Raw genomic sequence first — 121,896 nt, forward strand, 5'->3', positions numbered from 1 at the left:
CAGCCTGCTTTTACCTGAGGCTCACTGAATCTAATGATAGTGCTTCTTTCACATTAATAAGGATCCTTTTTAGTAGGATGATGGCTTATTGGATTTACCATTCATAATGGAGCCATGTGCTGCCTCTGTGGCTCACAAGCCAATCTGCCCTGAGGGCAACTGCAGCCACATTGTGATAATTACAGGCCTGTCGTTGATGAGTATCAAAATTAAACTCTGACATTTCCACTTCACAGTACGTACCAGCGTCAGTGCTGCTTGTGATATTTAGATAGGAGTGTTGAAGCCTTAAAAAAGTTTAACCCTTCAGGACAAAAGTGACATTTTGCTGGCAAACCTGTGAAGTCCTCTTGTTTACTTTGGACATGGTAGAATGCTTTTATCCCTGAATGTCTCATGTTGTTAATCTTTCCTTATGTTCCCTATGCACTGAATTCCAAAAATCCCAGGACTAACCACACATCTACTGTATATATGTATCTGTATTTGTAGTATGTAAGATTAGGGTGTGAGAGCATGCTAAAATTATATTGAAAAGGGACCTTTCAATCCAATATCATTAAAATGAATTTATGAATCACTTATTCCCCAATAACAGGGGAATTAAGAAGTGTTTTTCTGAGGACTACAATAGAAAAATCAAGCCTACATCCTGCTTTGGGAAGGAGTTTAAAGAAGGACAGGAACAATAACATCAGATTCTAAAGTACTGTAATTCCATACATTGGTGGGTCAAAGGATCAGAACCTTCTGAGAATTTAACAGCCACAACAAAATAACATCACCGATCTGGCACTTGCTTTGCAGAATTGACATACATGCCTATCGTCTTTGTGAAACGTCTCTGCCAATATATACTGTACTGTAATTCGCAAATATCTGTATTTAAATTAATGGCAGACACATCCATTGCATTTGATACAATGTGTGGGTTTGTCTGTAGTTACTAAAGCTCTTGCAAATTTCCCCAAAACATGAGGATTTATAAATGTATTACTACTGGAAATGGATCTGCTGGAGTTTTTTACTGCCATTATCCTAACATGTTAGGAAAAATGTGAAAAATGACAAACTTTTGCCTAATAGCATATAAAAACAATGTTTATGTGAGTGTGAGAACTGAAAGCCTACCTTTCATATATCTGTGTCAAACTACGTGTAAAATTATCTAAAAATGAAGCTTTCGAAATTGTTTATGGGTGACCATTAAAGTAAATTGCTTTTACTATGCAATATGTCGAACGAAAAAGCTCTTTGACTGAAACGCATAATCGATGCACGACAAGCGCGACACAATTCCAAAAGACGTTTTTATTTTTCGAATTGTGCAGCTCATCAATAGCCAGTGCAGCTGCTGCAGACAAATCCTCATATAAGTCGACCCTCCAGCTTTTCACAAGTGTCTCCGTTTCTCATAAAGCTGCACAGGCAAACTATTACAAATCTGTTGATGAAGAGGCGTCCTAATGAGCAGCGGAGGATGCTTGGACAGGTTCTGTCGGGAAGTGGCCCTGCCAGGTTCTGGCCATGTCAATACACCAATCTTGGAGCGTGCGATTTAATTTAAAAGCCAATGCAGGAATCATCTGTCAGTGTAGCGCTGGAGAGCGGGTGAAAAGGGCTGGCCACATAATTACGCTACAGTCAATAAGAAAAACAGTCACCACACGGACGTTGTATAGATCAGCAATCTGGGAGGAAATAGGATTTGAAAAATGTAATGTTGGATTCCAAGTCAACTTTCAGTGCTCTCCATGCAGCTCTTCTTCCAGAGCGCCTCAGAATCCCTGTTTTTTTTTATTTCTGTCTGTTTGACCAATTCAGGTGAAGGTCACTTCACGGATAGATTGCCCACGGGCACATTCTGTTTAACGTCATTTAATTTAGAAAGTCAAGCTTAATTAGGAGCCAAATGGTACAGTCTCTGTGACTTCCTAGACCAGAAGAGATCCAGCTGAGTAATGCTGTCTACAATACAGGTGCATTGGATTAGTCCCGAAGCCGGGAAATGCAGCAGACGCCTCAGAATTTGATGTTCCAACACGAGGCGCCATGCTTATTTGTGTCAAGGTACTGTATTATACAAAAATTTGTATCTATAAATCTGTGGCAAAAGTGTGTGATGTTTAGAGAATTACTGAAAAAACTGACAAGCTTTCTTAAGGTGTATTATTTGTTACCATCTAATTTTGCCAAGAATTTCAAAGGTGCTATTAATAATTGGTAGGTTGTTTCAATTTTCTGCAGGAATTGTGTTCTCTGCCATGAAATTAGTAGGGCTTCAGCTGGCACCCATTCAAGACCTGGACCAATACTGACATAAACATTGGTGTTGATGTACTTGCAACGTCTGCAGAAAGCATCCCATACTTGTACAAAAGCCTGCATCGCAAACTATGCCCAGAAAAAAGGGAAATACAGTTTAAGGCTGTAGTAGAAAAAAAAACAAATACAAAATACTTAATCTGTACTACAATTAGCCCCAAATGCAAACAGTACTCTTTGTTAAATTACTGCTCAGTCAAAGACCTCCCCAAATGAAAGAAAATGAAGAGAAGCTTTATCTCTCATCTGCACATGGGAGAACAAACAGATATTAACCTACAGATTGAAGTGCTAAGGGCAGATGCGCCCTTTTAACAGTAGATACTGCTGGAGAAATGCTAAGCTCCCTTTTTGCCAGGTCCTGGTGATGCATTCAGCTAATATTTAAACAGAATCTGTTCATTTTGCTGCATTTGTTCATTCTAAAAAAGGTTGCTCTGACATTTCCCCCTATACTGTTAGGCTGTAAACTGCTCTTTGCTGACTGCAGGTGCCTTACATTGTCTCTGAGCTGTTTCACAGTCACATAAATTAAACCAGCACATATGTTATGTAAATCCCCTTGGTTACATATTTTAGTACAAACATCTTTCGCTTTTTGTGCATGCTCCAGAACTGTTATTAGATATGAATATGCATCGCTCTGCTGAGCTATAATTCACTCTCACATTTTGCTCTTTGATCACCATTTGTAAAAGAGAAAACTAAGAATTCAAACCTCAAATATGTATAAATAAAATGATGGCACATAAAAATATTAAAGGACAAAACCATTTGCCTTAAGCATAACAAAAAACAAAGAAAATGCTTTGTGTGAGAGAACAGGTCAAAATAAGTTGATTGTACATCAGAGCATAAAAGGAATTATTTTAAGGATGTTTTACAGCACACTAACCTGTCTTCTAAAGCTTTGGTACACTCAACAAGGATCAGTATCACCTTCATTATCACATTAACATTTTTTTAGAAGAGTATTTTGTATAAACTAGTATGTTTAATCTTTTACTATGCTTACCTAACATTTTTAGTCATTTGATCGAGGTGTGGACTCCGTAATGCAAAGCACTGTAGTTTCCTGCCATTTCTTTTCACAGAGTACCATTCCTCACAAGATGTAATTATGGATACATGATTAACACATTTTATTTCTGTCCCAGGAGCCATGGTAACTAAATTGAGTTATCCTCCAGGAGAGCACCTAGAGCACAGCAGGGACATGATAACCTGTAGGTTTAAGGTCATTTTGCCAGTGCACAAAATGGAGGGGAGTTAAAAGCAGAAGGACTTTTTAAAACATGAGAATGTCCTGAAATGCATGTCCAAAATAAATGCAAACATCTTAAGTGAGAAGGCTTTTGGTTTTGAAACATGGAAAAGCTGTGGACAGTGAAAAAGACTTGTGAAAACAGCAGGTATTCTCCACAAGATAAGTGGGATACTATCATTAACAAGGCAGCAATATGGGACTAAGACTGACTTCCAGAGTGACAAATATAAACTCGATCGAGGTTTGCAACAAACTAATAAAATATCCCTAAATACAAAATTATCCATCAGAGCACAATTTTAAACCTGCAAACTGATTTCAGATGCTACCCTTTGCAGCAAAAGCATTTACCAAATGGCCTGAAAACTCAAACCTAAATCCCACTTTGAATTCAGAAGAGGTGCTGTCCTTAGGCTGAGGCCATGACTACTTGGGCACTTGTAAGAGTTGCGATTTTAACTTGTACAACACAGCCTTAAATCAGCTAGTGAAGAAGTTTCTCATTCCATCTACATTTAGTTGGTTCCCTCCTCCGTCTAAAGCACAGGATGGAATGCGGTATACAAAAGCAAGCAATTGCTACTGCTGTTGGTAGCAGAGCACCCAGGTTTCAGCTTTGTTCCTAAAGCCAAATTGTGAACTGAAAGAAGTACCGTACATAGATATATAGTGACCTCTTGTGGACATTAATTCTGTAGTCCCAAACTGAAAGTACAAGAGAATACTTCTCTTTATGCTGTGTGCACTATCATGGCTATAATCTATAGCACTGGCCTTATGCCTATGACGAACCAAACTGAAAAGCTCTCAATAATCCTCATAAAAAGAGCATTAAATCAAATACCATCATCAAGTAACAGAAACGCATGCCACATCCTTCTCATGCTGCTCACAGATGAGCAGCAATACTCCATACTGTTTTCCTAAAATTATGACTGGCAAAAACAGCTTGAGAAGCAAAAACTGTGGCAAGCCATAAGTACTGGGGCTGTTAGAAGTCAGTCCAATTCAGATATTGCCATTGGCCTCAGTTCTGGCTAAGAAATGAAAGAACAGAGACACTGTTGAGGATTTCCCCAGTTTTATTATTGCTCTACAATCTTACAAGAGGATCAAAGGTTGACCCAACTGGATGAATCATCCGTTGCAATACCATCAGCAGGGCTCTGGAAGACAGCAGGGTCTGGAAAAATAAAGATCCATGTAACCACATGCCTTTCATTATAAATGATTGTTCCTTTCCATGTTAAACAAAGCTAACTCAGGAAACTAAGATATCAAAATATACATACAAAGAACTGAAATAATGCTTCATGAAAAAGGAACCTGAAAAGTTACAGAAGGTTTTAATTTAAACAAAAATAATTGGGGAAAAAAAAAAGAAAAAAAAAAAGAGACAAGCCCTAGGATTCAATCAAGTGAAGAAATTAAGAAGCAACCCCTACCTGATGTGTGAAGAAGCCTGAAAAGTATTCAGTCTGAATGGCTTTGTACATTGGCCAAACCAGCATCTTGGGATATAGGGAACTTGACACCTCGGTCAGGGTTCTCTTCCCCACTTGGGTGAAACGTCCTGGCATTAACCCCCAAGTTAAAAATAGTGCCGAGGACACCTTTTTTGTCATCATCTGTGGTTCCATTGTCTTGTAAGGCATGTTCAGAAACAGTGGGATTCTCATCCTCCAAGAAAAGGGCCTCATCATCCTCCCTACCAGATCTGTAGCCACTGCTCTCTACAGCACTTTCCTTGTTCTTATTGACAGATATTTCTTTCAAGTCAGGATTAGGGTCAGTGGCCAACTTGAGGTCTTGATTCACATGGGAGATAGACTCTTCTTGTCCCCCATGTGTTTCTTCATTGCGCTGGAGCTGCATGGATTCATAATCCAATCTCTTATTGAGATGTTCATGCCCGGACGTAGTGGGCATGAAATGCTGGTCTGGGGTGCTGTTGGCCACAGTGCTACTGCCTTCAAGATCTGACTCTAGTAGTACTGGTTCTGGAATGATCAAAGACATCTGGTCTTCATCCCAACCAGATTCCTCACCAACAAGAGCACCCGTTGCGGAAACTGGACCTTCAAACTTCTCATGAGTCTTAAAGCGAAGGATGGGCTTCTTCTCATTTGTCCAAGTGGAAACATTTTCATTCATCTCAAATTTATGGGTATCAGCAGTGAAACCCATCCTTTCAGTTTCTTGACCATCAAAGGATGCTGACACGACAGTGGTAGCCTCATTGCCATTATAACCCTCTTCTTGAATAGAAGAGTTCTTGGAAGACTCCTCCTCCAGGTTTGAATTTGAGCCTCTAGGCTGAGGAGGAGGAGGATTTTCAGCAAACGCATCACTCATTATGTCTTTATCAAACTCCATACTGGTGTCACGAACATCACTGGGTCTTTCATTTCGTAAATCTTGGCGGTCTTTATTTATACCATGATCTTGAGAATACTGGTCTGGCACACTTGTCTCATGATCCAAAGATGCACCAGATCCTGAGTCTTCCTCACATTCATAATCATCTCCATCTGAAGTCCTCACAGAACTGTCCTCATTTTCTGTAGAGCTTAATCCTTCCTTATTGCCAATAGCTTCAGAGATTTTTAGATTCAATGTTTTGCTTTGACCCTCTGAATCAAAACCCCATTGGTTCAATCCATCATCTGCACTTGAACGGGAGTTAATTTCAGCATCTCCAACATTTTCCATTCCATCCGACGTGGAAAACTGAAAAGGAAATACATCAGAATCATTAGGGGTTTTATCCATTACATTGGTAAGACCAGTGGTCGAAGGGAAACTCCTGTGACCAATGTGGTCCTCGAGATTTGAATTCTGTGGCAAAGAGTCAAAGTAACCATCTTCAGAGTCATATTCCCGATCAGAGCTGGTGTACACATTGGTTCCTGGGTCATGCCCTTCAGCAGTTATATCACTGAACCTGGGTGAAGCCTTGTAGTCAACATTACTCCGTGCAGTTAAGCCTAGGTCTCCATAATCTTCAGGGACATTCATTCCTAATTCCACGGCAAGTATGCGACGAGGATCATTTAAGTCAACCTCAGTTGCAGTGTTTAATGCAGAACTTCCGTGTTTCAGTCCAAATTCCTGCATTACTTCCATTTCATTAAACACCGAATCCGATTCGCTCATGCTTGCATACTTCAAGTCATTCCAAGCTTGGCCTCGTGCATGGTCATTCCCCTCTTTAGTTCCAGGATCCTCAAAAAGCTGCTCGCCCATTGAAACAGGGTCTGAATTGGAATTATAAACATCAGCAAAACCTGCATCTTCTGAAGATTCTATTTTTATCCTCCTGCTTGGAGAGAGAGAATCTTGTCTTTTAAATTCTGGCATATTGAAATCTTCCGGATCTTCGTTTTGGCTTAACGTGCCAGTAGGTGAGAGATGGTCATGCTTTGAGATGTCATCACCTGGACTAGACTTTGTTTCAGGCTTAACTGTGTTCACAGTGGTGGTGGGTTTTGCGGTACTGCTTTGAGAGCCCTGGCCAGCAAGACTTGAAGAGGTCTTAAACAACCCTGGAGGCAGCTTTCTTATACCCAGCTCCAACTCCTTTTTGATCAAGTGATACTTGTTGAAGTCTGCATCTTGATCACATTTGGAATAAGGTATAACCACTTCAGCTCCACCCATGTCATATGGGCCAAACAGATAGATGTACTCTTCAGCAGAAAGTTCAAGAGGTTTTGTTTTGGAAGAAGCCATCATAGCAGCTGATTCTTTGGAGGTGGCTTCAGCAGAACTTTTGGAGCTCTTTTGCGTAGACCCAAAAGCAGTGTTCTCACCTCTGGGCTCCACAATCCTGGGAGCAGAAGTAGTGGTGAAGGTATACAGGTCATCATGGTCTCCAGAGAGCATGACATCAGGGGCGTTCTTGGTTTTCTCAGACGATCCCCTTGCACTAGAATCCCTGTTGGCTACAATAGAAGTAGTGTCCCAAAGACTAAAATCCATATTATGATCAACAAGTACAGGACTTGATGCAACATTGTCATCAGTATCAGAGAAACCCATGTTCTCTTCCTCCTTGTAACCCTCAGCTATGGTGGTTTGGTCAATCAAGTCCAAAGAGGATCTAGGAGGCCAGACATCTGAATAGAATTCATTGGGAATAAAGTAATTACTTCTCTCTTGTAAGCCCATAGATCTTGAATAGGCATTATACTTGTAATGTGCATCTGAACTATCAAATGCACTGAAATAACCATCTTCCTCTTTAGGACTGTCAATGTGGTCGCCAAAACCTCTCTGTTCAACAAGGTCTGTTGAAGTGTATTGCACGTCTGCAAATACTGGCATATCGTTAACAAACTGGGGATCCCGAGAATCCCAAGAAGCAGTCTCAACTCTTTGAGGAACAAGCACGTTAACGGACATCAGTCTAGCGTTTAAGTTATTTTGGCTATCCACCGATTCTTGAACTTCCAAGGGAGTGTTATCGGTTTGAGTCCGAAAGGGAAAGGCTTCCAATATGCCGAAGAAACACCATACCAGTAGGAACCGCGAGAGCATTTCTTGGGCTTGCAGCATTGTTTTGGTAACTGAGTAACAAAACACGCTGAGGATCCGAAATAAGAACACTATGCTGAAGACCTCTATAAATCGCTGAAGGAATGTGCATGTGAGATGGGGAAAAAAAAGTGAGTGCTGCTTAATTCTATACATTTTCACGAGGGCAGGAGAGTTCACGCAGCTGTGGAAACCTAATAATTCCGACGTGGCCTTCGTATAATAGGAGAGTAATTATCACTCCACTTCGGAAGCGGTTTTTCGTGTGTGTGACGTCTCAATCAGACTTAGACACCAGAAAATTATTATTCAATGTATAATAAAAATATCCCTATACTCAATTTATTTTTATTTAGAACAAATACGCGATATGTTTATATTTACAAAACTAATAAAACATGAAGATAAAACGAATGTTGGCAAGGATCTTGATCATATAATCATTAAAATAGATTTTTTTTACATAGTCATGCCCACGAGGTCGATATTCTCTGTACATCTCAATAGACGTTTTGAAATAAATTACAGATTGATGTTTTTTGTAAAAGTCTGCTTTATACAGTAGATGCACATAGTCCTGTGGCATCAAATTATTTTGGTGAGATATCTGTCATCGTGTTTGAAGATGGCACAGACTTTTCATAGACTGAGAGAACTTAGGAGTGAAACTGTTTCTTAACCGTGTTTGAAACCCGAACCGTATTTGCTCAGAAAACATTACGGAGCAAATATTAAATGTCTATTATGTGATTTTATTGGACCTGCCTTATTAAAAAGATAAAATTAATATATTATGTTCAGATAACAGATAACAATTAATGGACTGTATTTTTGTAAATGAAATAAAAGACCACCAGATGGCGCTTGAGACCATTTTGTGAACTGCTACGGTTATGAACTATTGTTATTACAAAACTACTCGATTTTAAGCATGGTCTTTGGGGGGTTGTAGGCTATTTGCTACGCAGTTCGTCCGATTTGAGCAAAACACAGTATACAATACATTAATACACTGATTAAACGCCACCGAAACAAAGTTTCCAAAGTGACAATAATTCCAAGGTTTGTGGTGTTCTCCTGTAAATCAAATGATTTTACGTTTAAAGTAACATTTACACTAAATATAATAGGAATGTAACGTAGTTAAATGATAAAAAATAACAGTGTTTTGGAATAACAGTTTTAATTATTTAAACCTTTTATGTTTTTTTTTTCTGTTGAGCGCTTTACCGTTTTTGAACAGTGCATTCCCAAGTAATATCCTAAAATCACACTATAGATATTTACCAATGGCAAAAGTGCTTCTGGTGTGAAATGGTTTATTATTAACGATTAGTTATTATACATTTAGACAAAATTGCATGTCTCCTTATATCTGACAAGCTTGTCAACTGGAAGGATTGGCGCATCGCTCAATTTCTTCACCTTGTGCCCGTTACACGAGGCCTTAATCATTGCAGGCCGTTTGCCATTCGGAGCACAAAGTGGCAAAAAAGGGAAATTTAATTTCCAAAAAGACATTAAAAGACGTTTTCATTTTAAGAAAAGAACTTGTTTGTTTATTTGAGTAAATAAAATAATACTATTGACTATAATTTCTAGTAAGTGAAAATGTGTTATTTGATTTAAAAAAAAACACATAAACGGATGGACATTTTATTTGGTTTCAACAGAAATCAGCAGCTGGTTTTGTAATGGTTTAAAGTTATCTAACGGTATGAACTGACGTAAACCGCTCACTTCTACTTACTGTAGATCACCAGTGAAAGTAATTACTAGCGTATCGTCACCAATAATTACCAAAGGCATGTAAACTGTAAGAACTGGTCTCAATTGGTTTTTGGAGACGCTCTGAACTTGGCGGTACTGGGTCATCGCTGCCAAACTACACTGCCATGTGGAAGTCAGTATTTTGACTCTGTTCACCAAAAAAGGAGGGAAAAGGGTGACATCCTTAGATTAATCAGCTACTAAATACCAGATGATCCAGGTGGGGTGAATGGCCTACTCTTTTTTTAACCTTTATTATATTCTTACCAGTAGATACCATTTGACTCATCCTCAACTGAATTCACTCTTGAGGATGTCTTTTTAACAAAGACGGATATCTGCCATTATTTGCCGTTATAATTTTAATGTTACACTCTAATAACTTCAAATGCCCGCGGTGGGGAGCGCTTTAACTCAGAACCAAGCAGGGGCAAAAAAAAAAAAAAGAGGGGCTTCAGAAACAAAATTATTTTTCTTTTTGGAAGAGGTAGCAAGAAACGACAGCATTTCCAGATAACCCGTGAAACGCTGGTATTCACAAAATAGGCAAGAACCGAATAACAGGTTCTAGCTTTTTATCGCTAGGTGTTATTACTTTACAGTGCGAATCAGTGCTGCTGCTCGCTTCGCATCCCCTGGCGATGCAATATCTACTCTTCGTTTTGGGAGTACGAGAGTAAAATGCTGACCGTCCCTGAGTGCTGTCTCGCTGCCCAGCGCTGTTCCCCTTGCGCCTGCTCTGTTAGCACTAGCATCTTGACAGCGGCTCTTAGCATGTCCGTGGGTGCCATTGATTGAGTGCGTCTGTGCTTGACTGGGGCAGCACATTGTCATCGTTACATTGTTTTCTGGGTGACAGCTCCTCTGGATCCATCTGTCTATGAGCGAGGAAAGAATGAGAAGAGGACGATCACTGACTGTCCGGGCAGCTCGAAACGGTCACCCTAACAAACGGTAATCTTGCTTTCCCATTTTTTAAAGCCGTGTTGTGCAGCTGTTAACGTTACCAGACTGGATGTCCTGTGAGCTGTGTAAATTGCTTACAGACTTGAGGTATCACAAAGGACGCGGTCTATTGCCAAATGCATGCAAGAGAGCTTCAGACGTTGAGCTGTTTTCTTCTGTAGGATCCACGCAATTCAATGTATCGTAACAAAGGTTCTGCTTTCGGGGATGCAGACACGTTTTTCTCATTTGAAACAAAAGCAAAAAAAAAAAAGAGTGTAAGACCACTGCAAATGAATCTGAGAATCTTACACACGCAGAGCACATAAAACGATGTTTGGTTTTGTTGCTTCCCCATCGTGCAAGTACTGTAGTTCCCCTAAATATCTGAAAATATGATAGGGGCTCAGAATGTGCTCATTGAGCCTCTTCATGAATTAATCCAAATCTAACTGAAGTTATTCAAAACCGTACAGTATTAGAAATTATTTTTACACTGTCAACTGTAAATCTACAAAATAACGACTTTATGTCTTGTAGTTGCAACTTATTATCACTGTAATACTACTTAGTAAGTAAGAAAAAACGTATAAAATCACAGTTTCAATAAATGCGATCTAATACATCCTGCTCTTAAAAGACTATCCGTTTATGTATCAGTGTGTTTCCGTATTGCTGTAATTTTAGGGAAAAAACATTTAGGCCTCACAGAAATGTGTAGCAATTTTAGTCATCTGTGGTCCTTGTAGTTTGTAATGCTATTACAAGACGGATTGTTGATAGTTTCTTTTCATTTTGGATGGTGTCTGGCACTTGTTTACAATAAATATAGTATTTTGTATCCTAAAATTTAATGTTGAAAGTAAGAGAAGTCATGAAATTATTGTAGAAAGGAATAACAACCACCGTGAAGATACATTGCAGGGTAAAACTGGAGTTTATCACTTTTACTTTTTTTCCAGGTTCGGTCGAGCTAAAATGCTTCACTTTAGTTATGCAGTACGGTATGCAATTTTAATCGGCTGTGATACCAAATTGCTTTTATTGTGAATGAGCACCACAGCCAGAGGTTTTGATGTGATATCTTAATCCCACAGTTGTTGTACACTGAATCCTCGCTAGAGCCGGTGATAAAAAACGTAGTCTGGTTGAATGGTTATGGTTACGGAGTTATATTGTATTAGTCATGTAACTAAATAGGTTTAGGGCGCAATCGGGCTGGAAGTGAACGAGAGTTGTGCTGCACTGCACTGGGGGAAATATTTGTTATTGATGTGATTTCATTATGCTGACTAAGCAGCCAGAATTCCATGCTGTTGACGGAGGCATAGGGAATTTAACACGTGTGTTAGGAGATTCTGCAGGTATCAACTCTGTAGTCTTTCTGTGAACAACGATATAAAAAAGAAATATAGTTCCTTATGTATATCGTGTATATATACAGCAGATTGTTTTTATTTTAATTTCCTTTGGTGGTTGGTAACAGGACTGATAGCCTTGCGTTATACCGTATTAATCTACAGTAAACACCACTGTGCTGGTGAGAACAGTTCAGTTGTCAACAGGCCTTTTAGTGAGTAGGAGGCCACTAGGAATTTCTGTGACTCACAAGATAACTGCCTGCATCAGTATAACTTTTCTTACTTCTTTGTTCAGAAACATACCATTTGCACTAACATTCTTTTTAAGTGAGCCCCAAAACAACAGATTAAACACAGAGGATGGAGACTTTATCATTAATAACGCACACATTTATAACCTTAGTCATCAGATTGGTTGTTACTGGGTTTGTACAGTAGATCCTTTTTATCCCTCTTTTTCGTAATCCACAATATTAATTACACTTTGGTAGACAATACATGTAAGTTTTCCCCCACTCGATTACTGAATATCCAGAGGTGTTATGCTAAGTAGTAACTTTTATTGGTCTGAAAAGTAGCCTGGGAAACAACTAATTCTGAAAACACTTTGTAAGACTGCACCCTGTGCTGGAGCATGTAATACATCATATTGAGTTTGTGTAGGCCTCTGTATGTAGCTGATGGTAGGCATGTGGTTTGACGTTTGAACAAATTTGAGAAGGCAGGAAATGAGATCATGATTTAGCTTTATTTCATTTGACTAGTTGAGTGTTTTTTTGCCATGGTGACAAGCCAAAGAAAAACCTCAGTTCACAAAACAAAGGGACAAGTAAGCTAGAACAGCTCAGTCAGATATCCTTTCGGCTTTACGTTTATTTTACTGTAATGGGTTCATTGAGTCCTCTGTTGAATTTCTTGTTAGGTTAAGAGCTAGTGAAAATGGCCAAAAGAAAATGTTTTTATTTTTTCTGTAAGAGTAGTAGGAGAACTCTGCTGCTGAGGTAGCTGTACAGATTTCTTGTTTGATACGTAAAGTATTGTTGTCGAACTGTTCCTTTGGTCCAGCTTCTGTTTATGTACCAATGCTATGTGGCTCTTCCACAAAACAGTTGTCCTCTTTTTTCAGTTTTGTTGGATTCCCATAAAGGACACTGGGGCATGTCTCTGTGATGATAAGACCCATCATAACTTAAGAAGTGTAGTGCACTGTTGGGAACACCAAAATCCTAAATCAGATGCTATTCTTGCCTTTGTGACAGATAGACACATCAGGAAAATTAGGGTGCCCTGCATATTGTGCATTAAAGCCTTTCCATATAGGTGTGCTTCACTATAAAATTTTTATTTCTGCATCTGAATTTATTAACAGAATGCACAATTATAACGAGAGGACAAGTTTGAGAAAAGTGATTGATCAGGCTGACTCGCCTTTCCTTTTCATTCAGGCATTGACTTGTTCAGTAAAGTAGGTATATTTACAGTAGGTCCACCTTGTAGCAGAACTGGTCTCGGAGATGCTGAAGGGAGGGAGAGGTCTGGTGTGCATTGAACAAAAACACAGGCCGCATCAGGACAGAAAGTCTCAGTGGTTTGACTGCTGGTTACTACTTCCTGTTGCATTTGACACTCAGACAACACACTGAAATTTCGGTTCGTCTCCAAAATTAATTTCGGCCTCAGACTTGTCATTTGCATTCTCACAAGCAGAAGGGAGAAGATGGGTAACAAGACCACCCTCTTGAACAGGGTACAAACTCCAGGGCCCCAGTACCCTTGAATGCCACCCCTTGATTCTAACATACTTCCCATATACTGGTCTATACAGTAGGTGACTATGTTTTGCCTCCTAACAACAAAGTCAAACTACATTTCACACACATTGCCTTGTGTGATTTCCACTTCTAACTAATCCAGTTGAAAACTTATGTCTTTATGGTTTCTACAAAGAGGGTAACATTTGTCTGAATTAATCAAACAGAAACAATTTGCAAAAAATCCTTACCACACATTTAAGAATTACCACTTACTCTTTATGGGTTTTGGTTTTTATGTGCCTACAATCTGTGAGGGATGAAACCTTCTGAAATCAAGCACATTTGCAAATTTGGAAAAAAAAGGCGGTGAACTGCAGTTCAGGTATCAGTGAGGATACAATAGATTAGAAAAAACAAATCGTTCTTCATGGTGCTGAAATGAACTTTCTTTGTAGAAATACTAGACCAAAGTAAGTCTAGACCCAAATAATCTTATTGCAGCATTACCATCAGAATGCAAAACATTGATCATTTAATGCTGTTGCTGGTTAATTATGCAAAGCATTCCATTTATAAATCTACAGTATGCTGTGTATTCCATTAAATCCTATTATCATGTAGATTATTACATTATATGTAATAATTGTAAGAGTGGTTTATCTATACAAACACAATTGAGTTTTATCCCCTTTATATAGACAACTGCTAAATTAACAAATGTTCAAGCATAATAATAATAATAATAATAATAATAATAATAATAATAATAATAATAATAATTCAGGTTCATTTTACAACTATTACTTGCCAGGGTAAGATTCATCTCCCTCAAACCCTAAATTGGATGAAACTGATGAAACTGATTGAAAATAGATGGATAGAAGTACAATCGTTATTTAGATGCCAATATTTGAATCACATAAGAATAATAATAAGAATTGACTCAGGAGTCTAATGACAGTAATGTTTAAGTAATCTCAGGTCTAAATTGGTGGTTTTCATTCGGGGTACAGCCGAGGATCGTTCAGAGTGGGAGTAATGGTGAAAATGGTGTCTGCATGATTATTACATGACCCCACTATCTCTTCATCTGTTACCTGGCTGCCCCTTCATTTTGACACGATATATTGTGAGTCTGAAACAAACACTGTCTCACCAGGAAGATACGGGACAGATGATCTGTACTGAAGGGCAGACATGTTGGGGGTACAACTAGGAATAAGAGTCTCGCCTAGACGTACTGTAAAAGTAATAGTATGCTGAGTTTGCCTAGCAAGCCCAGGTCCGACGTGTTGTTGCTGAAGTCCTTTTTCACAGAAGCAGCTGACCATTTCAGTGCAATAAATGCCACAGGCTTCTAGACCACATCCTGTATCTCTGAAGCTTAGCAAAAATTGACAAAGAAGTGGACTTTTTGAACCTCAAACGCTTTGTAATGGAGTTAAATGAACATTTCTTCCCACTTGTAATTTGTCAGCAAACTGCCTTGTCCTTTAAACCTCAGGTTTGAGAGGGCAATCTGATGCACCATTCAGAAATGCATTGTGTCAAGACTTAGACTGAAACACGAAGTTAGCCGCACAAAGGAAAGCCAGCAGTGACAGAGAAGTCTTTCCTCTTTATCAGAACAGATTCTACCTGTTTAAAAGAGAACTCCTACTGCATAGTCCCCTGTGGTAAGTTATTTATAGGGCTAGCATGATTAATAACAGCCAATGAGCTTGTGGGTTTTATTTTTAAAGGCTTGGTTTATATAATCGTCTTTCCTGGCGTGCTGTTGGCTGTTTTTTTTTGAAAACCCAACTCTGTCTTAGTTCAGATTATTCTCCTTGCTAATTCATCAATACCTCCACCTTGTGCCCCTCTAATATAATCCTTGAGGAATCTTTCACATAGGCATCCCTCTGTATTCAACAGAACAGTGTGAGCTGGGCTGGATCCCTTTAGTGAGACAAGGAGCAGTTTCATTTGCAGGGGAAAAAAAAAAGGAATTCACATTAGTTTTACTGTAGGTATTACCTCCCCTTTCTGCACCCCTCTGATACCAGGTTTGTTTAAACTGCGTTTAGATGCCCACCTCTGTGTGAGGAGTGTAAAGCAGTCATTTCGTTAACTAGTAAGAGCTTACAACAATGCCGATTCACTGATTCATCACCAGTTCAGAGGTCTGGAGTCTTTTAGTTCCCGAGAGTTTTTGCTCTCATGTTCTCACTGTTCATGTTCTTTAATCCCCACCCTGACATAACACAAATCCATTAATTTCTAAAGGAGGGGGCAGCCTTTATTTGATGTGGACTCTGGGTGTGATTTATGTTTTCTCTCTTTTCCCTCTATCATTACTATGCTTAAGTGGGTGATGTACTTAATTAAACTGATGAGGAGGAGGGGTGTCTGCTGAGGGGATAATAGTCAACAGTCGCAAATGGCAACCATGTTGCTGAGCCCGAACAGCAGTTTTTAATTTATCTGGTTCACGGCCACAGCCTATATACTGTACTAGCACGGGAGATTCAAACAATTGCATGCATGTGTCTTACCACATAGTGTAAATGAGCACTACCCGGCTCCTCTTTTGTACCTGCAATCCCGAAGAATCCCACAGCTCTAGCGGCAGATGAGATGGAGTATTGATGCAGCTCTCGCTGAGAAATGTTTTAGTTCACTGAAGCTGCGGTGATCACTGAAGGATGGCAGCTTCTGACCCAGTCAGCCCTGTAGTAGTGCAATAATGTACATATTATAGCAAATGGGCTGAAGCTGATTTCTTGTGTTGTCACTGTTCTCTTCCCATCTTCACAGTTCCTTTAGTCTTATCTGAAAAAATGCAGCAGATGCTTATCTGCTAGACTAGCTAAATATGAAAAAACTAAGAATTCTTAGAATTTGCCATAATGTTTTTGGAAAATGTGTTTTCACTCGGGGAACAGATGATTTGGTTATTAAGGACTATACTTCAATATTGTTTAGAAATGTTCATGAAATTGTTTTTCTTTTATGTCAACATATGTATTGTTCAATTTAGAAAAAAAATGGCATCTTTTTGGGGAAAATAAGTCATTGTGAATTAAACTCTTTAAATATGGCCATAAGAAGTACACTTTCGTTTCCAGAAAGGACTCTGCTTTTTACTTGTGCCTATGTTTAAAAGGTAAAAAAAAATAGTTTTCCTATTGCCACTGTAATCTATTATACACTTAGTGTCTGTATAATTAAAAGTAACTCGAATGTTGGTAACAGTTTTCGGTGAGGTGGTCTTAACTATAATTAAGCTACCATTGCCTCCTTCCTGTGCCTGCCTCTCTGTCTCTGTGCTCACTGTGCACACAGTGCAATCGTGCATCTCTTCAATGGCAAATCGGCCTCTGTCAAGGCAATTTGTATTACTCAAGGGTGAAGCTGATGGTTATTTGGGTCTATTTGCACATTTAACGGAGACCTGACTCTGGCACGGTTTCCCTTCGAATATTTCATGCATAGCTTTTGCATAGAGGATATAATTTTCCTTTTTCTTTCCACATTTCATGAGCACTTAGTCTGAGGCCCTCTCTTTCTCCTGAATGATCTTATCATGAAATGCTTATTCCAACAGTCAAATTCCAATTTCTGGTAGCTGAGCGTCCCATCATTATATTCTCAATAAAAAACCTCTGACAGTTTAGTCCATGAGTACTGTACTATGTCTCTTCATTCTGAGAAAAAGTCCACCCCCTTTAAATTTTTAAACTGCAAAAATGATTTATTGTGTTGCAGAGAAAACTCCAGGCTGGAATACTGAATGCCATAGTCATTGCAGAACAATTTGGATATGCAAGGAAAATAACTCTTTGTTATGTTCTAAGTTGTGTGAAGCTTGCAGTGTGGAACATGATTGTATTGTAGCTTTGGAGGTTTCATTGTCAAATAAGGTGCAGTCTTTTCACTTTTCACAAGAAAGTGAAAGTAAATTAATTCTTTTTGGTATAGCATGAATCCTCAGGTTTTTAAAACATTGTCTTGAAATACAGTACCTAGGGGCTGTGGGCTCATAACTGAGAAGAAGTGGGATTAAATTCTGGATTGGTTCACTGCTGTTGTACATTTCTGTAACTCAGATTGGTCCAGTAAAATACCCAGCTGCAGAAATGCATACAAAAAAGTCACTTTTGGGGGGGGGGAAATCAACCAAATAAATTAGACAATAATAATTAATAAAGGGCTAGTTATGCTCTCAGGTTTAGATGAGAAATTCTACTCTTTTGTTTCCTGGCTTGGTATTGTACAGAAGTATATATACCAAAGTAAATGAATAGCAAACAAGAACTCTCAGTTTTCTGAAGCCTTGTTCTTTGGCAATTGTGTTGAGGCTGGTACAAGGCAGTGATAGCACTCACAGATGTCCCTAGACTCTCTGCTCGTGTGATCAGTGGGCTGAGTGTTATGGTATTAAATTTCATCCCCTCCCCTCTGCCAGCACTTCAGGGCCATGTCTGGTAAAATCAGTAGGTGAAAGTGAAATTGCAGGAGGGTGGATTTCTCTGTCAAGTCAGGTAACAGCAGTTATATTTGATCAGGGAAACAATTTGCAATTTGAGAATCTTGTTAATCCACATTGCACAGATAATTCAAACAGTGTGGCCTGCATTCCACGAACTCTTGGCTTTGCTGTTGTGTTTACAAGATACACCTGATCTCAGACTGTTCTCTGTGTTTCCTGAGAGGTTTACTGGTGCACTATACTGGCACTATATTGTGATTAATGTATTTAAATCTGTTCACGGTCAACTAATTACATAAGAATTCATTAAAAACAGACTCTGGTTTATAGTACCCAGAGGTACTATAGTCATTTTTTCAAAGCATTATGTGAAATGAAGCAAAGAATGTTTTTCATGAAACACATATACATACATTTTAAGTTGTGTCTGCACCATGTTTGAGGTTAGAGAAGGTAATCTGGCAGCTTTTGATCATGAATGTAAGGCTTCAGACATTACTCACTTTGTAGTGTACAGTAAGTCTTTGACCACATCATCGGTGTCACTAATCCTCGAAATTGCCTTTACCCTCTTGTAGGCAAATCGTCTGCACGGCTTCTCTGTGACACGCTAGATCTACCGTAAATGGAACTTGGAGATAGCAAAGTGTTTTGCGTTTAAACATAAAACTATAACCTAGTGAAAATAATAAGTTTTTTTAACAATTCTATTTAGTTTTCTTTCATCTTTGTTGTTAAATGCAGTTACTCACCATAAATATTTTCCTGTACTTTCATTACTGTAACCTACCATAATGATACAGTTGTGTATAGAATGCTTTGTAATTTTAGTTTTTTACCTTTCCCTGTAAAAAATGATGAAAATGCACGCGGAGGTCATCAGTGTCCTCTGCAGAAAAATCAGTAGCACATTCAACAGAAGAGCTGAGATTAGTTTGAAAGACCAGCTTTCTATTGCAGGCTTTTTAGGCTCTGGAGTGGAAATTCAAGAACTGCCTTATAGCTTGCCATTTGCCAGTGTTTAGATTTTTTTAATTCTCATTGAGAGCTGTGTTTTGTTATAAGCCAAAGACGATCTATGATTGCAAATTGCTGCAGTTAGTAAGACCTAATTACACCTTGAAATATGGAAATGAAGGGGTCTGATTTGGGCTTGCTGTTGGGGAAATGAATAACCTGCAGTGCAGAGTCAAGTCATTGCTTACAGCAGTTTGAGAGACGTAAACAAGTAAAAAATAGCATAGGGTATGCACTGGCAAGGACTGTACGAAATGGAATAAACATAGAAAGGAGGAATTGTGTATGGAGAGGAAGAAGAATGAAAATGTCCCTTTGCTTGAGACAACTGATCATATGTTGCATCATTGATGCACCATAAACCATATTGTGGAGGCATATTAATAACACGTTTGATTATTAGAAAACAAAAACACAAGGTTTTTGATTATTGCATTTGAAGTGTCATTTACTCTACTGTAGTAGTGTAGAATGGATTTTGTTGTTTCTCTCGATCAGTAAGGATGATGTATAAGAACCAGAATACCTTGCTCTAATAGCAAATCAATATAAAATATAAATAAATATAAAGAATGCATTAATATATAATAGATATACAGATATGAAATGAATTGGAAGTGTTCATACCTTTTAATCGTATATGTGATAATGACAAATATACAATAGCAGTGTTTGACTTACTAAGAAAACCCTTTGTGATGTTCACTATGCTTTCTGCAAAAAGATGAAACTTCTAATGAGCTCGTCACCTCTACCTTGTTGAGATGACAAGGTTTTTTCCTTTAATTCTAATTACTAATCAGGATTACTTATTGTAGTTATAGATTGTTAGATCTGTATTGCCGGTGTGTTGTAGTCTATTTCGTTTTTAGAACAAGTTTTCCCGACTTGTTTGATGTGCAGTGCGGAGTCATTGTAACTTGGTAGCTCTAAACTGGTAGACTGAAATGTAACAAGAATCCTGATTGCAAATGTCCATATCTATCAGGCTTGAATTTAGTTTATTTTTTATTGATGTGCGTGATTAAAATGCTTTGTGACCGAGGCAACATATTACATGTTTTCAATGAAGCAATGATTTTACATATGAAGCATTTGAGCATAAGACCACATCTGGCTTGGCAGTGGCCATACTGTGAACATGCAGACGCAAACACAGAGTGTTGATGGTAAGAAGGATAATGGACAAGGCCAGGATCATTCTGCTGCAGTATTAGCTGTTAGTAAAACCTGAATTGAGTCACTTTGTACATACTTCCTTCTGAGCTTTGTTTTATTTTTATTTTTTTATTTTTTATACCGTTTGGTTCCTGAATGAGCTTGAGATTTGACATATTTCCTTTGGTACTGTGTCACATACAATAGTGAATAGATATTCAGGATTTATTTCATTTAATGTTGAGGAAATGTCATATCTACACTTTAAGTTCTTTTAGGGGAGTTCTGCAACAGATCAGATATACTTAGTACAGTACATGTTTGTTTGGAACAGGTTACCATAATTGACACATGGGGTCATTTCTCACAGTTGAGCAATTGATTTTTGAGTTTTTTATCTATAAAGACAGTACTCAAATATACACTTTCCAAGCTGTAAGAGAGCCCCACAGACACTTCAGGTGGCATCAGGTGGACACCCTTAGTGGCATGTTCAGGATTTTCGTAGGTATTGCATTCAAGTTGGTAAAACAAACAGCCTGGTTCTCTTGATTTATTTTTCCCCACTGCACCAAATCAGAAAATTCTCAATCCTGGTCATAATAGAGGCTCCCATGCATCTTTGATTTTCATTCTAGGTGAGCTAAAAATATTTAACTTAATACAAACAATTATTGAACAACTAGTAATTTATTAGTCATTTATGTTTAGGGGGTCAATTAAGTAAACATGAGCTCAGCTGAAATGAAAGCCAGGAAACTCAGTGGGTCTGTAAGATCAGTCTAGAGGAGGCTTGCTAGAATTTAGGCTCTTTGTGGGCCCTTACTGACTAAACTTAGGCCTGCTAGTTTGAGGTGAGGTGTTTTATTCTCTCTGTTGAAGATGTTTGATGAGAAAAAGTCATTATCTGAATGATTTAGCATTCATTTGTCTACAGTCTTTCTTGCAGGCACAATTGTACAAGGAACAGGAAACATTAGATGGACAGAAAAGTGTTATGTTCACAATTTGCTAAATTTCTCGCCACCAGTGTGTTATTTTTTCTATCTAGGCAGCCTCTCCTTGATCCATATTTCCCTGTTTAGTTAGTCATGATTTCATTTTGTTGCCTTTTAACTTAGGATTTTTTAGCTTCTAGTAAATTGCATGCTTGGGCATAAATGACTGAACTTGAAAATGGTATGAATTCAGTCTGGCGTCTGTGGTTTGCAAACTCCTTGACTGTATTTTTACTCTGGCGTTTTTTTTTTTTTAAGCTCTGCTTTGCTAAGACTACATGCATATAATTGAATTGAAAAGACAGGAGAAAAAATGCAGATACTGATGCCCATGTATTGACATAAAAAAGGTTGAGTAGCTGAATTGTGTATCTTGGAGGAGTGTAAAGCCATAAGCATTGGCACGATGAGGTGTCCTACTTGCAAAGCCCATAGGTGTCTTTCTGCAGTGCTGAAGCTTGCTTTCCAGCGTATGTTGTAGATTTTTGCCAGGATGATGTGTTATTCACCTACCATGTTTACCATGTACCATGTTTTGCCTGGGAAACATCCTCACGAGATCAACACTTGTTATCGTTTTGTTGGCAGGTAAAAAAAAAAATAGAAACACAGAAGGGAATATGTTTCCATCTGCTACAAAGAGATTCTTTTTTTAAGAAGGATGCCAATAGGCGAACAGTTGTGCCAGGGGAAAGGAGGTCCTTTAACACACCAGTAGATTCACATCTCTCTTTATAGCCCAGTAAAGATGTGGTCTTCTGTTTCCACCAAAATAGGTGCTGCTTCCTTGGGAAAAATGTAACCCACAAAGTGGTCTTTTTATTCCTGTATACTCCTGAGTACTTTCAGAGAATGGGGGGAGCTATTCTCAGGCTGAATATTGCCCTCAGGGCCAGGGATAAGAATTCTGTTTGTGCTGACGACGGTGACTGGAGCTCGTGGCGCAGCGTTGGGTATTTTGTGAGTGCTGGACTGGAGCAGGAACAAGAACTGAAGTGACAGTCCCTCGCTGCCCCGGGGTCGCAGGCTATTTCTGTCCTTCTGTGTTCCAGATTCCCAGCAGCGGATTTTTTTTTTTTTTTGGGTCTAAACATGAAAACCATCCTCGGAGTGGAAAACAAGAATGCCATTGTACGGAAGTCTCCAGCCCCCTTTGGGTTTTTAGCATCTGATGTGACGAGCACTTACTCTATGAATAGTAGAAGCAATAATAATAATTGCACATAGACAAAACACTGATACAGAAAGGCCTTTCATGTCAATGGCTAGTACTGTATTTGAGGTTTTCTGGAATATTTATGTATTTATTGTTGTTATTATTATGTATTTATGTATGCTCCTTTCTAGAGGCAATAATTACCTCCCTTTCATTGATCAGGAGGTCTGAAGAGAATCGGTATAAAAGTCCTGTAGACAGCAGACAGTCCTAAAGAAACTATAAATAGTGTTTATGTCTGCAAGATGTTGAACTACCTTTGCCTGGTCTGTCCACCACCTGTTATTCATTCCAAAAGTCTTTGAACCTCTGTATCTGCTTGTTGGTGGGTTAGCTTCTTCTTTCTGGGGTTTGGGGTATCTCTCATGCTCAGAAAACCTATTTATTATCATTAAAACTAATGTTGTTAGATTTATTGATGCATGGATTTCTGCACACAATATTGAATAATGTCACAACAAAAGTGCTATGTACAGTATACTGTAGCTTATTTTGAAAAGAAGATCAATGACCAATATTCACCATTAATATTTTATAATGTGCATTCCTGAAAGAGAGGCTTGTTTTATGACTCGAGTCTGACATCTAAATCCATATAGTTTTCATTGGTTATTGTTAATATTTTCTTATTCTTTAATGTGTACTCTGCTGTTTAAGTGACATTTTGATTATGTTTGTGTGTTAATCCATAAGGCACAGAAAAAGTATGAATAACTCTTGGATTCTTCTTGCTTCTTGAGAAACATTGGCCTGTCAGTTAGGGTCCTATTTTACTGATGCAGCTGAGGAAGAAGTTGGATTCTTTATGTTATTCCAGTGTCATAGGCCTTCACAGTGGCTCAGCAGGCAGAGTGACTGTGTGTTCATAGTTTTATAATTGTCTTGGACCAAACCTTAGAACCTGTTCTTAATTCTTAATCTAACTCCATCAGAATAGGAATTTAAAGCAGCACTCCCTTTCCTCACTGAGCCACAGTGTTTGCACACCACACAGAGATCTCCTGCACTTCACAACAAGCAACCAAACAGGCCTCATGAAAAAAGCCACATGTGACATACAGAAAAGTGATTGGACAAGGTCAGTGAGTGATAGCAGCATTATTAAAATTGCATGTGATTCAGCTTTTGGTTTATCTTTATGTGTGTTAAAAGGTTATGGGGTAACAACTAAAAACGTGTGAGTTTAACTATTGGGTCACCTGTTTTAAAATCAGTAACTTGTAGCCTAAGCAATCACAATTTTAATGTTCCTAAAAAGCTTTATTTTTTAAAAGATGCTTTCAAACTCAAATGTGAACTAAATGTGGGCTAAAGCGGATTCTGTACTACCTATTAATATATTGGTTTATTTGGCAAACGTTCCAGAATGAGGTGAAACTAGATTTTGGCAAGATCTGAATGGTCAGAATTTGCTTTATGTATTGGATGTCTGTTCATGTTTTCTGTTTCCTTTTTCTGGTTCCTGGGCATCTGTGACTTGATATTAATAATTATTTTTAAAGGGAGAGAAGAGAATTGCTCACACATTATTCTCAGTGTTATTGACATTCTCATGAAGTATTGACTTCATGTATTCAGTGACATATGTTTTTTATAACACTAAAACATAAAACATTCAGCTATACTGAACTGAAAAGTCTTTGGTAAAGAGAATGTTGATACTCTAGTAAATAGAATACTGCTGGAATATGCTCCAGAAAACTGGAAACAAAACACTATAAATTACGTTCTAAGTAAATCTGTTTTACAAAAGTAAAGAGCTAAAAGCATTGTTAGTTGAGAGGCTAGATATCTCTTGCCTGTTTCTTAATGTGAAAGGCGTTCCTGTAATACACAGAAAGACCCTGTAAGAGAAATCCCCAACTTATTTCAGCTATTATTAAAGGATTTTTTTTTTCTCTCACCACTGCCCATTCCAAAAGTTACCTTATCTCAAACAGTCAAATGCACACACTCCTCTCAATGTCCCCAGCTTCCTCCCACTCCCACTTAACAAGGCAGTTTTAAATAAGTCTCTAAAAAAGGACCTTTTTATCACCAGAAAGGCCAAATGAGTACTCTGCATTTGTAATTGAACCCGTGTGATTGGTAAAGTTCTGGTAGCAAATTATGCGGACAGGTTTTTAACGGGAACAAAATGTAGGTTCTTATGTTCTTCAGTAGATACATTGTTAGACTTATGGTCTATTTTTTTTACTAGAACAAACCTTTTTTGTAGCTAATACTGAACATAGAAGTCCTTATTCAGTGTAGAACATCATGTTATATAATGTATTATATCATGTTATAATAATGTATTAAGATGTAGTACATGAAAGTCTGCTTATTCTTGCATAACGTAATCACTAATTACAGAGTAATTAAAAATGTTATTACAATATTTGTGTGGAAATGTTTTGCAGTTTAATGACACACCATTAAATCATGTTTGATAAAACACTATCCTATACTGCTATCAGTCGTAAGACTATGTTTCATGTGGTATTAGGACTTGCAGATGAAGACAGCACAGAAATGTCATGGTTTTCTTTAACTAGCATCATGTGAGATTAGAAAAGCATACAAATTGGACTAATAGAGGTTGTGTTTTTTAATATTGCACTCTAATACTAAATTATATTTAGTCAAAAGTTGGGGAAATGAGTCACAGGTTATTATTTATGGTGTAATAGCCTGACATTTTGTTGACCTGCTACTCACTCCACGCTAATTATACATATTATGTCATTCTTAATTTTACTTTAATACAGACCTAATACAGAATTTATGTTTGGAGAATTCTTGTGAACCACATATCATAATCTATTTCTTCAAATTGTGAGATTGTTATGCCTTGAATACTGCATTAGTACAGAGCATCAGTCCGTAGCAAAACATTGGTTTTATTCAAAATGATGAATTTTTTGGGAAAAGTTAAGTTTTGCACATATCAAGATTGCCATTAAGACAGTGTGAAGAACAAGAACTAGTATGTGGTTTCCGGGTTTTTATTATTTTGTTATGGACATTTAGATGTAGAACTTTTAGCCAAACCAAACTCAAAATCAAACATGATATAAATATATACTAGACCCAGTAGTCTGACGGTTATAAATACAGAAATAAACCATTTAGACTGAACATATTGATGTGAAACATGGACCATGTAAATTTAGAGATGACTTGTATGTGCTTTGTGTCTGATTTCCAACGATAAACACTGCTGTACAAGTGGAGTATGCATGGTGTAGTCTTGGCATTTGAAGTACTTACAGCAGTAGCACCTGTAATAGTAATAATAACAGTAGCCAGAGTAGTTGTAGTAGTAATAGCTTTAGCAGCTACAGTAGCTGCAGCTGCTGTAGTAGTGGTGCTTGTAGCTGTTCTAGCAGTAGTAGGAATAGGAGAAGCAGTACATTGAGCGGATATACAGTATCTGTGCCAGTGTTATAGGAGGCCCGTTTTAGAGAAACTTGAGACCGTGTTGTGCTGTAACCAACTTTTCATCTTTCAACATCTGTTTTTGTTTTGCTGCTTTTGGATGGATTTACGGTGCTAGAGCTCGCTCATCCATAGCTTGAAGCACTGCGTCTTCTAACTGAGGGTGGTAAGGCATGCTTCAGTGCTTGGTTCCTGTTTGTAAAATGGTTTATATCTGCCACAGACGTCACCTGCTCTCAGAACTAACTGATCCAGAAAGCAGACATCTTGTAAGACATCTTACTTAGCAGATGAATATTAAATTTCCTCTCGATATTCCTATTATTTGCATGTAATTAATAATCTATAGTAGATAGTAGTACTAGTTGACACTGGAGCAGCCTCGTGGTTTTTAGCTTTATGGATTTTGTTTATAAAAATACATCCTATACCAAGGACAGTGAGTGAGTAAGTGAAAATCAAGTTGTGGGGCTGCTTACTGTGTATTGAGAACCTTCATCATTGTAATGAGAAGTGTCTGAGCTTCTCATTTGTTGTTGTGCTGTCTTGTTTTAATTTTGGAGAGCCTCTCCTTTTCCAAATCTCACAAACTACAGTATGTGTCTTTTTAGGATTTTGTTTTAAAAATGAAGGTGGTTCTGCTTTTTCATGTCATAAAATATTGCCCTTGTTTGTATTCCATGTGTTTTTCGTTGTGTGTTTATTTCATTAAGTGTTCGGTTTGTCCCTTTTGTGCACATTCCTCAATGCACTGGGATTTTTCCAAAAATCAAGATAAAAAAACAAGATTAATCTTAAAACATGGTACACAAGAATAGCAACGACACGGTTTTCTAGCACATTCAAATGCCATCATATAACAGAAATCATAGAGTGAAAACTTTTAACCTTCTGTTTATTTTTCCGTAGTGCAGAATTAAAAGTAAATATCTGCATCGGCAGTATTTTGAGATCTAATACAGTACACACACCAAGAAAAAGCCCACAAAATCTTTTTAGTTTACCCTTGCTGTATTTTCTGTTTCAGCAAATGATGCTGCCAGAGCTTTCTGTTTGAAACCAGATCGTTTCCATATGTAACCACAGGGCTTTGGATTGATCTTATGCAATCGAAGCAAAAAGAAATCATGAGAACGTTATTCTGGGTTGTGCAGCAACGTGTCACATTGCTGTTATTGGAGCTGTCATCTATAATCAATCAGTTGCCTTCATCCTGATAGTCATTACTGGCTGCTATTAATATGCTCAAGTGTATTTAAAGGATATTTTTTGAGGGGCATTAGACTGGTCTTGGAGATTGTGTTAATCTGCCTTTGAACATCTTAAACTGTAGGTTCAGTGGCATTAGTTTGCCAGATGATTTGTCTGTAGAGCCGGTGGTTGTAAAAGTCAATTAACCAATTTGCCTAGCACAAAGAAAGGCGACATCTGTTCACTGTGCTCTCTGTGCAGAAAGAAATGGTGTGCAAAGACTCTCAGCAGGGCTGCAGTGCTATTTATACCAACTCTTTAATGAAAAAGCTATAGTGGTGCACACAAAACAAAGGCTCGATGGATTTCATGAAACATTTGAAACCTAGATATTAAACTGTATCCCAGAAAATCTCTATCTTTAATAAGAAACATAACAAACTGTCAGATTGAAAACATCACAGTTACTTTTAAGAATGATCTCGCTGATCCTTGCTGAGTGGAGATGGACTGCTGGGGAATATACAGTACCTCCACCATTCATGTGTAAATGCTGCCAGTTGGCATAAATTGGCCATTTGTGGGGGATGACATTGGTAAACTGGTGCCATAGACTTTCTGTTGGATTCAGGAGAGAGTCAGGAGAGAAATCTTTGCATGGCAATATGTCCACAATGTTTCCTTGAAGTCAGACCATTGTAATCCTAGCACTCCTCAGTGCTCAGATAATCTTGCTTTTTGTGGGAAAATTGACTCTTCTGGATTGGTTTACAGGAATGAAGGACTGTTGACTCAAGAGATTTGTCAACTGTAACAATGAGCAGAAAGGTCACCCTTGATCTTGTGTTAATGCAGATGCTTCCTTGCACCCTCACACTTCCACTGCCCTGCACCTGGGCCTGAACAGTACGGTTCACTACACCTCCATTTCTAAAGACTTACAATTTTTCATATACTGTATTTAGAAGTAAATTCAGTAAATTCTTTACATAAGACTGGAAATAACAGCTCTTGCTCTGAACGTTTGTTGTATGCTCATACCTCATTCCAAAATTGCCTCATTTAATGAACTATTTTATTGATCAGACGTTCTATGCCTTTTTGAATTGATGATTTAAAGGTGACTGATATAATGGCTCTCCAGGATTAGACCTGCTACAGATATTTTGAACTATTCTACAAGACATCATTACACTTGTACAGTGTGTGGTAAGTAAAAATTACCATAGAAATCTCTTGATCCCATTGGTAACCATGAGACTGGTGTTTTATCACTGAGATTTGCATTACTGACTGCAGAGCTTACAAGATGTAACTCAAGATACCAGTAAACAAACGGCTTTTGAAAACACAGAACCAATCTCATGATAAATATAGACATTTACTATGAGAGTCTGTATTCTTTAAAGAGGACTACATATGCACAGTATACTCTTACAGGAATGTTTCCATTTCCTGCTTGAGTTTCAGGAGCGACCCCAGAGAAATGAATCTGCCCCAGGCTTCATTAAAGATGCACTAATCCATTAGGCAGTGCTCAGTGGTTCTGCAGCAGCTGACACCCCTAAGTAATTTAGGAAAGTGACTGTGGTGCTGATCTCCAAAAAGGTGCAATAAAGGCTGTTCAGCAGCTAGTGTGAGCAGAGGAAACCAGCAGGGCAGGGTTAACAGGCGGGTAGGGTTTGGCTTGTGGCTGAGGAGCACATTAATAGACAGTGAGACCTAATATTATCTGAGGTAACCGGGTCTTTCTTTCTACATCTGGTGTTGGAGTTTACAGTATATGTTCTGTTTTTTTCAGTTGAAATGTACAAAGAAAAACAATTTTATCATAAAAAATACTTTATTATAACAGGGTTTGATGTTTGGGTTTTGTAAATGACACATTCTGAAGTCTCTTCCTGTCATAAAAGAGATGTTCTGTGTGCAATCAGAACATCATGGGCTGTTCGTGTTTTCTGCAGCTAAGAAAATGAAAGAAAAAAAATGAAAGAAGCTAAGATAACAGAAGGAATTGCTTTGTAATTCATTTCAATGGCGCCTTTGACATTACAACCATGTCAAGACCCATGGTATGAACCTGGCTATTGCAAATACATCCATCACTGCGTTGCTGGTTGCATTTTCAATGATACTATTACTGTAAACCTTTTAAAAATGATCATGATCTACTGTCTGTTTGTTATGGACCCATTGAGTTTACAGGCTGCTTACATTTGTGGAAAAGTACACCCTTATTCTCTAGAGCTACTAACAAGAGATTGGAACCTAACCTTGCAGACTTAAAAAATGCTTTTGTAATCTCTGTATAATCGCGGTATGGCCCTTTGGGGTATGTATATTGCCCTGGGGTATTGCCATTCTATTGCCAGTGTTGAAGCCTCTTGGCTCTGGCTTGTGTCTCATTCTGCACCCCAAGTGGGGCAACAGCCAAGAGCAGCAAATGCAGCATTGCCACTCCACTTAAAGAGCAATCGGGGTGCTTTTACAACACAACTAAAAGAGCCATCACTGACTGGTGGAAGGCTGTGATGAGTGACACATATTTTCTTTTAATCTAATAATGGCCTTTTCGGTTTGACCTCTGTGAGGGGGTCAATCTGGTGTCACTCAGCTGGCATCCCCATAATTGTTTATTAGTATTCGGTCAAGGAAAATTATACAATTCAATCTACTGAATTACCGTTAAGAATAAACCCCACTAAGGCAGCAGAAGTATTGCCATGTGATCCACAAGATTTTTTCATGGAGATAAAGCCTTAGTAGTGTCAGGAGATGCTTTTTAAATTATTATTTCTAAGAATTTATGAAATTTCTAAAAGAGCGGTAAAACATACAGTATGGTTCATTTTTTTTATTTGAAGGTTCATTTGCATTTAATGATGACCTGTCTGAAATGGCGAAGTCTGCCTGCCGCTAGGTTTGTTATTTAAAGTTTCAGGCCGTGTATCAGCAGGCCTGGTAATTACAGACACAAACAGGAAGTGCAGTTATTAGCCCCGAGAGGAATGTGGAGCGCATGGAGGTTTAGTGGGGCTGACTCGGTCTCGAATAACACACATACACACAAAGGGCGAGGGCAGGATTAATGACCTGTTTCCTTTTTTCAGGCGAGTGGAAGGTGTTAAATAGTCTCGTCATAGTATACCAGACAGTGAATACCCTTCAGTTGATTTTAACTTGTTTTATATTGTGATCTCATTCTAATGAGTCAAAGTGCTCTCATTGAAATCCCACTTTGGATTGTCTGCTGGGAATAGTTTTGACTGCATCATTGTGGCAAAGACCTATTATAAAGAAAGGATGTCTGCATTTTCGACTCATAGAAGAAGGAGTTGTTGTGGTCTCTCAGTTTCTCCTCCCTGCTCAGAAAACAAGCAAACTTAAGAATGTTTCTTCTTTCCTGTTTTAATGTGTGGCCATGTGGAAATTTCCATACTTCAAGACTACTGCTTCTCATTTAGGGTTTTTGTAAGGTGTGTATGTTTTTGTCAGATTTGTTTATAAGTGATGTTAACATTCTGGAGAGTTACTGTGGCATTGTTATTGATTTTAAGATTATTTTTTTCATCATACACCTCGCTGTAATATAGAAACAAAATCTCATACACACACTTCCAAAGAAATCCAAAGAAATGTAGACATGGTACTTAAACATGAGTGAAAGCACTTGAAAGTAATCCTTTTAATAATCCCCCACTGTTGGTCTTCCGAATTTGTTCTAGAGTAGAAGAGTCTTAAATGAGTGACAAATGCGTAACATTCTTTTCAGGCGCGCTTGTTGCACCTTTTGTTTCACAAGTTTGGACAACCCCAGTGAAAATGAAACAAAACATGAAACTGGTTTTGATATTGGTTAAATGCACTTGGCTGAGGGCACGACAGCCTGGCTGTTGGAAGATGGCCATTGGAACCCCAAAAAGACCAAGTGGTACCCCAAAAAGCCAGTGTAAAATAATTGCTAAATTTTAGATGACTCTTTAAGTCCGATTAAAGTATGCTTTAATTTCTATATAGTAGGTTTTCATCCTGACAGCACTGAATGTGGACTGGCCCCCAAAAGAATGTACTTGAGAATTGAAGCTTGACCAGAGCAGAAATGAAGAAGTGAGAAAGCTTTAGGATGCCAAAGAGCAGGAAAACACGTTTCCTTAATAAGAGCTCAATAGTAGGGCAGCATCAGTAAAAATAATTGCAGATCTTCTGACAACTGGAAGCAAAAAGGGCTTGTGCATGCAAGAAGCCAATAAGAATGAGAAACTAACAATACCAAGTTGGAGGAAATACTAAGAATACAGGTTGCAGCTGAAATGTTCAGCAATGCAGCCAATTAGTGTTTACTGATTAATATATGCATTATGGGTGTACTTTCTCCTCTGAAATATCCCTGCTAGAAAGGAAAAACCAGAAAGATTTCCTCTTGACCCTGTTGAAATGGGCAGAATTGAGATTAGGAGCAACAGCTTAGTTTCAGAAACTGTTGAATGAAATAAACCGAACAAGACATGTAGAGGACTGTAAGGAAAGATGAAGAGCATTAAGGGGAAGTCAGCATATACAGTATATTGCTGAATATTTGGTACAATTGGGTCTAGTGACTGGTGTTGCTGGAGCCACTGATAAGATTTAATGTCAAGGAGCAAAGAGTGTGCTGCCTTTGATGTCAAGGGCCCAGGTGAACCTGGGACCCACAGGAAGGCAGAAGCGAGCAACAGAGAAGAAAAGGCCAGACGTGCAACAGGAATGGGGGTGTTGAGAGAGGCGAAGGCAGAAGAATGGCTGCGGCTGTATAATCTCTGCCGATCCAACAAGGGGGGAGCGGCACATGCTAGATGGTGCCAGGAAGGGAGGAAGCTGGAGGTCAGCCGATGTGGCTGCCAGGTCAGGGAGGGAGATGTGACCGAGGCAACGAGTGCCAGTCCTCTGGCTGAGGCTGACAGCAGAGCAGAAGCCAGAGAGGGGGGTCAGGTTCGCCGGACCATGTGGGAAGCCAGCAAAAAGCGAGAAAGGGGGTCAGGAATGGGCATCATCTGCTCCGGCCCTGGCGGTCACCCCCAGTGACAGGGTGGCGGGGTCTATAGAGTTTGGAGCAAATCTGTGGTGTGTATTTAAGACACTGGTCATCAAGCCTTGTCGGTGCTGCACAGTTAACTGATTAAGCAGGATTTTAACCCCTCAACACATGCAGGTTTGCCACTTGACAGTCTGTGACAGGTGTATCTGGACTTTCAGTCCAAAGGCGAGCAGCTGAAACAACTGGATACCACCACACGTAATGGACTTAACAGTATAAAACCTGGCAGTCACATGACACTCATACAAGTCGTTTATTTTAAGCAACGATCTTTTTGAACTAGGTTGGTTTATGGTTGGTTTTTTCTGTAGTACTTGGAAGTGTACCTCAAGAATGAGGGCAGAATCTTTTAAATAGCCATATATCATTTTTTGGCATGGGAAGAGAAATACAAGCTTATTTTGACTCTTATCAGGCAGAGATCACAAGCTTCTCTGTCAAAATTAGTGCATTTCTGCAGATGCGAAACAGATGTCTGCTGACCAGTGACAGCGAGGACACAGCTGAAGCTCAGCTTGGCGAGGGGGCCTGTTTCTCAGAGATGTCTATTAAAAGTAAGATAATGTTTCTGTTCACATGGGAGACACCTTCAATGCAAAACACATGGCACTGGCAGTCAGTGTGACCTCACAGGTGTTGGCGTTTTGAAATATTTGCTCAACAGAAAGTACATTTCCCCACTGGCACTTCAAATCAGCTTTTTATGGTACAACATTAAGTAAACCATGCCTTGTTTTAGCGCTGTTGAGGGGACATTACACAAAGCTGAGAAAGGGAATGAAAGCAGAAGCAGATGCCATTAAACTCTTTTGGTAAATTTTAAGAAAAAAGCTACAGAGTCAGATGTGGGCAATTAAACCACTGAAATGAAGAAATCGGAATTGAGGTGTTTCTTTTCCGCAGAAGTGCGTGGCACACTTTGATCTTTGATCTAGCAAGAATTTAGGCTGAGAGCCTTGTAGGAAAGAGAGTGAACCTGTGATGTCATGCCGATGGACCAAAGGAGTGGAACAGCCATACATGTCGGGGTGCACCTGCACGGCAGTCCTGCTCCACGGCTTCTTTTGTTTTGGTCTCGGAGAAGGTGCCGCTGTCGAAGTTTCTTTTTTTCCTCTCAGCATTGTGGTTCCATGAGCCCGGGTTGTGAAGTGAAGTGCAGCAGGGGTCTGAAAAACACAGCATTGCATAGCATCTCCACCAGCATCTCATAGTGCAACTGCCTACTCACGAGAATCTATTTTTTTACATTTTTCAAATCCTGACCCATCTTAAACTGTGAAGACGGAAGGGCCAGTGCTTTCAGTGTTGTATCCTCCTCAGTGCGGCTCGGGTGGGATCTTTTGGCTGCCGTCTTTCTCGTGTAGCTCCCAGCAGCTGGCAAACAGACAGCTGGGGGCACTTCAGTCGCACCGGGGGCTCGGGGAAGGCATGCCTCCAGCAGCTGCAAGAAGAGTCGTACGCTCTGCCACATGGGGCCGACAACATGAGAGTCAGAACACGGCACTTGGAACGAATTGACAAACGTGACCCGCATAAAGGAGTCAAAGTCCGACTCCTTGCTTTTTGAAGAATTGGTTAGCTGCCACGTTTTTAGGAGGCAACAGGCTTGCCTCCTGTTTTGAGTGTGTGCAGGCTTTTGTCCCTTTGGATATTAGTGCATCAGTGGACTCAGAGAGAAACTAAACCTTTGTGTTGAGTCTGGAAGGGCAATTTAATTTGTGCAGCTCGCTGCTCTGCACTAACACCCACAACCCACCAGCCCCTTGAGGTGAATTATCTCAGGCCAAGCCCTTGTCAGCTTCTGTTTGCTTCCTAATGCAATTTGACTACGTTCATGAACAGGTAACAACAGTCAAAGACAGTCAAACTAGATTTATGCTTAGAATAAAGAGGTAAGTATTTATCGCATGAAAAACAGAAATAACATGTAACCAACCCATTTACAAAACACAGATGATGATTAAACCATATCTGTTTCTTCAGCCAGTGGTCTTTTCAAATACAGCTCTCGCTAGCTACACAGATAAACTTAACCACCAAGCTTATAATAGCCTAATGCAGGTTACTGAAATGGAAAGATTAGAGCAAGTTTCCCCCGTTATAATGTTCATACAATATACATAAATGGTTTCACTTGGTAGTTCCATTTTGTTTTCTAATTTGAAGCCGTAGAAAAAAATATTCACACCATTCAAGCAGTCAAGCAGCTGAATATGCTAATATACTTTATTTGTTGATTTAATTATCATTTTCTATTGAACACATTGTTACTTTTAACAGAGAGCAAAACAGGGTTTTTGATCAAGAGCTGCATCAAAGGTTGACTGTTGTTTAAAATAAAACATGTCTGAAAAAAATACATGTTAAGATACAGTATGTAAGGAGGTGTGGACAGATACAAAATAAAAAAGCAATATCCTCTTACATTTCTGATTTAGATCTTAAAGGCTGCCAAGGTTTATCTCTGTCACTTTTAAACTGAGTTTTAGAGGGAGTCTGTTCCACTGCTTCATTGAAAGTCCGTTGAGGACTGCTGCAGAGCTGGCAGACTTGCAGCACCTCACAGCTTCACAGCAACACAGCAGTTCAGTCCCTTCTGCAAATCCACTTCCGCAGACCCTTATGAAGGACACCTGTGCACCATATCATGAATTTTTATATCACGTTAGGCATTAAACAGTAGCATCCCCATTGAGGTATGGATATCTCAGAGCTGTTGGTTTGCTTCATCATGTTTTGGTGCACAGATACTAATGATTCTGAGCTCTAAAATTGCCAAAAGCCACGCAGCTTGCATTTATGATGCTCTGCACATCGTTTTGTCTGTCAGCTTGTTGAAAACAAAAATCAGTGCTGTTATTCCAAGAAACTCTTAATTCACATCAAGTTTCAATGAATATAGCAAAGTGACATTTACCAACAAAAGTGTACAGTATGCTTATTAAAAGCTGTTTTGCACAAAGGATTGTTTTTCTATAAAAAACATATATCGTCTCTCCCCGTGTTCTGCATTTGGGGTTTTTGCTGTTAATTTCTGTCACTGACCGTAAATGACAGGAAATGGGGCTGGATTTCAAAACCTGAACTAAGTGCAAAGTTACTGCTTATTCTGAAACTAAAGCAAACCCACACTAGTGATGCTCAGTGGTAATTTCGTATAATAGTGAAAGTTGCATTACCTATTTCAATGTCCCCTTGAAATGCACCCTTTAAAATGTGTTTGCTTACTCTGAAGATCCCCAGTGCTTTTTGAATCGCAAATTGAACAAGGGGAACAAAAAAAAACGTAATCTGCAAATGAATTTCCAATGTTTCTGGGAGTCCTGCCCAAAAAAGGTACCAGGATAATGTGAGTTTTTACTTTCCTCTTTTGGTTTCGCATGTGTGGAGAACACTTCTTGTTTTCTGTGATTCTGAACTAGGTGCATCCACTTTGCACTCTCTCCACATTGAATTGACCGTTGCTGTGTTACTCACTTCCCTTGGGGCTACAGTCCAGTTCTGCAGCATGCAGCGAATCTCCAGGTCACTTTGCCCATTGCATCTTCACAGTCCAATTAGACTGATGGGGAATTTCCAAAGGGTGAAAACCTTTCTCTGTACAGTACCTCAGGTCTGTTCTGTTAATGAACAGCTATTCCAGTTGACTTCACAATGAATGGAATAAGGTGGAGCATTCAAATTGCAGAATGCAATGTTACTCAAAAATGTAAAAAGTAAGAAAAAGCTGGAGAGTTAGAGATGCTTCAAACAAACGTTGTAGTGTCTCTCATAGATTAAAGGCCATTACATGCCAAATACATTATACAGTTGTCAACATTATATTGTAATGTGTTTTTCAAAGAAAAGTGCATTATTTTATAGGCAGCATTAAGAAAAAAAAGATGGTTTAAATTGTCATGTATGTCTATAATGATTGAAATGTCATTCAATACATTAACCTATCCATTGCACTGCTGCTACTTTTATTATAACCTGTTATGGAACTGAGGGTTTTTTTAACTCATCAAATTTCTGTCTCATTTGTTTTGCAGATTTTGACATGAAGAAAGATATTGAGACATTAATAGCAGAGGAACGGGCTGAAATCATCTCAAAATATGACAAGGTACTGCTGATTAAATTAATTTACTTTTTTTTTTTTACTTTCAGCTGAGAAACATGTTAAGCTTTTTCTTCTCAATTGGTTTTGAAAATGGGATTCTGTTCCCCATCAGGGTTTTACTTGTCATGGTTGAAATAATTCAGCAGAAAGACACAGGAATATGATAGTTCTATGTATTTTCTTGAGTTAGATTACGTCTGTCATCAGTGGAGTGCAAGTAGTAATTTTAATGTCATTGCATTACAAAATGACTGGTAAAAACAAGAAGATATTGAGGTAACAAAACCCTTATATTAAAGGGAAAGTCAATATTGCTTCCATAACCTCATTAAACATTAAAGAGTGTTTTGCTTCCCCTAGATTTCACTGTTCACTGCTTGTGTTGCCATTGGACAGCACTTCGAAAAAAGGACACTGCACTTATGATTTTTTTAACTCTAACAGAATGTTGATTGTTTGATAGTTTTGTATTTTTATTAGTGTGCTTTAAATATATAAAATTATCTGTTTAATATTTTTAACTATGTACACCGCACGGTTTTTATGGTAGTTTGAACTTTGGTATGTGTGCACGGTGCTTTAAATATTCTGGCAAAACATTTAGTGATTAATTATGTAAAATGTACTACATTTAGAATGCTGAAGTGTTCTGTATTTTCACGTGTATGGTGTATGTTTCTGTTTTGTTTATACAGGAGGAGCAGGTCCATTTTTTATCCACTTTTAAAGCAGCATCAAGGCCTGCAGGAAGAATCTAATGTAAAATAAGATATGTTACATGGCATTTAGTGGGCATCATGCCAGTCAGCATCTAAGCATGACAATGGTGATGTGGGAAGTGTATCTGTCTAGTGCTTGACTGTTTAAAAACAGGTTTGCTATACATATGCAAGTACTAAATGGCATCTAACACTATGACATGAAACATAGAGGCAGGAAATAAATTTTTGTGAATGACTGTTCTTTGCACCTGATTTGAAAATCTTGGAAACTCTTCTTCACTCTGTTGCTCATCGTTTCTACTAGATCACTCCTTAGTGAGAGGCTGCAATGACCACCTGTAGACCTGGGCTCATTCAAAACTGTGGTCTAGGAAGCCCTTTTGTGTCGTCCTTGTTTTTAGACAGAATTGCGAAAGACATTTTGGGAGAAGAATTCCCATGCTTCCATTTAGCTGAATTTCCAGTTGTACCCCTATGCTTTCTTCAGTTATGTTTGAGAGGGTGAAAACAAGAAATTGTTAAATGTGAAGATTGAGAACTGTAATTGTATAATCACAAGGTTGAGAAATCAAACTCTCAGAAGGACGTTTTTCATTTAGTAAAAGTGTGGAATTATTCTTTTTAATGTGCAAAGAGTGATTTCTTAAAAAAGAAAAGGAAAAAAAATATTTTCCCCACTAAATACACTGTATTGTCTCTTTCATACTAGACATGCAAGAGTACTAAAACATCTCTGAAAGCTTTTTATTTCTTTAGAGTAATTTTTTTCCCTTAAAACTGAGTGAAAAGCACAAGGTATTTTGAGTCCATTGATTTGCTGATGTGGGGCTGTTGTTTTTGAGAACTGACTCCTCCTGCGTCATTCTTTTGAGACAGTACAGCCACATTAAGTGGAATTGGTCCCCACTTCTATTAACACTCCTAAAGGTTAGAAAAAAGTGTTTCACCACTATTTTCTGACCCATAGGAGAGCAAGAAGCTCTCTCACTGTTGTGATAAACCAGGAGCCTGTAAACCAGTGAGGGATCTCAACTCTGTAAATTCTACAGTACTCAATTGTGCATGTACTAATGGAAAACATTCTACATTTTCTTGTTTTTAAGAAAAATGCTTAAAAGCGCTATCTGTAAGTGTGTAGTATGATGACCCTTTAATGATGAGACTGCACACTCAAGACGCACCAAACCAGGCTGGTCTGAGCAAGTAACAATGTTCCATTCAATCTTAGTGGCTGCTTTATGAATAAAAGACTTTCAAGGTGTCAGAGACTTTTCAAGTTAATTTGAAAAACCAAATAGAAAATGGAACTCAAAGAAAATAATTGCCTTTGTACCTTAACCACGAATCCTTATTAGGATTAGGAATAGGAAAGCATCTTCTCTATACCCTACTCTAACAACATCACTTAACTCAGCATATTGCTCTTAACTCACAGCATGGGTTGAAAGCTGTTTTGCCAGTCACTGGTTATCGAGTTGTGATTCACTAATCACTTTATATCTCTTTCACTACACACACAATAAAAGGTGAGGAAGGGCCTGAAGAAACACCAGAAATGCATGGAGTCAAGAAATGACCTGGTGTTTTAGGTTTCTGGTATGGATACATTTAAGGGCTTTTTAACACCCAATGATATATAGTGTATCATTAACTTCTGCCTACAAAAATCCATTTAAAATCATGGCAGTTATACTAATTTCCACACAAAATATAAACAGCATATATGGTATACTAATCATTTTTAACATGATTCACAGTAAGACAGTTGAGAAGCTATGTATATTGGAGCAGGTTTGGAAATGATGCACACTGACATGTGACCTGACTATGAGAGGAGTCCATGTAGATTTGAGGGTAATCTGTAAAGATGCTCAGAGTCCACGCTTAGTGCTGAGATCCTGCTATGATCTCCTGTCATGCTCAAGTGCAGCACTGGCAGCATGCTACAGAGGCAGGACTAGGATGTGTCAGTGGCAGTAGAGCTTGGGCAGGTCAGAAGAGATGTCCAGCATCTTGTCCTCTCCTGAGCGGGTGCAGGAGTTGTCACAGAGAGTCAAGTGTTAAAAAGCAGTTGGCTATTTCGAACTGGGTCCCATCCTCAAGTACATGTTGTTTAATTTGGTCTTGTTTCTCACTGTTGAAGTTTACCTAGCAACTTCCCGGAACGTAGTACTTCTAGCTCCTTTTCCCCAGCTTAGCTAAAGGCTTTTCATCACAATCCAATGGCTTTTTAAAGCTTGAATTCATATCAGATACATTTAGTGGACATATTAAGTCACAACAGTAGATTTACAGCCTTATGACATTGCCTTTACTTTTTGCATGTAGCGTTTCTTATTTTTTAAATTGATCTTACAATAGGATCTGCTGCTCACTACTACTATTAATCCTCTCAGTCACTGACAAATGTACTGCATGAGCTGCATGATTTCTAAGAACATTTTCTCTGATTTAGTGACATTATGGCAGAATCTATTTAAATCAATTCAGTTTCAGTGTCTTTTGTGATCTGATCATTGTCTTTCATTTAGGTCCGCAGGGGAGATGTTTTAAGAAATAATGTTTCCTGATATGTTCAAGAACTTATTAGTTGCATATGCTTTTTTTCCTATTAGAAATTTTGTTTCCATATTATAGGTTTTAGTGTTTTTCTTTCTGTTAGTCTAATGCTTTCTGGGGTTCGTTAAATATTGATATCAAAGATACCTCAAATGTTATTGTCAACATGGACACTGAGGAGACAGATTAATGTCACAATGTTGCTGCCTGTCTGCCTGTTGACCAACCATTATGGTGCAACCAGCATGTCCTGTTTGTTCAGGAAAAGTTCTCTGCCATTTCCAGTAAAGAATGGTCAAGAAACAAAAAAAAACAGTAAAGAAACAAATAGAATCACACAGAATGCAATCCAATTTATGTAGTTCTTTCAAATAATTATAAATAAACGAATACAGAAAGCATTATTACATTTTTGAGCAATTCAATTATTTTAATATTATTAGGTCACAGGGTAACGAAGGGAGGAAAGTTTGGCCCATCTCACTCGTTTGGCTTGTCTGGGGGGGTTTAATCAGTTCTCTCGCCTCTTAGCGACGTCTCTGGCTTCCAATCAATGCTGAATCTTCAGTATGGGGCTGTGTCGCATACGACATGTTAAAAGATGGCTCAGAGTTAGACGGGTTGGAAGAGTCTGCCTATACGTTCTGTGTATTTTCCCCTGTGTGCGGATGTGGGGTTTTTACTGCGAGCTGAGACATGAGAAACTCAGTACGCAATTCCTTAGTGGGTGGGTGTTGCATAGTACACCTCCATCTTAACACAGAACTGATCAAATCTATTGGGAAGGCCTTTTGCAGTCGATGTTCTTCTTTGGTAAAATTGATTTTTCTTTTGACAAAACCTGGACACTTGAATACATACGTAAATTAAACTGGCTGAATCCAGAGCCCTTCTCCTTTACTAGGCAACACCCTGAATAATTATTCCAAGCAAATAAAACATAGTTGGCTCAACTACTGATTCACAGAGGCACATTTGCCTGAAGGTTCAGACGTTTCAGGGCCATTGGGTGAGACTCAATGTGATCAGAGCTGTCCGGGGTCATGTTTGTTGTTTTTCTCCTCTGGCTGTTATGTAAAAGGGGAGGAAAGGACAGCACACCGCTATGACTAAAGTTGATGGCTTCGTTTGCTTCAAATGGCCACAAAAATACAGCCAAAAATCAGGATAGTTCAAACAAATGGCTGAGGTTTTTCCAAACAATATTCTTTTAATATTTTTTTTCCCACATTCTTTAATGTTTTGAGGTAAAACAGGAGTTATCTGTGAGATAAAAGTCAGAGGTCAGTGACTGTGTTCTTTGGGAGTGCCGTGGGTGTTGCATTTCCAGTGTCTGCTGGCTGATGTGCCCTTTTTTTTTCCTTCACGTGTTTTACTCAATCCTGTTTCCCCAACCCTTTGTTGCTCTCTCTGATTGCAGGGCAGGCATGATGGTGTAGAGATTGACCCATGGGAGGATGCCGATTTCAACATCTACAAAGTCACCGATCGCTTCGGTTTCCTGCAGTGAGTAGCCATAAGTTATTAGGGCTCTTATTTAGCCTTGACCTTTTTCCATTTTACCTCAGCGTTGGCCATCATATTTTGGAGGTTGAGTAACACAGGGCTTCATTGGTGCTCTTTATGAATGATTATGATTCCATTATATTTTGCCTACCTGGCTAGGTGCTCCTGAGATCGATGCAGCAGACAGTGAACACATAACTCCTCACCTGGCCTCATCGCACTGTCCAGTCATCATGTTTCCATTCACATTCAAGACCCTATCCTACTGAGCCCACTACAACACCAGCCCTGATTACCTGTCTGGACTGTACACACCAATTATGCTTGTAAATGTAAACTCATTTCATTTCACTGTGGCCCGTCTGCTTCTCCTGCTTGGAATGGAGCTACACTGTGTGTTGCAGCTTGATCTGGAACTCACTGCCTAGTACTGTCAGAGAGATTCCTACCTTCACTCGATCCATGTATAAACTTAGGTCTTTTCTGTGGCAATTTTATACTATTTTAGATGGTGTTTGACAGAGAAAGCTACATATGAAAATGTGTCAAAAGTTCAAGCGTCTCTTCACTCAGTACAAAATATGTGTAATGGAAAGAGTGGTTAACAACACCCATAATCTGGCCCCCGCCAGCCCACCTGCAAAAGTCCTTGTCCACTTTTAGAAAAACATTGTTATCTTCTACATTTCCTGGATTTTCCAGGTTCTTCTGGGAGCACTGCCGCTCCTTTTTTTTTTCCTGACACAGAGCTAACAGTTTCCCTGTTTTATTTCTGTTAGTGAGGAGGAGCTTCCAACACCGAGTGCACTTGAGGAGAAGGTAATGGGATGCTTGGGGATTCTGGCCTTTGAGTATCACCCAGACAGCTGGAGCCAAACAGTTCATAGCACAGGGAAAACCATTACAGCTCAGGGGCATTGTCCAAAAAGGACAACATTAATCACTGACCACTTACCAGAAGTGCAGCAGGGTAGTTCTGCATATGGTTGTAATTTTCCCAAATTGTACACCTTCTGTGACAGCAACTTATGCTACATTAAACCACACATAATCAAGCTAATCTTGAAATACCGGAATATACTTAAGACTGTATGGCAGCCACAGTTATTCATAGAGCTGGCTTTGCTCTCATAGAAGGGCCGCCTGAGAAGGTTCCAGGCTTTCGCTCAGTGTTCTAGAGTTCAGCAGCTGAGCAACATATGCTAGTTAGGATCTGGTGTAAAAAATAAGACCGAGTCACCAAGGAAACATATGTACAGTAGAAACAACAAAGATCTTTGAATAATATATTGTATATTACAGCATAATGTTGTTCACAGACTCAGAATTCAGAGTGTGGACAAGCTGTTGTCTTGTCTTTGTTACACAGCTCCTCTCAAAAAGCCTTCAGAGCAATTTAGTAGCCTTAAGTAACTTAACTCTTCAAAAATACCTCTCTGTGATCTTCAGGTTAGATTTGTAACCAAAGAATCAAACTGCCTTCACAATCTGTAAACAGCTGTTTTACAGCTGAAGCTAAAAGTAAAACTTCAGCTGACACAGAGGATATTAAATCTCCATCTAAATGTCCCCTACAGTACCTTTATGCTATAACACTCTGTTTTTTTGTATAAAGAGTGTAAATCGAAGTATGGGACTATTAGTAACCTCCTTCTAATGTTTAATAACTCTATGAAAGATACAGTGAAATGTTAACAGAGAAATACATTTCTTTTTATTGTTACCATATTTAATATTTTCAAACTGCATTTGATGTGTACCACGTGCTGTAGCCTTTTATGTATATTTTTATCTTCTCGTTCCTTTTTTCTCTAATGTTAGCAAAAACAACAAGAGATTGAGAGAGTGGACAAATGGCTAAAAATGCTGAAGAAATGGGACAAGTACCGAAACAGCGAAAAGGTGAGAACAGTGAACAGCCACTGTGTGGCTTTCATTCCTTCCTGGTTATGCAAGTCGAGTTGTACCAGTGAAGTCCAGACCTCCAGCATTGAGATGTTTGCTTTTATTCCTCTCCTCATCCACAATCTTCTTTCTGCCTCCCAGATGTTGCGGAGAGTCTATAAAGGAATTCCTTTACACCTTCGGGGTCAGGTGTGGTCCGTCCTTTTGGAAGTTGAGAAGTTAAAGAATGAAAATGTTGGAAAGTATGAGGTAGGCACACCTGCTCAAAGCTTGGCAAGCTTGTTCCTTCACTTTAAGTGTGATAGCTGGTTTTTAGCAACCTTGAAGTTGATTCAGATGTTATTAACAAAAGTGCACTTTGTAGCGGAGATAGTTCATGTCTGTCGATGTTCAGTACTAACGAAGACACTCAGCTTGCAGATGGTGGCAGATCTGCAGTTGTACCAGGACAATATGCTGGACTGACGAGGAAAGGGATGTTGGTAATTTAACTGACTGGGGTTAGCATCTTTGCACAGATGATAGGATTACCTAGGATGGAATTAAGGATGAGATAGCTTATACACTGAGATAATTTGCCCTGCGTTAGGGAGCAGCACAGACTCTGGGCTCTGAAATGGAAAGCCAGTGGCAGAATAAACAGAACAGGGTTATGAACATGCTGTACCTGTCAGTTATGATCTAACTTAACCCTCTATAAACCAGCGAAATAGTCCTGTTCACAGTTGGTTTCTGTATAGGCCTTCAGATGGAGAGCACAGCTGCAACACTGTCTCAAGGTTTTGCTGCACTTTTCAGACTACTCCATTGTACTAGTACTACAGCACAAAAAAATCAGTCTCGGTCATATTATATTATTATTAATCAGCAAAACTGTTTTACTGGAAAGTGTATTATAAATAAGCACACTAACTCTGTGCATTGTGGTAAGATGGGGGTAATTTTGCAGCATATTGTAGTACTTTTGCCTGACATCTGTCTTACTTTCAGAGTAATTCAAAAAGTTGTATTACAGTATACTCTGCCTTATATTACCATGGATTTTTCTCTGGAGTTGCACTGTGCCCCACTAAAGGCTGTGATAGTATAGTCACTTTAGAAGTGTTAACATGTCATAGGTGTCACGTGAGCTATGAGCAATGAGATAGGAATTGACACTGAAGGTCTGAGCTCACAGTCTTTTTGGAACTTTTCTTCTGTTTTTGTATTACACTACCTTAAGTATACCTTAAGACTCATGGAGAGTCACAGTCCAGAAGGATTCATAGGCAGCATTTAAAACAGAAATTTTAAAGTTCTGGAATAGATTAACTTTGATCAGTGGTGTGCTCAATAAACTCATTTAAATTAAGTTTAGAACAATTTAACAAAATATCTTGCTCCTCAAGCATCAATGTTCTCACAATTGACACATTACTTGCATACTTAATAAATGGTTTAAATAAGTAATTCTGATTTTTTCATACAGTAGCAGGGATTTTGGGTGACCTATGAGAATAACTGCATTGGAGTTCTCTAAGACCAGGGTGTTAAAGAAAACAAAGAGGACACCATAAATCTGCCCATCTAGTCATGACACCAGGGAAGACAAAGTCAAAACCTTAGAGAGAGATGGATTTTACTTTTTAGAAGTCACACATAAGTTGCTAAGTATTTTTGGTAATTGTTATTAATATCTCTCGTTATTTTTGACTCCACAGAAAATGAAAGAACAGGCCAGGAGCTACTCCACAGAAATTAAGCAAATAGATCTTGATGTTAACAGGACCTTCCGGAATCACATAATGTTCAGGGATCGGTTTGGCGTGAAGTAAGTTAATACCAGTGCCAGTTATCTCAAAGAGTTCTGTTAAAGTTTGATTTGATTCACATATTATATCACATCTCTTATCGCTTTTTTCCCTTTGCATCCTTTCCTATTTGTCCAACTATTTATGTGTATTTTGTGTTGTTTCTCCTTATATAATTCTGTATGTTAACGGACTTCTCTTGTAAAATATTTAACCGTTTAATGTGCAAGGAAGTTCTTTAGGGAAGAAATGTTTCTAAGATTTAAAACAACAGATTAACTTCTAAAGCACAAAGTTAGAAAGTGTAAGAGGATGTTTTCTCTAATAAATGGTATATATGTACACACAATCTATACCAGTTTTTAAAAATTAATGAGTCAGTGACCTAGTATCATGAATTGAACTGCACACCTTCAGGGCCTGAGGTGAAAGCTGAGTGGGACACGATCAGACCTGAAGTGCAGACTGTTCAAGAAGCTGGTGGTGGTTCTGTATTCTCATGCTACAGCAGAACAGCCGTGTTGCCACCATCATGATTTTTTACCTCTTTGAACCCACAAAAGGCGGGCTGTGAGAAGAAAGATTCCCTAGCCACCACAAAGTCCAACAACCTGTGTTGGTATGATGGTATCGAGAAATGTCCGAGTCACATACCAGGGAATGATACTGTACTTGGCCGTTACTTATATTATTTATGAATTGACTACAGTTTTTTTGCTTCCTTTTTAAACTACCAGATGTATAAGGTTTCTATTTTAAGCACATCCTTATTGCATTTCTTTTTAAAAGCGGCATGTTTCCTGCCTTTTAATCACACAAAGACCGGTGCCAAGCAATTCAAGGCAAATGAACTCACTGCAACACTCTGGTACCATTCACCATTCTTCTGTGTAGCCTATAAACTACTTGGCTGTTTGTGTAGATCAGGAAATTCCGTCCATCTGCATAAATTCTTGATGCACACTGAGTGTGATAATCTGTGAAAACTGCCACCCATTACAGGTGTCAAAACTCCACAATAGCACTGATTCCTGTATTGTCACTATTGCACAGACTTGCCCAACGCAGGATACTTATCCATCCACATGAGTGATTTATTGACAGTGGTGCACAGCTCTAGTCCTGGGGGCCCACAATGTCTGTAGGATTTTGTTCCACTATTGCCTGCTGTTCTCCTGCTCTTAACCACCTAATTGAGCCAATGATAAGCTGAACTGGACCAAATTAACACATCAAAGGTCTTAAACTGTTAATGATTTAAAGAGACCTAGAAAACCGTCTGGATTCTAAGTTTTCAGAACTGAAAACAAGCTCTAATTAATTATATCAATGAAATAAACAAACAGAATTAAATAATAAGATAACGAAGCATTTTGAGATACTGCATCTGTTTGGTCTACAAATTCAGAATTTTCTTTTCATGTCACTCTTTCTGTGGGTGAATACTATCCTTCTGAACATTTCTGTGCAGTACTGAAGAGGTTAAACCTTTACACCTTAGTGTAACTGTGCTTGACTGTAACCTTGCAACTCGCAAGCCAAAACAAAGCCATTTCCTTTCTGTCAGCGTGTTTAATTAGCCTTCCTGTGACAGTGCAGCCTTACAGGAAACACCCATGTACCGGCCTTCAGTTCCCTTACCTCTCAGGGGTGAAGTACACAGATGTCGCTAAAATTAGCTTACCTGGCAATCTGTATTGGTTTTTAAGTTTTATTAATTTCTCGAAATCCACAATCCAGATTCTTGGTACAAATGTTCTTTGTAATAATGTTCTTGGGATCACACGTACCTTCAAGAGAAGTCTACAAGCCCAACTAGAAAATTACAAAACACTTGAATTAGCAGCTGGAAGCACATTTTAGGATTTCAGAGCTTGTGTGATACATAAGTAAATGCAAAACCCCCAGTTGGACCTTTGAAATTGCAATACCCCAGCCAAGTATCACAATGGCAAGCTCTTTTAAGCCTCTAAACTAAAATTTAATTGCTTAGTTGAGCTTTCTTTTTAAGATGGTTATTAGCACGAGCACAAAAGGAAATAACTGTCATTTACTCTTTTCCCCTCTAGTTTTTCTTTCTTCTTCAGTACAGTAATAGCAGTCCTTGAAAGCACTCCAACAGCTTTGTTAAGAGGCGCTTGTGTGGAATACAGGCCAGAAATGTTCGGTCGTCACTCACAAGCAAACACATTCCAGGCTGTGGAGGCTCAGTGGAAATATTTACAAAGCCACAATGGATCCTTAATATTTTAAAAGGCAAATGTTTTTGCAGACTATTTTTTAAATTCTGAAGTCTAATGTTTCTTAACAGTATTTGGGTGTGAATGTTAATAGGCAAAAATCCTATTGCAGACTTTGCACTATTGTTCTTCCTCCAGCACATGCTTTTGAGCCAGTATTTTAAAGAAACATAGAAAGCAGATATATTGGTGTCAGACTAACTACACAATCGCAATGTTGTTTCATTACTGTGAGAATAGATGGATATATTTATATGGTTATGGTTAAGAAAGCATATTTCATGGGTGAAATTGCTAAATGAGTCTAGCACACCATTTTTTTTTTAATTCCTACCATCGAGAATAATAAAGAAAAAAAACAAAATTAGGTTTCTGGGTAATATTTTAGATTAGGAGTTGAAAATGTTATTTCTAAGTGGAATATATATATATAAAGTATTCATTCACTAACAACAATATGATTAGAACCAACATTACATTAGTAACTAAGACAAATCTCAAATGATACCCCTATCCTAATCCTATAGTTATTTAAAGAAGGTCACTTGTTCCAGCTATAATACATTAGAAGAGTATTAACTACTGGCTTATGCATTTATAAACTGTTACTTTACAACCCCTTAACTAATGTCTGATTCTGAGGGATAAACCCTGGTTGTATTTCCCTGGGCCAAGATGAATCAGAAGCAGGGAATGTTCATTGGAGTGAGACAGAGATGTGCTGTATGTTCACGAAACCATTCTGTTCACAGGCAGCAGGCCCTGTTCCACGTGTTGGCAGCCTACTCCGTTTATAACACGGTGAGTTTAAAACACACCATCGCAGTTTTGTCATGGAATAACTTCAACTGTAAAAACAAGAGTCCCTCGGTTACCTCAGTGTGTTGTGTCGACTCAGGTCGTGAACACCCATTTCACATGCAGATCAAACGCTTTCTGCCAGGGACCTGGGGTGATGAGCACTCTGTGACATAAACAGGAGGAATTGACTGGGTTGGCTAAATTCACCACTGGCCCCCTGTTGAGCTGGTGGCGATAGAGGTCAAACCAGAGATTGTTTGCCCAGAGAAAAGCAGTGTGGAGAAAATGTATTAAAGGAGAAAAAAAACACTTTTGCTTCTGCGAATATAAGTGTCTGTTTCAAGTTCAAGTTTATTGTCATTATACTCATATACAGGTATATGGTATAAATAAAAGCTATTTAGCTAGCTCTCGGACATAAGTACTGTAGTACAAAGAAAAAAGAACAACAACAATACAATTGTATAACATATATTTGAGATGGTTCTCACTGAGACAATGAGACAGTGTACTTCTCTCTCTTGCACTTTGGGCAATGGTTTTATTTGGTTATTTAGTTTTAGCTTAGAATGTGGTGAAGAATGACAGCATTGCTTAATCAAAGAACTGTTTTTTTCTTTGTGAAAAAAAATAAGTACAATAATAAACTGTGGCACTTGACAATGTCTTGGTTATATTGAGATGAAACGAGGTTAGGTTTCATTTTTTTGTCTGATATATGTTTTTAATATAGTAGATTCTTTAAGCTGTTTTTATTCTTATAAATAATGCTGCTACCAACTGATAGCCCAGCAGTTGGAAAGCATGTTTTTGTTCAGGTGTAGTTCAGAGCACTGAGAGGCTCTCTGATGTGAGCTGTCTGTTTGCAGGAGGTGAGCTACTGTCAAGGCATGAGTCAGATAGCAGCCATCTTACTGATGTATATGAATGAGGAGGACGCCTTCTGGGCCCTGTCACAGCTGCTGACAAACCAGAAGCATGCAATGCATGGTAAGAGTTTGAAATGGTGAACTTCTCAAGTGTATGTATACTGTACTGTATGTCTTCATTCTTAAGTAACAAGGACACCAAGACTGTTTTGTTGCCCCTAATAAATATCTTAATATTGCTTTATATTATAGGGATTACAATTGAATTTGCATGTTCCTAAATCACGTTTTACTTTTAGAAGGATAATAGTTTTCTAAATCTTTTGTTTTTAATCCTCGTTACTTGGTTTTCTCTCTTCAAAGGGTTCTTTATCCCAGGATTTCCCAAACTTCAGAGGTTTCAGGTGCACCATGATCAGATATTATCTAAGCTGATTCCAAAGCTGAAGAAACACTTGGTGAGTTTATTTTTCTATTGTGCGACTGAACAGTGATTTTAGGTTTTATTTTAAATGGGAAAAAAATACCTCAGGTTTCAGGCCGATAACACTGAAGGAAAGAATGTCCCTGCTTAAAATGACTGATCGATTTACAGATAAGATTCTGACAGTGTGACAGAAGATCAAGTTTTTCAGTAGTTCTGAGACTGTTTGTAATTGTGCTACTTCTAGAATTTTTACAGTGCTGTTGGCGTCACATTTCACCACACCTCTATGTCTTAATTCAGGACAAGGAGCAGATGTCAACAGGGATTTACACAACCAAGTGGTTTCTTCAGTGCTTCATTGACAGGGTGAGATTCACATCTAATTTGATTACAGAGACCCAATCCATGCAATATGAGTTTGTATTATTACAGTTTTGTGTCTTAATAGTTTTGTTGCCTATGCTACCATGCATTTTACATATATAAGGATTAAATACAGTACAATAACATAAGCATGCATTTAAGCTGGTAAAATAATGGACTGTGGTATCTGTGTATGTATACCTGAAGAAGTAAAAGAGGGAAATGCTGGACAAGACAGAATTATTTTTTCATTAGCTAACTGCTAATTGGAATTACCCTGTGTAGGAAAATGAATCTGTGTTTTCTAAGAAAAGCCATGCGTCTTAAGCCTACAGTATGTGCTGCCAGAGGGGTCGGTGCTCTTTGCAGAAGCTCAGTACTGATAGGTGTGAAACTCTCAGCAAAACGTTGCTGGTCTTTCAATACAGACTTCACCTGAGATCAAACAAAATACCTGTCTCAAAAATGTAATCAACAGCAGTGCACAGGAAGCTCAAAACTGCCATCGGTGCCCTCCATGTGCTGTGAAGAGAATGCCAACGCGTCTCACCTAACCACAGCAGTCCCTGTGTAACAGATGAGAGGTGATGTTTGGTAGAGAAAGCTCATGTAGCGCTCACTCACACATGGCATACTAAAGCAGCAACATGTTCTCATGATGTCAGGGTGGGAACAGGGCTCTGGAGAGGCAGGAATTTCCCAGGAGCCCTAGTCTGTACAAAAACCACAATGGTGATATCGTACTTGGCAGCAACTAACAACAGAGGCTGTTAAAACATAATAAGCATTTTTTGTCTTTGAGATGCTGTCTTTACCTTCAACAGTGCTTTATTAGGAGATACATTTCTTTTAAGCAATAGATTCCTTTAATGTGACGCATACTTCTTTGGGGAATTCCTTAAGATTCTCTGAAGAATTTCCCAAGTTGCATCCTCACTGATGCCCTCAGGCTTTCTAGCCTCTTTGACAAACATATTAAAAACTCCAGAAACACCCCGAAGTGCAAAATAGGAGCTGTAATGAAGTTATTGTTGTAGGGATTATTTTTATTGATAAAGAATGTGAACAAAAACTCTTTAACTGAAACATTTTCTTTCCTCAGAAATCAAGAGCAGAAAATTCTGTGAATTTATATTGTTTGTTCTTGTCTTTGTTGGCTGATGTAGATGCTAAACCATTGCATCACGTGTTGACCACAGGCTAAAATAATTAATGTGTCAGATGTTTGTGGTGTTTTACACCAGTAAAAAAAATAGCAAAGTTAATTTAAAGAGAAATGCATACAATGATTATTTTGCCCATCCTGTGCTCTGACTTTAGAATTAGATACTTACAATACTGGCGTTACATAAAATGTGAGTGAACAGAATTCAGAACTGGTTCTTGTTCTTGTACTTCAGTATATAGTACAAGACTCAGGAGTGGAATGCATGTCATAGGATCTGTTGAACCGCAGAAATCTCAAGCCCTTGGCCTGAAGAACCACATTCCAAGAGATTTTGTAGTTCACCATTAAATCACCAATGTCTATATGGTGATTTAATGGTGAGATATGTATAATTCTATGATGGTAAGCTTAACAGATGTTTTATTAAATTAAGTAATTAAGAGAAAAATGTGGACTAAACTCTTTCTCTTCTGCCCTCAGTGACTAGAGTAGATTTCATTTGAACACATTACTTGTTTTATTTCATCGAAATCTTACAGGTGCTGCCCACCTTTAAAAACTGGTGTCTATAAGAGCACCTGGACTAGGGCTCTGCAGGACCAGGGTTGAACACCCCTGATGTACAGGATGCCCTGTTTAGGTCCCCATACTCAGGGGGACTGCAGTCTTCTGGTGTTTGAATGAACTGCTGGATGATTAGAGAGGTTACCATGGTTGCTCCCTGGTTTTCTAGCATAGTTACATTAAATCCAGTGGTTTTGGTGGTGGAGGCAAAGAAGAGCTGTTGTCAGCATCCAGAGACCTTTCCAGTTTTCTGGGCTTGAAGTGCAGAGGGCTTTGCGTGACCACATGGTGGCTCTGTCCAATATTAAGTAGAGGGGTATAGATAAGGCACAGGAGTCGAATCTTTATTCCTCTAAACAACCTTTTCTCTACAGGAAATTTTAAATGCCTAATAGAGTTTTAAGAGAATCAGTTGCACTACGATGAGTTTGGCAATACACAGAAAAAAATTAATTGACTTCAGTTACAAAGTTGCAATCTAGGGGTTACAGTTGGCAGTGGTACTGAAGCTTGAATAAAAAGTATCTTTATATGTATAACTGTGTTTGTGAGCATGTGGGATATCCAGCCACTGTGCTCAAGCATCAAGTGAATTGCAGTCAATATATTTGCCGACTGAAGTTCAAACAAATAGAAAGTTTGAGTTTACAGCACCACTTTGCCTAAGACACAGACCATGCTGTCATTTTGCAGAAAGACTGCTCATTGCATATTGTTAGTTTTCTTCTCAACGCATACCACATTTTCCATCTACTGGAAGCTTAATCCTTAACCAAGTATCATTTTTCTTTTACAACAGACACCATTCACCCTGACTCTGCGCTTATGGGATATCTATATCCTAGAAGGGGAGAGAATCCTGACTGCCATGGCCTACACCATTCTCAAACTGCACAAGAGTGAGTACCACACCAGCCCCTTGGCCTCACTTCAACAAGTTTAATCTCAATAATCTCAAAGTACCTTGACGCGAAACTCAATATCCGGGCCTTTAAAAAACTGCAGTTTTAAAAGTAGAGAACACTTTTGTAAATAAATGGGAAAAATACTTCAATTTGGTATATTTTTCTTTTGTTATTTTTCAGAACGTTTACTCAAAATGTCGCTAGAAGATCTTCGCGAGTTCCTACAGGAGAAGATCACAGGATCTTTCAGCTTAAATGACGACTCAGTCATTGAGCAGCTCCAAGCGTCCATGTTAGAACTACGCAAAATGAAGCTTGATCTTCCTCCTCCAGGTTCTGCCACAGTTATTGAGTTTAATTATTACTGTTTCTAAATAGATGTAAGACAGTAGCATTTTTAAGTTGGTTTGAATGTCTAATGGTGTCTACGTTCTAAGAAAGTTTGTAATAGGCTGTTCAGAGACAACTCACCCCTGTATATGCAGAAGCATTATCTCAGGGGGAGATTTGACATTAAATAATGGATTTAAAACATGAAAATGCAACAACTATAAGAATATAGCTGCAAAATTATTTTAGAAATGCGACCTGCAGTTACAATTAGAAAAAGGTTTGAGGTGCTCTGTATTTACCAATGTGTCTTTTGTTTCTAGCTAAACCTGAAGAGTTTCCAAAGAATCCCCTTGGCCAGGAACTGCCAGTTTTGCTTGTACCAGTAAAACCCTGCCAAGCTGCCAATGACAAAAGCAAAACTGTACCAGGGACAGTAGACCTTAGAACTGACAGAGAGCAGGAGACAGTTCTGCCAGATAAAAGCCCTTCTCCACTCCATGAACGGGACCCAAAAACACCTAATGGGGAAAATGTGACATTGCCCTCTCCCAGTCCTGTCATGGTGCACAGTCATGAAATAAAAACCCCAGTCAGGAGCTGGCCCCACACCCCAGAAGACAGAGGTCCTTCCGGAATCCAAATACCAGTCAACACCATACCTCAGACTGCGGATAGAATTCCAGGGGGAAAGGACACAAGTTCGGATAACAGAGCAGATCTCCCTGGCCCGCACGGAGGTGTTGTTTCCAGACGGCAGCTGGAGACGAAAGGAGCTCTCCCAGCGGCAGGCGCAGGTGGCTCGGTCGGAGACGAGAAGGAGGAGGACCAGGCAGCCGACGGTGAACCGCAAGGGGAGCCCAGTGAGTGGCCGCCGCCGTATGAACCCCCCGAAACGGCTGGAGACCCCGTCGCGTTGCCTGTGCAGCTCCTGGAAGAACATCTGCCGCTTCCTCCCCCTCCTCCTCCCCTGCCTCAGTTTTGCGCAGACCCCCCAGACGTGCAGCCTGGACGACGCTCTTGCGCGACCCCCTCCGTGGAGGCAGATGTACCTCAAGCTGAGATGCCTTGCCCAGGCGTCCCGCCGAAGCCTTCAGACCTCGCTCCCCTCCTGATATCTGAGGACCCCTCATGTGCCGACGTGGACGCCGCAGGATTCCCGGCCAGCCTCGGAGTGCCTGGTCACTCCGGGGACAGGAGGTCGTCGAACACGTCGCACTACGATAACATGGAAGAGGGAGCAGAGGAGCCGTATCCGCATGTGTTGCCGGAGTCGGCGGCTGCGCTGACACCGCCTGAGCCTCCAGAGGGGAGTTCAAGCCTTCCAATACCTCCCGAATCCAACGATCCCATGATGTTTCCTCCCCCACCCCCACCCGTGGCCTTCTTCCCTCCAAAGCAGGCTGCCCTGCCTCCTTCCGCCAACTCAGACTCTCCTTCCCTGCCGGTTCTCGGGCCGGATGATCCTCTGGATCTGCCTGCCCCGCCGTTCCGTGAGAGACTACGCCCATTTCAGCCGCCCCAGGGCACTCCCCCAGGATGGGGAGATCATGGCACGGGCCACAGTCTGGGGAAACAAATGGGAACCTCCAGGCCCATCCAGGATAACCGCCAGCTCCCCGAGAGCTGCATGGAGGCTGGAACCCTCTTTATTGTGGAAGAAGGAGAGGCAAAGGACTTCCAGTGCGCTTCTTCTAATGTGCTCCCGAGACCGACGCCTTCCGCAATAACAGCTCCAAAACGTTCTCCACACGCTCTGGCAAAGAGAGGACCTCCGGGCGTCCCTGTGACACATTCCGACTCTGATTTTTACCGGACACATGCTCCTGGTCACCAAGTTCCAAAATCAGTGACGTTTTAAATCTGTATTTCGGTTACTTTGGACTGGATGGGGATCCTTTTCTTATGTTTCAACAAGTATCTTAGCAATTTACAGCAAAGTTGCTGTCATGTAAATTCTTGGAGTTCATTGAGAGTGAAAAACAATTTCTTTTAATTTCACCATTTTCAAGCAAGAACCTTTCTTAATGCCTTTTCAGTTTTTTTAAAACATTGATTTTAATTTTTTATAGTGGTTAGTTTAAGCATCTTTCACAATTGAGAAATACAAAGACCATGCATTTTCAAAAAAGCATTAGTTTTGAAAAGGAATGAGTTCAGGACACTTGGATCTTAAAGCAATTTCTATTTGAAATATGGTTGAGTGCAGGGCAGATATTTAAAGTTAATTCCATTCTTATTTGAAGGATTATTATTATTATTATTATTATTATTATTATTATTATTATTATTATAACATCCAAAGTAGAATTTGGTATTTTATTTAGCCATCTATGTCTTAGATTCTAATTATTCTAAGCAGTACTATACAAAGAACAGAAAATTCCTTCTAGTTAGAAATATATTCTTAGTTTTAAATTACGGTACGAAAGAATGTCAGGAAAATTGGTGCTTTTTTGTAAGTATTTTTCTTTTTCAAACAATTTTAAATTCTTGAAAAAATCCAAGTTGGTCATTGAAATACACTGTTCCAGCTGTATCAGTTGGAGGTGAAGCAGTAATCCTAATACTACACGTAGTTTTTCAATTTTGTGATACGTGTTATTTCTATATTCAGTTTTTTCTGAGCACACCAAGCTGGCCTAAGCCTAACAGGCACAATTCTTCTGAGTAATAATGGTGAGCAGGCTCACAGTATTTCAAAGAGCAATATGAGTGACCAATATCCATTTTGCTGCATAACATTTTGGAACTACAAATGCTGATAGTTTAGAAAACTCCCACTGTGGTACTGTGCTTTGTATTGCTCCTGTAAATACTGTACGTATTAAAGCATTTACTATTCATGTTTTTAGGGGCCATGGCTTGAGAAATTTAAACAGGAAACCTATTACATGGAGAGTGTGCTTTGACTAAGACTCCATTAATTTAATGTATTGAGAAGCATTTTTTTTCCAGTTACATTGACAATTTTTAAGGTGAATTCTCTTTAAATATCGAAACACAAATAACTTTGCAGTATTAAATGCCAGTTAATTTCATATTTGTTATAGAAATGAAATGGATGTTTTGTAGGAATAATGTAGATATTTTCTATGTATAAAGTGAGAATATAATTTGTATAAAAGAATCCGCAACAATGATACAAAAAATACATATTTGATTAGCAAGACGTGAAATATTGTTAGGAACTTTAGATAAAAACCAGTGTTCATGTTCCACTAGGTGCTTTATAAGGACTTGCAAGCGTGTGGGATGAATTCCAAGCTCTTACATCAAGTTACAGAAATACCACCTCCTCCAGGCCAGCTCACTGGACAGCAATCTGTGATGGGCTGTGTGGGTCACAACAGGTCCCCTCTTTTAGCAGGACAGCGAAACACCCTTACTTCAGTGTTTATCACTGCAGTTACGATTAACATCTTCTACACGTGGACCTGGAAATGCACAAATACCATTGTTTAAATCCAGATGGTTTTTTTGTCCTTTTAACATTTTTGCAAATTGCCTTTTTGTGCTTGATAGAGTAAAGAAACTTTTTAAGAGACTTTATACACTTGGACACTTGGCCTCCGGTTGCAGATGAAAAAGGCTTTAAGAGTGTTTGCCTAAGTACTGTTAGGATGCAGAAGTTTCACAGTTTGCATTTGTAAAAAACAAATACAATATTCATGATCATTTATTAAAAGTGGTTCTGTACATAAGAGTAATGTAAAAAAAAAAGCTAATTGCTTTAGCCTTGCAAATAGAGCCCTGCATAGAAATTCTGTTGCCTTTTAATTCTACTATTTATAACTCAATATTACCACCTAGTGGAACAAAATTGTTTTGCACATAGGTTTGCTTTAAACGATGGTATTATTTTTTTAAACAATATAGTATGGGAGAAATGTTTTGTACAAATGGTCAACTCGGATGTGGCCTTTCACGAAATTATTGCCAGTGTGTTCTGTTTTCAGTTGAACGGTGTCTTATGTGAAAACTGCCTAGTATACGTCCTTCTGAAGCACACATCTCCCATCTCCCCCTTCTCACCCCAGAAGAAAAAATGCAGTTACACTGCACAGTAGCTCAGGAATAATAACAGCTTTTTAACGGTTATTTACCAAGTCTACAAAAGTGCTCTAGAGATTTTCAAGGAATCAGATCTGGGGGAGGGGTTACTTCCAGTCACGAAAGGACAGTAATGGCTTTCAGAAATTATTTTTCTTTCAAAAGTTTGCACTTTTGTTTGTATTATAAGCGAAAACAAAAACTGAAAAGAGCTTCCTTCATGTCCATTTTTATTAACGTTTTTTTAATAGTGTTTGTACATTCCTTTTTTAAGGAGTTGAAAGGGCTCCAACCAAAAGGTTTTGGTTTTATTGCATTCTGTAACATGTACATATTGTCAAGATGGTGTGGCTGTTAACGTTTGAGAACCAGAAAATATATTTAAAAAAATTTCTCATGTCTGGCTGGACTGTTTTTCTTGAGTGGGTAGAATTAACAGCGAGTCAATGAGTCTGACAATACTATACATGCACAGATGTCCAGACAAAAGTGGCACTAACATTAGGAAAAAGTCTTATCTAAAATCATTGATATTCCTAGCAAAGTGCGAATGGGCACAATGCTTTCTGGTGACATTCAAGACAGCAGCCCCCCCTACATAGTTCTGATCATGTCTATCTGCTGCAGGATTGCAGTCAATTCTTGAGACAGTCTGTTGTATGACAGGGCCTTGGCAAGAGGTATACTGAAACTGTCTACTGCACAGATTCACTGCTTGCATGTACATTTTACACCCCCTAAAAGTCAACTTCCCTCTGACATGTAGCTGGCCAATTGTCAGAGCTCATATCGAAGCCATTAAAATATTTGATGTGAAGATATACTCCATTTATATTAGTTTACAGCTGGTTTCCGATGCCCATGTATTGAAATTGTATTGTATTGGTATACTATGTCAAACATAAAGAGTGCTCATGACATACAGAGGTGCCTTTGTGAGAGAGCCACCTGCTAATGGAGAGCATCTGTGGACTGAGGCACACCTGGTGTGATCGAGCAATTAGCACTCAGAGGGAGTGTAATTCCACATGAGGGAAAGGAGCTGGTGTGAGGTGCCCTGTGTGGAATTAGTCATGTCTTTGGGCTAATTAAGTGGCTTCTAAGAATAGCTAGGAAGAAGTCGGAGTTTGTGTCTAAGATCCAGACTGTTAGAAGAGGGAGAATGAGACTTGTACTCCATTGTGGTCTTATTAGTAATGGCTGGAGCTGGATGGCAAACCCATGAGACTTGGGTGTGGATAGGTAGCTGAGGTTGCTGTGACAGAGGTCAAATTCAAATATACCCTGTATCTTTACATGTTGTCACATTAGTGCTTACTGTATGTTTTAAAATGGGTTTAGTCTGGATTACAAACATGTAAATGTGAAATATCAGTGCTCAATTCAAGCAAGCAGAGATTTCTGATATTCCCATTATTTTACACCCTGCTTACTTTCCTTCATCTGTAAGATCTACACATGGTCACAAACGTTTTCCAGCATATATTTTTAATAGCTGTGCAAAGGGTTATTGTAAAGAAACTGAAAAAACACAATAATGCACAGATAAAGGACAAAAACCAGTACTGTGTTACTTGTGTGGTTGAATTGATAGCAATCCATAAAGTTCTTCCTAAAAGAAATCTTAGTTCTGCCATGTATACAAAATCAAGTTTAAGACATGTCGCATGATGGTGTGTATTAAAAATTAAACATATTAGAGGTCATTTAGTCACAAAAAAATCATCATAATCAAAATAATCTGAAGAACAGGAATGTAGTCTACTGTCATAATGATATGAACCATGATGGTATATGGCACTAGTAAGTAAACATTGATGGAAACAATATTTTACCAATACAGTATTTGAAAAAGCTACACTTGACACTCAAAACTACTTTTAAACAGACTACAAAAACAACATGTGGAGAGCCCTGTATGCACAGGCATACTGAAATAGACAACAGTGCAGCTGGTAAAACTTCAATCTACAACAAAAATTTCTTCCATGTTCAATATCCTCTGTAAAATGTAACACATACTGTACAAAGATTATCCCAGCTTGTGATTCATGACATCTTGAGGCATCATGTCCCTATGATTTCAAGAGTTTTCAAGAATATCAACTGGATTTGGGGGGAATTTATTATTGCCATTATATACAAATCTGTTTATATACTTCTAATGTGTACTGGCATAAAATGTTTAGTGTACCTATATCTTAAAGTACAGGAGATAAATAACAAAATTGGTGTCAAAAAGAATCACTCTTTTTTTACAGTGACTGCTAATCTTTAGCCATAACAAATCATAACAAGCTATAACCCTAAGCAGACATTTTTCTGTTGGTTACACTGATCATCTTCTAAACAACACACTTGAGTACAGGTCATCAAAGAGGCCTATTTCTTTTCTGAGCTACTGATTAGTAAAGTATGGTTACCACATCCATTAGAAATTAAATTCTAAGAGACTTTTTCAGTACCACCAAAGTTCTTGTGTGTTGTAAACTAAAACATGCTGTTTTGGTTATTCTCTGTTACAATGGACACGCACAAGGCAAAGATTCAGATTAAAGTGCCAGAAGCTCAACACTGACATATCAGGTCGCGTCACCTTCAAGACAGGTGGTGTGGAAGCATGCAGTGCACCCTTGTCTTTATATCCGGAGCTGCTGAATGAAGTTCCTTAGCGATGTTGCGCTGTTCCTCAACTTCAAGTCCTCCTCCTGCCCCAGAGTCAGTTTTGAAATCCGTGCCACTCCCCCTGTGCCCAGCTCACAGGGCAGGCTGAGGAACACCTCTCCACAGACACCTCCCCATCCCTGCAACACAGTCCCAGCATGAGAGAGGACACTGGATTCTGCTCGAGTCAAGAGCACCCATTTCTTCACTGCCTAAGAGCGGTCATTTCCTAGAAGTCATCTGTAAAGGAAGCTTCTATCTTGTATTGGAGTGACTTGCATCTCTGTATCAATACCATGAGGACAGAGCTGAAGTGAACTAATTAGTCACAGCTGTACAGAACTCACATGTGCTCCTGTTCATCTGATTTCACAACAGGCTGAGTTCCCTGGACACTCAGTTAGAAGGACCCATGAGGAAGATCTGTTTCTACTCCTTTCAAACATTCGTTTCCTCAGCTGTTGCCTTTTTGAGGGGGTGATTTGCAATACATCTCTTGGCGTCCTGGCACCAGACTTGGATGACAAAATCCCAAACTAGCTTTTCAGCACCACCTTTTACAGATGGTCTGGGAGCTTATGTGCACCTTCCCTAAACTCACTGTATTAAATGTAGCTATTGTATCCTACAATGTCAGACTCACAGCCAAACACTTTCCAAATGGGTGCAGCCGTGTTTGTCTGTGGGGGTCCAGAACCAGAGTTCTGTCGGTCTCTTCCACATTCAGCTCACTCTCAGTGCTGGCTAAAACACTCTACATTGAACTTAGTGTCAAGTGTCAGATTTCCTAAAACTTGTTTCACAAAATCTCACAGGAACACGGGCCTGTGTTCTACGTGTGGGTGATGTATCATAGCTACAGTTATATAATCAATTTTTCTTACTTATGTACAAATCAAATTCATGTTCACCACCATAAACTGAAACCAATGCAGTGATAAACACTGATTACAATGATCCTGATAAAACTGATATTTTTCTAAGATATTATAACTGCAACTTTTAGTGTGTCTTAACTTTTTTCAATCTTTTTTACCTCAATTTTACAGCTGTCACCAGTGCTCCTCCCTGATACAGAAAGCATCTATACCATTCTTTTCTGCTCTTTCCAAATGTCAAAAATGACTTTTACCGAGATTTACCTGTGCCAGCGTAGAGACAGAGTGTGTCTTCCTCTGATCAGCCAGGATGCTGTGGACAATGTCAGCCACTGAGAGTCCAACGGACAATGACCGCTGACCCCTCCCCTTGAGAATCTCGAATGCTCTTAAAAACAAAAATCTGCATCTTAAGATCTGTCCCTTACATTCAGTCGCAGCATACTTTCACAAAGCAACTTATGTTTCTAAAAATACTTGTCATTGTAATAAAATCAGACTTGTCATCTTTTGTCCTTATTTACTGACTTAGATACTGTTGTAAATGTATTTTATTACTACAGTTTAAGCAGTCAACAAACATTTACATACAAGCCAAAATACACTATTTTTAGAAACACTGCTCTTATATCTGATATATAATGAAAAATGTTGTTTAAATGCAACCTTAATGCATCATTTATCTGTGTTACCTGTGATATTTTACATCCTTTATGTCTAGATTGGGGTACAGTGGGTACTAAGTACAGTGGGTACTTTCCTATTTACACGTATCAACAGAAATACAGTACCTCCATGAGCAGAGACAGAGGAAAAGCCAACTCATCCTTATCTCTGATTAAATTAGAAAATGAATGCATTATTTCATTCACTCATTTGGTGTAATTAAAAGATAACTCACTACTGTTTGGTTTAACAATACAGTACAGTGCATTATATAACGGGTTGTCTGATTACCTGTCTGTAAGTGGTTTTGTAGAGGTGGGTCCTGGTGTTATTTCTGGCTGGCTGTCTGTCGCTGGTGCTGAAGAACTCCAGGCCGGCACTAAAAAATATATCACATTGCTGTTAACGCAATGGTCACAAATTGCCATGATTTAAACTCGACTCGAGTAGCTTCCCCAGAAATCTGGAGGAATTTCACAAAGAAAGTATCAAACAAGCTGTCTTCTTATTCCAGCTGTGGTAACAGACATTTTTATGCCGCAGGGAAGAACAACAGACCAAGTATTTTTCCCAAAGAAAAAACAACTGGATGACATCCCAAGCATTTTTTGTTTGATTTGGGGTGTACAATGCACGCCCGCTGTACCTTTGCTGTCGGAGAGCTCTCCGACGACCCAGGGCTGGGAACCAGCCGCCCGTGACAAGAGGACCGTGGAGACGATGTAGTTGAGGCGCTCCGAGTCCAGGTTGCAGCCTGTGCCGATGACACGAGACGGGGGCAGCCCGCTCTGCTTCCAGGCCACATGGGTCATGATGTCCACTGCAAGGAAGCACAAGGCCCGCAGGCCAGACCCAGCAATGGAAGGAAGAGCCACTGCAGGAAACGGCGGCGCTGTGATTTTGCCAAAAAGTTGCAATCTGCCACCTCCTCTGTGCGCTTTCCTTTCTTACTGTAAAGCACTTTGCGAAGTCACTTTTAAAGGTGCTGTATAAAATAGAAGTTAATTCTTATAATGTGAATAACTGACTAACATGTTGAAATGATTCCAGACCTCAGACCCCAGACCCGTTTCATTTCAGGTCAAACAGAATGAACCAACACGTGCTGGAAAATGAGAAAATTCCCAAAGCAAGCAGGTATGAAGAAGTTTTCAATTGGTTTGATTCGAAGACAGAGCTTTCCAACTGGAAAAGACTGTTTCATATGGATACACGAGTGGAACTAGAAAATTATGCACTGAGTGATTAATACAAATCGAAGGAGCTTGTGCTTTGTTACATGTAACCTGTTTCTAATCAAGCTTTTTAAACAACACGTAGAAGGCATCTCAGATTGAGATACTGTGACAACTGGGAAAATGATGGCACATTTACCAGTGCTGGGCTGGTAGCTAAGTGGCAAGGCTTGACAATTTCCTGTCTCAGAATAGAATATTTTTATTAATGATAAACAAAACCGAAAACTGGTCAACTCTTCTCAAACACAATGTATTCTTTATTCTTTGTTCCTTGTGGAGAGCCTGCAGTGAAATGGCCCATATTAAAACCTGTGTTTCTTGCTGCTGAAGTTTCATAGAATCAGTAAATGCAAAACATATCCTGCATAACACATTATTCAGCTAAATAATTGAATACAATTAATCAAATATCAGCTTTTTCATGCAGTTTTCAAATCAATAGTTAGCAGAGGAAGGCTAGTTGGGTGACAAGATAGCCTATGCAAAGATAGATTACTAGGAATGTCTGCCACTATTACATGTGGCATGTATCCTTGGAATATACATCAATTTAAGAGTTTCACATGCCTTTAAAAAAATAGAAGCAGACAGTAAAATCATTTTCTCCATTTTGAGAGAATTTTTCAGAGAAAAAACATGCAGCTGAGAATTTACTTTGGATTTTTTTCAAAGAACGTAGAAACACATTAACGTTAACTACTTTTTGAAGCATACAGCAGAGTCTGAGAGAGAATTTTTTGGTAATGTATAAAAGGATAATGTCCACATCTGCAATTTAAAAAATCCTGGACAATATTCAATGTCACATGTCACACAAACTATAAGAACCTCATCCACCACTTTTACACATATTTGGTAAAACTGAGTGACATTCTAAGTGATTTATGTTTTTTTTTCTTCAGATAACATCCATGCAAGTTTTAAATATGATGTAATGAGTCATTTTGGTATGAAAAGGCGCAGATCTTTTCAAACAGTTATGAATTAAAGTTTAAAACAGCTACATTTGTTCTTAGTTTATTGATCTGGACGATGCCTCTGGGTACTGCCCTTGTTCACAAAGACCAAGACAATCAGTCTATGAAGCGTCTTTGTTTCTTGGCTCTTCTAACCCAATAGATTTGCCGCGTACAGCTGTCCAAGATAACACCTTTAAAAAATCCCTAAAAAGTGCTCTACGCTGCAGTACTTTGGAATAAACAGCATATAGATTTCCATCAGCACAAACCAACTGGATATGCAAAAAAAAAAACAGAACACCCTTAATCCCATGATACTGGAAACTTTTCTGATCATGTGTTTCAAACAGAACCTCCACTGACCAGCTACAATTAATCAAGCGCTAGTCTAGTCTGACCTCTCCACGTCAACGTGCTGAATAAGGGTGTACCTGGCTGTGACGCGATGAGCAGCACCGCGCTGGGACTGCAGCGAGCCAGGCCTGGGATGATCCCCTGGTAGAGATCCACATTGGTCTGCACGACGCTCACGAAGGACTCGTCATCACTCCAGGCGTTGGACGTCACCACAACAACCTTAGAGTCTGCCGAGGCTGAGAGATCTAGGAAAGGAGAAATGTAGGGGGGATTCAGCATTTCACTCTCACAGAGAGCATTTTAAACATTTTAATACATCTAGAGGATAGTATGGTGTGGATTTCTGTAGCGTTACAGTAATCCATAGCTTTACAAGGGCCTGTAAATGGTTTAATGAGGAGCAGAGCTGCTAGATTACCCTCTTTGAAATTATCTGTAATGAGTGATCTCTGCCGTCTGCCAAAGTTCAAAACTGCCTCACGGGGGTGTTTAGCTGCATCACTGCAGCAAACGTCCATATCCATTACAATGCAGCAAAACTCACAAAACAGGCTCAGGTTGAGTTAAGCAAAGCCATATGTCAGTACAACCGTATGCCATTATAAAAGTGACTCGTACAGTAGGTCACGCATTCCATCGGAGTAAAGAGTACAACACAGAAAATTGCAGAGACTTACTTCGAACTCTCAATAACTCTGTTCACACTGTAGATAATAATAATTAGGTAGCCAATACAATATATTAAAGCAATAAGTGATTTTTCATAGCAGACCGACTGCACTGAAGCAAGAAAAACTGGGGAGGAACGCATACAAAATGTCTTCCACCACACTCCTATTGCAGTTTTCAGTGGTGTGGTAAGAGACTGAGAAGCTGAATGCAGGTCACAGTCAAGAAAAAGAAAGTGTACCTCTGGCAACCTCCACCTTGGGCAGGCTGAAGATCTCTAGATCCATAGTCCCTCCTTTCGACGAGTGCTCTGAGAAGTCAATGAGGACTATCTTATCCACACTGCCCTGCGAGATCACCAGGGAAAGAAACACCTTGATGACAAGCTTGATGACGAGACAATATTTTGTGCAGCCTTGCTAGAAGGAAAAAAGAAACACCTTGGCCAAGATACTCATCAAGCAAGCCACTCCTAAGTCTCCACCGCCAACCACAGTGACTTTGTTCACCGGCCGCTCAGGATAGACTCTTCCCACACTGGCAGGAGGACCGATGTTCATGGTGGACATTCCTGCCATGAAAAAGCAAGTTTGTCGTTTCTTAGTTTATAACACACGTACAGTATAAAGGACCTGTAGTACAACACTGGAAATGCTACAGAATCTGATCCTTCAAAATTACTTAGAAGGTAAAAACGTAAAAAAAAAACAATCAGCATAATAAGCAAAAGGTCTAAATCTTGTCTGAAAGTTTTAAAACAAAACATCTTTACAATAACAGTCCCAGCAAAGAAAGGCAAGACGCAGACACGCACCCCCCGAGATTTTTTCCACGTAGGCCAGGAGCTCAGCAGGGTCTTTCTCATCTGCAGATGGTTTAGTGCAAAGAGGAGGCTCTTCTTCAAACTTAGCAATCATCTCACTGAGGAGACCATTCACGGAAGATGCTGGCTGAAAAGATTAAAAATTAAAGAATCGACTTTTCACAAACCTGTCTCGTGTCAAATCCACACATTTTGTCAGGGGAAAATCTGTTTTTCTGTGCACTTAACATTTTCTCTACATCAGCATTTTCAGTCACTGTATATGAAAGACACAAATGCTTCTTCTACCTTTGAAATGCCACATAATAGGAACAAAGGCCATATTCAGAATGTATTTCTTACTGCTCTACATTTAGGACATAGCTTTGTACAAGGAAAACCAATCTCTCCACATTTTTAAAAAGAAAACGTTCAAAAGGTTGCTGACCTTAGTAGTGCAGCACTGCCAAAGATGTCTTCAGTGGTTTGTTAGCTTAGAAACACTTGTGTGCAGCGTGCGCATATCAGCAAATTATCTTTAGATCATAACAGTATTTCTCTTTTAGTGAATAGACCACTGTTTCGGCTGCTTACATGGTCCCAGTTATGCAGGTAGGGCAGGTATATCCTGCCCCGGGCATCCACGTGTTTCCCGACTCGGATCATCATGCTGGGAGTCGGCCGCAGGAGGCATATGGGAGGAGTAAATGGGAATGAGTCCAGCAGCCACAGCAGGATGGGAAGGTTGTATGACCGACCTGCAGAACCGAGCACGACGCAGAAAAAAAAAAAACAGAAAAGACCTCTGACTGCATTTTATAGAAGCGCCCCCAATCACCTCCTGTTTAACCAATTTTTACCTCTATACCAAGGCAACTGAACTTGAGCCCCCAATATTCCACTCTATTACAGTTAGTGCTAATTTGTTACAGAAAATTATGTTATTAAACTGAACAATGGTTCAAAAGGTTATTTCAAAGCCAACAGTTGAGTTAGAGAATTTGATTAGCCTCAGTGGTTTGGAACTTTTGTAACTCAACAAGCAAATATCACAGTGTTCACTTGGACCAGGATTAAAAAATATTGCACTAAACAATCAGTATTCTAAATGAAAGAGATTTAGTCAGAGGACACATGATTTTCAAACTGTAGTCTAGTTAGTAATTAAATATGGACCAGTGAATAAGTACGTAGGTTTTTACAATAACTTAGGTCTGGACAACATTTGTTTTTTTTTTATTGGCTTAGCCGGGCAAATTCAACAACTTCTTCCAGCTTTTAAGGTGCTAATCCTTTAAAGAGACCTCAAAACCCTGCTGACATGCCTGCTTCATTTGGGCTTACTCTTGGGAAAATGACAAAGAATGTCACGTCATATTACAAGCTTTCTGAGGTGAAGAGTACGCTAAGACCACTGTAGAGCTACAGCTACACAGTAATTGAGTGGAGTGTCCAGAAAAGCACTATATAATTGTAAGCAATTATTAATGATTAATGATTAATGATTAATTATTATTATTATTATTATTACTACATGAATTCTCTACCTTCTGGCACTGTGAGCTAATGCTAACCAATCAGCCAGTTAATGTGTACAATTAAACCCTTTTCAAGGACCTCAGCTGGGTAATATAATCCTCCCATTGAACATACAGATATGCTTTCCTGGTACTTGTTACGAATATGTGAAGTCCAACCATACCTTGATAGCTGACTGGAATATTCCCCACCAGCTTCAAAAGGTCCTTCTGGGAACTATCGCTAAAAGCTGAAAATTCAAAAGAGGATTTTAGCCCTATAAGTACAAAAACAATATATTCCATCGAGCTGTCCCCACTTTAATCAGAAAATGTAAACCATTGGTCTTATTCCTTCTATAATTCTATACCATCAAAGATTTAACAAATATATGGTAAGCACTGTCTTTGGTCATACTGTAGGTTGCTATAGTTGCTTGACGTAAAAAATAGGACTTGTCTCGATGAAGTAAACACAAAATGAACAAGAAAGTTTGTCTCACTCACTGTACGTGTCTACCAATGGCTTAAATCCAGGGTTCACACGATGAACTTTCTGTAGTTCTTCAATGGCAACGTCTCTGAACTTGTACTAGTGGGGAAGTAAGTTACATATATAAAATCATTTTTCCAGTTTAAGAAGTTTAGCTTTGGAAAATAAAGTCTAGATTTATCCTTTCAAGCATTCGATGTAATAAATACGATTACACAAGAAGAACATAGATATTGCACATGTAAAATATGTTTACAAGTACATTATCTCCCTACTAAGTTTAGTAAGTGAAACAACAGAGCTGAAAATTGAAATTATTTTAACTCTATACACAAATGACTCTTATGTTTCATTTGGATAGGGTTAAAAGAAAACACGTGCTTTTTCAAGCATGTCATTTTCAGTAACTGAAGAACAGCAAATCTTGTTATACCAGTAGCAAAACCACATATTTAATCATCTTCAGTTATTGTGCTTAAAACAGAAACAAAAATACATCACATCAACGTGTGAAAGTACAAACCTTTCCTAATGTCTTTCGTATTGACTCTTGACTTAAATCCATTGTTGAACATCCGCTGGAAGTGTGTTTTTAAATAAATTATAAACGACAAGAATGCAAGGTTACTACCTGCACCCTCTCTAGGAAGCTATTAAACTTAACACAAACTTCCGTGAATGGGTTTTCCCAAACGTCAGCTATGGAAAGCCAGAGAGGGCTGGCTGTTCTCACTACGGACAACGCGAATTCAGGTTCATCTCAGAAATCCCAACGCATAGTTGAAGTATTGCAGAACATGTAATGCTGTTAAAACAGGAAGAAATTATCTCGCCAGTTTATACTGTATCTTGATCAAGGTATCAGGAATGTTTAATATAGCACAACATGGGAAAAACTTTAAAATTGATTTACTCCTACTGCTGTTTCTCCACCATGAAAATAAACGCCGAAGTTAACTTCTGATAACCTCTTGTTTGATTAAATCATGGGGCAGACTCCAGACTTGAAGTAATCTAACAGTCTGCTGCACTTTCTTGGAAGGATGCCATCTATACTCTTCACCGTCAGAAATCCATCACAATCTGGAACTTTCAACTTTCAACTTTTTTTATTCATTACTTACAAACGTACTTGTAAAGATAATTTAAAAAATGAAACACGTTTCTTAAAAGAGCCTACGGACAACAAAACTGTATACAAGAAATACCTTGTTACCTGTGCAGTCGGGATATTTAACACAGCTAAGTGACTGTTTCCTGTATGAAACTACAGGATTAATGTAATAATAATGCGGTATGGGCAGAGCGAGATGTGTGTATACAGTATGCATTCCATATTGCATAGTGCTCACACCTGAAGAAGGCTCCACGGCCGAAACGTTGTTTCCTTTCTTCTCTTTCAGCACGGAATGAACCCGCTACCTGTTCCTTTGCAGCCTACCCACCTGGTCTACAGTATGCATTGTTGCATGTCTGGTACTATTGTTTTAAATGCGTCTTTATTTATCTTACTTGTTTGTGTAGTTTTTTTATAGTGATGCCAACGGCAAATTTCCACCCTTTTGGATGGCCAATAATGTCATGTCTTTTAAAACAATATGACCTCTACAGTGCAGGTCATATACAGTATATACTGCATATTCCAGCATGGAAAAATGCTCCTGCTCTCTTACTCTAACCAAAATGAGAAAGGACTAGTACAGTAAATTGTGATCCTTACCAGGACATCTGCAATTGAAATGTATGGATCTTAATATTTAGATGCAGATGTGCATGGAAATATTCAAAAAGCTTTATTCTTGTGTTTACCTGTATAACTGGCAGTGGGAGATTCTCATGTAGAGATATGTCAGTGCTATCCATGGTCCAAGATGGCAGCTCAGGACCAATGAGCTACTGTGGTTCTTTCCTTGTAGACTCAAGGCCACCCAGACCTCAGCAGATACCATACTCCCACTGGGAGAACCCCAATCACATTGTCCAGGCTCAGACTGGCATCCATTCAGGGAACATCACCTGGTGAGCCGATTGATGAAGCACATGTATGATATACCATTTTGATTTAAAAAAAACTAAAGATTAAAAATGGAGTGCTGACAAAGATGTGCTGCTGCCTTTTGTTTTCTGAAACACACGTGTTGCCATTTGTGAACAGGGCTGGGAATAGTTTGTCAAACAGCAGCCTATCCTCCAGAGTTGGCTTAAAGAAATTACAATGCTCTTCAATATATGAAGCCTTACCTCCATTGGAAAACACACAGAAGATAGAAAGATTGAAGATGTCCACCAAGGCCTGGTGCAACAGGCAGTCTCATTTGACTTAGTGTATCTGGCATAGAGAATTTGAAGTTGTGGACCAAGTGCTTTCAATTAGGGTTAATTATAACCCAGTGTACTGGGTCAGTCTCCTGTGCTTTTTTCACTTCTGTTATGTGTATTGCAGGTATTATTATACAACCTTGGCATTTCATGGGAAAGAAAGCTACTACTATATTGAAAAGGAATACAAACACCTTGTACTTATAGTCAATCAAATACTGACCCACCCTCATGCCTTAGACGTAATTACTGTAAAACTCTTTAATCACAGATCATGAATGTCAAATATCAGTGTAAACATCCCCTCTATATTGGGGAAAAACAGAAAAGCACAGGCCTCCTGCCCATTCAGATCAAGACATTACAGCATTTACCATGACAACAGGCTGTAAATCTGGGTGATCTAATCAAATCTATTTTAGGAAGCCTACACATTTTTAAGAGTGAAGATTTCATCTACTCAACAAAAACCAAGTGGGGGGAAGGGTAGCTTTGTAACCATTAACAGTAAATTTAGAGTTGACAAATGCATAATTCTAAAGTATCAGTGAACTGTGTGTTTTTGTACACTTAAGAGTGAAAGCCCCATAAAACAAACTTTTGATTTGACAGTGCAGAAATATTTTAATATTGGTACCACAGGATTCCCATATTCCTGCCACTGTGTGGCACATTTGCAAGAGAGAATACAACAGTCCTAACAGCAGTAGCACTCACAGCGCAATCAATACCTGAAAATGGAGCCATGGTGTTGCCTGGGAATGAAACTCTCCTTCTAAATACGTCTTTCAAGAATTGGTATTCCACGTCAAGGGACTTAAGTATAAGAAATAATTTAGTAAAATTAATGTTCCAACAATTTCCCTAAGTAATGCTTACATATTCCCATTAAATGGAAATCTTGAAGGTAGAATTGCATTAGTTAAACTCAAATTATACAGTTTAAAACTAAAACAATTACAGATTTTTCTTGTCCTTATTTCACACCAAATAGAGATTTATGAAAGTTGGATAAAAATAAGTTTTCTCCGCTTTTTTCCAGTGCAATGACAGTGGGTTACGCAAAGAGCAAAATTTTAAACCTTTTACAAAGGGTTAATTTGGCTTCTAAATCTAAAAATGTTGTTTTGCAGATTTAGTGTACTCAGTTGTTTAGAAAATATGCTTTTATACCAGAGAATTTAGTCCATAAAACAAAAAAATGCAGACTGTGAGTCACTTTTAAAACATGAAAGAAATACACTTTAACAACAAATGGTAATATAATGTATTTTTTTCTAATTCAACAATTATATTAACATTTTTCATAATTAAAACTTGAACACTACAAAGTTTCATGAACACAGTTTTCTCTTCATTAGGGAAAAAAAAAATTAGATGTAGCCGTTAACGATAAAAGAATAAAGCGGTACTACCAGCACAAGTCCCAGATTTGTAAAAAAAAAAAAAAGGAAATCCTGATAAATAGATTTTTTATGTTCAACAGTTCAAAATTGAAATAATGACTCTGTAGTGCAAATTTGCTCAGCTTAAAAAGTGTGTCCTTGGAAATCAGCTGGAAACCATGTAACAAAGCAGGCAGCGATGCTGAGCTATGACTGCCTCTCCATGTTCAGCTCGTTAATGTTTCCTCCGTTTTGAGTTCATTGCCATTTTCCTTTTCATCTCCTCTTGCTCCTTCAGCATATCCTCCTCATCCTCCTTGATACCCAAACGTAAACTAGAAAAGAGACACAAGGCTGGTTAGGGTGAACAAGTGGCTGAGCACTCAGGAATGATGGGGGGTGGGGTGGAGGCGAACACGAGGTGCGCGGGTCCGATTAACGGCGTTATCTCGTTTTTTGTCTCTTGGCCATTTTCCTCTTAAGCTCTTCTTCCTCTCGACGCATCTCTTCCTGATCCTCTATTACAGCCAATTTCAGGCTAGTGGAGGGGGAGAAAAAGGCAGAAACAAATCTGAGTGGCATGGTAGTTCGAAAACCCTATGCGGCAAACACCTAAACTTCAGTGTTAAAAGAATTCAGCATACCAGCGGAGCATGCGATTCTTTTTTCTGCAGTTGACACACGGTGCTCAAAACTGTTCCGATTTAGAACTACAGATCGAAAATCATCCACTTTTTACTCTGCCATTATGCACTTTGTATAGGCCAAAGCTCACACTGCCGTAACAACAGAGTTAGTCCCGATCAGAGGAGTGAAGTGCCTCTCGCTTAATGACACGGCCAGCTCACAGAAGCCTTGCCAGCCCAAGTGGTCACAGAAGGCATCCACAAAAGCGAAGCCACAGGATCAAAAAGCTCAAGGTAAGGAAAAGGACATCCGCTACCTCTCTCCCTTTCGAATGTGGACAGAGGTGCTGGCTCTTACCTCCTAGCCTCCTCCTTCTGCTGGTCCTTCCAACTGCTCTCCATGTAACGCAGTGCATAGTCGCTCTCGTCTCTGTATCTGTGGACAGAGTGCCACCAGTTAAACAAGGTCTGCATCATACTGGAACAATTACTTCTGTAAATGGGCACCTGGTCTCTCTTCTTATGTCAACTGTTCATTAAGGTCAAAGCATGTGGGGCAAACTCACCTCTCAGATCGAAAGTGCAATTCAAAGTTACTTTCGTGGCAGTTCCACCTGCCATCTAAGTAATAAGGCCCATTTTTAACCCAAGCAGTATAAGCTCTGTGCTCGATTTAAAATGTGGTGCAATATTCACTGGTAGGTATGTTTGTAAATAGGAGCCCATGTGATATGGGAAAGAGTCATTCTGAACCCGGTCTTTTAAAGGCTGCCATTACCTACTTCTAAAAAAAAAGCACTTTTTACGTACTTGGACTTGTCATATCCAAAGATTTCCCTGATATGTTTTGAAATATCATCTTGATCCTCCCCTTCATCCTCAATGAAGTCTTCCATTTCAGAGTCATACTCTTCCTCCTCGTTGACATCATCAAACCTGCGCTTGTAGCTGGAAGTGATTGGCGGCAAAGGAGGACCTGAAGGGAAATTAAAACAACCGCATCACCTTCTATTCATTGAAACGTGACATAGGCTCTTACAAAATTGAAGAATCGGTAATTCCTTAAATGTGCAAATATTATGTTAAATTAGTATTATGTTATAAACATAAACTGCATTCTGAAGACCTATTTAAGTATTTGTTTTTTAATATCACATTTTCTAGAATGGAAAAAATCCACTACTGAAAATGGGTAAAAAGCTGCTTATTCAAATGTATCGCTGTCTCTGAGATTTAGTGCCAGTGAGGCCTTACTAACAAAAGAAAGAAAAGCAAATTGACAAGATGAAACCATCAGTAAAAATTCACTCAATCAGCTTTTGAGTGCCTGTTTTGCCTCTCAAGTGCCGTCATTCTATGGATTCTTACCCTTGGGACAATTTTGGACTGTTTCACGGCATGCTTTATTTAGCAAACCTAGAAGTATACAAGCTATTCAAGCAGTGAAAATAATATAGAACTTTTGTCTTATACTTAAGCACAAAATGTATCTTATTCACTCAAGGAAAGATAAGTAGAAATTAAGGGTTTTGAAAGATTTAATTGGTTAACTGGATAAACAGGGCCTCTTTTACGTTGATGTCCTCTGTACCAGCTTACAAAGCTATAATCACAACAATTAAAGCACTTTTTATATCAGCCAATTATAAATTAAGACTGTGACTCGTGGATTTTCAGCTGTTCTAGAGGTAACAGAAAGAAGCAAAGAAATACATCATATTCTGTACCACTTGATTCAATATGAGGATCGGGATCTAACTAGGGTGACCCAACACCTTAATCTTTCTTGTTATATGTTCCCGACACAAGTGGTTGCTGAAAAGACAAGTTCCGAACCTAAGGAAACTTCCGTTGGGAAGACTCTGGACTTTACATGGTTAAGAGATTTATGCACAAGTAACAAAGATTAGATATTAAAATTCTACAAAGAAAATAGTTTTTTTTACAGACAGACTGTGGCCAATTATTATTTTGTAGGGTATAAAAGCAAACTTACCAGGCGGTCTTATCATGGGCCTATGACCTGGAGGAAATCTAGGGGCAGTCCCGGGTCGAGGGACCAAGTTTTTGGATGAAATGGTTTCCGACACCACTGTGCACTTGGGCCTACCAGGACCAGAACCTACGCTGTTTCCGGGTCGCCCAGGCATGCTGCCACCAGGTCGCCCAGGCCCAGGCCCAGGCCCAGCGGCAGCAGGACGGACCTGGGGGCTGTTTCCTGGTCGTGACTGCAGGTTGCTCCCCGTTTTGGGTACTCCAGCGCCAACGGGCCGCATTTGTCCATTGCTAGCAGGACGGGGCGGCACACTACCGCCAGGTTGCCCCGTCGAACCCTTTCCAGGTCGGGAAAGCCCCACACTTGCCGTTTTAACAGAGCTGTTCGTGCCAGTGCCAGCTCTGGCCTGAGCGCTGCTTCCCGGCCTACTCTGCCCCACGCTAGAAGGCCGTGCAGCAGCAGAGCTGGAACTGAGCCCAGGGCGCGCCAGTGAACCGCCCGTCTTCCCAGGAGATGAGAAAGGGCTCCCTCTCATCTGGTTATGGTCACTGGTGGCAGTAGGTTTCTGACCAGAGGAAGGCCTAGGTACAGATGTTTTGGCAGAGGGTTGAGAACTGGGTTTCACAGACATTTTCATACTAGAGGCACCTGAGGAATTGGAATTGTTTGCTACATGTTTGGATCTGTCTACCTGAGAGGATTTGGCAGAATTATGAGGTCGTTCACTGAATGAAGGCTGTTTTGGCTTTTTACTTATCCCACTAGGGGGGACCTTCTCTGATGAGCTCTTCTGTGGCTTTACATTTCTGGCATCCTTTTCTGGTATGGTTTTCTTTATGGAGACTGGCTGAGTCTTAGTGTCTCTGTCCACCTTGGCTTCCCTTCCTTTCTCCAATTTCTTATTCTTGCGTTCAAGGAATTCCAATTCCTTTAGCTCCTCCGCAGTCCGGAGCCTCTCTTCGGATTTTTTGGCAGGTTTTAGCTCGACTGGTTCAAACTGTTTCTTCTGCGCCAGTTTCAAGAGTTCTGCAAAGTTCATGGGAGATGAAGTGGGCTTGGCTGGGGCAGAGGGTTTCTTGTTGGGTCTGGCGGGCATTTTGCTTGGAGGTTCGTTGCGAAGATCTCTTTTTTCTTCTTCTTCTTTTTCTTCTTCTTCAGAATCTGTTTGGGAATATTCATAGTTGTCCTCATCGTCGTCACTGATTTCGCCACGCGCCCTGCCCTGTTGCTCTTCCTCGTCGACCTCCGCTCGCGACCGCCTCTTCCTGGGCTGCTCCACCACGGGGACGCCGTTGTAGCCTTTAAAATTGTCCTTGGTGCGAGATGCCATGGCACGTGCCTTGCGATCTGACTTCAGTTCCACTCTCTTAGCCAGCAGTTCCTCCTTCTTTCGCTTGTTCTCCAGCTCTGCAAGGCAAATTCATACCAGACAGTTGAGTCAAGTTCTACAACAAACGCTTCCTCACCCATGTGGCAGTTTCAAGAGGCTTCTTCCTCTGTGGTTGTATTACTGCTAAAGAAAGATGCATGAACTTCTGACACCAGAGGAAGGATCACAATTGCAAAGGTCTTTTTTAGAAATTATGATGAATGCAAAGTGTACTGCATGTGCTGTTCTTCTACAACGCCAGGAAGAACATTCAGGAAGCAACCTTTCACTTTGTGCCGGACTAGAGGTTAATTCTAAAAAACACACACCCAAAAAGGAGCATGGACCAAAGACTAAAGGTCTAGTGTCTCGTTTACCAAAGCATTACCTTTCCTTCTCTCCTCCATTTCCTTCCTCTTCAAGAAGGCCTGCACAGCTGTGGACTGTACTCCTTTGACTTTCGGGTCCTTCTTCGGAGGTCCCGCCACCAGGCTATACCGCTTCTGCTTAAAGCAGAAATGCATGCAGTGCTTAAGTTACACTCGAGTCGATATTATGATATGCATGAGCCACAGCTACCGAGAACAAGTTCAAAGTCTACACATTTTCACCACTGTGGAAACACGAAAATTAAAACAATCCGTCAATGTTATGTTTCAAATTGTACATGTGACATAGAAAATATAAATTGATGAAAAAAAAACAAACCAACACTCCCACGTTTAAATCCTTCATGTTTTCATGAATTCTGCTGTGAAGGGATGACTAAACAAAACAAAGTGTTGAGTTATAAAAGTGATTCACAAAGCACACACTGACTCCATTTTGAGGCTTGATCCAAACACTACTGTTGTCATATTGAGGAAACTTATGTTACTCAACCAGAAAACCTCAATCATTTACAGAGAATCCAGCAACCATTACATTCAGTCCTTAAAGGTGTGTTGAAGCTTTTGACTTCAGTACGCCTCATTATAGAGAAACCTGTGCTTACCTTCACATTAAACAATGTACCACTGGATATAATATAGGGAGATATGCATCACACTGTCTTCTTTTCACTATTATTTCATTTTGTATTGTCGCACACTGCTTATTTTTCCTGATTTTGCCTGTCTCCAATGCCCTGTTGCTTATATAGGCTCTACAACAGCTGGTGCAGCCCTACCACTGTGCTCAAGACATGCAGCAGTGAGGTACAGTCATTTCATTACTGTAGGTTTGTGAGAGAGCTGGGGGTGCAGTTCTGTTTCTTTGTTTCTACTTCAACAGTTGTTCGCAGCCCTCAACTAAACACCTGCTGCTGTGCCTCCTTTGAAACTGCTAAAAGGCTACAGGTCCATCACACGATTTCAGTACAAATGATGCTGACAATTTAGCAGTTCTGTTTATCTGAGCTTTTGTAGTCAAGAAAAATCTTCATTTTCACCATGATGTTTGTAGGGAAAGGAAATTAATATTATTTTGAATGAAAAAAATGCCAACTGTTCAAGTGTATCAGTAGTGAGAGACCTGATGCATTTCCATTTCCAAAGGGCGTTAGATGTGTGCAAACTTGTGTTGTTTAGACTGCTATTTCAGACTCCGCAGCACAAGCACCAATCATCCTACCCTCAGGAATGTGATGGTCAGAGGGCAGTGTTTTACTCACATTCTTTGCAGATACATTATTCGAGGTTCCCATTGAGCCGTCTTTCCTCAGTCTCACTAAGGGCCAAAACTAGATCTGTCCAAAATACTTTAAAAAGCTGTTGTACTAAAACAATGGGACTGCAATAATTAAGTAATTCATTTAAAAGTAACTAACATGTTCTAAATGCAATGCATCAGTTGAGGAGTTGGAGATTTTTGTAAACAAATTCTAGATTTTCATTCTTAATTTCTTGCTCATTACTGAGCTGCAAACAATCTTTGAAGTAACGATGCAATGTATAATATGATGTATTATACATCATGCTTTGGCCCTGTCTCTCTCACACCTGAAGAAGGCTCCACGGCCGAAACGTTGTGTTCTCTTTCTTCTTTTTTTCAGCATGGAATAAACCTATTACTTGTTCCTTTGCAGCCTACGCATGCTGACGCAGCTACCCACCTGAACTAATATGATGTATTATATCTTTTTTTGAGAAGCTTGTACTAGAGTGTTTGTACGCTTTTAAATGTCTATGTGGTCATGTATTAAAACCTCTGTTCTGCATATCCTTGTCCACTAAAGCGATTTAAATGATAATGAGAATATGTGTAATTACATAAGCACAATTGGAATTGGCATTATTATAGGTAAAATTGGCCATGGAACTAGATTCCCTTCTTGGGGCATTATTGGTATCCACTAAAGCTACCAGGGGAAACTAAAAATAAGAGCTTTGATTTTAAGAAAAATAAAAAGCAGACATAAAATGTGTGTGGGAAAGCAACCCTAACATCCTGCAATAGAAAAGATTAAAAACGTTTCTTACACTGACTACAAAAACAGGCCTACATTTAAGTATTTAGTATTACCTATTCAACAACAATACGTCGGGTGTTTATTTGGTTGAATAACCCCCAAATTATGAGTGCAGGCCCTGATACAATAGTGTGTGCTTGTTTAAAGAAATTTCCAATACTATCTTGCCTCGTAACTCCTCAAAACACTGAGAATTGTTATGTCTCAGTGCACTGCAGTACTAAACTGATGCTCAATGAAAACAAAAATCAGTATAATGATTCCTTCACAGTTAACATTTTTAAAAGAACCCATAATTGGGAGTTAACACCAATCAATGCCAGGCAGTCTGCAACATTTACGACAAGAGGGTTACATAATATTCACAGAAAAACTTGTCTTCTAACTTGGTCGGAAGAGAACCACATTCTCTAACGCAGCACTCTCGAATTGCGCCTGAACGAAGCGTGAATGTGGAAACTGAAGCGCGAACATACAAGCAATCGATATTAACTTGGGGATGATTTTACAGAAAGGGTACAGGAGCCACACGAGCAGCACGCCGGAACAGCGGTTTAAATCACGTCGGCGGAAGTGGGCACGGAAACCGGAAGCAGAAAGATGAAGTGGGCTGAAATAACAGATGGCGTGTATTACGGGTTTTAAAACCGAGTGTTTTATAAGTTCATGCTCGCCATATCCCCAGACCACAAAAATGTACAAAACTATACTAAATGCAATAAAAAATCTTGTCTTTAGAATTTTGTTTTGGATGACCACTATGGGTAGCATACTTCGCCGTATGGATACATTTGATAAGTTTTAAGGTTCAGACGATTTTAAAAAAAAGTTGTCGCTTACCTGCACGCTGCTGAGTCCCTGATTTTGAGAGGCAATAGACAGTATGTTTTCGAAGTCCATGGTGATGCTTTTCGGCTCCCGTTTCGCTCAGCAGCGGTAACACCACAGTGTGATCTCCCTCAGTAAATCCCCCCCAGACACCCAGAATGAAAGACACCTCTCAATCCCCCAGCAACGGAGTGCTGACTCGACCCGAAAACAGCACCGAAAGCCGCAGCCGAGCGAGGTAACAACACTCCAAACCGGCCGCAACACGGAGAGCAAGGAGGCAGCAGCCTGAACGCCCGAAGGGAAGTTTAAATCGTGGATTGTTTAGTAACATAAAACACTTGCATCAAACATCGGAATAAAATACGAGAGAATTCGACGAGCCTACTCCTGCCCTGTGGATTCTCTACGTCAACGCCTTATGACGCCACTTCCGCCCGTAGTTTATCTGTCCCTGGCGTGGAGCTCTGTGGTGGTGTAGCTGCGTGGTGACGGTGTAGCTACGAGAAATTCTGGGATTTCTTTTATTCAGAGACTCAGAAAATGAGTTACGTGGCGTTTCGTGCATATTCTGAAAAAGAAAATGTCCCAACATCTTGGGTTACTGTGGGGTTTCCTGTTGTGTCGCATAAAATAGTCAACAAAAATATAAGTAATAGGTTTATTCCATGCTGAAAAAAGGCAGAAAACACAACGTTTCGGTCGTGGAGCCTTCTTCAGGTCAATAAAATATGCAATTGGGTCTATACTATGCGTTTGAATGCTGGTAGCTATATATATTACTGATACGGATCTATGCAGTTTATTACATTTTACATAGCATAATCGCACATCGGACCTGTCCTGTTGATGTAGGATCTCACAGTATAAAGTTGGGCCTTTTTACTTCCCTGAACTCCGTTTCCGCGTTTTCTGGGTGAGACACCCTTGGACACCTTTCAGTGTTTAACAGGTGTCCAGCCTTTCGTCATTGGATTTAAATCTGTCGAATGTGTTTTGCAAAAAAAAACTTTTCATGCCACGTCCTCGGTTCCCGTTGTTACTACGTGGTGTGGTGCTACTATTTTTTCCATAATGTTGATCAGACGCAACTGACGTAATTTCAATAGAGGTCTTGTATTATATCCAGGTGGGGCTACACACTGGTGGTGGTGGAGGGGATCCCCATTACCTGTAAAGCGCTTTGAGTGGAGTGTCCAGAAAGCGCTATATAAGAGCAAGCATTTATTATTATTATTATTATTATTATTATTATTATTATTATTATTATTATTATTGTTATTATTATTATTATATAATGCATATATTAATTGCTATGATATCGTTTATCCACCAGATGTCGCCATCAGAGCAGACAGCAAATGGGTGCTCGAAATCACTTGTCTAGATTTTGGCGTAGAAATCTGACTGGCTTGGGGTCATTACTCCCGACCTGGTTTGAGTGGATTTTAAACAACACCTGCTGTTGTACGCCATCCCAGGAATTGCTGAAAGGTGGGGACAACATCATCAGGAATTGCCAATGAGCTATAAATTGCCAACAGCCATCTCACCCTGCAGCTCACAACTGGCAACCCACTGGAGCTCAGCAGTGCGAGCCTGGTCAGTACCTGGATGCGAGACTCCTGGGAAAGCTAAAGCTGCTGCTGGAAGAGGTGTTAGTGGGGCCAGCAGGGGCACTCACCCCGCGGCCTGTGTGGGTCCTAATGCCCCAGTAAAGTAACGGGGACACTATAAAAGGCGCCGTCCTTCGGATGAGAAACCGAAGTCCTGACTCTCTGTGGTCATTAAAAATCCCAGGTTCTCCAAAAGAGTAGGGGTGTTACCCCGGCGTCCTGGCCAAATTTCCCATTGGGCCTTACCAATCATGGCCTCCTAATAATCCCAATCTCTGAACTGGCTTCATCACTCTGCTCTCCTCCCCACTGAGAGCTGGTGTGTGGTGAGCGTACTGACGCACTGTGGCTGCCTTCGCATCATCCAGGTGGGGCTGCACATTGTAGGCGGTGAAGGGCGCTTTGAGTGGAGTGTCCATAAAATAGAATGATTATTATAAGTGGAACGGTCACCTCTATTCATTGTAATTACATAGGGTGACCATAGCCGGACACAGACTTTAAAAATTGATCTATCAATGAAGCCAATCTATGAATTGGCTACATCACTCTGCTCTCCTCCCCACTGAGAGCTGGTGTGTGGGGAGCGTTCTGGCGCACTATGGCTGCCGTCGCATCATCCAGGTGGGGCCTCACACTGGTGGTGGTGGAGGGGAGTCCCCATTACCTGTAAAGCGCTTTGAGTGGAGAGTCCAGAAAAGCGCCATATAAGTGTAAGGAGTTTTTATTATTATAAAAGCCTCTGAAACACTGCTGTCACTCGGCGCACTGCGGGAAATACAACCCGTGTGCGTCTCCTCCCATTGTTCTCCGAAAATGTCCGTTTTCACACAAATTAAACTAATCTCAAACCTTCACTGCACTTCACTGTGACACATTGTATCCCTACATTGTGTTATTCTACTTGCGAATGCATGTTTTAGTTTTCTGTTTTATTCTTTAAAGACACCACCATCAGTCTTATCACCAACAATTGTTTTACCTACGTCGAAGCTCGTGTTAATAATTGACCGGCGTTTTACTGCAGCAAAAAAAAAACGCCTTTTAAAAGTCCCATCTCGTAAAGCAGTAAACGCTTTCATTACTTCGACGGCTTTATTTTCAATCCTTGTTATTATCTATAAAATATAAACTAAAATTAAAGGACTGATTTTATATTCATGAGCCAGGTGTCATTACAGCAGCTGCCGTCTGTAGAGGCGAAGAGATACTGTTACCGGTGTAGAGTCAACGTGGTCGTTGTAGAGGCTGAATTCTGAGCTGGTGAACATGATCTCAGACAGCTGTTCACCGAACAATTGCGCCGAAGGGGTAGCAAATTTTAAATTAATTTATCTTGAAAAACAAGAACAGTGAACATTTGAATAAAAGACATGCAATGGCGAGGACAAGACATTTATAGAAACAACGTGAACAACTGAATCTGAATCCCTGTTCTAGAATCATTATAACGGGGTTCTCATTTAAAAAAAATATATATTCTTATTACACCGAATTCTTCAGGCGTCCTTCATCTCACACTGGATCTAAATCAGTTTCCTGCGATTAAATCCCTATATAGCAAACTGAAATCTTGGTACTTAACTGAAATATTTTATGAATTTACTTTTAAATAAAATGATTGTACAACTTGTGCAGCAGGTGAAAGTTGCATGTTTTTTGACATCTCAAATCCTAGTGCATGCTCCTTTAGACTGATCTGAAACGTGACAGCGGAATTAGTGAATTAATAAAAAAACAAAGCGGCACGAAATCCAGCTTGGAGAAACTTAACCTTTTGCCCTCCAATGCAATACTAATGGGTCGATTCTGTTATTTAAAACGCACAACATACAGATCGCCATTATCCGTTCACCTGCCGAGCGACAAAACAAACCTCACGTGCTTTGCTTCCCATATTCTTAGGCTTAACACCGGCCGCAGCACGCTGACTCCTCCCACAAGTGGGCGTTACAGGATATAAAGGCACGCCCTTTAAAGAATATCCAGACGCCTATTGGTCGGCGGTTGAAACCCCGCCCCCGGGCTGTGTTTTCGGAGTCTAAAGTCTAGCCCAGATTACGGCAGCATTGTCTCCGCCTACTGTGATGTCACCCCGTTCTAAAAAAAGACAAAAATCCCCAGTACAAAAAGACTCATATATTATTTCTAACAAAGCGTTACAGTGGTGACCCTCTTATATTTTTTGAAAGTCGAGTTTTTTAAATCGGCTGTATAGAGAGCGCATCAGAAATGGTTTCGCCTGTCACGGTGGTGAGTTGTCAGTCGGTTTTCATTTTTTTTTTAATCTTAATTTATTGGGATCGAGGTTTACTCGCAACAGAAGCGAAACATATTTTTCAAGAAACGTCGCTTTTTACTCTTCCGCTACACCTTTGTAGTTAGCCTTACTTGGCAGGATGCAATCGTGCATGGGTTTTAAAAAAATGACAGCACCTATGAGGGAAAGAATCTGCACATTCACGGATAGGTTTTGTGGAGATGAAAGACATGTTAATTATGACCTCTTGTAGTATTTCTGCCAACCTTTACAACGTTTTTAATAAAACTACCCATTAGTGTACTGATTCTTGACATCCTAATTTATTTTCGTTGCTTTTGTTTTGAAGGGCGAAGCGATGCACATTAAACGTACAGAAGGAGGTGTCTGTGTTCGGAGACTGTTCCGTGGTGAAAAAAAAAACAGAACACGTGATCCATTAAAAAGCATGTCCTTGTTTATCTTACGTTTTGGCGATGTTGGTCATCAGTACGGTTTGCAGGAGGAAAGCATTGGTGTGTAAAAAAAGCTACTTTCTCCGTAGTGGGAAGCACGCGTTTCAGAGGTTCTCTTCATCATATTAAAATATTGTTTCGGCTACCGGATTGTACCCCCCTCCCTTTCTGAACATGAGTTTTAGAAGCAATCTGCGTTTGCGTTATGTTAAGATCTGTATTCTGCGTAAAGGCTGTGGCGTCGTTCTTAATTTATTTAGCGTAAAATATTGCTCGAGAAAAAACAGTTAATCAAAAGCAGTTCTAGGTATTAACAAGAAAAATAATATCCCTAACACTAGTTATTTCTTTTGTATCTATAGTGTAGACTGACAATGTGGCGTACCTGTTGTATAGTACACTAACACTTCTTATTTTAACGTTTTTGTGCTTGCATGGCATTTTTGTCAAATCGCAATTTCAGCGTTTTAAGTTTCTCGGATTCAAAACCCGATCGCTTCTAGAAGCTGCAGTTTTATTTTAAACAAAAGGGAAACTTGTCATGTGACAGACGTTTTGTCTTTTTTCTCCCCCTCTCCCGTCCTGTGACGCATGCGCTCCTCCAACAGCGGCAGTGCGTAAGAAACCGCACGAAGTGCTGTTGTTATCCATGGGCATCTCCGAGACCCTTGATAAACAATTCGTTCGGGCAGCAAGGCTATAACATAATGCATTACTCAGTACTTTGCTGCTGAGTAATATATTTCTGACCGCACAAATACTGACAAAACAGGATCGGTTACACATAAAATAACACAAGGCAATAGACCTGTAGGTATTGGGTAACAACATGGTATTTTCTCATTTTACTTCTTGGGTACAATATGCGCATTGTTTATATTCAGTGGAAACATTTTATTCCATGTTTCACGGTTCTCTGAGATGATTTCCAGTGCTTTCCCTTTTTATGTTTATAACTCAAACGTTCTGGTGAACATTTCTAAAATTCCAGAGGAAGAAGGATGGCTGACCCAAATAATAATAATAATAATAATAATAATAATAATAATAATAATAATAATAATAATAATAATAATTGCTTACACTTATATAGCGCTTTTCTGGACACTCCACTCAAAGTGCTTCACAGGTAATGGGGATCCCCTCCACCACCACCAGTGTGCAGCCCCACCTGGATGATGTGACGGCAGCCATAGTGTGCCAGAACGCTCCCCACACACCAGCTCTCAGTGGGGAGGAGAGCAGAGTAATGAAGCCAATTCATAGAGGGGGATTATTAGGAGGCCATGATTGGTAAGGGCCAACGGGAAATTTGGCCAGGACACCGGGGTTACACCCCTACTCTTTTCGAGAAGCACCCTGGGATTTTTAATGACCACAGAGAGTCATTAAAATCACAACACATTTAGCCAACGTGAAAGGTTGGGTTTTTAAAAGGTCTAAAAACAGGCAGGAGGCATTCTGCTTTCTTAAATCGGTCGTCATGTGGGATGAAATCCATGAGTGTAATTTTCAAAAGCAAAAAAAAAAGATTTCCCATCTTGGGGCCATCCTAAACTGATCTAACTTGATCTAACCTGCTGCTAAAGTCTAAAAATTATTTTTGTGCTAAAGGAATGATGCTACATTGTAAATGTATTTATTCATAGTTCTATAGTGTGGTGAAAGGATGAATAGTGGATAAGAGCAGTTCTAAGTCTAATTATATTTGGCATGGACTTAGTGACAAGTAAAGGATCCGTCCACTCTGAAATGTAGAAAGAGGAAATGCAAGTCTTTGGAAGGATGCTGAACAGCCAAAACTTTGTTTCTAGTTTTCAGTGTGGAACTAATCTTTACTTGGTTCTTTGCAACCAGCGCTTGCTGACACAGCTCCTAACTCGAGCCTTGTTACTCAATGCAATGAAAAAATACTGCCTCGCTAGCTACTGAAAAAACACAGACTATATGCTAGAAATATGAAAAGCTGGATGTAGATGCATATTTTTCCTACACATGTCAGACTTCTCCATGAGAAAGGCACATTTTATATGTATTGTTTATGAGATCTGTGTGGAGGATCTGCATATTAAAAGGGCTTTAAAATGCTTCCTATCTTGTTTGATTGTACTTGTATGGTACTCGATTGTAGCTATTCTTGTTATTATGCTGCTTTAACTTAAAAAGCTAATAAGTGCATTGTACTTATTGCAGTAGGTTAAACAAACTTCAATCAGTGTGTCAAAGTAAACATAATTAAATCATATTGTAAAGTTTGCCAGTTTCATTTGGCCTAAAAATGGCAGGACCAAACAGTGTGTGTGTACACTGTATTAGGAACTAGTAATGCGTTTAATATGAACCTTACTTTTATGGTAGCTTATTATTTCTCCAACTTTTGTCTGTCCAACTGTAATGGATTTTTCCAAGTGTATTTACTAAGAAAGAAAAATGTAAATTTGTCTAGTTAAAGTAATGTTTGAAGATTTAAAACTACACATCCACAGCTGAAGTGGGTTTCTGTCTGCATGGGACTAGCTTTTTCTTCTTCAAAACAATTCTTGATAATAGGGAGAATGATCAATTATCTAACTTAGCCTTTCTCTGTGCTCAAGAACTACAAATAACATGTTGGCTTATGTAGCTCTTGATAGAGAAATTCAATTTCCAAATGCTTGGAAGGCAAAAAAAGGCAAGATATTGTTCAATAATTAGGGTTAATTTGTGCTAACAAGCTTTTATTATTTGTAAATGCTTCAAAACATAACCAGTGAACTACAAAATAGAACAGTTTTTTACCATAAAACCTGTCCTGCCCCCCATGCATACCCAGAGGTGAGTGGTTCTCAACTCTGGATCTCTCTCCAGACTGCACAGGGGCCAGAAGAGAGTTCACATGAAAGTGGAAGACATACAGTGCAATAAAGACTTGTACACGGAAGCCTTTCTCCACCCACATGGGCATGAGGAATCTAGATAGTAGAAAGCTCCGTATAAATAATGGCAAGTGACACCAGTATTTATATGATGGCGGGGAAATTCATGTGGAGGTTCTAAATCTGATTTAAAACAATTTAAAAAACCAAAACAGTTGTTAATTCAATTGCTTTCCATGTGAACTAGCAGTTGGCACAGATATAGATGCACTGGCAGATACTGTTTTGGAAGGGAATAAGTATGCTCAGCTGTTCATTCAGTAAAGACAGTACTGGATCACTCCTGTGTGTGTCCTGGCCAAGGCAATTAACAGCATATTTTCTCTCAGCTGGCCTGAGAGTCAGACTGAAGGAGGATACCTGGTGAATCTCAGTGACAGCTTGGAGTGTCTCTGTAGGTGTATCACTATCCCTGCTACAGAAATAACTCCAGCTCTGTAGAGGGCATTTTCAAAATACAGAGACAGGAGTATGGATAATTTAGTACAGTAGCAGAATTTATCATAACTGTTTGCCATTTTTGGAAAATGTTACGTTTTTACTCTCCACTTTTCTTAGATTTCTAAACCACCATGCAACTTAAGGATCCTAGTTCCAAAGGCACATGAGGACCAGCCATGAGTCTACATACATTTCATCAACTTCATAACAGCGTTTGACTCTGTTTCTCACAGAAAAACTTTGGCTGCACCTGATCAATCCTTTGACAAAGCTATTACTAGAAGCAAAGGGCCAAAGCTCAAAGTTCGCTCGTACGTTTTGAATGTGGTTCTGCAGGGCATTAGACAAGGATGTGTAGTCTCGCCTTACTTCTTTAATGTGCTGGTGGAAATGGTGATGAGGTAAGCTTTAGATGCGTATGAAGAAGGCACAGAATTTGGAGGTCAGTGGTTTTTTGTTGAAGTACAGGATTTTTAAGATTCGTGCAAGCACTGAGGCACAGATGTAGGAATTGGTAGAGTGGGTAGCCAGTGTTGGCAGAGCTCAAAGCCTACTGACTGGTGTGGAGAAGACCAAGGACGTGGTGAGATAAGGAGCCACCTGCAACATCAGTTTTCAAGGGGCTCAATTGAATCAGAGCCTCTCCTACCTTGGATTCACCATCCCGGACGATACACTGTGCACGGAGGAGATCTGATACAGTTCTGGCAAGGCTGGATGTGCCAGCACATCTCCTAGGGGAATACAGAAAGCTCACTGCATATTGACCACAAGGAAAAGTCGATTGCCAAAGGCAGTCATATGGTCAGTGACAACCTACAGATGTGAATGCTGGACAACCAAAGAAGGGAGATGAATGCAGATGAGGGCAGTTGAAATGAAAACACTCAGACAGATGCTGACATAGTTGTTAGAAAAACTATTAAATGGGGTCTTTGATAAATAAGCCTGGTTGACTCACAAATTACAAAAACATGCAAAACTACTGGCGTGTGTTGCTCTGCAAGGAGGCCACATGGGAAAAAGATAATCTAGGACCTTCAGGATGGATAACATCAAAGACTGGGCTGGACTCATGACTCGCGATAGAACAATGAGTTCAATGGAGTATAGGTACTGCTGGAGAAGAACTGTCAATAGCGCACCCATCTTCAGATCAAAAAAGGCTGAAAACAAAATACAAAGCTGCATTCATTTTATGTTCCGATTACGTTCCACGTTCCAAGTTGCAGTTTGGTGTGAAGGGAAAAAAAAAGCTAGACAAATACCAAAGGACTCAAGGAGTGAGAGGATTAATTCCCTGATAAAAGGAAAATCTTGGCTGATCCTGAAGGAAAAATTAAGGGTATGTATGTGAACAATGTGAATAAGCTGTGAAATGTAACAGGGGTGCTCTTTTGAAGTGCAGTCAGTGGTGAGAACTAAGGATTTAAGCCCTCCAGAGTTGTCCTGTTGCAAAAAACAGTTGACTGTTTCAAAAAGTGGATGCCATTTTATTCATGAATAAACCAAGTCTCACGTTGTAATGCAAGGTCACACAGTACACACAGCAAAAAAGGGAAGGTATCAAGAAACCTGAAAGCTGTTGTAAAGCAGGGGAAGATTGTTTACAATGTAGTCCAGCTTTTGCTTTATTGGTGGATATGTAAACCTATTTGTTGAAACAAAGATTTTGCTGCAGGTGTTCAAGACGTGTTATACTGTATGTAACTATAGCTGTAATGGGGTAAAAATGATGAACAAGCTATTTATTTTTTTGGTGATAGCATGATCTGCCCTTCTGAGAAATGTCTTTAGTGAACCTTAAATGTATATGAAGAATTAAATATTTTCTGTTGTATGAGTCTAGAGTCTAGAGGTACTGTTTTGTGAAAAGAGGACATCATTCAAGGGTGAGTCAGGCCTCAGACGTTAAACCAGGTCCCTGCTGTTCCTAGAAAGTGAACTCTGTACCAGTTCTGTTTGTGCCGTGTTTGGAAATCATTTGTTTTCTAATTTGGAATTCTAATTCCACTTAATGTGAACTGCATGTTTATTTCAAATTTCTTATATATCAAAGTATTTTTTTTTCCAATGGCTGCTTCCAGTTCTTAAACCCATTGGAGGGTGCCTATAAAATAATGCATTTCATTACATAAAAGTAACATAAAATCCCATACTTGTGAATAGAAATAAAAATGCAAATATTTCACACAAATCAACCTGTTAGGTCATTAAGGGCTTCTGTTAAGTAACTAAGCTCAACTGGAAATCAACAGGTTTGTGGTCCTGCAGGACCAAACTTGGGAATATTTTCCAGAAAAGAGCTATTCAGCCTGTAGCCCTACCATTCTGTCCATTTCCCAGATTTTGCTGCAATCTGCTCCTAGTCAGCTGGATTAATACCACAATTAAGGGGTGAAAGTTGAGTAGCCCTACTCTAGAAGGTTAAAAATATATACAGACATAGACACAACTTCTTCAACCTCAGTGTGTCTCATCTGATACCTATAGTTTATGTTTCTGTTACATAAATGTAGCCCTATGCATTTGTCTACATTAAATATCATCTGCTAGGTGCTCGGCCAGTCTTGAGCACTGAAGTAAAAAAAAAACAGTTACAAGAAATTCAGTCTTCACCCTCTTCTCACAATCTTCAAGCCACTACTCCCCAGCACATTCCACAGGGACAAAATGGAAACGCAAGAGAGATAATCAGACGATGTCACAGTCTGACAGCTCTTTGTTCCCTATGAGTTAACTCAGCATGCAGTCTTGGGGGTGAAAGTTGTTGTTAAAGAAAACTACTGTTCTCACATGGCTAGGAACAGCAAAAGAAGGTGATACATAATAGGGCATGTGGCAGAAAGTAGGGGGAAGCTGGGGCCTCCTGCTGTGACAACAAGTGCAGTTAATTTGTTGCTGTCATTCACCTCCAGTGGTTAACAGAGTTTGCGCAATCGAGAGACACAAACAGTCTCCTAGCCCTGACCCCCGTGTGTCTTTCTCACAGCACAGCAGGCCGAGCTGGCTGCGACATTTCAGGGAGTGTTGTCTGGTCTGCTGTGACAGGCTGTCGAATTGGGAAGAGCAGAGCGGCCATTTTTTTCTGTAGCCTCTGACTTTTCCCCAGGTTGAAGTTTAACTTCTCGAAGGGTGGACAAACATTGTCAGCAGCCAGAAGAAAAAAGAAAACTGCCGCAATGCTGTAGTCGTCAAGCATTAAGTTGGTTATCTTGTCGTCTGACATAGGTGTGAAGTCTATATTCAGTGTAATCCACTAGAGTTTTAATTCTCTTGTTGCTATTTGGCTGCAGAGCCTGGGGAAGACAGACAATCCTGTGGTTCAAAACGTTCAAATGTTGCCCAGGGCTAGGCAAGCAGAATCTTTCAATTTCACACCACTGAACAGTAGGTTCTCCCGTTTCAGCCACACATAAAGCACATATTGGTGCTGATGGGTCTGATGTTATCCCCTGCCCCCAACTCTGACACCTTTTATTCACTTATATTATGAGTCTTTATGAAAAAGGCACCTGAAGCTAGAGACCTACAAGGGGTTTCTCTCAAAGTCCATAAAGAGAACCTCAAAATTTTTTTTAAACTTTATTGCTTCTTAAGCTTCCACACTGGAAGGTAGCTGAAGCTGTGTGACACTCAACATACACTATATGCACAACATATCACATAATAAACGGCAGTGTTCACTGGGTGCTACTATACACTTACTGTATACTGTATATTCACTTTGAGATACTAAGCTTCTTTTTAAGCCTCAAACTTAATTTTTCTTAAGATCATTTATACTGAAATATTGTAAGATGTGTCATGAAACACTTCTGCACCTTTGTGTGGAGTTAAATAGGGTTGTGTAGTTGTGAAAAGGGCTAGAGCCTGTGCTGATTTTTATAGTAAGGTAAACACAAAAGACTTCCTTCTGATGAGGTACTAATGCAATCCATCTTAACTCCCTCACCAGAGGTGGTGTCTTCTTATAGACTGGCTGTATGTGGGGCTTCATGCTATGACCTTCTCCTACTGGGTTAATAGCCCTACCCACTTCTCCAAACTGCCTCTCTGGGTGTAGAAAACATCATTTAAAAGAGATGCAGAGACGTTTGTGCTTCTCACAAACTATTCAGACCTTAATGTGATCTCTTTTCCACATTAGGCCAGTGGTTCCTGAAACTAAGAGTATTCTCAGTAAGAGAAGAGTATTCTCACTAAGAGTATTCTATTAAATATACCACTTGGTCTTCACTGATTGTAAATAAAATTATTTCAGAACTGTAGAAAGTTTTGATTTCATAGTAACTAGAAAAGCTTCAGATAACAGCTCTCCACCTGGGTTAGAAACACCTGCACTATTGGCTGCAATTTAAAGTTCATCTTGTTAATAAATGACTTACGGTATAATGACTTGGCTCTTGAAAGAAGTACTGTAAAGCAGGTCACCTCTTCATTGGCTCTGACTGTAGGAGCAGCTAACAGCTGATGTTGACAAGGAGCACAGAGTTAATTACTTTGGTCTTCTGCAGAAATAAACTGTTGATATTTTAGACTGATTCAATGAATTAGTAGTTTAGACACACATTCACAAATCCAAATTGTTATTATATTTTTAAACACATAAAAATGGTTATACAAGCTTATAACCCTGACCCACTGTAGTTTAGTATGTTTTAACATGGGTACGGATATTAAAGTATACACAGCAACATAATTTCCTTATTTGAGCAGGGATAAGGTACTTAAAAAGTGCATGTAAATTAAAAATCAAATTTTTATTACATTGTCCTGTAATCTCAAATTTTGTTTTATGACTGGCCCAGTTTGCTTTTGTGGTTTTATACGGTGTTCGAAATTGGCTAGCTTCTCTTTTCCCCTTTTAAACAATAAATAAATGAATAATACATAATGCTTCACATTCCCAGTGCATTGGAAACTGTGCCTCTGTAGTAATGATGTAAACATTGAACTATAATCCTATAATCATAGATGAGCAAAGTTTATTAAAGTGAACTAAATGATTGCAAAGTAATTTGCTATCCCAGTAAAGTATAAAGACTGAAGTTGTGATGCAGTCTGTAGGGGAGTTGTGTTCGCGTAGCAATTACTTTACATTTCATTCACTCGCTTGCATTCTGTTGACCCACATGAATAATCTGTCTGTGAATTGCAGGTGAAGAGTGAAGGCCCCAAGCTGGTGCCCTTCTTCAAGGCGACCTGTGTGTATTTTGTCCTCTGGCTGCCTACCTCCAGCCCTTCCTGGTTCAGTGCTCTCATCAAGTGTCTCCCCATCTTCTGCCTGTGGGTCTTTCTCCTGGCCCATGGAATCAGCTTCCTAGGTGCCCACTCCAGTGCCCGAAGGATCCTGGCAGGTCTAATCTTCTCATCTCTGGGAGATGCTTTCCTGATCTGGCAGGAGCAGGGCTACTTCAGTCACGGTGAGTAGGATCCCATTGTTAATTGAGGTGTAGGCAGTGCACGGCATTGATCTATTCAAATGATATTGAATATATTGAATTTGCACTGCATTAGAGATCTTTTATATTATATACATTAAGAACAGGTTTCAGCTAGATTTCCTATGATGCCCATACTGTGCTTAAACATATCAAATGGTGCTGACTTTTAAAGTTACTCCCTTAACTTTATTTTAAAAAAAATTTTATCGAAACTTAAAAAAAATGCTGACATCCATTCTTTTGGTTTCGTCTTTTGGTTTCGTGTTGCAAGGACAGCACAAATAGTTACTTTATCTGTGTACACTTATATTTATTTACACAAAAAGGACAATGTTTCATTAATAACATGTCTACTTTGTATTGGATCATTTCAGCTTCATTTTATCAAAGGGAACATTTGCACCTGTTGGTCCAGTCACTGTGCCCACACTATTGGTGGTAGAAATCACGATTGGTGTGTAGAATACTGTGTAGTGTTCTGGGCCCATTATAGGTGGTTCTCTGGTGCCCAGTGATGAGAGCAGAACAGCAAGGACAATGGAAGACTGTTCAGGAATTTCTGATAACCATGTTGTTTCTTATAACATTTCTACCTTCCTCAGACCTGGCGTATAGTTGTTTTTATTTTTTAGTGTAATTTACGACAGAAACAAAAATAAAAGCCAAAAATCTGACTATCTCTACAATGCAAAGAACTTCAGAATTCTTTACATTCAGAATGTGTTTCGTAATAATGAGTCAAAAGTTCACCTGTGTCTCTCAACAAGATGGACAGAGGTTTGACGGCTGTCTGAACCATGAGCGTTGCATGCACACTGCTGTTCATTCTTTTTCTGAACAACAGTGAGCCGTGCAGCTTTGTATTGATGAATTCTCAGGCACCATATACTTTAAGAACTACTGTGGGCGTATTACACAAGATAAGTACTCAGAATGTTCTTATTCCAGAGATGACACATTTTTTTTCTAATACATAATCAACCGCCCACTGAGCTCCTACAGGCTTACAATATGTGTAGGCATTTCTGAAAAATCAAAGTAGTTATATCAATAACCTGTGTGATAAAAAAGTTTGATTTTGAGCCACAAGGATCAGAGGAACACCCAGCCTGGCTTGCATGAAAGGCAGTTGTGTTTGCTTTAAAAGCTCATTATTATTGATTTTTTGCTTGGTCTTTCGAATGACATAATCTGAGGGTACATCTACAAGTGCTGGAATGTGTAACTTCTCATAACAACTTTCTTGATCTCTCGCAGGGCTGCTGATGTTTGCCATCACTCATATTCTGTATTCGTCAGCCTTCGGCATGAAGCCCCTGAATCTGTGGGCCGGTCTGGTCATTGCAGCGGCGTCTGGGCTCTGCTATGCCTTGCTCTATTCCTACCTGGCTGGGCCCTTCACGTACTTGGTAGCCGTCTACATCGGGCTCATTGGCTTCATGGGCTGGAGGGCCATCGCCGGGGTGCAGCTGTCCGACGACCTCTGGACCTGGACGAAGCTCTCCGCCTGTCTCGGGGCCGTCCTCTTCATGGTGTCAGACCTCACCATCGCTGTCAATAAGTTCTGCTTCCCGGTGCCTCACTCCCGCGCCATCATCATGGCCACCTACTACGCTGCGCAGATGCTTATTGCCCTGTCGGCTGTAGAGTGCCAGGATGAGGATCGCCCCAGGAAGAGAGTGTGATGCCGCTGGGGGGCACGGGCATTGGTGCCAGGGACCCCTTCTCTCAGGCCGGAGTTGCCAGTCTGAATTTTATGGATGTTGCAGCTCTGACGAAACCTGTCCTCGTACATACTGCTGGGCTTCCTCTTGTCAGGCCTAGCAGCAGGTGGGATTGGGGGTGTAATTTGTATGCTGATGGATTGGTCATATAAAACACATACAGTGATTGAGCCCACCATCTTTCAGCAACCCCCATGCCCTACTCACTACCGCCTCTACCCAGTCAGCATTTAGTCAGAACTGGAAATTCAACTGTTGAAAAGGGAGCCATCCCTTACTTAATTCCTTTTTGCCTTCCCTCCACCTGTGGGAGACTGGTTATTGAGCTCTGTTTTGCAGCGTTCTAGTGTTGGACCTATACCCTAGGTGACAGCTCTCTTGTTTTGGCTGTCCAATGAGTAACATAACCAGACTGCCCTGTATGAGTAGTGCTACTGAAAACACCTTTTTTTGCATACTGTGCATCATATTTATTTCTGCACCCCTGGTCCAGAGGGATGGCACTCATGACAGAAGTGTTTTTAGGTCTTGAAAAATGGAAAATGGAGTAAGCACTTGTTTCAGATTAGGGTCCATTAAGATCAGGAGCTGGTTTTCTCCTGACTTATAATAGTTACATACAGCGGTAAGAATGCACATTATTTTAAGAATGTTTTGAGGTGCAAAAGAAAACATCTTTACCCCATTTTGTGAAGAGGTTTACAGGTCTGCGGTATGGCTAAGAATTTTGTTCTATTAATTCCTGCGAGTTTAAGGGCTAACGTTTTAGAATATTGTCTAATATAGAATATAAAAAGAGCCCCCACAGTTGCTCCCTCTCATTGACTTGAATGTCTGGACCATCTGATTTCAATTTTGTACTCAAATGAAAGCTGCTATCTATCATATTGTGAGAAACAGCAGCAGGTACCTTTAGTACTGCAAGCCGAGCTGAACTGGACTCTGAACTGAGATGTTCCAGCAGCAAGGACACTTGGACTGAAGAGATATAGTATTTTTGGATTTCATATTACAGTATATGTCAGAAAATTACAATTGCATATTTTTAGAATGTAAAAGAAAAATATTTAAAATATATAAATTAAGCAGTGTATATACCGAGAAGTGTAAAGCTGAGACAATTTAACCCACAACTACGTGAACAGTGTTGTCTCCTGGAGGAGATTCACACAAGTAAAGCCCATTCAGCATGTTTTTTCATCCACTTGCTTCATTATGTTAACCCACAACTTGTAGACAGTTCTTGGGAAGCCCTCTTACCCAGCGTCGACTGCCTGGTGGACAGTAATGTCATACCTGTTCGCTCCTTCAAAGTTTGAACAAGGCCTTTTTGGTTCATATGTTTACTTCTTGTTTTTTGTAAGTGTGTGGTAAAAACATGATATTTTTGCAATGACATAATATTCTGCCCTTCTGGGACTTTGCATTGCAAAGATTAGTCAGAGCAGTACTGCACCATAGTGTCTGCGTTGATGGCAGTAAGATTGGTCTTGGATTGGTATCCACTGGCTTGAGCAGGATATGACTGTCTAGGAATGTGAGTTCATAGCAAACATATCTTAAAATGACAGGGGATCAAATGTGGATGAAATTTTCCATTAAATACACAGGGAGCATGAAGAGACCATATCATCTCTTTGCATGAACAAGACTCCCAGTCTTGTATCAATAGTTTAACCAGCAAATCTCTGAGGGAATGTACCAAAAATGGAGATGAATGGTTCAACCATTTAAACTGCTGATGTACCACTTTTATTTTAAAAGTGCATACTAAAACTTGTTTTTATAGCTCAAATGGCACTTGCTAAAGAAGAGGAGTGTATATATTTTTAACATACTAAATTATTTAACATTCTGATTTTCATTTTCTCATTTTTAATGCAACGTCCATTGTCCTTTTATGTCACTTTTGATGTTCTAATTGTGAGATTTAAAATAAGTATTGTTAAGTAGGAATTGTACCAAAGAGAAAGAAATGTAATAGAATAATTAGAAAAGTTGTTGCTGGCACAACATATGGAAATCACTGCCCTTTTCCAGTAGATTCTCACCACTGATTTTGGTAGTTAGTCTGTGCATGAATCAGTTCAAATAACCTTTTTGATTTTCATATTGCTGTTCTATTTTTCATTTGCAACATAATAAAATGCTGCTTGTTTCTGATGACGAGATCTATTTGAAAATTAACTCTCTATTCACTAGGGACAATAATGACAAAGGGTTGAATATTGTGAATGCTTAGAAACAGTGGTGAGATAACCTGCTTGGTTAATGGGTGACCTCCTGGCCACAGGATGAGGAGACTCGAACCCCATTCAGACTGAGTGAACCAAAGGACAAATGCGAAGGGAGGCATTGAGTTCAGTATGTGTTGCTAGGTTGGTGGTGATCGAAATGAGGTGCAGCTGTGTGAGATTGACGTGTCGTTGTTATCCCTCCTGAACTTTTCAGTTTGTAGCCAATAGAGTATTACAAAGCACAGATTAATACAATCGTGAAGAGCTATCAGCTCTCAGGAGGGTTTTGCAGAGTGGATGGATTAAAAGCAGAACCCGTCACCAACACATTTTACAAATAAGTATGATTTTCGGATTTTGTGCTCCGTACACTGGGTATGGTACTTATGGGCACTCTTTATCTGAAGAAGACTTTAGTGAGCATGCATCATCTTCTAGGCACTGCCAGTGCTATAACTCTGCTCACTACAGCTGGGGGAGCTGTGGGATTATGTCAATTGAATATCCCTGCCCTGTCACTATGTTGTAAATTATATTATTTGATTTGTCTTTTACAGAAGCCGTCTCTCTCACATTCGTAAAATTATGTTACTTTTAAAAGAAATGGCTTCAAACAACTTAAAATATAGCAGTATTACAGTAAAATATTTAAATAGTAAAATAAGATTTTAGTACATCTTTACTTTTATCAGCGCTTATAGATGTAATGCGCCTTATAGTTTCTTTTACATCTAGATATATAATGTATGTGCCCATTTGTATTATTTTTGACTGAAAAGTGGGAATGCTATGAAGAGAAACTTAATTTGTGGTCTGAACTTAAATAAATATATGAATTTCATTATTTTAACCCAATGTGTTATAGTGTAGGTCACAAAATTGCAAGTACTTTTCAAATACTGTATATAGAATGCTAAATGTATTTACTGCATAATGTTAAAATGCATTTGTTTCAAAGGGAGTTGCTAATTCAGTTTTCCACAGAGTTGAACATTCAAGCTTACTGCTCTGGAAACTAGATCTCAGAGTTTACAATTGTCAAATTGAGGTTATGAGTTCTATTTGTAAATTCTTCATATCCTGTTATCCGTAAACAAGGCAGGAATGTAGAGTCAATAACCTGGTAGGAGCTAACCTCTACTAATGATTAATGACGGAATTATTGGGATATAAGTGATTTATTAATTGAGTCCTAATAATTCAATTGGTTTGCATTTATTAAATGACATTTACAACTTGTAAAGTGTTACCACTTGCTTTGCTATGTAAATGCAAAATAAAGGATAACAGTGCGAACAATAAAAATAAAATTAGGAATACAAAGGCAGGAAAAGCAATACTTCTTTTCACAGGCAGCACCTTTGTCATTCCTAGAGCTTTCGAATTTTATATACAATAACAATAAAAAAGAAAATAAATAAAAGCAGGATTCCTATTATATTACTGTGTACTGCTATAGTAATATCACTGAAAAACATGTTGTTCCTCTACTCTATGGTGTTGTGGCATTACATGTTTTTAATGGACCACATACAAATGCACATCTTTTGACTTTAATGTTCAACATTTCTTTAGCTAATGACACATTTACATTTCAAAGACTGTGCTTCGTATTCTGGCAGGACAGTGTGTGGGAAGTGATAACCCATAAAAGTAAATTCATACTTGCTGAAAGATGTTTGTAGAAAATCCCCTTAAAAGGATAAACCTATAGAAACAACCTTCTTTTTATTTAAAAACTTCAAGCTTTAAGTTTTGAAGAAAGTTAAAAATAAGTATTTGAAGTTTTAACCTCCTCTCCTACTGTATATCTGATGCTAGAATGGTCTAGAATAGTCTTTGTGTACTTTCTTTGAGTATGAAATGTCATCCTAGCATAATCTTCTAACTGGGCTTTTCTAGAAGAAATAATGTATTACTTTGTGTTTCACTTGTAAGCAGAATCATTTATTTTGGCTTTTTTGCCATCTACAGGAGAACTATGGGGCAGCCCTTGAGGTACTGTCTGTGTAACATAGGGTACTTACTGTAAATGCATTGTAACATACAAATGCCACTTGACTGCATTTCCCCCTGCGGTAGAAAACAGGATCCTTCGTCCCATTAGGGCTGGTGTTAGTACTTAAAAAGGTCTGCCAGGCTGCGCTCCTTTTGTGAGAGAAATGAGATGGGATGGAATCCAGCTACCTCTGTGTTTCCATTGTTTACTTGCCTTTGTGAAGTTCCTGCAGTAGATAATCTACAGCACGGAGCCAGTGAAGCAGGATAGGGGATCCAGTTTCCTGTGAAATTCTCCATCAGCTGTTGGTTTACTCAGTCTCTACAGTGATGAAGTGGGATGGGAAAAGTGTGTTTGAATCAGTACAGTGTTAATAGCAAGGTAGGAGTCTTGCAGTTTTAAGTTTTGCAACTGGAAATTTGGTTCCTTGTCACATTGTGAAAAATGGCACTTGTGGATTTCATTGTCTCAGCCCTGGTTGTAACAATTTGCATGGTGCTTTGGTGTTTTTTGGTATTTATAAATTCCTTCATCCTGCCCCTTTCTTTCAGTTTCATGTGAAATACACACTTAATCTTAAGTGAATAAAAAGTGAATGAAGTCACTCCCTTGCCAAGGGCTTGACAAAGACGGGTTGTCACAATAAATAGGGAGAGCTCAGGTATTTTTCCATTGTATCTGTGTGCTTTAAGGGGCAGCATACTGTATTTCCGTGAGGGTGCAGCACTCAAACATCTGTCATACTAAGTCAGTTTTATACATGTGCAATTGGAATTGGTGCCCAAAGGAAACTGTTTCATTTTTTTTTTCACACACCGACTCACATTTTCAGTCCAACATTTCTCGAAGGAGTGTAGCCAGTAACTGCATGCTAATGTTGGTGTAAGTGTCTGGCCTTAGGAGAGATCTGGCTTCGGTTCAAGGGAACCTAAGTCATGTGATGGAGCTGTAGCAGCCAGCAGGGCTGCTTTGCTTGACAGTCTTTGGAATTGCATCATATTGCAGTTACTGTTGCCATATGCAGGTTGACCCAGTAGTGCTGCTTCATCTGTTGTCAGGATTTCACTGAATTATTTTGTCATTTGGTTTCCTCACGTGTTCCTCCCCATCTTTGTATTACTCCTAATCTAGAACTATAGTGATCAAAATATGGCATTTCTGTGCAAAAGTGTGTTTTTGTTATTCCTCTGCTTTCACAAAAGCAAAATGATGCTAAATACCACTTCATCTTGTGTAACTAAAGATGTGAGGAGTGGAGATATTGTTTTGATCGGCTTACTTGTGTTAAGTGTGTTTTGTATAGTAGGGCCAAGTTTTACCTCTTATTATACAGTATAAACTGTACATAACCTTTGGGATTGTGTAAATTTCTTAGACCACTGGCTGTTTGTTATCTTATAAGACATTTAATGAGCGCGTACAAGCTTACTATAAAATTGCTATTGTTTAGTCTTAGATATCCTGTACTGTAAACATCTATGAATTCTAATTATTAATCATTGGACCATCTAAAACTAGAAAAATTTGACTAATTAGAAGTCTTATGGCTATCTACCCATCCTGGATATCCACCCTTCTATATACATCTCACTTTGATAGTTTGTTTTCAGGTCTTATGTTATTACTTTAAATTTTTCCACTATTTTCATTGATTTAGAAATCTGCAAACATCTCTTTGTTAATTAGTAGAGCTATATATTGTTTAACACTGAAAATTGTACATGGGCTTTGCAAACAATTTAGCAAAGTGAGATGTAAGTAAGACTTTAAAACAAATGAAGGTAATAGAGGGAGATGTTAAGGCCTTCAAGAAAACTATGCACTCTAAAATAAGTTGCGTATCTTTTGTTTCCCCTGAGAAATGAAATGCCAAGCACATGAAATGTTTTGCAGAGGGAAAATTCCTCCCCAGTGTTTGAGGTTTGATTGCTACCACTCAGCAGGTGTGTGTCGATACATAGTAATATAACTGAACTGCAACATCTGTCATGTACTTATTAAGTGTGGAGATTTGAGAATACAGCAATTATAAATGAATGTTGTTTTTATACTTAAACTATAACAGGGAAAGTTATTTGCTGTGAAATCCAGCAGTTCCTTTAACCCTGTGGGTTAAAAAGTGGAAAACGGATATCTGTACTAATGTGAAAAGGAATCACCTGGAGAAAGAGAGGAAGTTGACGGTAGCCTCACCTGAGTACGTGAATACAGCTGTCAGCATGTCTTCACTACTCAGGCACCTTACACACGTCTAACCCCTTCAACCTTTATTCCAAAGTAACCAGAGTGCAGGTGGATTGAGGCGGATTTTCTCTGTAATGTCCATGGCTAGCTTCCTGAGCTGGAAGTAATGTTAAAAGTGAGTAAAAGCTCCCTTTCAGAAAAAAAATGTGTTTAGTACAATAAAGGGGTGTTGTCATCACAAAGGGGGTGCTGTTATCACCCAAGTAGATTTCAATGTTGTCCATCTTGAGAGGGTACCATTATGTGCATCATTAATTCTGCGTATTGAAGTATTCTGTAGATTGTTCATTGAATTAACATGGGAAGGAGGTTCTCCTTAAGAGATGCAGAGAGGGATCCTTTAGCAATGATGTTGAAGGGCTGGGATTGATATGTTGACCTTTCTATATTGATAGTATACAGATCTATCTTTATACAGTATATGGTATTAAATGTAGGAAGTAGGAAGCAAAATACACCTCTTAGTTCAATTATTATAGAGTAAAGTGTGGTGCTAAAATCATGTTGATTGTTGCTGTATTACAGTTTGGAAAGATGGAGATAAGGAAACAGAACAATGTCATGTTTTTCTGGGTGATAGCTTGAATAAATCATTACCTTTGACCGTGTTATCCTGGACGTTTGGCTTGTGTGTATCCGTCTCAGTAGAATAATTTAGAAAAATATGACAAAAAAGGACCATGGTGTTATTTCACTGTAATAAAACTTCAATGAATGTGAATTAAAAAAACACATGAAATAAATGCAAGTACAATGCAACCATTAAGTGTCTGCAAAGTTTTTGTTTGTTATGTGAAATGTGTCCTTTATTCATTGTTTTGGTTTATGTGCTCATGTCATTAAGGCCAAGGGAACAGATTCTGGAGAGGTATTGTGTGTCTACAGAGAGGACATGTGCCATAATTCATTGAATACAACCACTTTTACAAACCATTGTTCAATATTTGGGATCTCTGCCTGTAACTTGTACTTGGCTTTCAATGCTATCAGACCTTTGTGAAGGGGCAAGCTGAAAAACAAAACCTGATGAACCCAATAAACCGTATAAACACACCCAAATCCTGATTAAATCCAAAGGTTATAAGAAATCCTGAATTAAAAAACAAAAGTTGTGTTGTGCTTAAATTATATAATTATCTCATCATTTCACCCTAAACTGATTAAAACATGATTTAAAACAACTCATTATTTGCAATTTAAAATTTAAAGTTAAATGGTTCCTGCGTAGATCAAAGTTGTCTAAAACTAATATTTCAAAACTCTTACAGCAAAGCATTATAACATTTCCCTTTAAGAAAAATAAAATGTTGTGCCCTTTATTTATCACACCTAACTGTGAATCCTTCTAGGTATTTTGTGTAAGATGTATTAAGTAACACAACGACAAAAGTGTAAAAAGGCAGGTTTATGAACCCTTGAACAAAAATGGACACTTTCATCATTAACAAATTCTGAAGCTGTGGAATGAATGTGTTAATAAGCACATCCTTCTTAACTTCCAAACAAGCATCAGGCTTAGAATATGGACCTCTCTGGGGTTTATATAAATATTGCCTCCAACTTTTGACAACTTTGACAGCTGACAAGCAGGTACTCCAAATTTAAGCTAAACTTGTGTAGTCACATAGGAATATGGTTTACCACCCTCATCAATTGTTCCTGTGTGTTTAGAGCTGGAAAAGCAGCTATGAAACAGTATACTGTCCATTCAACACGTTTCTTTTCAGCTGGTGCATGAGAGGAGCAAGGTTTTGAATTAAAGATTCTCAAAAGAGAAAGGGTGCTTATTAATAACAATGCAGTGGCTACCAGATTTCTAAAAACGAGAGAGAGGGAGACAGGAATAAAAGAATATGAGTACCTCTATTAATTTTGGTTCTGTCATGTCTGAAGAACTGACAACCGCTTTCACCATAGAGCAGATGTACTGTTGATTTCAGATTGTCTTTAAAATGTTTTATTGCAAGTGTAGTATCAGGCCATAAGAAAAATTATTATGCACATGCACGTATGTACAACTGTTAACTGTTAACTGTTAACTGTAACTTTCTGTTAATTCATAATGTGTTTTAAAATCAGCTCTTAACTACTGAACATTTGGCATCTGTCCTCTACAGTTTGAGGCATGGAAAAGAAATCCATGTTGCTAAAACTATGACACATGTACAGTGAAACAGTGTTCCCAGTGAATTAGAAGAATTGTGCAACAGCATGTGCACCAGGGGGGTGAAGTGAAACTGCTGTGTTTTTTAAAAAATCTGGAAATACTTTGAGAATGCTGGGCTTGTTTATGCAAGAACACTGACCTTTAATCCACAGCAGCCAACATTCAAGAATTGTTTTGTCATATTTGTTGACAAAAGGTGATAATAACATTGTTTAAATATGTTTATTATTTTTTAAACGTTGTTTTTTGATCAATCTGGTATTGGCTATCCTTTTTCTAACTTCCTTTTCATGAACAGTTTTGGCAGAACACAGTATACTGCATAATGTGTTCTTGTTGCATATCAACTCCTACTGTTGTGACAGTCTTAGACATTTTAGATGCAAGGAGGAGATGGATTCTATATATATACTGTATGTTATGAGCATTACCAATTAAGAAATTAAGTTTGTCTACTTACAATAAATAACAGCTTCATTGCTAATTTTAGTTTGTGTGAGGAGACACCTAAGAACACGAGAAAAGTAGCAAGTAAAATGTGGCCATTTGGTACATCTATTTTAAACCAGCGTTTTAGCTTAAACAACATGGCTGGACAGCCTGAGCCCAACTCACCTGCCTCTCAGGGAACTGATCCCTAGTTTCCCATTTAAAGGGGGTGGGGACACACACCAGTGTACTAGTGGACCAAGCCTGACTCCTACAGTAGCATACATGTGACCACAATACTGTAGCTCAAGACAAACTGTACTGTAGCAAATATATATATATAGTTCATTTGCCAGTCACTCCTAATTGACTCATTGTGAAGGTGTTCCTTGTCACTAAAATCAATTCTTCGTCTCTACAAATCCATAAGTCTGAACGGCTGTTTTTTTAACTACAAAGAGGGTTAACTGCTGTCTTTAAAAAATGTCTAAAATTTCAGTAGAAGATTACCGCTGTGTTTCTGCTCAAAGTAAGAAAAAATCGGAGTGAAAAGGGCAGAACATTGCACAACGTCTAAATCTTCTGTTCAGCAGTTTGTACTGTAAGTAAAGAGTGTAAGCACTAGTTTTAGACATTTTAGTTTCTTTCAATATTACTGTTATGGGATACATGATATTTTGCAGCTTGAAAGAGTTGGAATTTTTATATTTATTGTTTTTGAGTTGTTCTACAAACCTTAAGACCTCATAATCACTTGTATCTGTCAAGGGTTTTCTGACTTTGTCAAGGAAACTGATTAGCATGTCTATATAGAAAAATAAAATTGTTGGCAAGTATTGTGTCCTGTGTTTTATATCTGGTTCATTGTGTTCTGTAATAATATTGTTTTGTGTTACTGATTTATAAAAAATAATTAAATGGTATACTCTCTACACATTGTTTCTCCTGTGTGTGATTTTTACAATGTTATATATTATAGGTTAAAGATTTACACTTAAAAGCATTGTTTACCACAATACGTTATCAAAAATGATAAAATCAGCAATAATCTTTTTGGCTATTTTAATATGCATAAAAGGATTGAAAAGGATGAATGAAAAGGATTGTGTAAACCCATGTTAGAAATACATTTCATTCTTGAATATATTTAACAAATTTACTGTGAAGGTGCCATTTTGTTAAGCTTCACTTCCAGTTATGACTGTTGCAATTTTATAAGAATCTTCTTGACTGTAAAATGTATGTGTTCAATATCTTCCCAGCTTAAAGTGTGATATCTCAAAATACTGCCTGACTGATTAAATTGTGCAATAAACAGACATGTCATATTTTAGTGCAAAGGTACTTTGGTCAAAAATGTCAGTACAGAAACCATGCACTATATATTATTTTGGATGTTTGCTTTACCTTTTTTTTTAAAAAAAAACCATAAACACAGTTACTACCTAGCAGCAGAGCTCAAGCTGTTTATGCATTGACAAACACAGAACAATCCCAAAAGTAGTGAGTTAGCACTACAAAATGACATCAACTCTGGCTTTTTAAACGTACCAATATCCAGTATTTATTTTGAAGATAACCAGTCAAGAGGGTCAGTGCTGTAAGAGAGACTGCTACACCTTGCCCTCCGGCCATTCAACTCTTCACATGATGTGCTTTCCTCTGCCAGTGCGCTCTGTCAGGCTCTCCAAAAAGCTCTTGTCATCCTTATCTGTTAAGAACGAGAACATCAATTAGACTTGGAACCGAGACGATACTGCAAAAAAACATTTCTATTGGTGAGCGCGATTCTGATTGATCTTTGAAGTTTGATTGAGCTTAGGATAAGGGAAAACATATGGGTTCAGCCCTGTGTAGAGTCAGGGCTTTGTCATTAACTGACTAAAAATACCTGGAGATCTGGAAGCCCCGCTGCAATGTCATTTTGTGTGTGCGATGGGTATTCGAGTCGCTAATTACCAAAGACAACCAGGTTGCACTTGCACTTGGCCTGGCCCAGAGTGTTCTCCACCACCAGGGTGTATTCTCCACTGTCCTTTTGATCGCAGGCGGGGATGGTGAGCGTGCAGACTCCGTTGGCAGTGGTCTGCCAGAACTTGGGGTTCTCGGAGATCTTGGCATCGCCCTTGAACCAGGAGACCTGGGGCTGGGGGATGGCCAAGAAGGCGCAGCTCATGGTGCAGTCCTTGCCACGGCGCACTGCGTGGTCCTTCAGTGGCACGATGAACTCCGGCTTCTGGGACAGATCTTTCAGCGTGTACTCTTTCATTCGAAGCTTCAGGTGCTCTGTGGGTCACAACCGAGGAATAACAGGACAGCTTTCTCTGAATATTGTGCCTTATTTCACAAACTGTTTGAATAATTCTGGTTTGTGGATTGGAGTAATACAGTCAAAACAAAACTTGCTGTCATTATTGTTTTTTTAAACGAGCCATGGTGGGGCATTACAGTATTAATATGTGTAATACATATGTGTAATCTCTGCATTTCACAGCCAGAATTACTGCAAGTAAAACTACTCCTACAGCTGTACCAGTCAGAACGTAGTTTGAAAACAAGGTTTACTGTGACATATATGTTCTGTTACTGCAAACGTAACACACAAATCCACCAAATTACTTATTACAACTCATAATATTCTACTGTACAACTGCCCACCTTTCTCCTTGGCTATGGTGAAGGGCTCCTTGGAGTCCAGGGGGTCACTGTCCCCAATATCATTGCGGGCAATGACCCGGAAGAAGTACTTGCGGCCAGGAAGAAGGCCAGTGACAGTGTACTTGTTGCTGAAGACGCGGTCAGCAGCGGTGAACCAGGTGGCTGTGCTTGCGTCGCGCTTCAGGATGATATAGTGCGCCTGGCCATCGTCAGCCACATCAGGGGTGTGGTCCCACTTGAGGGTCACTGTGTTGGGCACCTCCTCCACCAGCTTCAGGTTGCTGGGGGGCCGTGGAAAATCTAGGGAAGCCAATGTAGAAGAACGTGGGACACCATCGAGGGCTGTAGGCTGGAAACTTACAGTACATGTTTTCCACTTTTTTTATTGCTTGAACATAAATATGATGAACTCCTGCGAAAAGGTTTGATAACTGTTCCACATTACTATTTGAGAGGTTATGTTTAAACTTGATCAGTTCTGGTGCCTCAGATTTCATCTGTATTGTTTTTTTCTTCTTACAGAGGACTTAAGTAGATGAACAGAAATAAATGTTGACCAATTCATACATCCAGCACCCCCAACAAGCTAGATTTTTTCTTTTGAATACAGTATGTTGATTTCACTCTCCGTAACTGTGGATTCAAAGTAGTCTAACCAATATTTGTGATCTAAGAATACTATCTGAGATTCAAAAAAGCAGCTGACATAGACAATAGCTGTTGCAATTGCCTGTTGTAATTTAATTGCTCCTTATCATTTCACCTTTATTTCATACCAGAAAATTAATGATTGTAGTTGACCAGTTTATAACTCAACAGATAGTTTATTTACATTTTCAAGAGTGCTGGGGAAATTAATGAATTACATCAGCAAAACATCTGAGGCAGACTGGCCAAAGAAGGGACTGCAATGTGTCAAGAAAATGCGTCAATAGAAGCTGCTAAAGGGCCTCTAATTTCAGTAAATAGACTGGGTATCAATTATTCAAGTATTCAATTATTGATGGTGGGTGGAAAAAGTGGGCTAGTGGTCTGTTTGGTAGGTGTGGAGGAATAGATGGATAAGCTTGTGGGAGGTGGCTGATCGTTAATGATCCTGAAAGAGTGCTACTACAGCCTTCTGCTGCTTTGAGCATGCACAGATACCCGATCTTAGACATCTTCCTGTTTGTGTGGTCTTCGCTCGTCAGCTAGGGGGCTACCTGCAACGCGGACCTTGATGTCGTAGGAGGCCTCCCCGAAGTCGTTGCGCAGGTTGATGCGGTAGACGCCGGAGTCGGCGCGCTGCGAGGAGGTGATCAGGAACTGGGAGTGCTTGTTGCCCTTGGTGATGGTCTCCCTGCCCTTAGTGGGGATCCCGTCCTTCAGCCAGGTCACAGTGGGCGGCGGGGAGCCCTGCAGGACGAGGCACACTGTAGAGCTGGCACGTCTCACCAGACCCAGTCAAAGCTCTGCCTACTTCTCTGCAATAATTCCATATACTGTAGCTACTGGTAGATGTGCATTGGCCCAGTTTCGCCTACCCCTGCTCAGGTGCACCCCAGCTGCGATGATCTAAGGCGAAGGCCCAGGTTCAGGGGCACGTGAACATGCTACATAAAGACCTATGGCTGACAGCTGGGCATACAGTATTTTACCATAGACTTACACTGAAGGTGACGTGAATGCACAGGGCAGTCCCCGCTCGCACCTCCATCTGGTTTTTCAGCTTGGCTTGGATGTCAAATTTGGGAGGGGCTGGGAGAATTGAAATAAGGGAAAGAAACATTAGAATCAAAACAATAGATTACATGTTGATGTGATTTATGGGCTTTTTCCCAGCACCACAAGAAGTACAGTACTTAGTACTGGGTACAAGTGAGTGTTTTGTAAGTCTAACCATGTCTGTGCTTTGGCTCTTAGTAGTGAATGTTGTGCTCACAGTGCCCTCAGAAGCACAAGGCTTATGTGTGTGTTTGTGCCAGTTCAGTTTCTTTCCAGTCACGTGTGAAAGCAGTTTTCCTCACCCGGCGGGGGCATTGCTAGCACCCCCTGGTCCAGCTCGATAGGCTCCCCCACGCCTCCCTCGTTCACTGCACGAATGCGGAAGAAGTACTTCATGCGTTCCTGCAGACCGCCCACTGTGTAGCTGGTGCCAGTGATGGGGATCTTGGTGCACTTGGTCCACTCCTTGGCTTCGTCTGCACGGACCTCCAGGATGTAGCCGGAGGGCTCGTCGCCCATCTCTGGGGGGTTCCAGCCCAGAGAAATGGAGGAGTTGGAGGAGTCTGTCACATGCAGGTCTTTCACCAGCCCAGGGGCACCTTAACAAGCAGACACTTTCATCAGCTTCTTCTTGGCCCTTTGGCCATGTACCGTATATGTCAACCTGCAGATTGAAATGGTTTTGCTTCCTGCCACACTTTTACTGGTATTATTAAAGTCCATCACCCTGTTATATAAAGAAACGCAGCAGATTACTGACCACTATGTATGCAATCTGTTCAATTGAAAAAATACATTTTCTTCCACAGTAATTAAAACACACCCAAGATATAAGTACTATACACATTAGGATGGCAGTGGCTCTGTGGCTATGGATCTGCACCTGTGGGTGGAAGGTTGCTGGTTCATATCCTGCAGCTGGCAGAGGAATCCTACTCTGTTGGGCCCCTGAGCAAGGCCCTGTGTGTCTCATGGACACTGGGGTATGCGAAAAGACAAATTCCTAATGCAAGAAATTGTAAATGGCTAATAAAATTATTTAACCCCAGCTGCTCCAGGGGTGCTGTACAATGGCTGACTTCCTGCGCTCTGACCCCAGACTTCTCTTCCTGTCTGTGTGTCTCATGGAGAGCAAGTTGGGTATGTGAAATGACAAATTCCTAATACAAGATATTGTCCTGTATATGGCCAATAAAGTGATCTTATCTCATCATACTGAATTCACATCAACATTAATGAAAGGAGATGAAACGTACTGTTGGTGTGTGAGCTAAAAAGTTATTCCTCAAACTCCACTCCAGCATATTTTGGTTATTTGTGTTTCAAACGTGAACACCTGGCTTTTGGTGAATGTATAGCTGAACCCGTAGGGATGATGTCACACCCCTGAATGGAAAGGAGTGTTGAGAGCTCCCATGTCAAGGACAAGTCTTTCATCCTAAACAGTCTGAGGTTCACCTGCCTGGCTTGGGATCTCCAGAGACGATCCTTGGATGATGGTTCAATCCAGGGAACAGATTGCATGTGCTCTGTATTGGCAATGCCTTATTACCTATTGTTGTTGTTGTTTCTGCTTCAAAATCTAACTTTTTTCATACCAATAACCCCTGAACAAGCTGGTAAAACATAAGAAGTGCACAGGGGAAGTGAACTTGATACAAGAAAAATCAGTTGAACACAAGCAAGCAACCTGCCACCTCTGTGGGGAACATTATTATTTTTTCTCCCTTTCATCATTGAAATTTGGAATTTCTTATTTCTTCAAATAAATAATAGGAAAATGGGGGTGAAAAAACATTTTGTGTGAGAAGGATCATTAGAATGTTTTGACTTTTTTTATGATGACAAAGCAGGTCTTTGGGGTTTTACTAACCAGTGATACTTACGGATGGGATCTTTTGCATTAACAGAGTTTGAGGCAGTGCTGGGAGTTCCTGGCCCTGCCCTGTTAACAGTGGTGACACGAAACTCATACTCCATATCTTCCACCAGCCCATCCACTTTGTACTTGGTGTCTGGTGAACAAGCAAACTGCAGTTTAGAATCTCCTTCAAAACGAATGCAAACTGTTTACAGAATTCACCCAGGATAGCTGGAATGATATGATAGATAGATATGATAGATATGATCGCTCCAGGTGTGGGACAAGAGACAGATTCACGCTGCGCTGACCTTGCACAAGCTCCTTGTTGACTGGCACCCAGATGCTGCTGCCCTTCTTCCTCCTCTCGATGATGTAGCCCAGCACCTGGGCGCCGCCATCTTGAGCGGGGGGGCTCCAGGTCACAGTCACCGCGTCCTTCGTCACGTCTAGAATCTGTGGCTGGGAGGCCATTCCGGGGGGCTCTGCAGAGGGAGAGAGAGAGCACAGAGGAGTGCACGGCTAAAACCTCTACAGCGGCTGTACAGCGGCTGTAAACCCAGAGACTGATGAGTTTACAACAACAAAAATACAGTTTTTGCACAGACAATATAAAACAACTCAATATATACATTATATAACAAAACAATATATAACAAAAAAACCTTTAAAAATTATCATGCAACTCCTTTAGTAATTTAACATGTTTGTTAGGTATTTGTTCATCCATTGTACTTTTATTACTATTATAATAAAAGTAATAAAAGTACAAATTTTTGTATTGGAATAACAAGACCAAGTTTGAAAAAGTCCAAATCAGGACCTAAGATTCAAGTAAGTAAATGGAAATGGGGAATTTTTTAGCCATTGAAGCTGCCAGGCGTGAGTAACATAGTCATATGGAGCAGCTGTAGAATAGCTCCTGTTTCTAATCCTTTTCTCTCACATCCTTTTCTTTCTTTCCCCTCTCCCCCGTCCCTCCTATTGTTCCTTTTCTCTTTTTTCTGAATAAAAGGAAATTACTAGCTGAGGTCCTTTTACTGTAGCATGTTGAACTATTCATGCGTATAGAATAGTTTTACTTTCCCTGCTCCACCCTGACTCACCGATGGGCTCTCCGGCGAAGACCTCCTCTGTCTCCAGTGGATCACTGATGTCCTGCGAGTTGACAGCTCGGATGCGGAACTGGTAGGCGCGGCCCTCCTCCACCTTGTCTGTGCTGAAGGAGGTCAGCTTGCTGTCCACCTCTCCGATCTTTATCCAGGACTTCTTGCCAACAATCTTCCTTTCGATGATGAAGCTGGTGACCTGCTTTCCGCCGTTGTCACGTGGAGCCTTCCACTTCATCTTGATGCACTTCCCCGACCGCTCCAGGAACTCCACCTTTCCCTGTGGGGGCTTGGGTTTATCTGCAAAGCAGTGGGCAAGCCGTTCAACAGCTACTGTACTTGCAACGTCCTGCACAGCATCTCCTTGCTGCGACACACCGAGCTAATGAAAGCAGCAGCCAACTCACTTAACTTCAAAATTACCAGCAGTTAACAGAGCTTTAGCTACCAGTGTGATCGGGGGTTCCACAGGCCAACAGTTTAGGTCACAATACAAAAACACAAAATGCATTTTTACCGGGTGCACTGATTTTCAATGCAACTGCCGCAAAGGGAAATAAGAGAGTTACAAGAACAAAAGAAGGCCTTGCAGATAAGGCTCCTGAGGCCAGCTCATTTTGGTTCCTATTAGTTTATAAGGGTTAATTTTAAATAGAATTGGCAGCAAACCTCATAAAGCTTTGGGTGGTCCAATGAAAATTTATTATCTTCAGGCGAATAGGTCTGCATCCTAAACTCACCGACGACGTTCAGGTGCAGGTTAGCGATGGCCGTGCCACAGTCGCTCTTGAGTTTCAGCGTGATCGCGCCACTGTCCTCCCGCGCGCACTTGTGAAGTATCAGCGTTGTGCAATCCGGGTGCTTCTCCACTACTGTGCGATTATCGTCCATCATCTCAATGCCATCTTTGTACCAGGTGATCTTAGGCGCAGGCTTGCCCTTAAAGGGGATTTTTATGTTGGCAGTCTGTCCAGCCTTCACTGTTACTGGATGGGCCCCCAGAACCTCCAGCATGGTGGGGTCAATTACTGGAGGGTCTATGGAAAGAAGGATATAACAAGGACACTGCAATTTTCAATGACCATTCACTGTGTTGTCTTTATGTGTGCATTGATGAATTGATTAACAAATGCGGAGGTATTTTACCCAGTAATGACCTGCTGGCTTCCTGTCACGATTCCCAAAATACTGACTGTTCAAAATGCTAATATGGACTGAGTCATGTGTTCACAAAACTACAACTTGAATCTTAATTTCAGTAAATTTTGATGGTGTTTAGGGATGATCGTGTCTTTAGTGGACTCATACTATCAAGTAAAAAGCAAATATATAAAACTGATGTGTCAACGAAGATTTCCTATTGGGCCATTTAAAAAAATAAATATCAGAGGGCGTCTAAAATGTGCAATGGATATATCTATTTAACAATAATGTTCCATCTCACAGGCAAGAGCAACATTTCCACATGATTCAATGGGTAAAATGTAAAACTAATTTTCAATAGAAGTGTCCAGGATTAACGTGTTCAGAAAGGGTAGGGTTGCACAGTCACAAGTGCACAAGCAACACACCTGCTATGGCAAGCACTGCCTCACTCTCTGCACCTTTGGACATGAAGGTGTACTTGCCCTCATGTGCATCTCCAACATTGGTAAAAATTAACTTGTGCACAGCTCCCTGCTTCACCACCTGCACCCCGCTCATGTCTGTTACCTGAAAAAAAACAGGTTCGTAAGTTGAGGTCAGTAGGTCAATGGTCTGCCATTTTTAACATGCACGAAGATCAACATCAACCCCAGGCTCTCCTCAGACAAAGTGAAACTGCTAGTCAAACCTGCTTTACACTGCACCCTACAACTGTTAAAGTCCTGTGCCAGTGCTTCCAATGACTAGTCTTATGATATACAGTAGTTCCTCAGCTTCTGGGTGTCATTGAGTATGCACCTGAACAACCTCCTGAGCAGAGTCAGTAAGCAGACTGGTGATGCCTCCTTGTTGGGACTGAATCTTACCGGATTGCCGTCTTTCAGCCAGACTCCATCTACCTTCTCATCATTCAAAACTACACATAACTCAGCTGGAGATCCGGTGGGACACTGGACATCTGACATACCACTCTTCACTGTGGCAAAGCGCTCTGTGCAGGCAGGAAACAGAAATACCATCACTGGACCCTACTTAATAATGTTTACACTTTCAAAAAGTGTTTCTCATCTTAATCTTAAGCTTCTGTAGGCTCATCAAATAACACATTTGGAAGTAACACCAGAACTTCCACTGTATTTGGGGGTACCCATGTTAATATAGTAAGGCTCTATACTGTCTTTTATAAGCCTCTAAAGATATGATTGACAAAAAGAAGGACTGGGAGTTTTATTGGCTTTCCCAAAGTAAACTGTGTTCTCAAAATCAAGTTAGTGTCCTTAAAGAGGCCACGGTAATAAGGTGTTTAGTCCAATCTATCAGATGTGAAAGTACTGAATCCTGCAACATACCGTCCACTGTCAGGTTAGAAGAGCTCACATACTCCTGGGCATCGTTCTCCTGTGTGGCCACAATCGCGTACTCTCCGCTGTCAGCCAGGTCACAGTCATCAATTATCAGCTCTGCTCTTTTGCCCTCCCGTATGAAGGTATACTGAGGATTGTGGGTTATCTCTCGGCCATCCTTCAGCCACTTGACAAACACGTCCTTGGAGCTCAGCTCACACTCCAGCCTGGCCTTACTCTTCTCCTTCACCCTCACATTTTTGAGGTGGCTGACGAACTTGATAGGAATTCCTAGGGATTAAATGTAGATTGAAAATGTCCATTTCAAACCAGAATAACACATGTAACAAACAGCTGATTTAAACCTAAGCAATCGCCTGATTGTGCTGCAGTATTTACTTCCTGACGTGGTTTCGTAAATGTCTGCTCAAGAGATACCGAGAAGCCTGCAGCCAATTCTACTGAAGTAATTTGTGTTTCATATTTGAAATCATCAGGAGGAATGTCTTACTGATTTGATTGACAAGATTTGGAGCACAAAACACATAAAATGGCTACTTCTGACATAATTTTAATAAGAAAAACACATCAGCGTCATTCACATGGCAGGACATACTGTTAATAAAGAGCTGTGTGGAAGCTGTCATATCTCCAATGCTCATGCTGTATTCTCCAATGTCACTTGGGCGCACGTCCTTGATCTTGAGAGTATAGGTGAGGCCGTCCGCAGACACAGATACGTCAAACTTTTCATCCCTCTTCACCTCCTTGCCCCTGACCTTCCACACAAGAGGAAGGTCGCTCTTCTTTGAGAGTCGCACCTCAAACACAGCTGTCTGGCGTTCATTCACTCGGATGGGTTTCAGTTCTGTCAGGAACTTTAGAGGCTCATCTGGGAGCAAACAGAAAAGGGAGCAGATTTATGACAACTGTATGACAATTGCTCTCAATGTGCTGTGATGTACGAATTGGATTTACCTATTACACTGAGCTTGGCAGTAAGGGTCTTGTCTCCAACTACCAGCTTATAGGTGCCACTGTCCTTCAGAGTGACACTGGAGATAAACAGCTGGTACTTGGTTCCCATTTGCTTCAACTCATACTTGCCAAGAGAGTATTGGGTCCTCAGAGGCTCATCCCCCTACAGTGGAGAAGCCCCAAAACGGATTCAAGGATGTAGAGCAAAGGAAATAAAATAATTAATAATACACCATGGCCATGTATTATAGGCTTCCATATTGAAAGCCGGAAAGCACAGAATTCCATATTAATTAACATTCACTCGTTCACTGTCTTTCACCCTCCCAGACTGTCAATCATTGTTGTGATGACTTTTTCCATCCATATTTGTGCACTCCACTCCATTTGTGTGACTGGCCAGAATGTTTAAAAGTTAAATCTGAAGACCATGTCAATCAAATGAAGGGAAAAATGCTAACACACCCAGACCAGGAACCAAAAAAATATGGGTTAAGCAACTGTTGCTATACACACCAAAACAAGTATCATTTCTTTATATCAGGAGGGCAGCTATCACATTGCTCTCTGTTGAAGAAATGGATTGCACCAAAGGAAAAAGTGGAAACATATCTTCATTGTCATTTTTATTCATCACAGATTTTACCTTGAACCACATCATCTTGAGGTTGGGATCCTTCAGCTCCAGGATGGTGTCAAACACGATGTTGGTGTCTGCTTTAGCTTCTATGTCTTCCAGAGGTTTCAGCACTTTCACCATCTGCAGTAGCCAACAAGGAAGAGCTCAACCCAGTTGTGTTACTCTGGTGACTTATCCTAACATGTTAACAGCAGTGTTTTCTACGTCTAGCCATGGGGCCCCTTTAACATCTGAGTTTAGGGGCAACTTTAAAAGCTGGCCTGCTTCAGGGTGTCCGGGAATAATGGAGTGAGTTGAGAGCTGTGGCTGTAATAGTAATTTAAAGATTGAGACAATTTTGAAATGGGAAAGGAACAATGGAGTGATGCTCCCAATCTTCAAAGTTACACATTAAAACGTATTTAGGTTTATTGCTGAATGTCAATGCTGTTTCACTTTGTTTCTTATACTGGTTTCAGGCCTAAATTTATAAAACATGTCCCTCTAGTGGCACAGTCAGAAATCTGTCTACCGCATGTTCATCTGTGGCTGGTGTGTTTACTATAGAATCTGTAATACTAAAGAGCCCTTAACTAGAATAATGCTGTTAAAAATTAAAATGAAAATTAAAAAACAAAGTAATAAAAGTTTAAATGTAAATGATGGTTTCAAGAGTCTTATTGAGGTAAAAACCTCAGTCCTATTGAGGTAAAACGTCAGGCTTCATCATGTTTAATAATAGACCTCCCGATTTCATTTTGGATCACCCTATCACCCAGAGATACCTGATAATTTCTATATTTTGTCTCTGTTTAGCCTTTTTACTGTATATGCAATTTGCAACCATTTATCACAATGGTTCTTAACCTCCATTGTATGAATTTAGTGCAGAAAGGTTTACAGTTATTATATTCAGAACTAACTGGTCCAGTACTATGAATTGCTGGCCCAATAGATTGGGCTACAATGGCTGCACTTGGAGATCCCCTGCTCTGTAGTGATACTGTAAGTTTAACCTCAGATGTCAGAGGGTGCTGGCCTGGCTACAGTCATGCTAGTACCTCCACGTCCACTTTCTTCTTCATTTCTTTGAGTTTCTTTAGTATTCCTCTGAAGTCGGTGAAACCGTGCTCAGCACAGATCCTCTCGTAGTCTTTTTTTTCCGCTCCGGAGAGGATCTTCAGCATCTCTTCCTCGGTGATGTGGCGCTTCTCCTCCTTCTTGGGAGCAGGGGCACCCCTGCAGGGAAGGAATATGAGTCCTGCTACATCAGCAGAGGAGTCCGTGTAAAGGCTAGAGGCCTGTCTAGTGGGACGATGGACCACACGTCTCAGACACCTCCATGTATCCAGTTCACAAAAACCAGACAATCTGCCAAACCCCCTTCTTTGCAAATGTTTCATCCCTGTTCTTCCTTTTCATAAGAGCTGCTTCCTGTCTCAAAGACAAATCGTGACTGAGCAGCTACTGTTGAGCACATGTTACACAGCACAAGAATAGAACACATACCGCTTTTTAAGCATCTTCTTGAAGTCCACCTGTGGATCTGCAAGATAAGCAGGTAAATATATAAATAAATATATATTTTAATAAAAACAAATTTGATGTAAGGTAAATATTAAATATAAGTAAGGTAAAACAAAAGCTACACTACTGGTGTTCAACATAGCAAAAGTTTCATTTTGTTCCCATGCAAGAGATTCATCTACAGTAAATTTCACCTGACTGAATGGAGGATAGGTAAAGACACACTGGAAAATACAGTACCAGGATGTTGTTACCAGAAGGAACCAGGGTGTTATTTTCACAGCTGAAGGGCTAAAAATCAAAACTGCCAAATCTGTTCCTAGGCAGGGTTTTTCTCAACAAGTAAAAAAAGTATGTATTGAAATACTTTAGAAAGTTTTTGAAGTAGTTATTGATTACACAAGGCTGAACCTGTCTCATTCATTGACTGCCTTGTTATAGAAGCCAGGCAGCACAGAAGACAAGGCATCTTTGCCTTCCGCAGATTGTAATTTAAATTAATTAGATTTAAAGTTTTCACTGTGTTCGACACCGCTGACTTACTCCTGCGATGTGCACAACTCCCAGTCCGTGAGGCAGAACCATACTGAGCTTCTCCCTCATAATTAGATTAGATGTCTGACTTGCATGGCTGAATGAATTTCTCACTCTGGCCTTGAAAACAAAAAAATGTTCATTATGGGAACGTACTTTCAGTAACAATGAGTGACATTGTGTAGATTGCATCACCGTGATCATTGGAGACAACACACTTGTAGTTATCTGCATCTTCCATGGCAAGATTCCTAATCTGTGAAGAGAAGAGACAAATTGCATGGACAGTTGAACTGAACTGAAACTACTATCAATTAAGACATTATTTCTCCTATATATTTAACAACTAATTCAGTCAGTCAAATTTTCTTAGAACCACATGTTATATTTAACTGAAAGAGGAGTAAAGTGGGACCTTTAGTAAGTGTATCTTAAGTGTATTATTCATAAATAAGGTATTCATTTTCAACTGCTGTGTTTCTGCAGATTTCTCTCTGCTAAAGTTTGTTATGCCTATGAAATATATATAATCTACAGTGTCTTTCTCAGTTAGAGAAATATATAATTTGCTTTTTGTTTGTGGCTGTGCAAAGAGAGGCAGCCATTCTGGAAGAAGCACAGAGTTTTCCACAGATTTAGCTGTTTTAACTGCTGTGGTGAACGTGGCCTGCACCAACAGCACGACATTGAGGAGAGCACATCGCACACGGGCAACAGAGGTCTATCTAGTGGACACCAGAGCACATTACTGAAAGACTGCGGTTCCAACTGTGCACATGAACTTGACTAAGAAAACAAAATTATTTATTGCATTTGTTATATTGCTGTCAGCTGCTCAATGTATGTCATGCATGTCTTTATCGGCTACCCTATTATACCCTTGTGTTCAATATCTCCTTGAGTGGAATCGTCAATATTAATAACAAGGTACTGTGTCTTCCCCCAGCGTGAGTTCGTGAGTGAAGGGAAGTCTGTGTGCGTGGTGTTGTTACTGCTGTTGGACGGCCTGTAGGCTGGAGATCTTGGGTCATAAATTTTTAATAAAGGATTAAAATTTAGTTTTATTATCAGCAGTGTAGTAGAAAGGAGTGTTCTAGCTGTGCAGTAATGAGACTCGGCATTCTGGAATCTTGTTAAAAGATTAACACTGGTTGAGCCCGTGACCTAATTCCTCTGACAGCTATTGATCCGATCTCATCAATACATTTAAGGTTTTCCTGCATTTTGTAATATTTCTCCCCCCTCTTGCTGTTTTGCACGGAAGAGCATTGCTGAAAATATTTCATGTGAATCTTCTATTATGGAAATTATCTATTTCGAGTCACTATTGTACATTATCTTGTAATTACGATATAATAAGAGTATCTCTTATTACGAGATAGTACATTATCATGTAATTACGAGATCAAAATGATCAGTTCAGACCTATTACATTGTGCAATGACAGCACCTACAAACTACCAAGAGGTCAGCTGGGTTTAGACTAGGTTTAGTGTTCATAACAGTGTCCTACGATGCAGAAGGTACACGGACGTGCTTTCGGCTATGATTAAGTTATAATGAAATGTTATATATTTTTTGCTCATTTGAACATAATCATTATAAGCACGAGGGCACACAGACGTATCCTTCAACAAGAAAGACGATACCGTGCATTCGATCCACTGCTTAAAACTTAAAGTCAACTACTGTAGTGCTATTACAGGTATTTTATGACAATTGTGATATCACGTGAGTTATTAAGGACGCGATCATTTACTATTTCGTAATTACGAGATGATGAACTTTCTCGTAATTGTGAGATAAACTCTCGTAATCACGAGATGCACATTATTTTTCCCTCGATGCCAGCAATGCCCTCCCCTCCCCGTAGATTCGGCTGTGGGAACGCGAGGTAAAGTTGTAGTTGCCTCAGGAAGGTTGTAGTTCCCTCTCTGAGCAGGAGGTGGCAGCAGGGGATCGAGACGCAAGAGGTAAGCAAGCGCCACTGCTCCATGAAACAGATGGCTCACAGAGATACATATGTTAGCACCCACTAGTTAACTTAATTGTTAAATAATAGTCTTTTAAGCTGATTAAAGGTTTCCCAGGCAGAGTGGGAGGCAGTGCTGTCTGTTTTCTGAGATGTTAAACGTAATGGTGTCAACTTTCTGCCTCCTTAAGGTGCATAATTTCCTGTCAACTCTGACAACTGATGGGCATCTCAGTTGACCACTAATTAATGCCTGTAAGAGTCCTTCAGTTGAGACTGTAAACTCAAATGCAGTATTTTGTAGCTCAAATGCGAAATTGACTGAAGAGTACCATTGCTGCTAAATATACTGTTGGCACTGTTGGATTACACTGGTTGATAGAATTAATTGGGAATGTGTAATAAGATACTAACAGTACGAGAGTGTTTGTGGAGATTAATAATGTTGTTCAAGGGTGTTACCCTCCCTCTTCTTTCTGCTACTTTTGTGAGGAAGCCACAGAGGTGACACAGTACCTTCAGCACGTACTCCTTAGCGATGGTGTCGAAGAAGGTCTCAACCCCTTCTCTTAAGGGCTTCCCACTATCTCTCTTCCAAGTCACAGTGGGCTTGGGGTTCCCAGTCACCTTGGCTTTAAAAGCAATCTTGGCCCCTGGAAGAAACAGAAAAGAGCTGGAGGATAGGAAATATTCCTATATAGTATATCGATATTCCTGACTGTCTTCTCTGGTCTACTTCTCCTCTGACCTTTCACCAATGGGTTTTTGAAGTGTTTAGTGTTCACCGTACAGTAAAGCGCTGTATTTAATTTGTGAGCCATATAATGAACTAATGGGCCAACTTAAGAAATTCTTCTGAAGTCCAGAGGAGGTACAGTAAGTTGATTCTATAGAATCAGTCTCATATTATTTCAGCTAAAGAACCATGGTATAAACTATATCGTAGCGAGACAGTTATAAAACATGTGCAGAAGTGTGCAGTTAGAAGTCTCTTGTCTTTTTTATTATTTAATTTCTTAATTCCCTGCTTGCTTAAAGCTTCTGAGTCCAAAAATCCCATAAAAGTAGGTGGTCTGTATACAGTATGCACAGTGCAAAGGGATTTGGATGTCATCTCCACACCTTCCTGAGCAGTGATGGCATGTGGCTTCTCTTCAAATCCTGGAACACTCTCTCCTGCAGGTATCTCAAAGGACTTCTGAACCAGGCTGAAGGACTCCACTGTGGCCGATGTCTTGCGCTGTATCGATTGTTCTGAACAACACAATAGACACAGCAACAAATTAATAACATTTATTTAATCTTGTAATTATCATCTTCCCACTTCCCATCTATGGCTAGCTCGGGGACCAGCATTTGTAAACACTAAATGTAGAACATCCGAGTCTTCAGAGACACCTGAAATATGCCAAAGGACCTGGTACAAAAATGTTGATATTGCTATTTTGATATATTGCCTGAAGTATGGACAAAAAAAAATAGGCTTGTCAACTTTAAATAAATACAAATATTTCTGTAACAAGAGATTTTTATTGTATTTGTAACATTTGAAAAATTTAAAGAGAAGTTTATTCTAACCAAATTTAGATAAAAAATACTTATTTTCCTGCAATACTAACAGGTTTATCTGGCCAGTATCAGTAATGTAGATTGTATTATAATATAAGACAGTACAGTGATCATCCATCTACTGTATCTATCCATCAATGATCTAGCTGCTTTTTCCAATTCAGAGCCTGTAGTGGGACTCAAAGGGGCTCATGGGAGGATGGGCCCCCGTGTGTTCGTGTCTGTGTGTCTATCACAGAGAAGACATACAGAAATGAACATATTCACGCTAAGGGTCATTTTTCCAGAAGCCAATTAATACACCAGTATATCTTTGGACTGTGGGAGGAAACCGGAGCACAAGAAGGAGACCCACACCGGCACTGGATGGGAGAGCATGCAAACTCCACACAGATAGCACCCCAGGCCGGGAATTGAGCCCGGGGCTTCGGTGCAATGCCAGCTACTGCACCCCCATGCTACCCAGTACAGTGCTTCGAACATCCCTACTTTTTGAGCAACAGCAAAATGTCTGCATAATCCAGTAATTTGAGACAAGATGCCCAGCCTCTGTCCTTACCCTCCACAACCTTCGATGTTTGGGACACCTTTCGGAGCTTGGTGGTGGTGGTGGTGGTGGTGCTGGAGGAGGAACTCATCTGGATTTCGGAACGCATCATTCCCCCAGAAGAATGGAGGATCTTGGTAGCCATGGCGACGCTAGAGGCTTAAAAATCTCAGTAGGCAAACTACACAATAACACCACTGAAGGAGTGTTCAACACAATCAAAACCCAGGTTCTGCTTCCCAAAGTCCTTCACTTTTCTTCCACTGTACGTAGAGACAGACCACAAAATCATAATTACAGACAATGCCCTGGGATAAAGATGGCGGAAAATTCAAAGAGCTGTATTTAAACAAATAGCCTGTTGAAAAGGTTACCTTCAATCCAGACAGATTCCTTTCACACGGCTCTGGTTAGAAGTAGGTGCTACCCTTTACGCTGTAGCTGTCCAGTCTTCAGCCTGCACATAAAAACTTTTAAGTTGCATTAAAAGTTGCACAGTTTCCCTTTTCTCCCTCCCTGAATGCCGCATAATGAATTACATTTGATGATCAGCTGCGAATCAGGGCACACCCATCTTTAAACGTAACACTCAGTGGTAAATTCTGCATGAATACAAGAGGGAAAAGATGTCACACATGCCTGATTGACATCTTTAACTGCTTCTTGGGTTTGCAATCATTTTCTAACTGATATTAAATACACAGTACACAATATCATTTAAAAGCAACGCTTTTCATTCGATAAGCATATAAAAACGTATCTTCCCTCCCTAAACATTGCTCTTTACCGGGTTGTAACAGCTGGATAACGCAGATATGGTTTTTGTTACCTAGTCCTGGAGAGACAGGCTTGCACGGAGAGTTTGATGTAGAGATGTGCGGCAGGTCTTCACTCTTCCAGCCTGTGTATCTCTCCCCTGTTCCTGGCAATCGCCTGCTCACTCCAAGCCTTGCACAAATATGGCCCTGTGGAGGGGAAGATGGTCTGAGGAAATTAGCACCAGTCCCTTGTGTCAGATTCACTTACTGCAGCCACACTCGACTCAGCGTTTTACTTTCTTGGGGTCCCCTAGGAAAAATATTTAAAGAGGATTTTCATTTAGCACTGGTGAAACGCTTTGACTTCATGTCTGGCACTCTACACTCCTGCAACAGTAGGCCTTACCTCAAAGTAAACATTTATAAATGTCAGTCATATAATTCCACTGTCTTTTGATTCCTTAAACTGCAAATGACTTTTTCAACCCCCTTTTATTGGTGAAGTAGGACAGATGTTGTTCACAAATTAGCCTTTTTTGAGCAGCTATAATTCCAAATGGTTGCTGGGTGTATACTGGGATGGGTTTAATTCATGTATTATACAAGATCAAAGTAAAAAAAGAGGCACCTGCTAGTGTGATTATTATTATTTGGTGATTATCATCTTAATATGGTTATGTGTAATATGCAGCTTATTAAGTCTTAAAATGCTCAATAAACACTAAAATAAGAAACAAACCAGAAATCTTATTGTGCATTTCTCCCTTTTCTTGACTGTCAAAATAGTGAAAAACAGATCTGTATTAACCCAGGAAAAATACCCTTCAACAGAATATTCTTGTACAATTAAGAAACGTTTTTCTGCTGAACTGGGTATAGCACCCATTCATTTTTGTGCATTAGAGCCTTAAATAAAACTGTTCCATCTCTTCTGCAGAGATAATTTTGTTTACATAGCAGTTGCAGTCTGTCAATTAATTTGTGTCTCCCTGCCAAACCATTATTTATTATTCCAGAAAAAAAATAATAACGAACATCTGACAGTCAGGCTTTGTTTCTTCAAGGGCAGGCAAGCTGTATAGTTTTTAAGGAGGAACAGATTTAACAGTCCTGAAATAGGTGGTTTTCATAGGTTCAGCTTTTAGCTTCTCAGCTCTCTTGTGTTTTTTTCCAAGCTCCTTGAGTCTCATGACTCACACTTCAGAACTGCCCCCACAGGTCCCACTTGCTGCTGGAAATGGAAATGATATTCCTTCTGCCACAGCTGACTGACAGATCCTTGAATGTTTGGGCCCTGAAGTCTTTCCCCAACTCAGGCAGCTGAAAGCATTGCTGTCATGCCAGTGCCATCCACATACCAGAAAACTGCAGTGTTTCTGCTAATAAAGTTTTAGATTTGAGTAAATGTGTGAACTTCATGTATATGCTTTCACACTGAAAGAGACATTGAGGTCAACTTTATGGCTCACGGGTTTCCAACTCTAATTAGAGTCCAGAACCTACCGTGTTCTGTAAATCTCTTACAATTATCAAGAGCTTAAGGGAGCGGAGAAAACTGATCCAGTAAACCTTAATTTGATCAATATCACCATTCTTATTAGTGTGGAAC

General features: G+C 39.7%; 6 protein-coding genes across 10 annotated transcripts; 2 read left to right on the top strand and 4 right to left on the bottom strand.

The window, feature by feature from the left end:
• Positions 1-4,656: 4,656 nt before the first annotated feature.
• Positions 4,657-8,240, bottom strand: LOC148645479 (uncharacterized). The gene is made up of 2 exons (XM_088611689.1): positions 5,038-8,240; positions 4,657-4,775 (listed from the first exon to the last, which is right to left on the bottom strand). The coding sequence occupies exon 1, from the start codon at positions 8,147-8,149 to the stop codon at positions 5,066-5,068; it is 3,084 nt and encodes a 1,027-aa protein (XP_088467815.1). The 5' UTR covers positions 8,150-8,240; the 3' UTR covers positions 4,657-4,775; positions 5,038-5,065.
• A 2,386-nt stretch (positions 8,241-10,626) lies between these two features.
• On the top strand, positions 10,627-57,206 carry LOC148645480 (uncharacterized). Of its 2 annotated transcripts, XM_088612083.1 has the most exons (14): positions 10,627-10,852; positions 36,541-36,614; positions 41,313-41,398; positions 42,178-42,217; positions 43,220-43,300; positions 43,445-43,552; positions 45,004-45,113; positions 48,086-48,134; positions 49,004-49,124; positions 49,367-49,461; positions 49,731-49,796; positions 52,325-52,424; positions 52,611-52,763; positions 53,084-57,206. In XM_088612083.1, the coding sequence occupies exons 2-14, from the start codon at positions 36,549-36,551 to the stop codon at positions 54,619-54,621; spliced, it is 2,613 nt and encodes an 870-aa protein (XP_088468209.1). In that variant the 5' UTR covers positions 10,627-10,852; positions 36,541-36,548; the 3' UTR covers positions 54,622-57,206. The 2 variants fall into 2 exon arrangements, with proteins under 2 accessions (XP_088468209.1, XP_088468210.1); XM_088612084.1 differs by lacking the exons at positions 10,627-10,852; positions 36,541-36,614 and adding an exon at positions 36,694-37,370.
• uevld (UEV and lactate/malate dehyrogenase domains) lies at positions 57,027-67,739 on the bottom strand. The gene is made up of 12 exons (XM_088612085.1): positions 67,580-67,739; positions 67,071-67,155; positions 66,749-66,814; positions 65,641-65,804; positions 65,059-65,194; positions 64,685-64,815; positions 64,486-64,591; positions 63,650-63,820; positions 61,668-61,841; positions 61,313-61,400; positions 60,620-60,743; positions 57,027-59,617 (listed from the first exon to the last, which is right to left on the bottom strand). Exons 1-12 carry the CDS (start codon positions 67,619-67,621, stop codon positions 59,453-59,455), a joined length of 1,452 nt encoding a protein of 483 aa, XP_088468211.1. The 5' UTR covers positions 67,622-67,739; the 3' UTR covers positions 57,027-59,452.
• A 2,234-nt stretch (positions 67,740-69,973) lies between these two features.
• On the bottom strand, positions 69,974-78,466 carry spty2d1 (SPT2 chromatin protein domain containing 1). Of its 4 annotated transcripts, none has more exons than XM_088611194.1 (6): positions 78,041-78,466; positions 75,140-75,254; positions 73,383-74,789; positions 72,197-72,362; positions 71,745-71,822; positions 69,974-71,298 (listed from the first exon to the last, which is right to left on the bottom strand). In XM_088611194.1, the coding sequence occupies exons 1-6, from the start codon at positions 78,098-78,100 to the stop codon at positions 71,205-71,207; spliced, it is 1,920 nt and encodes a 639-aa protein (XP_088467320.1). In that variant the 5' UTR covers positions 78,101-78,466; the 3' UTR covers positions 69,974-71,204. The 4 variants fall into 4 exon arrangements, with proteins under 4 accessions (XP_088467320.1, XP_088467317.1, XP_088467319.1 ...); XM_088611191.1 differs by having other exon boundaries at positions 69,974-71,095; positions 75,140-75,257; XM_088611193.1 differs by having other exon boundaries at positions 75,140-75,257.
• Positions 78,467-81,737: 3,271 nt separating this feature from the next.
• tmem86a (transmembrane protein 86A) lies at positions 81,738-102,894 on the top strand. The gene is made up of 3 exons (XM_088610834.1): positions 81,738-81,897; positions 90,877-91,141; positions 92,420-102,894. The coding sequence occupies exons 1-3, from the start codon at positions 81,877-81,879 to the stop codon at positions 92,845-92,847; spliced, it is 714 nt and encodes a 237-aa protein (XP_088466960.1). The 5' UTR covers positions 81,738-81,876; the 3' UTR covers positions 92,848-102,894.
• A 510-nt stretch (positions 102,895-103,404) lies between these two features.
• LOC148645484 (immunoglobulin superfamily member 22-like) lies at positions 103,405-120,492 on the bottom strand. The gene is made up of 24 exons (XM_088610833.1): positions 120,359-120,492; positions 119,904-119,986; positions 119,542-119,792; positions 118,536-118,667; positions 117,930-118,066; positions 115,598-115,697; positions 114,890-114,926; positions 114,442-114,619; positions 113,408-113,521; positions 112,762-112,924; positions 112,400-112,675; positions 111,790-112,074; positions 111,307-111,431; positions 110,866-111,007; positions 110,035-110,331; positions 109,292-109,594; positions 108,497-108,670; positions 108,211-108,339; positions 106,627-106,923; positions 106,269-106,357; positions 105,823-106,015; positions 104,621-104,920; positions 103,922-104,248; positions 103,405-103,673 (listed from the first exon to the last, which is right to left on the bottom strand). Exons 3-24 carry the CDS (start codon positions 119,672-119,674, stop codon positions 103,606-103,608), a joined length of 3,999 nt encoding a protein of 1,332 aa, XP_088466959.1. The 5' UTR covers positions 119,675-119,792; positions 119,904-119,986; positions 120,359-120,492; the 3' UTR covers positions 103,405-103,605.
• Between the last annotated feature and the right edge of the window lie 1,404 nt (positions 120,493-121,896).

Source organism: Lepisosteus platostomus, chromosome 18 (assembly GCF_059453375.1).
Source record: "Lepisosteus platostomus isolate fLepPlt1 chromosome 18, fLepPlt1.hap1, whole genome shotgun sequence".
In the NCBI taxonomy this organism is placed as follows: domain Eukaryota; kingdom Metazoa; phylum Chordata; class Actinopteri; order Semionotiformes; family Lepisosteidae; genus Lepisosteus; species Lepisosteus platostomus.

Coding starts and splice junctions, on each gene's coding strand:
- LOC148645484 (XM_088610833.1), bottom strand. CDS start 119,674: ATGGCTACCAAGATCCTCCATTCTTCTGGGGGAATGATGCGTTCCGAA. Junction 112,075..112,399: donor CACACAGCTCTTTATTAACA/GTATGTCCTGCC, acceptor TTTAATCCCTAG/GAATTCCTATCAAGTTCGTC. Junction 109,595..110,034: donor CCTGCACCTGAACGTCGTCG/GTGAGTTTAGGA, acceptor ACTGCTTTGCAG/ATAAACCCAAGCCCCCACAG.
- tmem86a (XM_088610834.1), top strand. CDS start 81,877: ATGGTTTCGCCTGTCACGGTG. Junction 81,898..90,876: donor TGGTTTCGCCTGTCACGGTG/GTGAGTTGTCAG, acceptor TGTGAATTGCAG/GTGAAGAGTGAAGGCCCCAA. Junction 91,142..92,419: donor GCAGGGCTACTTCAGTCACG/GTGAGTAGGATC, acceptor GATCTCTCGCAG/GGCTGCTGATGTTTGCCATC.
- spty2d1 (XM_088611191.1), bottom strand. CDS start 78,100: ATGGACTTCGAAAACATACTGTCTATTGCCTCTCAAAATCAGGGACTC. Junction 74,790..75,139: donor AATGGAGGAGAGAAGGAAAG/GTAATGCTTTGG, acceptor TTTGCCTTGCAG/AGCTGGAGAACAAGCGAAAG. Junction 71,096..71,744: donor CAGAAGGAGGAGGCTAGGAG/GTAAGAGCCAGC, acceptor TCTCTTTTCTAG/TTTACGTTTGGGTATCAAGG.
- LOC148645479 (XM_088611689.1), bottom strand. CDS start 8,149: ATGCTGCAAGCCCAAGAAATGCTCTCGCGGTTCCTACTGGTATGGTGT.
- uevld (XM_088612085.1), bottom strand. CDS start 67,621: ATGGATTTAAGTCAAGAGTCAATACGAAAGACATTAGGAAAG. Junction 64,816..65,058: donor CGTGGAAAAAATCTCGGGGG/GTGCGTGTCTGC, acceptor TTTTCATGGCAG/GAATGTCCACCATGAACATC. Junction 63,821..64,485: donor CAAGGTGGAGGTTGCCAGAG/GTACACTTTCTT, acceptor CTCCTTTCCTAG/ATCTCTCAGCCTCGGCAGAC.
- LOC148645480 (XM_088612084.1), top strand. CDS start 37,248: ATGCTGAAGTGTTCTGTATTTTCACGTGTATGGTGTATGTTTCTGTTT. Junction 43,301..43,444: donor AGTACCGAAACAGCGAAAAG/GTGAGAACAGTG, acceptor TCTGCCTCCCAG/ATGTTGCGGAGAGTCTATAA. Junction 52,764..53,083: donor GCTTGATCTTCCTCCTCCAG/GTTCTGCCACAG, acceptor TTTTGTTTCTAG/CTAAACCTGAAGAGTTTCCA.